The sequence below is a fragment of the Sapajus apella genome, unplaced genomic scaffold (assembly GCF_009761245.1).
Source record: "Sapajus apella isolate SASKATOON/1434 unplaced genomic scaffold, GSC_monkey_1.0 scaffold2, whole genome shotgun sequence".
NCBI classification, from domain to species: domain Eukaryota; kingdom Metazoa; phylum Chordata; class Mammalia; order Primates; family Cebidae; genus Sapajus; species Sapajus apella.
Window position 1 is genome coordinate 33,375,532 of NW_022436942.1, and position 144,179 is coordinate 33,519,710.

General features: G+C 34.5%; 2 long non-coding RNA genes across 2 annotated transcripts; one reads left to right on the top strand and one right to left on the bottom strand.

The window, feature by feature from the left end:
- Window positions 1-14,720: 14,720 nt before the first annotated feature.
- On the bottom strand, window positions 14,721-83,626 carry LOC116563249. Its single transcript, XR_004274304.1, has 4 exons — window positions 83,463-83,626; window positions 65,653-65,747; window positions 39,054-39,151; window positions 14,721-15,079 (listed from the first exon to the last, which is right to left on the bottom strand). It is a non-coding gene; the product is annotated as an uncharacterized LOC116563249 (long non-coding RNA).
- Window positions 38,338-46,508, top strand: LOC116563255. Its single transcript, XR_004274309.1, has 3 exons — window positions 38,338-38,410; window positions 45,825-45,831; window positions 46,499-46,508. It is a non-coding gene; the product is annotated as an uncharacterized LOC116563255 (long non-coding RNA).
- Window positions 83,627-144,179: the final 60,553 nt, after the last annotated feature.

A 144,179-nucleotide genomic window follows, 5' to 3' on the forward strand; every position in this document is an offset into this window, starting at 1 on the left:
CTTATTTTCACAAATAGTGACTGCTATTCTTTATATCTTTCTTTATAGATTTATTATCCAATGCTCTAAACAATATATTTCACTTTGGTCTACATCTGAAAATCACAAAATTGAGGCCATATAAAATGTATCCTTTGTTATCTTACTGTTTTGCAAAATAACCTTGTGGCCTGTATCCGTAGTTTACTCATTTTCATTGATCTATGCTACACCATGGTACAAATAGATCACTCTTCATCCATTTTACCGATGACAGATATGCAGGGGTTCTCCCTCCAGTTTTTGGTAATCACAAATGTTGTTGATATAAATATTCCTACACCTTTCTCTTCGTACACATGTGTACTCATTCTTTATATTTCTTTGGGATTGGTTACAGTAACTCTTCTTTAGTTCTGATTTTCTTTATTTTAATATTTTCCATTTTTTCAATGATGCTAGATAAAAGCTTATTAATATACTTTCAAAAAACAAACTCTTAGTTTCATTAATTTTTCTATGTATTCTCTATTTTTTATTTTCTGCTAACTTTTGGCTTAGTTTGTTCTTTTTCCAGTTTCGTGAGATATATAAACTGCTTATTTGAGATTTTTCTTGTTTTTTAATGTAGGTGGATATTGCTGTTAGCTTCCTTCTTAGTCTGCTGTTGCAATATAAGTTTTCATATGTTATGTTTTTATTTTCACTTGTTTGCAGAATTTTCTCACAAGTAATGAGCTAGAGGCAGTAATAACATCTTCTAATAATAAAAATAATCCCAAGATCCAATAACTTCACTGCTGAATTTTACCAAATATTTAACGAAGTAATACCAATTCTACTCAAATTTTTTCAAAAAAAATATCAAAAAGGAAGAAATGCTTCCAAACTCATTCTATGAGCCAGATTACCCTAATATCAACATCCGATAAAGACACAACAACAACAAAAAAAAACTATAGGCTGATACATCTGATGACTATACATGCAGAAATTCTCAACAAAATACTAGCAAGCTGAATTCAACAACACATTAAAAAGGTCATACACCATGATCACATGGAATTCATCCCAGTGATGCAAGGTGGTTCAATATATGAAAATCAATCAATGTGATGATTATTTCAACAGATGCTGAAAAAAATTGATAAACTTCAATATCCCTTCATGAAAAAACTCCCACAAACTTGGTATGGAAGGAACATACCTCAACACAATAGAAGCTGCATTTATCAAACACACAGCTAGTATCGTACTGAATGGGAAACACAGAAAGGCTTTCCTGTAAGATCTGGAATAAGACAAGAATGCCCACTTCAACCACTTTTATTCAATACAGTACTAGAAGTCCTAGCCAGAACATTAGCTGACAAAGTGAAGTAAAGGTCATCGAAATTGAAAGGAAGAAGTCTAATATAATTTTAATTTCTTCTTTAACACAATGGTTGTTCAATAATATATATACTTAATTTCTACATATTTGTGAATTTTTCAGTTTTCCTTCTGCTACAGGTTTCTAGTTTTATTTTACTGTGGTCAGAAAAGATATTTGGTATGCCTTTAATCTTGTTTAATTTGTTAAGGCTTGCTTTGTGACCTTATATGTCATCTCTTCTGATGAACAATACGTGTTCATTTATCTACAGCATTATTCTTCTGTTTTCTTATTGATGTTCTTTCTGTATGTTCTATCCATCATAGAAAGTGGGATATTAATGTTTTGTACTATTATTCTATTGCTGTCAATTATTTTCTCATTTCTGTCAATGTTACCTTTATGTGTTTAGGTGACTTAATTTTGGATGCATAGATATTTACAACTATTCTGTTTTCCTGTTAAAATTATTCTTTTATTATAAAGTACCCTTTATTGTCTGCTGTGTCAATTTTTGGCTTAGTCTGTTTTTTCTAAGTATAATCAATGTGTTCTTTTTTGTTTACCATTTGCATAGAATTTCTTTTCCATCCCTTCACTTTCAGTGTATGGGTGTCTTTAAATCTAAAGTGAGCTCCCTGTTGATAGCATGTAATTAAGTCTTGTTTTGTTAAGCACTCAGCTTTGCAGCTTTTAATTGGAGAGTTTATTTCATTTATATTTAAAGTACTTATTGATAAGGAATGATTGTCTATTACCATTTTAATTGTTGTTTTATGTTAGTCTTGTTCTTTTATCTTACCTTCTCCTTTATTTGATTGATAAGCTTTGACTGATTAATTTATTTATTTTTAATTGTACTTTAGATTCTGGCGTACATGTGCAGACCACACAGGATTGTTGCATAGGTACACACGTGGCAATGTGGTTTGCTGCCTCCATCACCCTGTCACCTACATCTGGCATTTTTTCCGTGTTAGTACTCCCCAAGCTCCCCACCCTCACCCACTGTCCCTCCCTTTGATTTTTTTTTTCTTTTGTATAACTTTGATAATGTGTGTGTGAGGGGGGTGTTGTTACCTTGGGGCTTACATGAAATGCCTCATAATTATAACAGCCTACTTTAACCTGATAACTTTAATTATATACAGAAACTCTATATTTTTATTCCCTCCACCCAGATGATTTTTTTTTTGAAATTTTTTCTTACTTTGTCTCATTGCATTTTTTTAGTTTTATACTCTTTTAGTCTCATGTACTCCTCTATACCATTGAGAGAGTATACTGAAATTTTCACAGACTTTCTAGAAGTGGAATATTTATGAAAATTTCTGTCTTTTTATATTTTAACTCCAAGCATGCCCTTCTTATATATTATTTTTGTTTAATAATTGCTTCAACGTTTACCTCCAAATTTATTTACTATTGTTGCTTTATGTCAGTATTTTTTTTTACACAAAAACTTACCAATTCCTTTCTCATTTTATTATTTCTTGTGTTTATTAATCTCCTTCATATCCCTGGAACTCATACTTTATAATTTCACCTAAAGAAGTTGTGCTAGTAGTGAACTCTGCAGATTTTCCTTGATCTGAAAATATATTTATTTAATCCCTATTATTATTTTTTTTTTTCAAGAAGGTGTGTTCCTGTGTTACTCAGGCTAGATTTGAACTCCTGGGCTCAAGAGTTCATTCTGCCTTAGCCTCCTGAGCAGCCAAGATTTGCACCTGGTTTTTAATCTTTTTTTTGTAAGATGTTCTGCTGGATTTGGAATTATAGATTGGCAGTTTTTATTATATTTTAGCATTCTAATAAACTATTTTAATGTCTTATGTATTTATTTTTTGCTGCACAAAAATCTGTGTTAATTGAATTGTTTGACTTCTCATGCTGGAAGAGGCAGTCCTTCATGGTTCCTAAGCATCTTACTTGTCCTTGCTAAGTGTTCCAAACTGTAAGGCTTATCTGTCTCCTGGTACTGAGCTATTTCTGTAACTGGTCATATATGCAAATAAGTAGGTCAAGATGGCCAGAGGGCAATTTCAGTGTAACAATTTCAGGACAATTTCTTCTCCACCCCACAAGAAAGTGAAGTGACTTTTCATTGCTTGCTACTAAATGTCCCTTTTTCCTGAGTTCCTCAGCTGTGGCTTGATCGGCTGACTGCATAGCCTTGAACTGGTACTTGGGAGCCAGGGAATTGGTGTATCAGCATTGAAGCTCCTGATGTTTACCATTCTGTGAGTAATTAAGTATGTTATTCAGGCTGGATTTGAATGATTGATAATACAATCTCATGTATTATCAAGGGATTTTCTAATCACTTGTGTATCAATGTCTTCTTTCATCCACTATGAAGATATGGCAAGACAACTTTTCAGCTTGTCTTTGGAGTCTTACTCTGTTCATTGTGTGACATTTCATGTTTGTCATCAATTTTATAAAATTCTAAGTTATAATCACTTTTTATAGCTCCTCTTCTCTATGTACTCTGCTATATCCTTTTGCATTTAATTAAATATTTTAATAGCTTTATGATAGACCCTTCTCATATGTTTCTTACCTTTATTTCACCAATAAATTGTCTCATTTTACTGTAATACTTTCATATCTCAATTGCAGTCATTAATTCTTTTAGCCTTGTTGAATATGTAGCTCATCCACTTCAATTTTCAGTTATATTTTAACATTTACATTTTTAAGTTTGTTCTATTATAAAATATACTTGGTCGTTTTCAATCTCAAGTATTATCAATTAATTCTCATCGCTTAAAACTGAAATTGATTGACATCATATACTCTAATACATTTTACATCTGATTTCTGAGCCTAATTCTTCTAACTGATGTCTCTGACTACTCCTAGTGATTATTGTACATTTTTGTAATTATTTTAAATTGTTAACTCATATTTAGTAGGTGTTAAATCCCCCAAATCATTAAAGGATGTATCAAGGCTAATTTTTCTTGCATATAGTCTTGCCAGGCATGCTAAAAATCTGGAAACAATTTTCTTTTTCAACTTAATAGTTTCCAAAATAAAAATGTTATGCACTTAAATCCATTTTAAAGAAGGTATGCAATTTTGATTTTTGAAAGAAGGCTCTATATTTTACTAATATGGTGTGAAGGATGCGATTTTTTAAAAAGCTCCTATTTGTCCCGCTTTAATTACAGGTAGATATTTTTTCCTCCCAGTCTTCCACACTTTTATAACATCTAGTCTATTCAGATATCTCAGTATCTACTCTCCACTTCACTTGGCCTGACAGTTCCATTTTCTGTTTCTGGTACTATAAGGTGTGTACAGATGTTATAATACAAAGAGTTTTAGAACATTTTTCTAAGATCCTCGGTGGTTTTAAACTATGCTAGCATTTTTCTTTCAGCTGTCTCTTTTTTTCATTTTTCTTTCTAGGACCTCAATAAGTGTAATTTCCCTTATCCTTTTTAAAAGGATATACTTTTAGGAGCATGTGTTTAAAAAAATTTTTCAGCATTTCTCGGACTGAAAACATTTTGCAGAATGTTTAAAATGTTAAATTATTTTAAGTAAAAATAAAATAAAGTCTTATAGTCTATTGTTAATTTACACACAGCCTGAAGATTAAATTCCTATACCAGAGAATATACAGTAGAAAACAAGGTAGTTATCTTGAGGAAGGGAAGTGATGAGATCCATTAATCAAGGGCTTTAGTTCTTTGTTTATAAATCCTTCTTAATCATGAGGCACAAAATACCTAATAAACCATTTATCTCTCTTAAATTGACTATGTTGTAAATAACAAGTTGTTTGGAAATTATCTATTAACAACTAAGAGCAAATTAAATTGAAGCAAATTAGTTTTTAGATATCACTTGTATTAGTCAAGTTTCTCCACAGAAAACAGATAGGCTTTGTATATTTATATAGATATATAGATATGAAAATACAAATATAGACAAAAAGATATATCTGTATATAATATATAGATGTATCTTTATATCTACACATATGAATATATATGTGAGATATGTCTATATATATAAATATATATATAAATAGTAGATATATAAGTATAGAGATTTCTCTACATATATATCTTTATAGATGCATATATATCTTTTATTTTTCCTTGAGACAGAGCCTTGCTCTGTCACCTAGGCTGAAGCAAAGTGGCATGATCTCAGCTCACTGCAAACTCCGCCTCCCTGGTTCAAGCTATTCTCCTGCCTCAGCCTCCTGAGTAGCTGGGACTACAGGCGTGCCAGCATGCCCGGCTAATTTTTGTATTATTAGTAGAGAATGGGTTTCACCATATTGGCCAGGCTGATATTGAACTCCTGACTTCATGATTCACCCACCTCAGTCTCCCAAAGTACTGGGATTACAGACGTGAGCCACCGCACCCAGCCAAATATATATATATATATATATATATATATATATATATATATTTACATCTTTAGATATGTCTAAAAATGTTTTGCTTCAATTTATAAAAATGTATTATTTATAAAGATATATGTAAATAAAGATGTATCTTTATATATATAAAGACATATAAATCTTTATATATGTATATAAAGATATATGCATAAAGGTGAATATATATATAAAGATATACATATACACAAACATCTTTATGCACATATAAAGATTTTTAATAAGGAATTGGTTTAATTGATTTTTTAATATAGAATCACAACCTTCCATCTGCAAGCTAGACACCCAGAAAAGCCAATGATATAAGCTCCAGTCCAAGTTCAAAGGCCTGAGAACCAGGAGAGTCAGTGGTGTGAGTCCTAGGCTGAGGGCAAAGGAAAACCCATACCCCAGCTCAAACAGCCTCTGCCTTTTCTATTCAAGTCTTCAATGGATTGGATAATGTCTACACATGTTGGGGATGGCAATATGCTTTACTAAGTCTACCAATTCAAATATATTTATATGTATGTGTGTGGCAGGAGATTGTTTTGTTTTTGATTTTGATTTTTTTTTTTTTAGAGGCAGGGTCGCCCTCTGTTGCCCAAGCTCAAGTGCAGTGGTGCAATTCTGCTCACTACTGCCTCAAATTTCTGGGCTTAAGTGATCCTTTCTCCTCCTGCTTCAGTCTCTTGAGTGGCTAGGACTATAGGCTTGTGCTGCCACACCTGGTTGATTTAAAAATATGTATATTTTGTAGACACGGGATATCCCTATGTTGTCCAGGCTGGTCTCAGACTACTGATATCAAGTGATCCTCCTGCTTCAGCCTCCTAAAGCACTGGGATTACAGGTGGGACACAGTGTCCAGCCCTTGATTCAAATATTAATCTCATTCATGAATACCCTCATGGACACACCCAGAAAAAAAGTGTTTAACTAAATATCTTTATACTGTGTCAAGTTAACATTATTCCAATAAATGTTGAAAAATTAATCATCACATCATTCCAAATAACGTTGAAAAAGTATACAGCCTAGTTTTCCCAAGATACTTTTGTTCTTTTGCTCTACTGGAAATTACAGGCTAGAATTTGAGGTGTTTTGTGGATATACTCTTAGCAAGGACAACTGATTGCCAGTATTGCAAATCAAATTCTCAATTCTCAGCTCTTACCTTTATGAACTCATTCACAATGTATGAGACATCTTTTCACTCAAAACATTTTCCTCCAAGAAATAAATTTTGGGGTAATTTGTTATCACATCATTAATTAGCCTAAGAGATCTCATGTGGCATGCTATGAAAAGACAGTCTGTATTGCCATCTCCCACTCTGTCTTTATGCTACCTTAAATTTCTTCTTAGTATTTAGTATTGCATTAAATAATAGACATTTGTGTTTATACTTGTTTGTTTTGCCGTTATTTGAAGGAATATAAGGTCCATTAGGTCAGTAGTATTTTATATTATATTTATTCTGTGCCCACTGGCACATAATAGGTTTTAAGTACCTATACATTATTGTGATGTCTGTTGTATATGAAAACAAGTACGTACACATTGTTGTGATGTTTGCTGTTGAATATGAAAATAAGTACATATACATAGTTGTGATATTTGATGCTAAACATGAAATCAATGTGTTCAACTTCACACCAATATTGTAATAAGCAATTAAATATGCATGTCAAAACTTTGAAACACTGACATTCTTAAAATACTTTACAATAATTTTTAAATCTTTGTTGAAACTGGTTTAGTAATTCAGGATTGAACATCGGTATTTTAGCAAAACGCCTTTAAATACGTTAGAAATTATCGTGTATTTATTGAGTATATATTACCTACTAACATGATAAAATGATGCCGCTCTTTAAGCATTTTATTGTTACCAGGGTTGGCAGATGAGAAGTTAAAGAAATATTCTAAAGCTTGATAAGAGTTGTAACTCTTAAGAACTCCCTTGGAAAAGCAAATCACACAATTAAAGTCATAGTTCAACAGAAATTATGTTCATGTATACTTTTAAATGTGTATCTCTCTGGTCTTTGCAGGATGTTTAATAATCCACTTACATGTAGAGGTTGTCTTCTACTGAATAGTTACATTAACCTTCCCAGGACACTATTTTGTTTTCTTAAATTAGACCTAGTTCCTTGAGGCAATGAACATAGTACCTGAATTTCTTTCCTGTGTGAAGAACTAACTAAAACGATGAAAGTATTTCCTCAAAAGAACATTATATTATAGGCAAAGAAAATATTTATATTAAATTTTATCTGAAGTATAAAAATGTTAAATGATTAAACTTTGCAAAAATATACTATATTCACTTTAGTGATTGGCATCAAAAATATTTAAATGCAATGAACCTTAATCTTATGACAATTTTGTAAATGAAAGAAAGCTGCCTTATACCTACACAATTATATTTTGTGAGGATGAGATACAGCTCACTCGACTTCTTTAACATACCTTCTGATGCTCTAATATATGTTTCCACTGAGATAATGTGTTCTGGAATTTCAGAATGATTTCTAGAATGGGTCAGAGCTTGGAAAATTTCTTTCCACATATGGAAAAATAACCTAGATTCATCTGTGTGGGAATTATATCACAGAAGAACATTTATGTTTTAATAAAAAAGGGTGACCTAAAACACTGACATAGATGTGAAAATGCTATCGTTGGATATTGGAATAACCCCAGATAATAGGCAAGAAAAGGACTGATATACAAAAGAGTCTTAAGAAATAATAATTACATATATCTGTGGGATACAGTGTGATGTTTTAATATGTATTATGGAAAGATGAAGCTTATTAACATATCCATCACCTCACATGCTTTTTTTTTTGTGGTGAGAACATTTTAAATCTACTTACTTAGCAATTCTCATACATTATTTTTAACTGTAGTTGTCATGCTATGCTATAGATCTCCAAAATGTATTTTTCCTGTATAAATGAAATGTTTTACTCTTTAATCAACATTTCCTAACTCCCAATCTATTCCATATTCAACCCCTGGTAACCACCATTCTACTGTCTGCTTATTTGGGTGTGATTATTTTAGATTCCATATGTAAGTGAGATCAACCATACTTGCCTTTCTGTTCTTGGTTTATTTCACTTGCCAGAATGTCCTCCAGGTTTATCCATGTTGTCTCAAATGACAAAATGGATAATGTTGAACATGGATAATGGCTGAATAATATTTTGTTGTGCATATATACCACATTTCTTTAGCCATTCATCCATTGGTGGACACTGAGGCTAATTCCATTTCTTGGCTATTGTAAATAACGCAAATGACTTTTCATAGCTATTGGAGGGAGTTTTCTCTTGGGAGCTTCTTATTGATAATATCCGTGGCTCAAATACTTTTCCTAATCTGGTTTTTGATGTTTTACCTAGAATCAGGAGGAATGGAAAGGGACTAATTCTTTACAAGATAAAGGAACATTCGTCACTCATGTTACCTGGAAGAGGGCAATGTTTCATCATTTTGGTGGTTGGGACAAGGTTGTTTATATCTGTGGTTGATTTTTGCTCAAATAAGATTATGAAACCATGTTGCTTTTTTAGTTCATTAGTCAAACATAATAACAGAGTGACCCTATTTTACATTTTTTTGTGTGAAAATACGTAGTTTTATTCAATAGGAAAAGCCATGGTGTAGCTGTTAGCCCATGAGTTGAGGACTGCTTTTCTATCTCAGTCTTTTAGTCAATTCTAAACATAAAATGAAAGATTATCTTTTTATTATTATTACTCCTGATGTATTTTGGTAAACACAGTGATTGCCAGAAATGTCATGTCATTTACATTAAAAGTTCAGTTTTATAAGGATATGAACAGACATTTTTCAAAAGAAGACATTTATGTGGCCAACAAACATGAAAAAGTGCTCATCATCACTGGTCACTAGAGAAATGCAAATCAAAACTACATTGAGATACCATCTCACGCCAGTTAGAAAGGTGATCATTAAAAAATCTGGAGACAACAGATGCTGGAGAGGATGTGGAGAAAAAGGAACTCTATTACACTGTTGGTGGGAGTGTAAATTAGTTCAACCATTGTGGAATACAGTGTGGCAATTCCTCAAGGATCTAGAAATAAATTCCATTTGACCCAGCAATCCCATTACTGTGTATATATCCAAAGGATCATAAATCGTTCTATTATAAAGGCACATGCACATGTATGTTCGTTGCAGTGCTGCTTATGCTAGCAAAGACTTGGAACCAAACGAAATGCCCATCAATGATAGACTGGACAAAGAAAATGCGACACATATACACCATGGAATACTATGCAGCCATTAAAAAATGATGAGTTCATGTCCTTTGTAGACACATGGATGAATCTAGAAACCATTATCCTCAGCAAACTGACACAAGAGCAGAAAGCCAAACACTGCATGTTTTCACTCATAGGCGGGTGATGAACAATGAGAACACTTGAGCACAAGGAAGGGAACAACACTCACTGGGCTAGGTGGGGGGGTGTGGAGGGGAGGGAAGGAGAGGGACAGCTAGGGGCGGGGAGGATAGGGAGGGATAGCACCAGGAGAAATGCCTGATGTAAGCGACAGGGGTGGGGGCAGGGAATGGAGACAGCAAACCACCATGGCATGTATGTACATATGCAACAATCCTACAGGATGCAGGAAGTGCACATGTACCCCAGAGCCCAAAGTACAATAAAAATAAATAAATAAATAAATAAAAATTTTAAAATGTAGAAATTGTCTCTTTAAAAGCACTGATAGCATTCTTAGCAAGTTATTATTACTTTTCAGTGCATTAGAAGTAATGAATAGTTGTCCTTTGAAGTCCAAGTTTTATTTCTGGAATTAAATATCCTAATTAGTGGACACCTCTAAAAATAAAAAAATATTATTTTATTAGATTTCCTGTCATATTTTAAGGCATTATTAAGTTAGGACTGCAAAAAAAAATCTACAAATTTGTAGTAATGTCAGATAAATCATTTTGTATCACTTCAGTCATCAAGCATTGAGGTCAAATATTTTATATCAAAACCTAGTCCTGCTTAACTTGTTATCTGTGATTTGGCTTTAGTTTCTGGATTAGTGATATTTTTGATATTTGAGGTAAATATAACAATTGAACTCATTCAGGATTTGCATATATTATTCACATATTTTGAGTATAACTTATTTTTTAAAAGTTTTAGGTTTCCAAAAAACTGAAAAGATAGTATAGAGTTTCTATATATCTCACACAAACTTTTTCCTATAATAAATATCTTGCATCAGTATAGTATGTTTGTTACAATTAATGAACCAGTATTCATACTTTATTATTAAGTCAAATCTATAATTTGCAGATATTTCTTTAGTTTTTAACCTAATGTTCATTAAATATTCTAAGACCCCAGTCAATATAAAATGTTAACTTAGTTATCATGTATCCTTAACTTCCTGAAATAGGTTGAATTGGGTTCCCTCAAAAAAAAAGATATTTTAGAGTCCTACCTAACACCCAGTAATTTGGAATGTGACTTTATTTGGAAATAAAGTATTTGAAGAGGTTATCAAGTTAAAACAAAATGATTAGGAGGGCTTTAATCCAACATGACTAATGTCCTTATAGAAAGAGGGAATCTGAAGACAGATACAGAGAATGCCATATGAAGAGGAAGGCTGAGATCAGGGTAATGTTTTTAGAAGTCAAAGTTTAACATAGAAGAGTGTCAGAAACTGAAACAGATTCTCAGAAGAGCCAACCCTGTTGATTTCTTAATCTAGGACTTGTAGCCTCCAGAACTTCCCTCAGAAGACCCAACCCTATTGACACCTTAGGACTTCTTGCCTCCAGAACTGTGAAAAAATGAATTTCTCCTATTGCTGTTCAGCTTGTGGTATTTTGTTATGCCAACCTTAGCAAATTATATAGCTCTTTTTGTTTGTGGCAGTTTCTCATACGTATCTTTGTTTCTGATGACCTTGCTAGTTTTAAGAAGTACCTATACATATGCATATATATACTCACATGTACATTCACATACAAACATACACAATATATACTTTTCTTCTTAAACTAGGGAAGACTTCTAGTATGAAGTTGAATAGAAATAAAGAGAGGGCACCTCCTTGATTTCTTCTTGATCTTAGGTGGAAAGCATTCAGTTCCTCACCATTAAGCATGATGATAGCAGTATAACTTCTGCAGATGTTTTTGTCAAGTTGAGAATATTCTCCTCTTTTCCTAATTAGCTGAGTTTTTATTAAAAATTTTATCAAACTTTCTCAAATGCTTTTTCTGCATTGACTGATATGATCATATGTTTTTTCTTTTAGTTTGTTTTGCTATATTACATAATTGATTTTAAAATGTTGAGCCAGCCTCACATACCTGGAATAATTGTCTGCAGTTTATGATTCTTATTAAACCATTCTATATAGCTAAGTATCATTATTTTTAGAAAATATTAAAATATATATTTATGAGAAATATTGATCTGTAGTTTCCTTTTTATGACTTTATACAGTTTTGGCATTAGGGCAATGCTGACCTTATTTATAAGAGTAGGAAGTGTTTTTGTTTATATTTGTTTGTTTGTTTGTTTTGCTTGTATATTCTGCAAAATATGGTGAATGGTTGTCATTTTTCCTTATATGTATGGTAAAATTCATCAGAAAAACCACCTAAGACTGGCGCTTTAAAAAGATACTAATTATTGATTCAATGTCATTAACAGACTTGGTTTCATTCAGATTATATATTTATCTTGTCTATGTTTTGGTGGTTTACCTTTAGGGAAATTTATCTGGTTTATTTAAATAATCATATTTTTATCAAAATTGCCACTTTAACATGCCTTCCATCTATGGCCCCAGCAGTTTCTTATCAAAGTAAGATGATCTCAACTGTGGTTCTCTGACTTGGCATTTCTCTCTAAATTTCAGGGTGTTGGTTTGGCCTGTGATCACCTTTTCTGTTAGGTTTAAGAAAAGCCATTGATGTCAGTTTGTTCCTATTTTTTCTTGCTGTAAAGAATGGAAGTGACCTCTTTTCCTTATGCGTCAGGGCTGAAAGCAAAAACTCACCTTTCTGTTTTCATGTTTTACAACTGTCTTCTCTCTTTCAAAATTTTGTTTAACTAAACAGTGTTATTAGTTTTATTTGTGTGTTTCAGTGATGGTAGTATACTTAATAAGCATATTAGTTTAAATATGTGGAAAATTAATTTATAAACAAATACTGGTATATTTCATCTTTTAATCTCTTACTCTATTTTACTATTCAATACAACTTCTCTGGGTGAAATTTATTTCCTTTGTGCTTTAATAATTTTTGTGCATTCTTCCAACATAGCATTTACCATTTTGTAATACCAAAATCTTATGAAGTATGGGATCCTTAAGAAAAAAGTTATCTGTATCCTTAATGTTACATGACTCTTTAACTAACATATGTATTCAATAAATGTTTATTGAATAGTTTTAATGAACAAACACTTATTCACCTAATTTTGAATAACGTGATATATTCCCGGTTCAGACTTACTGCTTGAACACAATCGTTTTCAGTAAACATTTTTAGATTAATGAATATATGAATAAATAAACCCCAATTATATTCTCTTTTACCAAATCTAAGTCAAAATAACCATTGTATGTTTTGTTTAGCTCTCACATTTATTTCCCTGATCTTTCTCTTAGATGAGTATTTTCCTAGTACAGGAAATTATTTCTGTAAGAGAAATGTTGATGAACTCTCTTTATGCTTACGCTCATTATGTCTCCCATTTTTATTATTTTTAATAGTTAAAGTAGAAGCCCAGAGTTTAAAAAATTCTCTTCAAGGATTTAAATGGAAAACAATTAAAAGTTACACTATTTTTATGTAGCACATTTTTTCATTCGATAGGTTTTTTTCATTTAAAAGGTAAAGGATATACTCTTTTCTCTGTATCTTTCATGAACATGGCCCTATTTTCACTTAACAAAATTATAAGTACTAATGGATGAAAATTCACTCAAGTTGAAAATATTTTTCTGAAATATTTATATTCAAAACTACTCAATAATGTTAGTATTATTTGCCTGTATTGTGATTTTTAGTTTTCCTTGTATGTAAGAAATTTAGTTAAGAGAAAGGATGCTTGAATAGAAACTGAGGCGTAATTACACTAAGTTACTGCTTTTTATCAGTAATTTGTTTTTTATACAAGCAAGGACTAATGGATTTCATTGTGATATTTCCTTTGGTGAGGCACCACAATTGATATTCTTACCAGATTCAGTAACTGAAATTTCTTGTAATTGAAACACATTTCTTTAGAGACAGAGATTTTCAAATTGTGTTTGACTCGACCAATACTTGGGAAAATAGAGGGCTTGTTCCTACAGAAACTATTAAGAGGGGAAACATTTCACTTTATTTCTGGCTTTTATTTATAGCCGCCATATTTCTTTTATTGTTTACATTTTGTGTATTATCTCACAGTATGTTTCCTAAATACCATAGGCTGCTCACATGTTTATTCATCAGCCTTAAAAAATATAAAATGCAAATCTTATTTTTACTTAAAAGATTCGTCTTATTGGTATATAGAAATCTGCCATAGATGTGGTATCTGGGGTCTGTAGAAAAGTTCACTTAGAAAGCATCTTATTCCATAGCTTCATCATGCACACTATTCCAATACAATGTCCTTTTCCATGTCAAGCCGTTATATCTTTTTAAGCTTTATCAGTGTGAAAGTATAACAACTTATTATTTTATTTTAAGTAGAAATTATGTCACACTTGCAAAAACTTGTAAGGCAGTAATGTCACATAAAGGAGCCAAGATCATATCTAGCTCTCTGCTTTGAAGACCTAGCTAAAGAACTTTTTTTTTTAATTTTTATTTTCCCAGAGATGACTTGTTCCTGAAGCAATGACTCATACTAATGAAAAAAATATATCACAGTACATATGTATTAATTTACAGTAACATAACTATCAGCTCTCAAACAAAATCGTAATTTTCCAGATCAGAAAACCCAAGGTATAGTGAACCAAGAAATATTCTGCCCTACACAGATATAGGTATGAGGAAGCAAAAACATAATTGGGACTAACTTAGAATAACCTGTTGCACATGCCAGAAGCCTGTAATTACACACAAGCAATGTTTACTCTTCAGGCAGAATAAAATTGGAATACATCTTGGTAAACAAAGAATCATTATGAGAGAAGTTAAAGGGGTTAAATGTTAAGTGACATAAGCATCTTACCTTAGGGAGAGTCCTGCTGTGAAGTGCCATACAAACTCAAAAGCCTCTGGAGCCATTCTGAAATTTAAAAAATTAATATTTCAACTGATCAGCTGTAAGACAGTAGGGTATGTTTGATAATCCTACGAGGTAGAGAGTATTTGGAGTATTTAGAAACCTTTGCAGGCCCAAGAATAGCCATCTTTGGAACCATGGTCAATATCCCTCCTCCTCCAAAGTATTCAAACAAATGGAGAATACAATAAGTTTTAAAACTTTTTGCAGGAGCAAACAAATCCATCCACCAGACTACATTATACTAGCTGAAATGTGTTTGCATCTTTGCCATACGAACATTTGGAATTAGACATTTACGATTCCTTGAGTGTACTAATGCTAGCTATAACTAATAACTGTAACCATAGTCATATTAAAATAATCAGTTGTCAATCTTACTTTGTGACTAACTGCTAGGTTCTCTGTCTAGTAATTTTTATATTCTTTTTTGACCTCTATGAAATATATTTATTCTGAAGTTTAACTCAGCAAATATTTTAAATTAATCAATTAATTAATATTTTTCAAAATTTATGGGGAGTATCTCACTCTAGTCATCAGATCTGCAAATAAGACACACAACACAATATAGTCAAAACATATTTTGTAGTATTTTATTAGGTTGGTGTAAAAGTAGGTGTGATAATAAATCATTATAACTAGGCTCCAGCACATCTTTATTAATCAAAATAGGAAACATTAGGATCAACAAATTTTTGCCAAAGAGAAATAAGTTTGTTCATTCCTGTAACATAAAAATCCGTGTCAGGATTCAATGAACTCTTGGAAAGCATTTTCTGTAACCTGCTGGTTGTGGAAACGTTTTCCCTGCAAAAAGTTGCCAAGATACTTGAAGAAGTGGTAGTTAGTTGGTGAGAGGTCAGGTGAATATGGCCGGGTTAATATGACAAATTAGGCACAACTTCATAGCACAATTCATTTAACTTTTAAAGCATTGATTGTGTGACATCCAGTCAGGCATTGTCGTGGGGAATTGGGCCTTTTTTGTGACTAGTGCCGGCTGCAGCCTTTGCTGTTTTCTGTGCATCGCATTAATTTGCTGAGCATTCTTCCCAGATGTAATGGTTTCACCAGGATTTAGAAAGCTATAGTGGATCAGACCAGCAGCAGACCACTAAACATTGACCACAACCATTTTTTTTTTTTTGGTACAAGTTTACATTTGGAAAGTGCTCTGGAGCTTCTTCTTAGTCCAATCATTGGGCTGGTCATTGCCAGTAGTATAAAATCCACTTTTTGTCACACATCACAATCCAATGGAGAAATAGTTTGTTGCTGTTTCATAGAATAAGACAGGACACAACACTTCAAAATAAATATTTTTTTAGATTTTCACTCAGTTCATGAGGCACCTACTTATCAAGCTTTCTCATCTTTCCAATTTGCTTCAAATGCTGAACAACCATAAAATGGTCAACGTTGAGTTTTTAGCAACTGTCTCATGTAGGTCTAAGAGGATCAATCAGCTTCAATAATTGCTCTCAATTAGTTGTTGACAACTTCCAACAGCCGGCCACTAGACTCCTCATCTTCAGGGTCCTCATCTCCTTTGCAAAACGTTCTTTAGCAGTTCCTGGCCCAAATGTGTTGCGAGTTGTCTCTGCTGCTTTACAACACATTTTGAACACAAACAAGAAAAATTTGCTTTCTAACATTATTTCTATAGTCTAAAATAAATATAAAATAAACAGCAAGTAATGTCATTAGCAAAAATATAATAAAATGAAAATGTGCATTAAAATGATGTATAACATAACTACATTTGCTTAAGAATGTTTTCCAATATCAATTGGCAAATCTCAACAATGCAAAAACTTCAATTATGTTTGCACCAACGTGATGAACAATGTCCTCCTATTTTGTTACATAATAGAGAAGTGTTTATAAGCAGGACTTCAGATGTTCTTTTTTGTTTCATCTCTAATATTCAAAGATCTTGGGCCTCAAAAAAGCTTAGAAAATAATGTGGGAACATTTATGTAGACTGGAGACAATAAAATAACTTACTAGACAGAGAAATGATTGACATAACATTTACTATGTTGTTTAAATCCTAGAAAGATTCACCTGCAACTTACTTCAAAAGTACATTGCAATCATATTTTCTCACTGCAATAGAACAATGTAATAAAATAAAATCCCACAGAAAATCATCTAGAAAACCAAAGATTCATTTAAAGTTTATACCTTACATATTATTAGTATGAACACTGGTAAAACAACACCCACTTATGTAAATTTCTTTAAATTAATAATATATTTTTGACAGCTCCTATGGCTTCTTTAATCCTTTATCAAGGGCCTACTAGGCAATGATGACTGTATTAAAGTCATACTCCTTATTTTATTTAGTGAGATATCTATAAACTCTCAAAAAAATACTTTATACTAATGATAAAGTACCATTTAAGATGAACTCATAATAAAGGTTATTAAGTATGATAAATACTATTAGAATATTAAATATTTAATGAATAAATAAATATTAATTATATATTTAGAGAACTGTTAAAATATTTTAATGATATAGTGATTTTATGATGTAATGATAAAATTTCAGACACTGTGCCAAATGGCTAAAGTTTCATTATTTAAGATATACAACCTTCTTGAAACTATTACCAGTTCTCAGTGAACGACTCAAAATAATTTGGTGCAAGGAAAAAATTAATTCCCTGTACAGACCAATAACAAGCTCTAAAATTGAATCAGTAAAAAACAACCCACCAAAAAAGGCCCAGGATAAGAAGGATTCATAGCTGAATTCTACCAGATATACAAAGAAAAGCTGGTACATTTTCTACTAAAACTATTCCAAAACATTGATGAGCAGAGACTCCCCATTCAACTCATCCTACAAGGCCAGCATCATACCGATACCAAGGCCTGACAGAGACACAAAAAAAAATAACAAAAATTCCACATCAATATTTTGATGAACATGGATGCAAAAAATCCTCAACAAAATGCTTGCAAACTGACTCCAGCAGCACCTCAATAAGCTAATCCACCACAACCATGCAGGCTTTATCCCTTGGATGCAAGGTTGGTTTAACATATGCAAATCAGTAAATGTGATTTATCACATAAAACTAAAGAAAAATCCACATGATTATTTCAACAGATGCAGAAAAGTCTTTCAATAAAATTCAACACTGCTTCATGTTAAAAATCTCTCAACAAGCTAGTTATTAACAGAACATACCTCAAAATCATAAAAGCCATCTATGACACACCCACAGCCAACATGCTGAAGGGCAAAAACTGGAAACATTCCCCTTGAAAACCAGTACAAGACAAGGGTCCCTTCTCTCATGACTTCTATTCAACACAGTATTAGAAGCCCGGGCCGGAAAATCAAGCAAGACAGAACAAAACAACAATCAGAATAAAATAAAAAGCATCTAAATAGAGAGAAAGTCAAGCTGTCCCTGTTTGCAGATGACATGACCCTATATTTAGAAAATCCCATAGTCTCAGCCCAAAAGGTTCTTAAGCTGATAAACAACTAAAGTCAAGTCTCAGGATAAAATATTAATGTGCAAAAATTATTGGCACTCCTATAAACCAACAGTCAAGTTGAAGGAATGCAATCCCATTCACAATTACCACACAAAAAATAAAATACCTAGTGTATTAGGGTTTTCTAGAGGGACAGAGCTAATAGGATATATATATATATTATCCTATTACATATAAATATATATATATACATGTACATATATTTTCTAGAAAAAATATGTATGTATTTTATATATACATACAAAAATTTTTGTGTATATGTGTGTATATATATAGAGAGAGAGAGAGGGAGAGAGTTTCTTAAGGAGTATTCAACTCACATGATCACAAGGTCAGACAATAGGTCATCTACAAGCTGAGGAACAAGGAAGCCAGTCTGAGTTCCAAAGATGAAGAACTTGTAATCCAATATTTGAGGGTAGGAAGCATCCAGCACAGGAGAAAGATGTAGGCTGGGAGGCTAAGCCAGTCTAGTCTTTTCAGATTCTCTTCTGCCTGCTTTACATTCTAGCCTTGCTGGCAGCTGATTATGCCCACTCAGAGTAAGGGTGAGTCTGACTTTCCCAGCCCACTGACTCAAATGTTAATCTCCTTCGGCAACACTCTCAGAGAGGCATATCCACAATCAACTTTGCATTCTTCAATCCAATCAAGTTGACCCTCAGTAGTAATCATCACAAGTCCACCCCTTGTCAACTTGAACCCATATACATCTCCTGAGATCAGACATAATTTTCAAATAAAGACAATAACAAGGTCAAAATTATGCCTAACAATACAACTATCCTTTGTACAACTGGAAATGCACAAGTCCCCAACTCAAATGCTATTACATAGAGTTAACAGCACTTAAATGCTGATATGAAGTCAATAAATCTTACGTCACATGATAAAGGAAAAAGGAAATACTATGAAGTATTTTCTTAGTACAAGTGTATACATGCACAAACATGCTTTTAACAAAGGAGGAAACACTCATGACAATTACAGTCCCCGTTTCTGCATCTGGCCATGTGGTCATAACTACTATTGATGACTACATTCCTCTACTACCCATTCAGTATTCCCTTTGCCTTTGGCAAGCATCTCAACAGGTTGGGTTTTTTTTTCCTTGTGGAGTGACCAAAACTTTCACTGCTGAAGAGTCTGGGTCATTTATAGTCCTGCCTGGATTGGGCTGCTGTAGTTCCCTTTGACCTTAATCACAGGGCATGGTACTACTAAGAGACACCCTAATGGATCTTCTGTATTCCACACATACTCTCTTACCTCCATTCTGGAATAGCAGACTGATTTCATCTTGATAGTCCTGGTCAATTACCCAGCCAACACTGTTACTCCCTTCTTAGCCTGTTGACTTAAGGGTAGGAGGAGCCCAAAGGGTAAAAGTTATTTTTCTTCAGCACTTTAAACATGTCATGTCACTCTCCACTGGCCTGTAAGTTTTCCACAGAAAAGTCTGGGGCCAGAGGTATTGGAACTCCATTGTCTATTGTTTTTTTCCTGTTGTTTATCCTTGATCTTTGGTAGTTTTATTATTACATGCCTTGAGGTAGTCTTCTTTGGGTTAAATCGGCTTGATGTTCTATAACCTGCTTGTACTTAGATATAGATCTTTCTCTTCTTTCCTTTGCCTCCTCTGACTGTGTATTTTCAAATAGCCTGTCTTTAAGCTCACTAATTCTTCCTTCTGCTTGATTAATTCTGCTATTAAGGGACCCCACTGCATCCTTCAGTATGTCAATTGCATTTTTCAACTCCAGAATTTATGCTTGATTCAATTATTTAGGTTTATTCACTACATTTATCTGATAGGACTTTGAATTGCTTCTCTGTGTTATCTTAAATTTCTTTGAGTTTCCTCAAAATAGCTATTTTGAGTTCTCTGTCTGAAAGGTCACGTATCTCTGTCTCTCTGAGGCTGGTCCCTTGTGCCTTATTTAGTTCATTTGGTGAGGTCATGCTTTCCTGGATAGTCTTGATGCTTGTGGATATTTGTTGAAGTCCTGGCATTGTAAAGTTAGGTCTGTATTGTAGTTTTCACAGTCTGGGCATGTTTGTGCCTGTTCTTCATGGCATGGCTTTCCAGGTATTTGAAGAGACTTAGGTGTTGTGATCTAAGTTTTTGGTCACTGCAGCTGTAACTGCATGGGGAGCACCTCAAGCCCAGTAACACTTTGGTTCATGCAGACTCATACAGGTATGACCTTAATGGTCTAGGACAAGCTCCAGAATACTCTGGATTACTAGGCAAAGTCTCTTTTTCTCTTTCCTTACTCTCTCCCAGACAAAAGAGTCTCAGTCTCTCTCTCTCTCTCTCTCTCGTGTGTGTGTGTGTGTGTGTGTGTGTTTGTGTGTGTGTGTGTGTGTGTGTTGAGATGCCTGGAGCTCTGCGAGGTGTGACACAAGCACCCCTATGGCTACCACACTTGGAACCGTGCTGTGTCAGATCTGAGGCCAGCACAACACTGAGTCTCACCCAAGGCTCACTGTAACCAATACCTAGCTACTTCCTAGGAATGCTCAAGGCCCCAGGGCTCTACCATCAACAGATGGCAAAGCTAACTTGGCTTGTGTGCTTCCCTTCAGGGCAGCAAGTTCCCTCAGTCCCTGGATGAGACCAAAGATTTCGCCCAGGAGCCAGGGCCTAGAGTAAGAAATCTTAGAAATCTACCTCTTGTCTCCTTTTGCTGAGCTGGCACCCAGAGTAGAACAAATTTTTCCCACTCTTTCTTCCCCTTGCTTCAAGCAGAGGAGTCTCTTCCCATGTCACCATTACCATACACCCATGGTGGGTACTGCCAGGCAACCACCAGTGTTCAAAATGTTCACTTAAGGTCCAAGGGCATTTCAGTCAGTTTATGGTGAATGCTGTCCAGCCTGGGACTCACCCTTTAGAGCAGTGGGCCCCTCTAGCCCAGAGTAGGTCCAGAAATCACATCAAAGAACCAAGGCCTGGAATTGGGGACCCCAAGTGGCCACTTGGCACTCTACCCATGTGGCTGAGCTGGTACCTAAGCTGTAAAGATAAAGTCACCTTTACTCTTCCATTTGCTTTTCTCAAGCAGAAGGAATTTTATTAGCTGATGTCTGAGAATACACACTACGCTTAGAATGTATCCAATTCCTTAATGCATCCCTTGTGATATTGTTGTCAGTCATTTCACTTACCCATGGGCTATAATCACCAAATACATTGTTGCTATTATTATCCTAAACAAGCAATTGTCTTCAAGATAATAAGAAATATATTTTTGTTTCTTTAAAAAAAAAAAAAAAACCACTTCATTTATTCCTTCTCTTACACTCTTCCTTTCCTTAGAACCAAGAAAATATCAATTCCCTAATGCCCAAATAACTTAACTTATAATTTCTTGTGGGGAAGTAAGGTATAGTGGCAGTTTTTGTTTAGAAAATAAAGAAATCTTTATTATTTGTTTCTGAAGAATAACTTTGATGCATATATCATTCTCTTCTTTTTTCTTTTAGCACTTTAAGTATACAACACCACTGTCTTCTTGCTTGAATACTTCTGAATAGAAATCCAATGAAATTCTTACCCATGCTCCTGGATAGGTAAGATTTATTTTTGTTTGTTAATTTTTTGTTTGTTTCTCTTGTAGCAGCTTTCACGATATCCCTATTATCTTTTTTTTCTCCACAGGTTTTTTTTTTTCTTTTTTTTTCCTTTTTTTTTTTTTTTTTTTTTTTGCGTTCTTGGGTTTATTTTGCTTGTCTTTTGTTTGTTTCTTTGTTACTGCCTTGCTAATTGCTTTCTGAGCTTTGTGGAACCATGGTTGTTGCTTGTCATTAATTTTGAAAATGTCTCCGCTATTATTTATTCAAATATATTTTTCTACGTTGTTCTTTCACTTTTCTGCTTTGCATTCCACGTATGTGATATTATACCTTTGGAAATTGTCCCACAGCTCTGCGATGCTTGTTTTTCATTCTCTTTTCTCTTTGTATTTCACTTCTGAAGTTTCTATTGTCCCTTGTCTTAAGACGCTGTTCCTTTCCCTTGCCATGTCATCTTCTGACAGGTTCTTTGAAGACATTCTTTATTTTTGTTATAGTGTTCTTTCCAGCATTTCTTTTTGACTCTTTCTTAGAGATTTTATCTCTCTGCTTATATCACCTGTTTCTGCATGTTATCTAGTTTTACCATTAAAGTCCTTAACATATTAACCATAGGTATTTTAAATGACTTGTATGACAGTTTCCATGTCTGTGTCATATATCTGTCTGGTTTTGATGATTGCTTTACCTTTTCAAAATGTGTTTCACTTGCCTTGAAACATATCTTATAGTTTACTGTTGTTGAAATCCTTCAAAGTTGTCAAATAGGAAAAATAGGACATCAGTGTGAGATTCTATGTTAATCTGGTTAAGAATCAGTCTCTGTTCAAATTTTGCTGTAGCTACCAGTGCCAGAGGCTTAAATTCTTGTGACGTCTTGTTTTTGTCACACTTTGACTTTGGACTTCATAGTACTCCGCTTCCAAGAGTCTATGTCTTGCAGTTCATTCAGCTGTAATCCTCGTTATTATACCAGAGTCATATTGATATAAAGGAAAAGTAGAAGGGAGGAATAACTCTAAATTTTTTAAAACTAAATCCCATTGATTTAAAGAGGCTGTATCATTAAAACAATGGCCATGACTTTCACAAGCTTTTCTCAACCGTTACTGAATTTTTTTCTCCCTTCCCTCTGCCTCCTCCTTTGACATCAGCATTCCAGATATATTTTATTGATGTCCTTACCCACACTGATGATTCCCTCTCTCCATTAGGTAACAAAAGGCGGCTAGAGACGGCTGATGTGGGAGGAATCTCCTTCCTCCTGGTGAAATGAGTCTTTTTGCCTGGACAGTAACTCTTTATTATTGAGAAAGCTCTGGATCTTGTTCACAATGGTTACTCTTTTCTTCCCCAGATACGATTGGAGGTTATCTTCTTCACTGCTTCACTCTTAGAACATGGTGAGATTCCTAGAGACTAAATCCACAAAAGTCTAACCTTGACTTTGTCCCCAGGAGGTTCTCACTGGACTCTCTAAGGCTCTTTACATGCCAGTTGTTAATGGAAAAAAAAAAAATATATATATATATACACACACACATATAGATATATAATTTTAGAATATAATTTAAACATGAAGGTCTATTCTTTGCAGTTTATTAATATATAGAGAGAAATAATCTTTTAAAAAATTAAAATTCAAGTCCATTTAAAAAAAAATCCATACACAGCCAGAAGTAACTTATCAAAAATTACCATTTAAGTTTTCCCACCGGTTTATTGTCTTAACAGCTGCTGCTCAAGATAAGCAAATCTCTGCTGTATCTCTGATTGAGTATATTTCTACAGATTTTGGTGTGATGATTTTCTTTCTTTGATCTGAGTAGAGTCAGTAATATTGTTTATCTATTTGGTTTTAATTTTTTTGTAATGACAGAAATGATGAATGCCATTCTCTGTACATGTCAGATCTGGAAACAAAAGTTCACTTTGTGGATTTTAAATTTTCTTATTTTTTAGGACAAAATACGGTTATAAAATATAGTTTAAAAAAACTCATTTTAGTCATTGCCAAATACGCTTCATTCAAAACATTTTTATATATGAAGATTTTAAAATCTTTTTGAAAATATATTTGATAAAAATTATTTTCTTAATATAACAGTTGTCTGTTGATCCTGGTTCCAGATTATCTGATGGTTAAATGGTAACAAAGTGTATATTTTCCATTGAGTTGAAGTGTTTAGAGGACATGTCGACTCACATGTTTTACTTTTTCTTCCAAGTCTGTAAGCAGATAGGGAGGTTCTCAGGGATTACAGAAATTTGGTCAAGTTGAGCAATCAACCTGTTTAGTCTTCTGCCATTCAGCCTGTTTTCCCCTCAATCCTGTGTGGAATAGTCACCTTGTTGGTCAAAACCAGCTTCTAACACAACCTGGCAAATTATAACCCAAGTAGACTTTCCTTATTACCATAATAAAGTCTCCACCATGAGAGGAACTGCAGCTCCATTACAATAACATAACCTATGTGCTGCCATAATGACTCACAGCATCTGCACAACTGAAACTCCTACTCTGCATGCAGTGATGCACTGTCTCCCCACTCAATCACCCCAGAAACCTCTTCTGTTACTTTCCCTCAACGAGACATTGCTTTGGAGAATACTCCCAGTGTTCTCCTTACTTGTGTCAAGTAATAAAACCCTTCTTGATCAAAAACTGCATTCTCATGGAGAGTCATTTGTTACTTGCTAGGTGAACGAACCCCATCTTTTTCTGAGTAATAGACCCACAGTCCCACTCCTGGCCACAGAAGACTGACACAGCTCAATGTTTTATGACTTCGCTAGATCCTTAAAGATATTATTGACTGTCAGATATTTTCCTGAAGAAAGGAAATGTTCATTTCTGCTCCTGAAAAATCTTATAAAATCCTACAGTCATATTCTACTTAGGGGCCAGAGAAAGGGAGGCAGATTTTATAGCTACAAAAATATTCTTTCTTCAAATGCCAATGATGACATTTATTTCTCTCCTACAGTCATATTCAGCAATAAATATGATTATTTTTATAAAGCATTTTGAGTTCCTTGAGAAAAAAAAACCCACAGTGTTATCTGTGTTATTTTTGTTTAGTCAAAAAGCAAGACTCACTCTAGCTTACCATTTCAGAAACCTTCCTGAAGGTCAATAGCTGAGCAAAGTTGGGAGAATGGGAAGAGCTGACTAAGGAAGGCCAGTTTTTTATGTGGAAACAATGAATGACCATCAGAGAAAGAAAAATGTGAATACATCAAGGAAGCAAATATATCAAGGAAACAACATAATGTTTCCTAACAATAACAACAAAAGATTTCTACTTAAAAGAGGATAAAGAAGCAGGCAGGACAGAAGTGTACTCAGAGATCTTTCATGAAAACTTTTGAGGAAATGTTGAAGAATTTGAATTCAATTTTGCAGGCAAAGTGGAGCTTTTGCCAAAGTTGGTGTAACAGATAAGGAAGGTTTAAAGGACCATAGTGGAAACAAAAAAGAAAAGGACCAAGGGAGTAGAAAAAATATTGAAGCCATGTTGGCATGATTTTATTTTCAGATATAGAAATTAAGGGAAAGGTACAAATCAAAGTTGTTGTTTGGATTTCTAGGTTTGGTGACTGAATGGATGTTGCTGATACTTCCAGAAAGAAAAAAAGATAATTGAGGAGTACCACAGACTGAATGTTTATGCCTCTCCTGAATTTATATTCTGAAATTCTAACCCCAAAGTAATACTATAACGTTGGGATTTGGAGAAGTGGTTAGGTCACTGAGACAAGCCCTGATGAATGAGATTACTACCCTTATAAAAGAGGCCCCAGAGAGCTATTGCTCATTTGCTCCTCCCCTCAATGAGAAGGCAGCACTTCTAAGGAAGCAGGCCCTCATCAGATACTGAATCTGCCAGTGACTTGATCTTGGACTTCCAGCCTCCAGAACAATGAAAACTAAATTTCTGTATTTTTTTTTTATAGGCACCACAGTTTGTGGTATTTTGTGACAGAAGCTCAAGTAAACTAAGACAGGAGGAAATGCATTTGTAACGAGGTGAAAATTTGAAAAGGTACAGGCCCAGGTTGGTATTCTGCGGGTGGAGGGTTTGTTATCTGTAGTAATATTTATAGTCAACAACATAATACTTACAGAAAGAACTGTGAGAGTGATTATAAAGAGAGAAGAGTTAAGGACTCCAAGAAATATCAGTATTAAATTAATTAAAAAAGAGAGTTGAGGAAAAAGAGGAAATACTACAGGGTAATGTGTAAATGGAAGGGGAAGCAGAGTGAGTGGTATTACAAATCCAAGTGGAAAAATTACTGTAAGGCAAAACATATGGTGAACAATATTGAATACAGTGAGATGGAGGTGGAGGATGAAATTCCCATTGTTCTAGGAAATACAGAATTCACTGGTAACCTTTTCCAAAGTAAATGTAATGGAGTCAGAGGTAAATATACAGATGTTACCAAATAAAGAAATGAATGGAAAATGATGACAAAGGCACCACACCAAGACTATAAATAAATTTAGTTGCAAAATTAGAAGAGAGAGCTAGAAAGAGAGAAAGACTGTAATTGGGGAGAGAAATCTAGGGAATCTAGGGTAAGGGTGTTGTGTACATTAGCAAGAAAGAGTTCAGCATATTTGTAGTGTAGGTATAAAAAATAAAGATGCAGGTGCAGAAGTGATGTAAGGAGGGAGGGGATATAGTGACATGTTCTTTCCTGAGACTCTGGAAAATTGGTTAGCTCTGTGTGCAGATAAGTGTGTAGGATGGAGAAGCTGTGGAAGACTAACAGAGAATTGCAGAGACCATACTTCTTCATTTGTATATCCTTCTTGTTTTAAATCTGAGGGAAAATAATTTTGTTCGACAAATCTACAAATATTTAAAAGTGCTTTCATTTAAGTAAATGCTTATCTATCTACATTCTTTACAGAAATGCATGGTTTGTTAGTGGCCTGCCATTGTGAAAGCAAACAAATTTTAAACAAAACCAACAAACAAGCAAAAATCAAGCCAACCTGTGTCTGCTTATGTGGTATACTAAATATAAATCCTGTATTATTTAGAACTTTATGAATCATTTGGGAGTTGCATTACCTTAGGAAAACTATGACCACATGTGAATCTTATAATATCTTCATCAGAGGAAAAAGATAAATTCTTGATGTGAAAAGTTAGAAAATAAGAGAGGCTTGCACATTTTTCCCCCTGTTCCTTCTTCACTCCATTTTCCTCCCTGCATCTTGACTAGGCTCAAGGTAAAGAGCACCAGCTGCTCCGGGAAATGCCGCACCAGCTTGTGCACAGGTGCTTCTTACCCATTGCGAGTGAAATTGACTGGAATCACACAATCTTCTTCAATTTCCCACTTGGTAGAAATCAGTTCTTCTAGGCAAGGGGGCTGCACTACATTTGCTCTGCAGCTGGCAGTCTCATGGAGCTGAGGTGGAGGAAGAATAGGAGATGACCTGCTGCTAGCACATGATGTGCTCTGTGTTAGTAAGCTCACCTGATTTTCATCAGTATCAACCACCTATATGAGGAGACCAAGAGAGTATCTGGCTGAACTGAAAGAAATGAAGAGTTTCTTGTTTTGATCCTCAAGCTCCATTCTAACTCATAACTAATGAGCTAGCATCATGCACAACAGTACCAACTTTCACAGGCAGCAATTATATAAGAATAGCATCCCAAACTTGGTAATTCTGTGACTGGCTGGCACACAGGCTGCTAGTGTGGGAAGATGCTTTTCACACAGATGTTAGCTAGAAAATAGACTGATGAAAGTGACTGTAGATTACCGGGATCACAATAAGAAAGGACAAAGATTTAAATTTAAAATCTTTAATGCACAAGATGATTCATGCTGAAGATATTTTTTCTTTGTGTGACTCATGAGGCTTCTAAATGGGTGGATTTCAATTAAGAGCACAAGTTGAGGTGATTTTAGTAACCAGCCTGGTGTGTTCTCCCATAACCTGAATTGGAATGTCCTGTGGACATTATCACAAAGCAGATACCTAGACTATACCTGTTATTCTAATCAGTAATTATGGGTGAGCCACAAGAATCAGGCATATATAACAAACAGGTGATTCCTGTACACAATAAAGTTTAAGAACTACCATTATATACTGACCTTGATAAGAGACAAACAGGCAACATAATTATTTAGAGAAAATTCAAAGGCACTTTCATTTTAAATTTTACCATTTTTAAACTGACACCAGTTAAATAACCCCTAATGTGAACAAATAAATAAGTTTTAAAACTATATGGATAAAGAACAATTAACTGAGTAATTTTAGCTACCATTTGAATAGCAAAAATTGATGTTTCTTTTTGTACGGAAGTACTCCTGAGCCAAGCATTTGAAGCTATTTGGTATTGTTCCTAACCTCTTTGGGTGTCTCAGAGCTAGATGGCAAACATGCCCACTGCAAAAGAATTGGAACCATTACACTACCCTAACCCCACCTGTTAGGGAATTCAAGTTGCACATTATCACCTCAGCAAACAAATAGAATGAGATAGTGAATCGCTCTTGTCACCCAGGTTGGAATGCAGTGGTGTGATGGTAGCTCCCTGTGGCCTCCATCTTCTAGCCTCAAGTGATCCTCCTGCCTCAGCCTCCAGAGTAGCTGAGATTACAGGCAGGAGCCACTGTTCCTGGCCCTCTTCCATTTCTTAAATCACCGATACTGTTATTTAATTATAGCAATCCCACTCCTGTCTCCATCCTCAACCCAGTTTCTGACTTTGCCTCAGAATTCATGTCAATATGGCTCCCCATTTTCCTAATCCCCAAATTATAGGTAACCACAACTGAATAAATAAATCATATGATGGAAAATAATTTTCTTTTAGTTTATAAATATGTATCAGATAAAAGACAGCTAGTTAATCTTTAAAAGGAAAATTTTCACAATGCATGGACACATATTAGGCTTCACTTGCTTAGTTTGAAAAAGTCAAATATAGACTAATATCTTACCTAGCAGTGATAGTTACCTTGACTTTATTATCATTTTGAAAATAGAAAGTAATGTTTTTTATATGCAACTTACTTATATAAAAATTAATGTAATCAAGGAAGTAAAGATGTTATCCACAATATTTTCATTGTTTCAATTAGTTCCTAGAAAATTAATTCAAAAAAAGATATTATTCAGCAAAACTGAATATCCAAATTATAATCTAATCAGTTTAAGGGACAATCTTTGAAATTTAATTAACCTAACTAGAACAAGGAATGGTAAGCATGATTAGAGTCTACCTATAAAATGTTCAGAGATCTGTTGTTTTATTAATCGAGCATCATTGAAAAGTGTGCATTCCCACCCCTGCTAAATACACAACCAAAAGAAGAAGTTACACATTGAAACAAACTTTTTAATGTTTATATTGAACTTTTGATACCAGTGAAGAGGAAAACAAAGTGTAACTAATCAATTAGTAATGAATCTTTCTCTTTTGAAATATTATTTATTAATATCTGGTTTCCCAAATATCAGCATGTCATATACAGAGTAGTTTCACTCTGGGAAAGAAAAGATAGGAATAATTTTTATAAACTATTTTTATATCTGTGGAATTGCCAGCATAATTTCTATGTCCTTAACAGCCTTAGGAGCAAAACATAAAAATCAAATGAAAAAGAGTAACAAAGAGATCATCATAAATTTTTTGTAGACCTAAAATATGTAAAATCTTCAAAAACAAGAAGTTGTATTTCATGATATCATGCTGTATCTGAGGCTCTGTAATGATCCCTTGTGACATGTTTAGTTCCATCTCAACTATACCAAGGTGAACCTGATGAGTTTTTGCCTGCCCATCTTACATTCACAATCTTTCAGCATTTACACAATAACCTTGTAATTACTCATTATCTATTATCAGTCTCTTAATTCCTTAAGGGTATGGATCAAAGTTTGTTCATTTGTATCCTCAGCAACTAAAGTATATTTTGTGCATATCAATTAGTCAATAAAATTTTGTTGCAGGAATAATAAAATCATTTGAAAAAAGAGTCCTGAATATTACATAACCCATATCTTTTGAAAAATATAGATTATTTCCCCACAAATCTTTTTTCTTCTCTAAGTTTTACAAACTACAAGAGTCTTCAGGGTCTAAGAGTAAAATGTTGTTAACTCAGACCACTTATGTTTCAATCACCAGACAAGTAACTTTTGTTAAAACTATGCTGTATGTAGATTGTGTTGAATTTATTTAAGTCTGGGTAAGCTACAATTAATATTAGACTTTTAACAGTTTTCCATTCACCATTGAACTGGAATAAATTAATGGATGAATTCTTTTAATTAAAAATAAATACTACCTATGTAATTGTAGCTTATTTACTCATATTACTAAACAATATAAGAAAATTTTGAGGCTTAATATTTGTCAATTACTGAGAATAAGCCACAATAATTACACTAAAAAATCATAAATTTAGAAAAAAATATTGGCACATAATATATTTTTACCGTATATAATCCAGCCTACTGGTGTCATCTAGGCCTCACAACATCAGTACTTGCTATGAGATCTGAATGTAATCTTGGGTTCTTTGAACAAGAGCCATAAAATACGAACAAAGATAAAAACAGATTTAAATAGATAATTGACTGGAGCTTTAGAATCTATTCCTTGTTAATTTACAAAATGCACTCTGCTTTCTATTCTAATACTATATACCTTCTATTAATACTATTAGTTAATGATTGCTACACCTAAAAGTAAATGTTGTGTCAAATATTCAAATCTGTATTTTTTTACTCCAACTCATCTTTGTATTATTTAAAATGCTCATAATGTTTTTGACTGGAGATATCTAGCCATTTTTGAGATTGGCATTTTCTCTCTTTCCAATCTCACCTATCATACATTAAAATTAGAGAAATGAATAGCACCTCTGATGATAAAAGAAATCAGCCAAACATTTTGCAGAGGTAATCTAGAGCAGAAAAAGAGGAATGTGTTATATCTAAGGAGAGAATATTCTACTTTAGAAAATTCACTTGCAATACAACACCACTTTTAGATACTTTTTCTTCTTTCATTGATTATGATCAAATACTAAAACACAGGAATAATTAAATGTATATACATTTATTCTCCTGAAAGAATAATTCATAAAGAGACAGTTTATCTTCCAAGAGAAAATGTGACCACTTCATTATGAAAAAGTGAAAATAAAATATATGGCAAAGTTGTTGAGATGAGAGACACAAGTTTCTCATTTCTTATCATTACTTGAGAATGTATGTTTCTTTTGGGAGGACTTTATTAAAAAGAAATTCACATGAACCTCTGCTAAACCTCTATAACAGGTATAAAATGGCAAGCGAACAGTTCTGTAGTTGTAGATTTGGACAGGAAAAAAATTATATTAAAAATAAAGAAAAAAGTTTCTTAACTATAAAAACATATTCTACATCAGTGACTTTTATATATAAAATAACTTATAATTAAGTATATGTTATTATACACATAGGAAAGGAGTCATATTGGGAATTGAATAAATATTATCAATATTAGACAATAAAAACCTGTTAAAACACTAAGCAAGCATTTCAGTTTCCCTTTTATTTTCAAAAAAAATCTACATTCCATGTTAATTCTAAAATTTGCATCTATCAAAGGCCAAGCAGTATCAAAGTTGTCAGGTGAATAATTGGGATTTTAATGATTACCATGAGATTTGGGCATTGTAATATAACTAAAACGATTAACAGATTAGACAGAATGTTGTTAGACCAAAATAAGAGAGTTAGATTTTCTGATATTCACTATAAGCACATAAAGTCTTAAACATGATTCAAAATATAAATTAAAAGGGTATAACTCTGTTGTACCATTGATTAATTCATTAGATCAACTGTATATGCTTGAAACTTCTTTTTAAAGACTAGCTTATAAACTATTTTATGCCTGTTTAGAAATACAACGAACAGAAAATTGACTCATCTGTGATCTCATTCTGGGACATATCTATTGAAAGATAATCAGTGTTTATTGGCAATACATATTTATGTAGCAAATAACCATATCCCTTGAAGTTAGCTACAAACATTTTTTTGTCTTCCATCATCGTACTTAACATAGTGCCTGGCACACAATCAATGTGCAATATGTGTGTGGAGAATAAAAGAATAAAAATAAAAATTCTAGTAAACTTTTAAAATTAAGCATATAGGACTTCTATTTCTGGTCTGGCACGTGAGTAGTTTGGAAGTCATCACTTTATCATAACAAGTAAAAGCCTGAACAAACTGGAAAACCAACATCTCTTAGGTCTAATGGAGAAGTGACGTGACTGGGCAGACTGCTTCTCTCAGAATTACAGAGACAGAGAATTACACTTCTGTTATAGTTGAACTCAACATTAACCATTAACTGTATGTAATTAACAACTATAGACTACTTCATGGATAGAAACTTCCATGGGAGGTAGTACCAAGGTAGGAGAGAAGGATTCAGATTATTTTGTTGCTGTACAGTACTTGCAATACCTGTAAAATGGTATATCATCATTTGAAAGTAGATTTACATTAGCTGTAAATGCATATTGCAAACTCTAGGGAACCATTAAAAAAGCTTTTAAAAAGCATAACTAATATCTGAGAAAACAGAGAAAATAAAATCATATGAGATGCTCAATTAAAGTGTAAAGGACAGAAAAAAGAGTAGAAGACAAAACTAGAAACAAAAAGTACAATAAACAGAATATAGTTACAAATTATAAAATATAAATAGAATATAGTTTATTCAATTTGTTATAGTTATATTTGTTTTAGTTCATTCTATAGTTGTAACTATATTCTATTTATTGGTAGATATTAACACAACCGCATCAATAATCACTTTACACATCAGTAGCATAAATACACCAATAAATGACAAAGATTGTCAGAGTGGATCTAGAACAGGATCCAACTCCCTGTTACCTACAAGAAACCCACTTCAAATATAAAACACATATATATTAAAAGTAAAGAGAAGGAGAAACATAACATCATGCTAACACTAATCAAAAGAAAGCAGTAGTTATATTAATTTCAGACAGAACAGACTTTGAAACAATGGAAATTACCAGGGATTTTTAAAAGGCTATTATATAATAATAAAGGGATCTATTCTCCAAAAAGATGTAACAATCCTTAATGTGTGTGTGCTAACAAGAAAGCATCAAACTATTTGAGGCCAGCAATGATTGAACTGTAAGAAAAAAATTTAAAAATCCATCTGCTGGGCACGGTGGCTCACACCTGTAATCCCAGCACTTTGGGAGACCAAGGCAGGCAGATCGCCAGAGGTCAAGAGTTTGAGACCAGCCTGGCCAACATGGTAAAACCCCATCTCTACTGAAAATACAAAAACTAGCTAGATTACAGGTGGCAGGTGCCTGTAATCCCAGCCTCTCGGGAGGCTGAGGCAGGAGTATCACTTGAACCTGGCAGGTGGAGGTTGCAGTGAGCTGAGATCATGCCACTGCACTCCAGCCTGGGTGACAGAGCGAGATTCTATTAAAAAAAAAAAAAAAACTACTATCATAGTTGGAGGCTTCAACACCAGTCTATCAGAAATAGACAGATCCAGCAAGCAGAAAATCAGTATGGACCTAGTTGAACTCAATATTATCCATTAACTGTATATAATTAATATCTATAGACTACTTCATCTAACAGCAGCAAAAAAACACACCCTGGGATACATTCCTTTAAACTGCTTCAAAGAAGTCTTTTTTAAAAAGTAAACATATAGGTTTTGGTTGATGCAGAAATTTACCGCTCCTTCCCATCGATACACAATGAAGCATATACAACATAGCAAACCTCAATACCAAAATAAATATCTCAGAGAAAAGAAAAACAGACCAGCAATAAGAGAAGGTCAAAGCCTCAGAGCAAGAGTCGAAATTTTGGATCATGTGATAACTGCCAACTTGTTTGGATTTAAGAATTTAAAGTATTGTATCTGGGTGTGTTCCATGTTGCCAAAGGAGATTAACATTTGAGTCAGTGGACTATGGAAGGCAGACTCACCCTCAATCTGGGTAGGCATCATCTAATCAGCTGCCAGTGCTGCTAGAATAAAGCAAGCAGAAAATGGAAGAGAAGATTTGCTGAGTCTTCCAGCCTTCCTCTTTCTGGATGCTTCCTGCTCTCGAATCATCAGATACCTAGTTCTTCAGCTTTTGGACTGTTGAAATTACACCAGTGGTTTGCCAGGAGTTCTTGGGTCTTTGGCCACAGACTAAAGGCTACACTGTCGGCATCCCTACATTTAAGGTTTGGGGACTCAGACTGATCCACCACTGGCTTCCTTGCTGTTCAACTTGCAGACAGCCTGGCCTGTTGTGGGATTTTACCTTGTGATTGTGTAAACCAATTATCCTTAATAAATTCCTTTTATATATACATATATCCTATTAGTTCTGTCCCTCTAGAGAGCCCTAATACAGATCAGAAACAGGGAGATGCACTAGAGAATTTTTTAAAAAATAAGCTAGAGGAATAGCCCTTGAATTCAGGGTCCAGAGATACTGTAAGAATCTTGTTCTCATGATCAGTGACTAAAATACATCTTATCTTATGCCGCCTGTGGCTTCTACCTACAAGCTTATTAAATAGCTCTCAATAATTAGGGAAAACCCTTAATCATGTCCTACATCAAACTGCCCAATGGTTCCAGCAAATGATCTGAATTTTATTTATAAGAAAATGAGCCTGTGCTACCAATGCAAAATCTGGTTCTGACTGGGAACTCAGGTGGGATCCAAGGAGTCCAACAGGTACCAACATAGACATGTATACCCAGCCTCTTTTTTTCCATAATAAGCTTTAAAAAAAGAAGTTTCAGACAAATGAGGAAAGCTATGTCATGAGATAATCATCTATTGGGAGAATTAGCTACCATCTGTGAAAGGACATATATTAGAATAATCTTCTAAAAATAATTTAAAGCCAATATATTTTAAATACTTAAAAAGAAAATAATATTCCTTTAATAATCAAAAAAGTTATAAAACAAATATATGTAGACTTAAATCAATGATAAGTAGAAAAAAATAATTTTGGGAGATAAAATAGATATTAAAATAAAAATAGAAAACTCATAAACAGTGCATGTTATAATGACTCCATGTAAAGAGAGAAATAATCAAAACAATATACTCAGGAATTGATACAATGCAGCACAAACATTAATGGCGTGGACAATATAAAAAAATAAGTTAGGAAATAGAAAGAATAAATTAAAAAATCACCAAAACATACCTGAATGAAGATTCAGAATTAGAGACTAGAAGAAATAGCAGAGACAAAAGATTACATAAATTGGAGTTTTATGGATTGAAAAGACATGGGCCTTAGACTGACAAAATTGCATCTAATTCCAAGCAAGATAAATAAAAATAAAGCCACACATGTATATGTCACTATAAAGTTTTATAACATCAAGAAAAAACCGAAAACCTTAGAAGCTACGAGAGAGAAACATACAAATACCTATGTAAGAAAGTGACAATTTGACAGCAAACTTGTCATCCACAACCACCGAAGCAAAAAGTAAATAGTCCTTTTAAAGTACAGGGGAAAATGTCTAGAATTCTATATCCTGGTAAAATTATATATAATTATATATATTTTATATAAATTATTAATATATTTATAGTTTTTCTCCAATACTGAGATAAAAGTAAATATATGAGTACTCAACCCACAGATCATCATTGAAAAAAAAAAATTAAAATTTGTTCTTCTGATAAACCAAAAACTTTCTCAGATAAGAAGTGAGATGCAAGAAAAAATGGTAAGGCCAGGTGCTGGTGGCTCAGGCCTGTAATCCCAGCACTTTAGGAGGCCCGAGACGGGAGGATCACTTGAGGTCAGGAGTTTGAGAAAACCGTGGCCAACATGCTGAAACCCTGTCTGTACTTTAAAAAACACAAAATTTACCTGGGCATGGTGGCGTGCATGTGTAGTCCCAGCTACTTGGGAGGTGGCGACAGAAGAATCGCTTGAAACTCCGAGGCAGAAGTTGCAGTGAGCCAAGATCACGCCATTGCACTCCAGCCTGGGTAGCAGAGCGAGACTCCATCTCAAAAACAAACAAACAAACAAACAAAAAAACAAAAATACGTGAGAAAGAAAAAAGAAATGGTGAGCAACATTTCAGTAAAATATTTTCATTAATTTAATTGACAATTGAATGAAATATATTTGTAATATTTTAACCTTGAAAAAAAAACAAGAAATACTAAATAGCAGTAATTAAAAGATAGAATGGAAGGGAGTGGATTGGAAATTGATCAAAATATTAGAAGACATTGGCCTCAAAAAGTCCTGGCATTACACACATGAGCCACTACGCCTGGCTCAGAAGATTGAAGAACCAATAACCTAGCTTAATGAAAAGAAAAATGTGAAGTAGTCTGCACCCCTAAAATAGGGTAAATGCATTCTCATCAAACACACATGAAGTATTTACCGAATGTCTCTATTTTCTAATCAGTAAAGGAAGCATCTATGGATTCCACAGAATATGTGTTATACAAACCATGTTTTCTGATAACACAAACTATAATCCAACAGTAAAAAGATAGCTTAAAAGTTTATTTTTCAATATTATATAGACTAATAAGAAAATTATTAAAGAATATGGGAACTATTTAGAGCTCAAGTGGCAAAATACTTGTGATAATGGTACTTTAAAAGTAAATCAACTAATTTTTGAAATAATTAAGCTGAGTGATGAATTCTTAAACCTCAAGAAAAAGCAGATATTTGAATCAAAATGTAAGAAAACAACTAGATGGAAATAGACAAAGGACTGCAATGGGAGTTTCACAAAAGATGAAATTGACAACAACAAATAAGGAGGTACTTCATCTCACTAGCTTCAGGTGAATATAAATGAGTATCTCAAGGAGACATTGTTTATTTTTTTTTCAACCTTTATTTTAGAAACAGAGGGTACATGTGCAGGTTTGTGAAAAGGATTTATCACATGATGCTGAGGTTTGGGGTATGATTGGACCTATAACCCAGGTAGTAAGCACAGTACCTAATAGGTAGTTATTCAGCCCTCCCCACCTCTCCAACTAGTAGTCTATCATCTCTTATTCCTATCTTTAGGTCCATATGTACCCAGTGTTTGGCTCCCAGTGACAATACGTGGTCTTTGGTTTTCCGTTTCTGTGTTGGTTCGCTTAGCATAATGGTCTCCAGTTGTATTCATGTTGCTGCGAGGGACATGATTTCATTCTTGTTTATGGCTGTGTAGTATTCCATAGTGTATATATACACCACATTTTCTTTATGTAATCCACTGTTGATGGTTACTTAGGTTGATTCCAGGTTTTTGCTATTGTGAATAGTGCTGCAACAAATATACAGGTCCCTGTGTCCTTTTGGTAGAACAGTTTATTTTCCTTTGGATATATACCCAGTAGTGGGATTGCTCAGTTGAATGGATAGTTCAAGTCTCAGTTCTCTGAAAAATCTCCAAATTGCCTTCCATACTGGCTGGACTAATTTATATTCTCACAGCGTTTAAGTGTTCCCTTTTCTCTGAGCATCACCAACATTCATTATTTTTCTTAACCCTTTAACAAAAACCATCCTGACTGGTGTGAGATGATATCTTATTCTGATTTTGATTTGCATTCATATAATAATTGGTGAGGTTGAACATTTTTTCATATGTTTGTTGGCCACTTGTATGTATTTTGAGAAGGGTCTGTTTATGTCCTTTGCCCATTTTTTAATAAGATTATTTGTTTTTTGCTTATTGATTTGTCTAAGTTCCTTACAGATTCTGGATATTAGATCTTTATTAGTTTCATAGTTTGCAATTTTTTTTTTTTTTTTTTGAGACGGAGTTTCACTCATGTTACCCAGGCTGGAGTGCAATGGCACGATCTTGGCTCACCACAACCTCCGCCTCCTGGGTTCAGGCAATTCTCTTGCCTCAGCCTCCTGAGTAGCTGGGATTACAGGCACGCACCACCATGCCCAGCTAATTTTTTGTATTTTTAGTAGAGACGGGGTTTCACCATGTTGACCAGGATGGTCTTAATCTCTTGACCTCGTGATCCACCCGCCTCGGCCTCCCAAAGTGCTGGGATTACAGGCTTGAGCCACCGCGCCCAGCCAGTTTGCAAATATTTTATCCCATTCTGTCACTATCTGTTTACTGTGTTGATAGTTTATCTTGCTGTGCAGTAGTCCCACTTGTCAATTTTTGTTTTTGTTGCAATTGCTTTTGCGGACTTAGCCATAAATTATTTCCTGAGGCCAGTGACCAGAATACTGTTTCCTAGGTTTGTTAGAGTTTGAGGTCTTACATTAAAATTTTTAATCCATCTTGAGTTAACTTTTGTATATGGTCAAATGTATGGGTCCAGTTTCATGCTTCTGCATATGGCTAGCCAGCTATCCCAGTATCATTTATTGAATAGGCAGTCATCTCCCCCATTGCTTATTTTTGCCAACTGTGTTGAAGATCAGATAGTTTTAGGTGTGTAGCTTTATTTCTGGACTGTTTTCTGTTCTATTGGTCTATGTGTTTGTTTTTGTACGAAGACCATGCTGTTTTGGTTAGTCTTGTAGTATAGTTTGAAGTCAGGCAATGTGATGCCTCCAGCTTTGTTCTTTTTGCTTAGAATTGCTTTGGTTTTTCAAGATTATTTTTGGCCCTTTATGAATTTTAAAACAGATTTTTCTAATTCTGAAGAAAATGACAACCTATATGCCAAACATATTGGTAAAAACTAAAAACAATTTGACAATCCAATGATAATTTGGTTGTGGATGTAGATTGTTTCCATTTTACCCATGCTGAAAGAGAAACAGTAAATCTTAACTCACAGTGTCAAACGACTGGAAATGATGGAGGTGAGCTGGTTTCCAAACTGACACTCTAGACTGGTATATTTGAGTGCCTTCCAAGAACAGCTAAGAAAATTCTGAAAAATAAAACAATGACAGTTCATTGACCTTCCAACTTTCTGAAGTCCCTAGATCTTTCATACCCTACAAATTGTCTTAATTAATATTAAACTACAAAAGCAAAGAACTTTGTCCATCTACTCACTTAACATCAGATGAAGACTGAAAATAACACTGTCCTTGTTTTAATCTTAAATTAAAGCATACTTAACAAATACTCCTGGGAATATTTTTGCTATCTCCATCCAAAATTCTTACACATACACACACACAAAGTTTTAGTTTATCTGTTTTCAGAAGGCCTACCTTTGTACTCTGCTAACTTCTTTTCCTCTTTCCCCGACTTTTTCTCCTTTTTTTCCTTCCATTATTTTGGCCATAAAGTACACTGTGCCAGACATTGTTCTAAATGCCAGAAATACAAAGATAAATTAAAAATGACCACTTTTTGGGTAGAGATTACAATTTTGTATAGAGACTTCTTATGAACGAAGAATTATATTTATAAAAATAAATGTACTAACATTTCATAAACTAATAGCAACCAAACTTTCTTCATTGGGTTATTCTTGATCTCTCTCTAAGAGATTTTGGTAACTTTTACTGATATTCACAATACACTTTATTGACTACATATGGAAAAATCATTAACTGAGAAAAATTTCAGTAATTAATGAACTCTAATTACATTCTTTCAATTAAATGTGTTCTCTTTTAAGATCATGATAAAGATAATCAACATATAGTTAGATACTAATACAGAATTGTGGGAGGTTGTCAAATTTGATAAAGTTTTTTGAAAATTTGAAGTGATAATTACAATGTTATTTGTAGGCTCATAGGATTCCCAGTAATACATGAATTACACCAATTAGTTCTAATAGGAATGGCAGAGGAAAAAGCATGAAGTAGCCCAGAAATAATTTATGTTACATGAATAAACTCTTCTTTGGCTCATACTAATAGGTTTCATGATTATATAAACAGTTACAAAATGAATCAAAAACAGAAATTGTCACTTACAGAAACTTTTCTTTATGTAAAACTTTAAATATTCACAATTTTAACTTATTCTGTCTGAAAACTACATTTATTCATAGATTTTTACTATGCATAAAAGTTAAAATAAATGTGGTACTGTAATTTATATTTTACATTTGAATAATTACTACTAATTATGTACTTATGGAATAGGTAAATTAATCTTTTATATCTTGAAGAATGTAAACATATTAACACTTTTTGTTAATATGAAAGATCATCATTTCACAGTCCCTTATATTAGGCTGAATGATCTAGCAGACAGAGAAATTTTCCAACTTTCCTAACATTTTGCATTTTTCTCTTGTCTTTTTTGTCAAAATAGAATTATCTGAATTTAAGTAAAGTGCTATGTTTTATTTTGCTCCTAGGGTATCCTAGGGTCTGCCTACATCAAGACTTGTTAGTGTTAAGAAAAAGATAAGCTCAGTTGTAAAGAAAATTCCCAATGTAAAACTCTTTGTCACTTTGCCATGATTCTAGTCAAGGTGCTTCTCGCCTCAGCAGTGCCTTTACCTGGCACTATCATTTAACTTGCACTTTCCTATTCCTTGCACAAGGGAAAGCCTTTGAAACCATATTTTATCTCTACATTCCTTTATCTCTAATCCTAGAGGATTATAAGTTAGAACAATTACTTTATTTTCAGTAACACTTTATGTTGATTTAGTTTTAATCTCCTTGGTACAGTTTTAAACTCCAAAAGGTATAAGAATTAGTCATTACTTCAAGGAACTTTAATTTCTCTTAGTAGAGATTAGTGTTTAGAGACTGAGATCTGGACTCACATTGCTTAATGCTGTTCTTTTCCCTTTCTGTATTTATAATTTCCCTTCTCAATAGTAAAAAAGTCTAACTCTAATCTACCTCAGTGTATTTACTCATTTTTTTCAAATTAGAAGTTACAGAAAAAAATTTTAGATTTCTTAATTCATACTGCAATAAAAAATCTACTAATTAGAATTCAAATTTTGTCTGTGGTTTTTATTTTTTAGGCAAAATTTACATACGATGAAATACATGAGATTTTAGAATACAGTTTTGTGAGTTTTAATAAATTTACCCCCATCTAACCTACACCTCTATCAAAATAAAGAACATTACTACCACCACACAATGTTCCCTAGTATCCTACACTTTTAATTCCAAAAGGCAACATTTGTTGTTTTTCCACCACAAACAAGTTTGAAGTTTTTAGACTTTCGTGTAACAGAAATCATGAAGTAGCTACCATTTTATGACTAGTTTCTTTCACTCACCATAATGTCCATGTAATTCACCTATCTTAATGAATGTATCTTATTAATGGTGAATAGTGTAGCATAGTATACATAGAAAACAATTTGTTTATTCATTCTCCTGTTGATCAGCCCTTATAATGTTTTCATATTCTAACAAATATAAATAGAATTGTTATGAAAGACTTTTTCTGGTTTTATATTTTTATTCATCTTAAATAAATGACTTTAACTGGAATAGTAGGTCATACAATATGTGTTTGTTTAAAATCAGAATAATCTGCCAATTTGTCAGAGGTTCCATCAAAGAAGGTCCCACTAGTGATAGATGAGAGTTCCTAATCCACATCCTTGCCAACATTTAATGTTGCCAGAATGTAGTTTTCCTATTTGAGTATGTCTCGTGTGATATTCATTTGCATATACCCAATGATTCATCATATTGAACACTTTTTATGTGCATATTGGCCCATTATTTTGCTTCCTTTGTGAATTGTTTGTTCAAATTGATTGCCAATCCTTTGTTATGTGTTTATTCTTAGTTTTAATTTATTTAGGATATTATATATTCTGGACACATGTTTTGTTGTGATATGTGTTTTATAAATGTTGTTTCTAGACCACAGCTTGCCTATTCATATTTTTAACTGTGTCATATAATGTAAATATGTTTCTAAATTTGATTAGGTCTAATTTATCATTTTTTCCTTCATTATTTATGTGTCCTGAGTAAGAAATGTGCATCTACTACAGATTTCAAAATAATCTGCTTTTTTTACCTAAAAGCTTTGCTTGTATCTTTTTTATGTAAGTCTGTAGTCTATTTCTAATTGTGTGTGTGTGTGTGTGTGTGTGTGTGTGTGTGTGTGTGTGTGTGTGTATGTTTCTGATGTGAGCCATAAAAATTCATTTTAGTCCATATGCATATTTACTTTATCAAGCCTCATGTGAGAAAGACATTCCTATCTCCACTGAAGTCCTTTAGAGACATTGAAACCAATGCATTTATCATAAAGGTAATTTTTGGACTCCCTATTATGTTTCACTGATGTATTTTTCTAATTATTGTTTAGAGGAAAACTTATAACTACAAGTGCCTATGTCAAAAGAGAATGAAAGAATGATTTCAAATTAATAACCTAACCGTCCACCCCAAGAAAATAGAAAAACTAAACTCTGAGTGGGCAGGAGGAAGAAAACAAACAAAAGTTAAGCAGAATAAATTAAATTTTGCATAGGAGAACAATAGAATAAATCAAAAAATCTAAAGTTGGTTCTTTGAAATAATCAACAATAGTGACAAAACTTTAGTTAGACTTATAAAAGAATGCTCAAATTACTAAAATTAAAAATGAAGGACAGGATATCATTTCAGACTTTAAAGAAATAAAAATAAGTTAAATTATGAGTAAATATATGCCAACGTATTAGTTCACCTAGATAAAACTGATACATGTCTAGAAATTAAAATGCTATCAAACCAACTCAAAAGGAATAGAAAATATGGATAGAACTTTAAAGAGATTAAGTAGGTGACTCTAAAACTTTTCACAAAGAAAAACCCAGGTCTAGTTGGCTTCACTGGTGAATTTTAGAAATAAATTAAGGAATTAAATTCAATTCTATGTAAACTGTTTCAAAAAACAGAAAAGGAGAGAACACTTACCAACTCATTCTGAGATTAATATTAACTTGTTACCAATACCAGACAAATTCGTTACAAAAAAGACTACTGATCTATATATAATATAAATGCAGGTAACAAAAAAACAAATTAAAAAATACTCCAATATTTCAGTACACCTGCGGTCCTAGCTACTCAGGAGACTAAGGTAGAATTGCTTGGGCCCAGAAGTCAAAGCTGCAGTGAACCATGATGAAACCACCGCTTTCCAGCATGGGCGACATTGTCAAAAAGAAAAGTATATATATTATGTGTAATATATATTAAGAAATCAAATATATATTTAATATATATAATATATTGTATATGTAGCATACATTATAACATAATATATCATTATAATATATAATCTATATTAGTATATAGATTTACTAATATATAGTTACATTATATTACATATAATGTATATATTTACTTATGTATTATATACATAAAATCTATATTAGCATATATACTATTATATATTTTATAATTATATAACTAATATAGAATATATTAGTATAGATAATATACATTAGTATTATATATACAATATATATTAGTAAATCAAATTCAGCAAAATATAAAAGTAATTATGTATAATGACCAGGTGGGATCTATCCCAGGAATTTAAGATTAGTTTAATATCCAAAACTAAAAACCAAAATATCATAAAGGAACCCCAAACCCCACATGATTATCCTAGTAAATGAAGATAATGTATTTTTCAAAATCCAACGTCTTTCATGAAAAAAGTAATGAAATACAATAAAAGTGAACTTTCTTAACCTTATGTAGGACATTTGTGAAAAACCCACAACTAATATCTCACTTAATAGGAAAGATTGAAAGCTTTTTCCATAAGATTAGCTACATGAAAAATTTATTTATATTGGCCATTTCTATTCAACATTGTAAAGGAGGCTGTAGGCAGGTAAATTGGATAAGAAAAAGAAATAATAGGCATCCAGTTTACAAAGGAAGAAATAAAACTTTTTGTAGTTGATTACATTGTATACAGAAAATCTTAAAGACTCAACTAAAAAAATAAAACTAACAAATAAGTCCAACAAATTTGTAGGATACCAAATTAATACACAAAAAATCCATTTGAATTTTAAATACTATCAATAAAAAATCCAAACTGAAATTAAGAAACAATTATATCTACAATAGAATTAACAAGAATAAAATACTTAGGGATAAATTTAACAAAAGAAACGCAAGATCTGTACATTAAAAACTATAAAACACTTTGAAAGAAATTAGAGAATACCTGAATAAATGGGAAGATATTAAAATATATGGGTTGGGACATGCTGTTAATATTGTTAAAAGACAATTGCTCTCATGTTGATCTATAGATTCAATACAATTATTATGTAAATTCCAAATGAATTTCCTGCAGAAAAAGGTAAAATTATCTAAAAATTTATATGGAAAGGCAAGTGACTCAGAAGAGTCAAAACAATTTTGAAAAATGAATGGAGTTAGAGGACTCACATTTTCTGATTTCAAATTTTACTTTAAAACTACAAATATTAGAACAGAATAATACTAGCATAAGAATAGACTTAAATAAGTTGGGCCTGGTGGAAGGCACCTGTAGTTCCAGTTCCTCAGGAGGCTGAGGCAGTATTGTCACTTGAGCCCAGGGGTTGGAGGCTGCAGTGTGCCATAATGGTATCTGTGAATAGCCATTGCACTCTAGTCTGCACAACATAGTAAGATCCTGTCTCAAAAAAAAGAAGAAAAAAGAGAAGGAAGAAACAGGTAGAGGAAAAGAAGAAAGGAAGGAAGGGAGGGAAGGAGGGAGGAAGGAAGGAAAGAAGGAGGCAAGGGACATAGAGGCAGGGGACAAGAAAATAAAAGGAAAAGGAATTGATTTAAATATCAATAAACTAGAATTAAGAGTCCAAAAGTCAAGCCATATATTTATGGTCAATTTATTTTTGACAAGAGTGCCAAGACAATTCAAAGACGATATAGATTTTTACCAATGGTGCTAGGACAACTAAGAAGCCATGTGCAAAAGAATGAAGTTGGGCTGCTACCTCATGCCATACAAAAATATTAACTGCAAATGTATTATAGACCTAAATGCTAAATGTAATAACTAAACTATAAAACTTTTGGAAGAAAACATAGGTATAAATCTTTATATTCTTAGACTAGGCAATGGGGTAGCTATGGAGTAGCTATGGCAACAGAGGCACAAATAACAACAACAGTTAGTCTTATCAAAATTAAAATATTTCTCCTTCAAAAGGCATCACCAATAAATAAAATAACAAATAGAGGCACAAAATAAATAAATAGGTGTAAATAAATAAGGCATAAATAAATAAGGCATCACCAATAAATAAAATAACAAATAGAGGCACAAATAACAACATGTATTAGTCTTATCAAAATTAAAACATTTCTGCTTCAAAAGGCATCACCAATAAATAAAAAGACAAACTAAAGAATAGGAAAAATCAGCCAGGGTCAGTGGCTCATGCATGTAATCCCAGCTCTTTGGGAGGTCAAGGTAGGTGATCACCTGAGATCAGGAGTTCAAGACCAGCCTGACTAACATGGGGAAACCCTATCTCTATTAAAAGTACAAAAATTAGCTGGATGTGGTGGTGGGTGCCTGTTATCCCAGCTACTTGGGAGGCTGTGGCAGGAGAATCACTAGAATCCAGGGGGCAGAGGTTTTAGTGAGCCGAGATCACACCATTGCACTCCAACCTGGGTGACAAGAGCAAAAGTCCCTCTCAAAAAAAAAAAAAAAAAAATGGGAAAAATATTTACAAACCACGCACCTGATAAGGGCCTGTATTCAGAATATAAAGAAAACTTTACAACTCATCAATAAAATGATAACCTATTTTGCTAATAGACAGAATATTTTAACAGACATATTTCTGAAGGGTGTACAAATGGTCAACAAGCCCACAGAGTCATTCTAGATATTCTATGTCATTAGAGAAACGTAAATAGAAACCACAAAGGGTTTGAAATTATTTCAAATGCATTAGGGTTGCTGAAACAAAAAAGACAAATACCACCAAGTGTTCATGGGAGGCTGAAAAAATGTGAAACCTCATTTCTTGTTGCTAGGATGTTAAGTGGTGGAGCCATGTTGGAACAGTCTGGTTGTTCCTCAAAGTGTTAAACATGGAGCTGTCATAAAACTCAGCAATCCCAATTCTACGTATATTTTGAAGACAAGTTAAGATATATATTTCCATAAAAATCTGTTATATGAATATTCACAGCAGCAGTACTTATAATAGCCAGAAAGTGAAAACATCTAAATATCCATCATCTGATAAATGAATAAATAAAATGTAGTGTATCTTACAATCAGATATTATTTGGCAATGAAAAAGAATGAAGTACTTAAACATACTACATGTTTGAGCCTTAGAAAGAGTTTGTAAAGTGAAATAAAGCATTTCCAAAGGATGAAATATTGTGATTCCCCTGTATGAAATGTTCAGAACAAGTAAATCAATCTGTAGAGACAGATCATGGATTATCAGTTGCCAAAGGTATGTAGGGAAGGGTTGGATATATGAGGAATAACTACCATTGGGTATAGCGTTTCCTTTGCAAGTGAAAAAGTAATGTTCTAAATGTACATTGTGGGAATGGTTGAACAACTGAATATAATAGTCACAGAATTCTACACTTTAAAGAATGAATTTTATTGCATGTGAATCACATCTCAGCAGAACTGATGCAGTCCCAAAACGGGTTTAGCCCAGGATGCTTGATTTTACCCAGGAAAGAATTAGAGGGTGAGCTGGTGGTATTAGACCACAATCTTTTACTGAACAGTACTGCTCCTTTGGAGCAGGGCTAACTCACAGGCAGTGCACCCAGAGAGGGCAAAATATGGGTGCTTGGAAACTATATTGATACTCAGGCAAATCCACTTTCAATCACATGCAAATTAAAGGCAGGCTCAGTGCAAATTCAGGGATGGGTTATTTGGAACTTTCTAGGAAATAGGACAGTACCTTTCAGGTCATTGCTAGGGAAAGGAGAGGTAACTTCTGGGTCATTGCCATGGCATTTATAAAATGTCATGGGGTTGGTGGGAGTGTCTTATGCTAATAAGCTATGAGGTCAGCTAGGGATCACTATTTTCACCACCTGCTGGTTTCTGCAGGTTTCTTTACTTATCCCTACTGGAGCAGATTCTACTCTGGTCAGCAGGGTTGTGACTAGAAAACAAGCCCTGCTGTTCTCTTCCCTCTATAAATTGACTTGTAGAGAATTGACACTTTCACAATGCAAATCCTCCCAACCCTAAACATACAGGACACTTTATTTGTTTAGTTCATTAATTTTTCGAAACGGTTTAGTTATTTTGGGCATGGAGAACTAGCATCTGTTAAGTTCCTTCCTAAATATTATCTTAAGTTTGATGCCATTGTGAAATGGAATTCTTTTTATTTCTAATCTTCTCATTACTTGCTGCTAGTATAGAATACAATGGATTATCGTCTTCTATCATTCAAGCATGATAATTTGCCTATCAGTTTTAGCAGTGGTTTTATAGCACTTGTAGGAATTTCCACAAAAAGAATCCATATGAAATTAGGGACAATGTTACTCCTTATTTTCTGTTCTTTATGCTTTTTTATTTCTTCCTGTTACACTGTACAGGCAAAGGCATCCACTGTAACGATGACTAGAATAGTAAGATGGATATCCCTTCATCATTCCTAAGTTTGGGGGAAACACTGATATTTCACTAATAGAATGATATTAACTGTAAGTTTTTCATGGATGCTCTGTATCAGATACAAAACCTTTATTTCTTTTCTTTGTTGATAACTTGTATAATAAACTAATGTTGAATTTGGTCAAATGTGTTTTCCTATCCTTGAAATAAATGATAATGCTATTTTTGCTCCTTTATTTTGGTGAATTACAGTGATATTTCAATATTAAAATAACTTGCATTCTTTGAGGGAAACCTACCTGGTAATTATGTACAATTTATTTTATATTTAGCTGGATTTTATATACAATTATTCTCTTAAGAGCTTTTGTATTTATATTTATGAGGCATGTGGGTTTGTAATTTTATTTATTTAATTATGTTAGCCAGGTTTAACTATCAGTGTTATATTAACCTCATAAAAGGCCCTCTCTATATTCTGAAGGAATTTTGGAAAGATTTTATTATTTGGATAAATTGGATAAATGTTTCAAAATGTTTACAGTTAATCCACCTGTGCTGGAGTTATCTTTGTTAAGGAAATTTAAATTGTAAATCCAAAGTCTTTAGTAAATGTAGGACATTTTAGACATTCATTTATTTGTTTGTTTGTTTGTTTTTGAGAGAAAGTCTCACTCTGTCACGCAGGCTGGAGTGCAGTGGCACAAAAGGGATAACTGCAGCCTTGATGTTCTGGGCTCAAGCTGCCTGTACCCCCCCAGTAGCTGGAATTAAAGATATGTGCCATTGCTCCCGTATAATTATTTTATTTTTGTAGTGATAGGGTCTCGCCATGTTGCCCTGGGTGGTCTCCAACTCTTAGGGTCAAGTGTTCCACCACGTCTTCATAGCTTCCAAAAGTACTGAGACTACAGACATAAGCCACTGCACTGAGCCTTTATTTCACTTTTAACTGAGTTTAATTGTTAATATGGTTCAACTCAGGTCTGTCTTTTTTTTAAAGATGTATTTCTTTCTCATTTTCCTCTCATTTGCACCCCCTTCTCTTAGATTATTTTAGTGTTATATCTGAAAATTATAATATGCATTTTAAGCTTATCATTGACTATTAATGTTTATATTTTACCGTATCCCATAAAATGAGAAAACAACTGCAGTTATATATCTTCATTTATCTCCATTAGGTTGTGCTATTTTTTAATATATAGCATCTACACATTTTATGAAATCTATACTACATTGTTATAATTTTTACTTGAATGAACAAATTTAGGATAATAAAATTAGCTAATGAAAATGTATTTTTGATAAAGTTTGGCTGTGTCCTCACCCCATCTTGAATTGTAGTTCCTATAATCCCCATATGTTGTGGGAGGGACCCAAAGGGAGATAATTTAATCATGGGGGTGGTTACCCTCATGCTGTTCTCAGAGATAGTGAGTGAGTTCTCATGAGATCTGTTGGTTTTATAATGGGCTTGTTCCACTTTGCTCAGTACTTCTTTTACCTGCCACATGTGAAGAAGGATGTGTTGCTTCCCCTTATGCCATGATTGTAATTTTCCTGATGCCTCCAAGCTCTGTGGAACTCTCAGTCAATTAAACCTCTTTTCTTCCTGAATTACTCAGTAATTTACTCACAGCAGCATGAGACAGAATGGACCAATACAATTATATATCTACCAACATATTTACCATTACCAATGTTTTTATTGCTGGTTTAATCTCTTCAGTCCAAACAACTTTCTTTACTATTTTATGTAGTGTATTTTTTGTATGATGCTGCCATGACACTTGCACATTACTTAAAGGGGAAAATAATGCCAATTAGAGTTGTCTACTTGGTGAAAATATTATACAAATATTAAATGAATTTGAAGTCATTTTCAGATAAACAAATACTATAGACGTTAACCGCAGGGAGGTTTGGCCAGTAGTAGTTCTACAATCATGGACAAAGTGGGAAAACAACTTAAGCTATACTTGCTTTTCTCTTTGGAAAGAGAAAAATAAAAATTTTTTTCGGGAAAAAAAAAAAAAAAAAAGCTTTGCTCAGAGTAGAAGAAAAACCTGTTAAGACGGAAGATGGAGGTTGTAATGCAGTTAATAAAAAATATATTAGTGGCCTCTAAATTAATTTTGTTATTCGTTTATTTTTATACTTATACTTAATTTTAACAATTCAGTATTTTAAAAATTGCTTACTTCATTTAGAAAATTCAGATTTCCTACTTCGGCTAAAAAAATGTCTGCAGATCTTACATTAGTCCCTCATATATCCTGTTAACATGTAGTAGATCTTGAAATTCCAAGTTCTCTACAGTCATCTCCATCTTTACCTTGCCTATTAATGAAATGCATTTTATATTAATTATGGGTATTGATACCCCCATAATGAAAAATATGAAAAATGATGCACAAAAATTAATTTTGGTCTATATGGAAAAGTAGAAAGGGTGACTGAAGAGCTTTTTAGAAAATTACATGTATATGTGTCTGGGTATTTATATCACCAGAAGTTTCCAGCTTGCAATTGCTCCTCAATCCATCACCTACTTGAAACAACACAGTGTCTCTCACCACCTTCCACATCCTTCACACTACTGCTTTCCTGAAATCTACGTCCTAGTTCATGGACAATAAATTCAGTGGAGCCAAAATGTATATATTAAATTTTACAATTTTGGACACATTCTTATGTAAAACATGTTATATAGAGGCTGAGATTTTAGAGAAACATTAAGAGAATATTTTACTTCTGGTATGTTATAGGTCAAGATAGTTTTAGGGATGATTTTTAAAAACTAAAATGTAATTCTACTCTTACAAAGATTAATTTGAAATTAAAGAATAAAACATTTTCACAAAGGCTTTTATAACATTTTAAAGTTTGGGGACACAATATATTCAATATATCAGTAGGTGGGTAGAGATAGGTACATAGTAGATGACAGCTAGCTAGATAAACTTGATTTATTAAAGTCATACTACATTCTCTGGGAGGAAGTTAATAATTAATTTTCCTTACATTTTCTCTTATTTGACCACATGCTGTCTCATATGTTTCTGACATCTTGATTTATATTATAATACTCTCAGTAACAATAAAAATAAGGCAGGGATATCTGAAATTGAGATTAAAGATAATTAATTTCAGGAAAGGTATATTTTCATTTTCTTATCTCTTCAACTTAATGTGATGTTATTTATAAATAATTCTACCAAAATTTCAATAATCATTAAAATCCTATTTACTTCAACTGGAGGGTAGACTTTAAAGTCTACTTATTGGCCAGCATAACTATAAAACTTCACGAACTATCTTCCTTCACGGTGGTGTTTTGCAATTTATTTTCTGGTTAAATTCTTAAGTAAGACGATTCACTTTTTTTAAGACAGAAATATTTCAACTGGTGATAATGTCACAACTAAAACTCAGTTGCTCATGGATTCAGAAAATAGACTGTCATTACAGTGTGACTGTCTGAATATTTCAAGCAATAAAACAAATTTAGCATGGAACCCACCCACCAAAATATGTTTGAGTAGTGCAATGTTTGACATGCACAGATATGTTAATAAGATAGAATTTTATAGTATTAACTTAGGTATCTTGGCTCATTAGAAATCTACCTAAAATGAGGGAAAATATTAAAATTCAAGTGTAATTTTTAGGGGAAATGGGGGAGGGACAGGGGTGTGGGGAGGTGGGGAGAGATAGCATGGGGAGAAATGCCAGATATAGGTGAAGGGGAGGAAGGCAGCAAATCACACTGCCATGTGTATACCTATGCAACAATCTTACATGTTCTTCACATGTACCCCAAAACCTAAAGTGCAATAAAAAAAATTAATATACAACTTTGAGGTTCTCATGCTGAATTTATCAATTCATTTTGACATTGGGTTGACAGAGCCTTAGGCTGTTTTCTAATTTTTTTCATATAAAATAGGCAATGCTGCAGTATAACAGTATAGCTGGTGTTTTAGATCTATGTACAAAGATAAATTACTTCATACAGTTGGATACGTTTTCTTCCCCTCCAACACATACACTTCTACAATCTACCCCATGATAACTGTATTGTAAACTGAGAGGTTAAAATGTAATTGAGAGCTGAGCCTTTATATGACATGCTCACAGCAACCTTCATGAAAATTTCATTTGTTAAGAATGACTTACTTAGAGTAATATAAGACAAAGATATTTTGAAAATATACCCTCTAACATCACCCCATCTTTCAGGAAACACTTACTGCTGAAAAAGATTGCAACCGGCTGTAAAATATAGGAAGTTACTTAATATTAGAAATTTGAGTTATCTTCATTTGGTCTTTCAGAATATTCATCCAAGTTCGTTGTTAGAGTCATTTATTTCTCTCAAAATAACGCTACATGTATATGTCTGTAGTCCTGATCACAAACTTGCAACTTGCATATATAAAAGTCTTTGACATTCAGAAGCTTGTCACCTCAAACTCGTTATTGCAAAATTCACCTCCTCCACATCATCCCCAAAGCGCATTTGCTTTCCAGCTAACCGAATTCTGTCAAAGAAGTTTTTTTCCAGATGATTTTCTAGATTCTCTGTCTGGACAACTTGGAATCATATGTGATTCATCCTTCTTTGAAAAATACTTTATGTGTTCTATATCACTGAATCCTGCTAATTATATCTTTAAAGTAAGTTCCAGCTTGATCCTTCTTCATATTTACCAGAGGTTCCAGAAGCATAATCACCATTGTTTCTACCTGGATAATTGCAACGGCCTTACGCTTACATCCTTTCTTATAACTGTGTTTATAATATATTCAATCTGCTACTATCACAGGCTATCAAAATATTTTTTTAAAAAGTAGTTCACAAAGCTTTAAGTAATTATTCTGCTCCCCTGCACATTTTAGGAAGACATCTATTATGTTTCCTGAAAACCTTAAATAATTATAAATGATGTAATACTTATCTCATTGTTATAGTCCTATCTTAAAGCAAAATTTAAATGTATTCAAAAAATCAACATTATATAACAATCTGATAACCATGATCTATTAAAATAAATTACAAATCTCATCATTAATTGTAGGAAATGTTTCACCTGCTATATTTCTAAAAAATTCATAGAAAATTTTTCTTTCTGAGTGTTGTATGGTTCTAATGGATATCTCTGTCAAGTTTGACTAAATATAAAATATTAGCTTTTCTTTTCTTGAATATTCTAAATATGTTATCTCATTGTCTTATGGTCTTAAGTATTGTCAGAAAGACTGACGACAATCTGATTTTCCTTTCTTTGTACATTACATAACCTATCTGCCTAAATATCCAAAAATTATCTTTTTCTTTCCCTTTCTACTAAAACTTACTACTTTTCCTGGCATATGTCAATCTGTGCATTTTGTGTTACTTTATGTATGAACTGTGACATTGCAATATTTTGTTTAGGTTTTTTTTCAGCGACACTTAAAAATTACATTCTGTTGAATTGTGTTGTTTTTTGGGGGTAAAGATTCCATTTTATCTTGTTCATTTATCATGTCTTATATGCTATATCTAATATTGAACTCAAATCCATGTGAATTTTTCATTAAGATTATTAAAATATCATTTTTCCATATTTTATATATCTTATGAAATTTGGTTTTTAAATTTTTTTTTCTTTCTTTTCATAACTCTTTCTTCCAAATATTTTCTTGACCTCATTTCTTATTTTCTTTGACTTGTGATTTCAGTTGTTCTTTCAGAGCTTCAATTATTTTTGCACAATTTTTAGTAAATTTTACTTTATGTTCTGGAATAAATGTACAGGAAGTGCAGGTTTGTTACATAGCATACATGTGCCATGGTGGTTTGCTGCACCCATCAACCCATCATCTAGTTTTTAAGCCCCAAATGCATTAGATATTAGTGCTAATGCTCTCCCTTCCCTTGCCCCCACTCCCCAACAGGCCCCAGTGTGTGATGTTCCCTTCCCAGTGTTCATGTGTTCTCATTGTTCAACTCCCACTTACAAGTGAGAACATGTGGTGTTCGATTTTCTGTTCCTGTGTTAGTCTACTGAGAATGATGGCTTCTACCTTCAACCATGTCCCTGCAAAGGACATGAACTCAATCATTTTTTCTTTTTTTTTCCCACTAATTTTATATCATTATGGAATAGCAGGATATATTTTTAAATTTGGAAGCAGGTCTTTCTATTATGCTCTTCCTCTTTTAGGAATGTTATTCTGCTTTTTATTCTTTTTCTGTATAATTATTTTTATGGAAGCATCATTATTTAAGTACTTATTATTTATTTATTTTTTGTTTTAGAAGGATTCTCACTGTTGCCAGGCTGGAGTGCAGTGGCATGATCTCAGCTCACTGCAACCTCTGACTCCCTGGTTCAAGCAATTTTCCTGCCTCAGCCTTCTGAGTAGCTAGGATTGCAGGCATGCACCACCACGCCCAGCTAATTTTTGTAGTTTTAGTAGAGACGGGGTTTCACCATGTTGGCCAGGATGGTCTTGATCTCCTGACCTCATGATCTGCCCATGTTGGCCTCCCAAAGTGCTGGGATTACAGGTGAGTATTCCCTTATTTATGTATAACACATTTTAGGTACTCACTTTTAAGTGAGATTAATGTTTCTGTATTTTTCAAAATGTAATAATGAGTCAGCATAGTTTGGCTAACTCCACCTTTCTAGAGCTTTTCCTTCTGTTATTTTTCCAAAATTATCAAACATGTTCACTTGTTTTTTGAGCTCTCTGCCCCTATGTCTCTGTCCTGCTCATTTCCATCATATTTCCAACACTTTCTTTATAATTGAGGTTCTTCTCCTGGATGTAAGCTTTGGCTTTTTAGGTTCTAGATTTCAAAAGGCTCAGATTGCTTTTATCCTTCAAAGTCTCCTTAAAATCATCCATTTGCTTAGGCCTAAAAACCCTTCTCTGTTTTAGATACTCTTCTCAGTTTAAACTGGGAAGATTATCTCGGGTGACTTGAGGGTTCTTCAGATTCCAGGGCTACAAGAATCTATTTACTTTTTTTCTGATTCTCCTCTTGCCGTTTCTTATTCCTTGTGGGTCTTATAGGTTTGACTACACACACATATTTTAGACTTTATGAAACCATTTCGTCATGTAGATATTTTCATGGGAATTTTGGTTTTGCTATATTAATTTATCCATTTTTTTAATTTAAGAGATTGGGGGAGATTCACAAGCTACCCTAACAATGCATCCATTCATCTCGAATCCCACCCTGACTTATTTTTTTTTAATAAATTTTTAGAGATCATGAATTGTTTCTAGTCATCTTTTTGTTTTTGAAAGCAATAAACTCTTAAAATTTTATGTATAGTATACATTATACTAATTAAATTTGACTGTTTTTCTCACTTTATAATGATACAGAATTTCAACATTCCATATAAAAGTTGACAAAAATACTTGAAGGAGGAATTCTCTACATTGTGATGTTAATTAATGTTTGCCTTTCCGTCAACATTAATGTTTGACTTTCTGTAAATCTAACTTAATTTATATAGCCTAGAACATGTATGCATACAAAAAACTCCTCAGTTTAACACTGAAACTAGCATAGTTAAATTGTTATTATGAATGTATTATTCAGGATGCATTAACTAAGGACCAAGACAAATGTTACCACTCAGAAAAACCATTAAGAGTCAAATGTTCAACTTCCTTCAAACGATGTTATCTCCAAAAAATCTTTTCACACATATTTATCTTAGATTTGTGATTGCTTTCAATGACGATTTCTATGCCTTCATTCATTAGAAGTTTTTATTTATTTATTTATTTATTATACTTTAAGTTCCGTGGTACATGTGCAGATCTTGCAGTATTGTTGCATAGGTACACACATGCCATGGTGGTTTGCTGCCTCCATCCCCCAAGACCTGCATCAGGCATTTCTCCCAATGTTGTCCCTCCCCAACCTCCTTGGATGTTTTAAATGTATACTCTGATTATCAACAGAACTGAAATATAATAATACATGAGATTTCCATAACTAGAAATTTACATTGAATATAATGTCAACTATTCCTTTATATAACCCTTTTTTGGGAACTAGTTTTATTTTTATCTCATAATCAATTTACATAAAGCCACATAATCCTCTTAATTTGAAGTGCCCTTCTTAATATATGTTTATACTACCATATGTGTACATTTACACATATAAGAGCTACTAGATTTACTGCAAAGACATCAGATTTCTTAAAAATATTTTCATCCAACTCAATTATTAATTATTAATGTAACTTGTTCCTGCTTCTATTCTTACCAATCTACCTTTCAGTCTTAAAAGAGCAGCAGAAGAGGTCTTTTTAAAACTATAAGTGAAAACATGTCACTCTTTTGTTCGAAACCATTCAGTAGCTCCCCATTTCACTCAGAGTCAAAGCAGGAGTCCTTCCTATGGCTCATATTGTACTACAAGATATGGCCCCTCCTCCTCTCTAATCTGACATCCCCCCCAAGATATAAGATTGTAACCAAGATTGCTTAGTCTACCATGGAAATGGGCTCGACCCCCCATTTCCATGAACTTTGAGGTGCCATTTGCGCCCTCTGGACTCAAGGTGCGCTACTTGAAGGTGTTTGAACCGAAGCTGAACTACAGCGACCACGATGTCATCAAATGGGTGCGCTACATTGGCCGCAGCGGCATTTATGAAACTCGCTGCTAGCTGCCACTAGGCTGCTAGTCTACCTCCCCACCCACCCTCCTCCACAGGTCCAGGTGCCACTCCCTCCCCGCCACCACACGTCAGTGTCTCCTCCCCCCGGCTTTGCTGCCTTCCCTTTGCATCAGCCCCTGAGTCTAGGTCTGGGCCAAGCACATTGCAAATGGGACTGTTGGAGCAGTCCCTGGGCTCCCCAGGCTCCCTGGGCAGGGTGGCTGAGGTTCCTGCTCTCCCAGCCGCCTGTCTGTCCTGGCCTAGTGTCAGGCTCTGAGTTCTGTGACCAAAGCCAGGTGGGCTCCTTTTCCTTCCCACCCTTGTGGCCACACCTCTGGAATGGGAGGGTTGGCTGCCCCTCACTGGGAGCTCCCCGGAAGGCTAGTAACGGACCCCAGCCCCCAGTCCCACTCTGCTTTGGGATAGTGTGAGCTTCACTTTGTACGGTGTGACTTCGTCCAGTTACAGACCCAATAAACTCTGTGGAGTGGAAAAAAAAAAAAAAAGCCCAGCTTCATGGGCATGCAACCTATGTCCAGTGATTAAGAAGAACTCAAATTTGTTAATTATCTATTGTTACCATCTTTAAATATTTAACACTTTTAACATTTTAATTTTATGTAAATTATATGTGTGTAATCTGTTCTCCAGACCACTTTACTATGTCTTGACTATACCAGTCATTCCCCTATTTAATCATTTATGGTAGCTATTCCATTTCCTGGAATGCTGTTCACTCAGAAAATTGGATGACTACCTTTCTTACCTCTTTACAATTTTTGCCCAAATGTCAGACCTAATCAGTACACCTGTTAAAAACTGTAATCATTTCACCATCATAAGCTCCTTCGAGTTTCAGATTTCCTCTTTCCATGCTTCGTATTTTATTTTTCTCTGTTAATTCCTAATGCCTTACAACTTATGTATTTATTATGGATTGATTTTCCTTCTTTTCTGTTTCCCTTCATTTGCTTGTCTATAGACCATAAAAGAGAGGGAACTTTGTTTGTTTGGTTCACTGACACATATCAGTCACCTACACAAGTTCCTATTATGAACTCATAAATCTTAGTTGAATAAATGATTCTATTCATTCCACTCAACTAGTATGTAGCAATTGTAGCTTCACTTATAGCTATCATGCATTCACAAATTCATAATTTATCATTGAAAAATATTTGCTACCGTTTGGTCCTGGTTTCCTGATTGGCATTTTTTTGATCAAAAGAATGATACCCCATCTAGAAATTAAATCATTTCACTGGATTTGAGAAAGATACTGATAAAAGATACTGATCTTTTATCCAGAAATTTCAAAACGCTCACTAGGTTTTTTAATCTCTCATAAATTAAAGCCAGAAGACAAGAGCTCTAGAACAGACTCATTATATATGCTTACATAGCAATGTAAAAAATAATCACAATTTCATGATGCCCTATTCCTTATTTGTGATGTGACAGGCAGTACAATATAAAGGTTCTGATGAAATCCTATGGGGCCAGATTGCCTGGGTTGTATTCAGGCTCTGCCATTCTTAACTGCGGGATGTTGAAAAGTTATTTACTTTCTATGACATGATTCCTTCATTACATGTACATGGAGAAAATAATAGTGGTTCTTTTTTTGAGTTTTGTAAAAACTAAATAAGTTCATCAATATAGTACATTTGGAACAGGCACATACTGAACATTCACTAAACAGGAACATATTAAACACTTTGCAAATACTTGCTAACATTACATGTAAAATGGGAAAATTAATGTTTGTATACTGTGTACTGCTTTGGTCCTTTTGGCAATCAAAGATAACAAAGTTAAAAAGTCAAGAGGAAAATTATAAAGAACTGTAAAAATATGTATTTCACAATTCAGCATACTGTCTGTCAAATAATATTTCTTTTTTTGCTTTTTAAGAAACAGCTCAGTGACACGACTATAGCTCACTTCACCCTTGAACTCCTGGCCTCAAGCATACCTCCTGCCTCAGCCTCTGGGGCAGCTGGGATTACAAGTGCCAGTCACCTCACCCAGCATGTTTTTTAAGAAGAAATTTTGACATATAAAAGAAAGTTTTTACTATATCTAGTAAATGAGAGACTTTTTCTAAATCCACTCAGTCTTGTGATAACATTGACTGTTAATTGAGCATGGAATTTTAAAAAAATATATTCTTCTCAACAAAGAAATCTTCTGTAACTCTGAAGTCTGTGCAATCTGATAGCTTAAGTAGCAGAGCAAAGACTCAAAATGAAATTTTATCAAGGCTTCACTCACATTTTCAAAATCAGGTTACTGACAGAAATATTCTCTCATTTCCTAAGGACCAAGAAATCTCCCAGTTTGATAAACAAACATCTGGCATGCATGAGGGTACTAAATAAATTTGATTCCAACCCTTAGGCCAACTTAACTCACAGCTGCTGAATAGTTGATATCGGATTGGCCCTAAGCAGAAAGCTACTTGGAAACTAAACTATGAAAATATTCTAATGTACCTGAATAGATACAGATTACAATGGAAGAAGAAATCAAGCAGAAATTCAAACTGTAAACAAGGCCAGAACAAATGGTTGTTTTTGGTGAAATGAGGATTTGGCACCTCCCTAGAGAACAAGAGACATACATTTGCCTTAAATATGTCTCCATTCAACTTCATGGGAAACATACAAATTAGTTTTAACATAATTTGTCTTCACCATTAAGAAGGTATATATCAATGAGAAACATCTTCTTTTTCCAGATTTGAATTACTTGATCTGTGAAAGAATGATGATGGATAATTCTTCTACTATATTAAGTATACTAAGAATCTCATTCCAAATCTATCATAAAGGAATCTTTATTTTGAAAAAAATAACAATTCATTAAGAAAAAAAAGTTATGATTCTTCAAAAAAGTTATCAAGTTTCTATTATTGGATTTTTTACAATTGTGATATATCTTTACAAGAAAAAAATGATACAATTACCTGACAGCAATAATCAATAGGTAAAGAAATAAAATTATTAAATTTAAAAAATTGCTAAAAATTTTGAGGGACGCAAGGGGAAAAGTTAGAAGATACATATAGAGATAGGCATAATAACAGAGCATGGAGTGTTTTTCATTATTGTTGTAGTCAAAGCTTGACCACAGATGTTAGAGGACTAACCCTAACTCAAAAGTCATTCCATCCAGGTGACAACTGTATGTTCTACATGGAAGTTTGAGGTCAAAGCTTTGTACTAAATGCCTGCACTATAACATCTGTATGTCTACCATGTGAACTTTGGCTAGGGCTAAACTGGTTAAGGATTAAGGATTTTACTAGTTCTTCAAAGATACATATAAAGTATGGCATAGTATGATTTCATCTGATTGACAGTCATAGAAAGTTAGGGAGAAAAAACTCACTATGGGGTTCTGTGCTTTAGTGTACATAATCTACTTATGGGAAGTTTTATTCTAGAACAATCTTTTTTATTATAAATACTTAATCTTGGAAAAATCACATATTAATTCTATAATAAATGAGTCACAAGGAATATCAGACTGAATTTAAACAAATAATTTCAGAATTGTGTCCATTATAATTTGCTCCTCAACTTTTTAGTATAAAAGGAAGCCATAACCATTGAATTAATAATCCAACATAACAATCACTCAATAAGTGGGTTAGAATGGTGTTGATGAAAAAGAATCCATGTACTATTAACTATAGAGAAGTTTCATAGCACTTTTAACCTCTTTTGTTATTTTTTTTTTTTTTAGATTTTAGATTTTACTTAAACTCAAGTACCTAAATGTAATTAATAGTATGTGGATTATGACAGTACAGAGGCTAATGAAATCCCTGAATAGCTTATATGGCTAGCCAGAAGGGATTTGGAAGCAAGATGTACTTTAGGCTGACATTCTATGTAGACATTTGTATTATAATAAAATGAGTCTACAAAGTATCTAGTAGACCAGGGAAAAAAAAGTGATTTTTTAAAGAATAACATCCTTTTATCTCTTCTTACGCCCTTACCCTCTCAGGTTACTTAGCTTGTCACTACAATAAATAGCTTCTACCTCCTGCTAAGCCATGCTCAGTGGGTGCTTAGTAAGGTCAGAAAACTAAGCAAACAAGAACAGAGAATGAAAGGATAATATTTTTATAAAAAGGCAGAAATGTTAGGAAAAAATAGAAAAATATATATGGTTAGTCTATAGTAGTATTTTGCAAAGCATGCTGTATGTGACATGAATTCCATAAAATATTTTTATCTTGAGACAATCCATTAAAAAGTGCCATATTCAAAAACTGCAGAAAATCTGCATATGCTACAGATTCTAAGGTATGTTTGCACATCTAATGCTCTAACTCATGAAGAGAAGAAACTTATTTAACCTTGCTTAGCTATGTGATTCCAAATGTGTTTGATTGTTGAAGTCTTTCTACCACTTAATTCCTATCAAACAGCTGCTTAAATCAGGGTTCTGCAAATCACACTTTGGGAAAACGTGGTTTGGGTTAAATAGTCAAGTGTTGATTGTTCCCTTCCAAAATGAAAATTAAAAGAGCTAAATATATTCAAAAGATAAACATTTTATATTTGCTTTTCTCATGCATATATTCATTCATTTAAAAATTTAAAAATAAAACAGCTATCTGTGAGATCATGTCAGTCAAACTGGAGTTCCTGCCACTCTATTGATTAGATAGTGCTTTAAGTCCTTGGACTGAAATTATTTAAAAAATTGTGAGACACCATTTCCTTTTTCTCTCCCAAATATACTGCCAAGGAGGGTACAGCTATAACAACCTATTGCTCCCACCTTCACATATTCTACTGGTTTGTAGCCAAGAGAACGAAGCATGGCTCACTTACAGAATGACGCAGACAGATTTTCCACTGCTAAAACCAAGTATCTGTGAATTTTACCCTTTAAATCTACCAATAGTGTGAGAAAGTGTTTTGACACCCTTATGATTTCCTCAAGAGCAGAAATTTTGGATCTAGTGTGACCTCCAGCCATAAATGTCAGATCTCATTTGGAATAAGAAGAGAATTTTCCTCAATTCCTTTTATAGGAAAAAGAAAAGCAATCTAGCATAAACTAAACAAATATAAACCTTAACTTTTGTAGATATACATTCTTCTTTTTTAATTCAGACATTCAGTCTGTTTTCTGAAAGGGGTTCATGAACATTGGTGTATAATAACATAGAAGTAAATGTCTGTTTATACCATCACCTTCAAATGAAAGGTTGCATGTATGAGATTGTCTTAATGGCAAGGGACTAGATGCAGCTACCTTCCAATAGAACAAAATTTTATACCAGATTATAATATAATTAGATAATTAGAAATAGACATATGCACAGAATGAAAGATAGAGTATTAATTAGAGTCATTTGAGCTATTTCTAAAAATGATCAAATATAGGAATGATAAGAAAGAAAAAACAACAGCATGATGTGCATAGGATACTATATGCATATAATCAAGACATAAAGTGACTGGAAGTGATGAAGTATGACATAATGTTCTTAGCTGGATGAATGGGCTAACTGTGGCACTGCAATATGATTTTGAGAATACATAAATAAATTGAGAGGAGGGGATTATGAGCTCATTGTAGGGCATTTTGTTGTGGAATTATCCATTAAATGTTTAGATAGTAAAGGAGATGGAAGAGGTGGAGGGAGGTCTGGCCTAAAGTTACAAAATTGGTGATTTTCAGCACATAGGAGATAACTGAAAACCTGAGAGAGAATTAGGTAAGCCAGATAAGCAATATGTTGGGAGAGATTTAGTGAGAATATCTTAATTTGGAGGGATCCACAGGGAATATTATATCCAATTACATATTATTTTAATATTACATATTATATAAATGTCTTATTTCTTTTATGTGCTATTTATCCTTTTAAATGAGTTTTGTAGTATATCCAAATAATTTAAATCTTTGTAGAAAAAGAAAACTACCTTTCAAATTGTTTATCAGTATTACTATTGAACCCACACACTACGAGCATAACCAAAGTCCTACTCTTTTATTTGTCTTTTAATATAAATAGGAAAATTCCAATTTTAAACATAAATAAATCTTCACTTGAGATGATATTTTATGCAGAATTACGGATGAATTATGTTTAATTATCCCTATAGTAATATGATTTCATCAGTATTATTAATCAGGATATATTATCTTCCATGTTTCAGGCTTATTGAATTTTAGAATTATATATAGATGTATTATTTATTTTGGGAGGGCAATATGGCATAATGGAGATTGCATGGACTTTGAAATTTGAAAAACCCAACCTCACATTGTTTTTTATTTTTTAATTTAATTTAATTTTTTTTTTTTTTTTTTTTTTGAGACAGAGAGTCACTCTGTCACCCAGGCTGGAGTGCACTGGTGCAATCCTGGCTTCTCCGTAGCCTCAACCCAACCCATTTCACCTCCCCAGTAACTGGGACTATTGGCACACACCACCATGAACAGCTAATTTTTTGGATTTTTTTGTATAGGACCTCAAACAATTTAGTGTTAGAAAACACACTTCAGCCAGTTGTACTCCACCTGTGTGTGCACACACATACACACAAAAGTGTAGAGCTTGAAGATAGTTTATGTACCACCCAAAATCAGATATATGATATTTTTCAAAACTCCAGAAGATTCCCTCATTCATTTTTCTCATTATTCTGTTCATTTCTCACCCTTTGTTTTCTAATTATTCTAACTTTTTAAACCATCATTTAGTACTTCATTTAGCACTATCAATTCTTAAAATTAATATAAATTGATTTATAGAATATATCCTCTTTTGTGTCCTGCTTCCTTTCCTCAACATAATGTTGATAAAATTAATCTGCATTATTCTGCATATTAAGATTTTACTATTTTATAAGAAGGAAGAATCAATAATAGGTGGGTAACATTTATGTTTTATAGGTGGGTAGTATTTTTTTTATAGGTTGGTAGTATTACACTGTTTAAGTATATTTCCAGTTTGAAATATGAATAAACCTGTTGTAAATATCTTGAATATGATTTTTGAGAATCTATGCACTCATATCTTTCAGGTATGTAGCAGCAATGAATTTTCTGAGTCATGATATAGGCATATGTTAGGTTTATAGAAACAAGCAATTTTCCAAAGTCTGTTAACTGATTTATACAATCAACAAAAGTGAATAGAAGTTCCTCTACCTCTTTGCCAATAATAATACTGGAAATCTATTTAATTTTAGCTATTCAGTAGGTAAAAAAAGTGGTATATCATGGAAGAATCAATTTGTTTTCCCAATAGTAGACAATATTATATATTGTTCCATATACTTATTAGATATTTGAATATTCTCCTTTATAACGTTCCTGTTCATGTTAATTTCTTTCATTGAAGAATATCTTGATTTCCTCTTTATTCCTGAAGGATAGTTTCACTAGATATAGAATCTTGGTTGATAGTTCTCTTCTTTCTGGTCTTTATGGTTTCTGATGAGAAATCTGCTGCCTATTAGAATTATTTTTGCCTTATAGGTGAAGTGTCATTTCTCATTCACAGCTTTCAATGTGTTTTCTTTGTCTTTAGCTTTCAGGAGCTGGACTATCATGTCTCTTGGTGTAATATTTTTGCTTTTATCCTGTTTAGAGTTTGCTCAATGTATTAGTCAATGTTCTGTAGAGAATCATAATCAATAAGATAGATGATAGATAGACAGACAGACAAGATGGAATTATTAAGAAAATTGGCTTAATTGATTATGGAGGCCAAGGAGTCCTACGAAAAGTTATCTGCAAGCCAGAGTCTCTGAAACGCTAGTATCATGGCTTAGTCCAAGTTTGAAAGCCTCAGAACAAAGGAAACTATGTAAGTCTCAAAGCCAAAGACCCAAGAACCCAAGTGGCTACAGGTATAAGTTTCGCAATTCAGAAACTGGACAGCCTGGATGTCCCAGGTTAGCAGAAGGGTATTCCAGCTACAGGATAGAAAGAGAAAGAATTTGCCTTTCCTTGGCCTCTCTGTTGTATAAGGACTCCCAAATAATTGGATATTGCTCATCCACATTGAGGGCAGATCTTTCCTAGCCAGTCCAGCAACTCACATGCCAATCTCCTCTGGAAACTCCCTCTCAGATCTACCCAGAAATAAGGTTTTTCCAGCTGTCTATGTATTTCTTAATCCAGTCAGGTTGACACCTGACCCTATCACACTTACCTTCTTTAGACTAATGTGTTTCTGTCTTTTGCTTTTGAGACATTTTTAGCCATTATTTTTTTAAGTACTATTACAGCCTCACCTTTTTTTGTTTCCTTCCAGGACTCTAATAACATGAATGTTAGGGTGTTTTTTTTTTTCCATTATAACCCCACTGTTCCTGCCCAGTTCTGTCTACTTCTTTTTCAGTCTATTTTATTCTCATTAAGTAATTTGCGGTGTTGTATCTTCAAGGTCCTTGTTTGTCTCCTTTGTTCCATTATGCTGTTGAAACTATCCATTAAGTTACTTATTTCAATGATTTTTTTAGTTTTATGATTTTCACTTAGAACTTATTTATATCTTTAATTTCTTTGCTGAGACTTTCTATTTCCTTGTCATAACTTTCTATTTTTATGTTTCAAGTATATATATTGTGGCTTACTTAAGTATTTTTATTATGGCTGCGTTAACATCTCGGCCAGATAATTCTAACACCCCTGTTATCTCCATGTCAATATCTATTGATTATCTTCTTTATTCAGTTTGAGATCTTTTTGGTTCTCATTGCGATATATAATTTTATATCAATACCTAGACCTTTTGGATATTACGAAATGCTGGATCTTATTTAAATCTGTTTTAGGTGTCTTTCTCTGACATCACTCTGGCAAGGGAAGAGTGGGGCACTCCCATGTTACTGCCAGAAGGGGACAGAAATTCGGCTCTGCCACTGGCCAACATCCACACTCAAGGAGGAAAGGTACTAATTATTGTAAAACAGTAGGAGTTCTGACTCCATTAAATTTCTTCTATTATCTCCCTATCTAGTAGGAGGAGTGGTGCCTTGTTTCTGTACTTCACATGGCCCCTACTTTCACCAAGATAGCTGGGAGTAGGAAGCCTTATTGCTACTGTGATTGTGAAAGCCTTAACTCTCCAAGAGACATCTTTTAATAACTTCCCAGTGAGTAAAAAAAGAGTAACACCTCATTACCGAAGGTAGAAGTGAAAATGCAGACTTACCATTTGGTCTTCGTTAATAGCATGTTAGGGTCCTTGTAACCGCCTGGAGAGAATGAATGTCTTGGTACCCAACTCAGCTTCCTCTCACACCAGCCCTGTAGGGCAGAGGAGGGAGGTTTACAAACTTCACTACAACGTAGAGGCAATGAAAATCCAGGCTCCAAATCCAGCATTTGCTGGCTGGATGAGGGTGTTGCCACAATCTTTCCTAACGTGTTTTTCTTCAACAATGTGTTTATTGTATAAAAGTTTCTCTTGCTAGATTGCCATCTTCCTGGTCTTTTAGGAACATCAGACATCTGTTAGGGCTTTTAAAAAGTATGTTTCTGTCAGCATTACCAGGTCACTATCTCATCCAGCTCATAGTTTGGAATATACGAATCAAAAAGAAAACCCAGGAAACTCATCACTACATCACTTCTCAGGTACTGAGGTCCCTAAACTGCCTGAATCTCTCTCCACCTTTCAGAATATGTTTTATATATGTCTCAGTTTTTAACTGTACATAGCCAAAGGAATAGGGAAAAATGTGTCTATGCAAAGGCAAAAGTATATATATATACACATAAAAACACAAACACATATATGTATTTGTGTGTGTATATATATATTTATACTTTTATATTATTTAATTTGTTATATTTTTATATTATTTAATTCGTTACTCAAGGAGGAAAGGTACTAATTATTGTAAGATAGTAGGAGTTCTGACTCCCTGTTAGATTTCTTCTAATATCTCCCTATCTAGTAGGAGGAGTGGTGCCTTGTTTCTGTATCTCACATGGCCCCTACTTTCACCAAGATAGCTGGGAATGGGAAGTCTTGTTGCTACTGTGATTGTGAAAGCCTTGACTCTCAAAGAGACATCTTTTAATACACATACAGTTACATAACAAATTAAATAATAATTGCTTTCAAAAACAGTGGGACTTGGTATCAAACATAAGATTTGAAGCATGCAATAAAAGTATTAATCATTTCTGATATGGGATGGTGAGTATGTACCCAGACATATGATGAAAGATCTATATAGATTAATGTTTTTTTATCATTTCACAAAATAAAAATAATCATTTGCATATGTAGAATTCTGTATACAACATTGAACCATTACATCAAAAATCTAAGTAAAACAGGTAATTTACAAAGAAAATTTTATTTAACAAAGTTGGCTGAAGAAGAAATAAAAAATTTGAAGGAAAAACTAATTGGAAATTATAAAAATAGTAAATATATTCTGTTCTAAATGAGAATACATCAAGATTATTCTACTCTGAGTTCTGAAATGCCTTCAGAAAGTTGTCCATTATTTACACTATTTGAGAACACAAGAAAAGTAATGAAACTTTTTTTTCTCTCCTACAATGTGAGCTGAAATTTCGTTATTGGCTATATAACCAAATAACACAACCAAATTTTAAAATTCTAGTGAAATAAAATTCTAAATAAAATATTTACAAAGATAATTTACCTGTGTGTTGAAAATAAAATATATTGTGACAAAAGTAATAGTCAACCCTGAGAAGACAACACATATCAAATTCCATAAGAATTAAATTATTGATATTCATTCTAAGTTGTCAAAAATGTGTGATACATAAAAGCATAAATTTACAAAAGAAAATATCAAACTCTTAATATGATAGAACTAATTTACCCACCATGGAAGATAACTGTTCTTAGTGGAGACAAGAAATGTATTAAGGATGGGAAATGTGTAAATAGTTGCATCTAGGTGAACTATAGCCTAAGTGCAATATTCAGTAAGCAATTTATTAAAATGTGGTATACAGCCAAAATTCTAAAAAAATAAACATTCTGTCAACAGCTCAGGGCCAAAAACTTGACTTTATGTCATAAACTTGAGGTTTTGTTTTGATTTCTTAATTTAATGATGTTAAAACCTATTAGCTATATCTCATATTTAGCCTCTATATATCCTATAGAATGTATTATCCTATTAAAAACAGTTGACATGGAAACACACAATTCATGAGTACTGAAAGAAAATTGTATTTTTTTTTTTTTTTACTATTTTTGGTGTTTTGTTTTAAAGAATTTCTTATTGTTTATTGTGTTTGTAAACATATGTACTCATGTATATACACAGAGAGTTGCATTTCTCTTGTAAGTATGCACATTTTGCCATGGCAAATGTTAAGCTATACCAAGGAGATGCCCCTCATTCTTAGACTTAAAAGAGAATAGTTATATCTGATAAGATGATAATTGTTTGATTTCTTACTTGATCATGTTGGCTGAAACACCTAAAATCAACTCCTCAGTCCTCTTGGATGGTCCTCTCTCTAATTGAGGCAACTTCTAAGACTCTAGACATCAATCTCTAATTCTTCTTTTTTCTTGAATTATTGAACTTTATGGTCATCTCTATCCTGACTTTCTAACTATTAGAGCCATATTAGTATCATGTGTTAAGATCAACCAAGAACTGTATAGCCAGAGGGAATTTTGAATAGCAACATTCTATTTCTGAAAGTTGTATAAAACAGAGACTCAGTATAAAACTGATGGAAAACCAGGTAAGAAAAATTCTGTAAGTTTGTTTAGTCCACCAGTTTCTGACGTCCTTCCTTGGTGACCCTTCAGGGGATCAAAGCCAGGTCTAGGATTATAATTCAGAAGTTCAGAGGTGGCAAGAATAGGGGTGAAGTGGGGTCAACCTCTCAGCAGAGAGAGACCTGCCTGACATATAGGAAAATAACAACAAAATATCTCTGAAAAGTATATTTTTGGCGAGCTGTCATGAATCTTCTTTCAGAAAAAAAAGACAGCTTATTATGTTGAAATTTTTTATGTTATTTAAAAAATTCCAGCCTCAAGGTCTCTGATTAAAACACCTCCCAAGTTGACTCAGGTCAAAACCATTAATTAACACAAGGATAGTCTCTCCTACAATGTGAGCTGAAATTTCCCTAATTATCTTTTAGTCATTCGGCTTCTGGTGACAGATTATTCCATGTTAATCAAAACACTTATATGAACTCTGTAGGTAGAAGGCCACACAGCTTTGCCTCTAAAGAACTTGGATTCTGCCTTCAAGATCTTGTATCAGAGAATGATTAATGACTGACAGGAATCCATGCTGAAGGCTAACTTCAGGGCTGCTGAGACCTGCAGTCACACCCTTACTCTTAATGAATAGTGAACAATCTTCCATCCTAAGTCTTGTAGAGCTTAATTCTTCCATCAGTTGTTCTGCTCTTTATTGTAGTATTAAAATAACTTCGATGGCTTCCAAGATTTATTTGACACAGAAACTGCTTCTAATAAAGTTGTCTCACCTGTTGCTAACGTTGAATTTGCCCGGTTAAGTCAAGTTGATCATTAGTCCCAGCAAGTACTAAACATGTAGTTCCTGGGACATAGTTAATTTGACCTAAATTCACATGAAATCAGTATACAGTTGATCCCTTATCTTTTACCCAAATTATTTTTAGAAGAAAACTCAACATGTAACACTTCACCAACAGAATTAACATTTAAAGCCAGGTGGCTTACTCCTGGAATCCCTGCACTTTGGGAGTGCTGGGAGGATCATCTGGAGTCAAGAGTTTGAGACCAGCCTGGCCAACATGGTGAAATCCCATCTCTACTAAAAATTTAAAAATTAGCGGGGCATTGTGGCATGTGCCTGTAATCCCAGCTATTTGGGAGGCTGAGGCAGGAGACTCACTTGAACCCAGGAGGTGGAGGTTGCAGTAAGCCAAGATTAGGGTACTGCACTCCATCCCGGGTGACAGAGCAAAACTCCATCTCAAATAAATAAAGAAAAGAAAAAAAAAAAAAAAATTTAGAAACCGCTTATATTTAAATACTGTGATTTCTTATTTAAGACACATTAACGAGGACCTGAAGCCGTGGCTTGCGCCTGTAATCCTAACACTTTGGGGGGCCAAGGCAGGTGAATAATTTGAGGTCAGGTTATTGGCCAACATGGTGAGACCCCTGTCTCTACTAAAAATACAAAAACTAGCCCAGAGTGGTGGCATGCACCTGTAATCCCAGCTACTCGGGAGGCAGAGGTAGGAGAATCTCTAGAACCCAGGAAGTGGAGGTTGCAGTGAGCTGAGATTGTGCCACTGCACTCCAGCCTGATGACAGAGTGAAACTCTATCTCAAAAAAATAAACAAATAAAAATTTAAAATTAAATATTAATGAGAATATAGGAGTAGTATTTAGACAAAGGGTAACTGATATTTTTCTGTAGATGGTTAAGCTTTTTTCTTGGCATGTACTGAATGATCAAGCGCCACACTGAGGGTGTTCTGATTAAAAAATAGTATCTGCACCTTATAATGTTTATATAGAGAAGACTTGCTTCTGGGTTTCTGAAAGTTCTACATCTCATCTTTCTTTCTTTTCAGAAATGTGTTATGGAGGGACAGGAAAATCTCCACAGTTTTGTTACTGATTATCTTAATATATACAAAACAGAAGCTAGTTTTCAACTACCATTTTTCCCCCACTTCTCCCCTGAGAAGTGTCTCTTGACATTGTTTATTTGAAAGTTTAAATGGCAACAAGGCTGGAAATGGTATTTAGGATTCTGCATGGGGATAAGGAATTGAAAGAGGGCAGGCTCTTGAGATTAGTCTATGATGACATATGAACACAATTATGGCCTCAAGGTGACCATTGAGAATCCATGAACCAAGGAGTTAGCAGTAAAAATATTTGGTGCCCTTTTGCTGTGAGAATCTTTGTTCCTCTCCTAAATTTCACAGACAGCACAAATAGAACAAAGACAAACATGCACCAGTTCAGGGGAAGAAAGGTTAATTAGTAGCAGAAGCTGTTAAGTTTGCACTGTAATCTTAGAGAAAGACCTTTTAAGGACACCACTGAAAAGCAGAGCATCAAAGGATCATAAAAGAGCAACAGGTACTCATAGTGGAAATATGGATTTTGTTCTACCAGAGAGTCTAGATTTTTAAAGAACTACTATGATGGGGCTACAGAAGTGTACACAGATATTTTGAACTCCAGAGTTCATATCCTCCCTACAGAATTGTATTAGTCAATTGAGAAATTAAAAAATTTTGTTAAAACTTAAATTTTATCAACTCTTTCATATTCAGCTGTTTTGAATATTTATGTTATCTAACGTTATCTTTCCTCTCCTGTGAATTGTTCACTTTCTTCTATTGTGAATTGTCAGTTCATAGTCACAGTGTGTTCATTTATTTGTTATTATGTTAATATTTTCTTATCTATTTGTCTGAGGCATTTAAACTTTAATGATAGAAACAGTTTAATACTTTGATTCATAGTATTTGTCTTTTAATTGTGGTTTCTTGGAAGTTGCAGTATTTTATACTGAGAATTTATGGACATTCTTATTTGGAAGTTCTTCCATTGCTTTTAAATTCAGATAATTTGCCCTGCTGTAAATTTTTTTTACAATACTTTTATAATATACAACACAGCTAATATTATTTAGGGCCTCATTGTGATATCATTAGTGAATCATGTTTAATATGTTTATTTGTGTTTCTTTCTGCTTCTGCATTAATCTGAAAACAGATTTTTATATGTTATTAATTCCCACATATTTTCTAATTAAACTAAAGCAAAGGGGTGGAGAAAAATGATATTGCCTATTTTAGCAGGAATGTATCATAAGTACCTGTTGAGTAACATACTAATAGTATAGTAAAATTCTGGAGGGTAATAATTTCTTAAAGCTATTACAAGCACTGTATCTTTTAAAATTATGCATGTGATAAAATAAAAGGAATGAAAGAAATGATGGCATCTGTACTGCTAAGCAACAACCTGAGGAGAATAGCAAACTGTCAAAATATAATTTTTTCTCTTCCACATAACAAATGTAGTAACACACTACAGGGACATAAAATGCCAAGGAAAATCTATAAGGTCCCTTTTAGCATTATTAGATACCTATTAATTAATTCTGTAATTAAAAACAATGCTTTGTGTGTATATGTGAAATGTGTACAAATATTCTGAAATATCTTTATTTTATAAACTATAAATATTATCTAAAGAAACAATTTTAGGATATAAGGGAATTCATTCCAGTTTCCTCAAAAAAAGAAAGTGTTAACTCAGAAGTAGGAATAGCTTGTAAATTATTAAAACTTTGGGAAGGTCATAAGATGATCAGCACAAGCATGTTTCACTTCATGTAGATACTGGAGTAGGATGTAGTGTGATTGAGAAGGAATAGTTTCTGTTCTGTCACAGTTGTTCAAGGATTCTGTTTATTTTGACAACCCAAGTATCATGAGGGTATTCACAAATATTGATATAGGATTATGTGCTTCAAAATTATCTTCTTAACCCATTTATGCCTAAAGTTGCAATTTCTTGAATTTTAACAATCAGACTTTGGCGATGATCTTGATCAATAGTATATAAATAACTCCCACATACTCAGCATTCCAATAATAAAACACTAGGCATAAATAAAATCATTGAAGAAAAAATTAATTAAAATGTTAATATATATAACAGAAAAAATATATTATTATCTAAGAACTAAGACAAATCTTTCAATTAAACTATGTTGATTTACTCATTAATAAATTATAATCAACAATTACACATATACAGCAACATATGATAATGATAATAATAGTGGTAATATGACTAATTGTAATAAAAATGATTTTTAAAATCCAGGAAGCACCAGGCATTTCACTGTGCATTTTATATGCTTTATCTATTTAATCTTCACAAAAATTCTATATAGAAGTTACCTTCTATAACAATGTCTCCCACGTGTTCTTGTTTTTTTTTTTAAATTCAGACTGAAAATGTCCAAAGACAGAGATAATATGGCAAAATCAGAGTATAAATCTAAGTGTTTAATTTTACTATGTAATACTGATAGCTGTTAATTCTAAAAACCATTTTAACATTTATTTTTACTATATTTGGTAAAATTATATGTTTAAGAAACAAAGGAGTAATCTCAACATTTAGGATGATCGTCATAAGATGATCAGCACAAGCTGATTGGTAATATATTTATTACCAAAATGTGACATATATTCTTTTTATATATATTACATATGTATAATGAATTATATAAACAATTTTAAGTTTCTACAAATTTCTGGTAATTTAAAATCCATTCAGCTAATATAAAGTACATTCATGAACTGATATGGCCCATCCAGAACTTTGCTTAAAAATGGTGTCCCAATCAGAAATAAGAAAGGTTACATTACAATTGATTCCACAGAAATACAAAATCCTCAGAGGCTGTTATAAACACCTCTATTAAAACAAACTAGAAAATCTAGACAAAATGGATAAATTCCCAGAGACACGAAATCTCCCAAAATTGAATCAGGCAGTAATTGAAACATGGAAAAGACCAATATTGAGTTCTGAAATTGAATCAGTAACAAAATCCTCCAACCCAAAGAAGCTCTGGACCAGAGGGATTCACAGCTGAATTCTACCAGACATTCGGAGAAGAATGGGTACCAATTTTACTGACATTATTCCAACAAATTAAGGAGGAAGGAATCCTCTGTAACTCATTCTATGAAACCAGCACCACTATGATATCAAATCCTGGCAAAGACACAACAAAAAAAGAAAACTACAGGCCAATATTCCTGATGAACATAGATGCAAAAACCCTCAACACAATACAGGCAAACCAAATGTAATAGCACATAAAAGGCAAATTGGCCATAATCAAGTAGACATCCTTGCCAAGAGGCAAGGTTGGTTCAATATACACAAATAAATAATGTGATTACCCACATAAACAGGATTGAAAACCAAAACTATATGATTTCTCAATAAACATAGAAAAAGCCTTTGATAAAATAAACATCCCTTAATGTTAAAAACACTCAGGAAAGAAGACATCGAAGAAACATGCCTCAAAATAATAGGAACCATGGATGACAAACCCACAGCCAACAATACACTGAATGGGCAAAAGCTGGAAGCATTTCCCTTGAGAACTGGAACAAGATGGGGATATCTACTCTCACCATTCCTATTCAACATAGTACTGAAAGTCCTAGTCAGGGCAATTAGGCAAGAGAAAGAACTAGGCATCCAAATAAGAAAAGAAGTGAAATTACCTCTCTTCATTGACAACATAATTCTGTAATTAGAAATACCCTAAACACATGCACAAAAGGCTCCTGGAACCAATAATAAACAACTTCGAGAAAGTTTCAGGATACAAAATCAAGGTACGAAAATCAGTAGCACTGCTATACCCCAATAACATTCAAGCTGAGAGTTCAATTAGGAATGAAATCCCATTTACAGTAGCTGCAATAGAAAAAAAAAAATATCTAGGAATGCACCTAACGAAGGAGGTGAAAGACCTCTACAAGGAGAACTATCAAACACTCATGAAAGAAATCATAGATGGTACAAACAAATGGAAAAACATTCAATGTTCAACATAACCAGGTAACAGCCCTGCACATGTACCCTCTGAATCTAAACTAAGAGTTGAAAAAACATGAAAACAAAAGGAAAAGTAAAAATGCTGTGCCTATGGAGGGCAAATGAGATAAGTAGTATTCTTTTAAGAAAGTTAGCCTAGCCAGGCTTATTTCTTACCTTATTGAGATACGTTATATTATGGTCAGTCAGCTTTAATTTAACACAGGATTTAATTTTTTTTTATAATACATGATGTAAAGACTTTACCTGCAATATCTTGAATTGCTTCTCTATAAATACTTAGTTCTAAAATTTTCATTGAATTAGCACAACAGAAAAATCAACTACATCTTCATTAGTCTCCCACATAGATTTGTTTTCTTGCAAGCACATACACAGACATATAGACACACACACACACACACACACACACACACACACACACACACACGGCAGCACTGTCCAAACACAAGATGAAGGGAGATACTGGTACACCAAGAAAAGTAATTGATATATTACGTCATAGCGAGCTTACTCCATAACTCTTGCTAACTAGTGGGAGACAAATACAGTACACAGTGAAATACACAAAGTTTATCTAAAGGAAAATCCTTTCCAAAATGGAATACTTACATAAACATTAAAGATAAAATATTTTGCATTTACTCTGAATTTTTTAAGTAAAATTTCAAAGAGTATAACTAGAGATTTTATTGACATATTTAATGCAAATGTACAATGGTAGAGGACAATTTCTGGAAGAGATAAAAGTCTTAGATTTTACTAAATTCATTTCAGATATTTATATCCATAAGGCTTAACATGAAACACCCTGATTTTTTTTAGAAATCTTAAAGCAAACTCATTTGTAATTATATAAGTGTGAAATAAAGCTAAGTTTAAATTATAAACGTAATATTACATTAAAAAGGTTAAACTTCTCTGCAAGTTACATAAGAACTTTTCAAGCTGTTTTCTATAGATATGTCAGCATAATTTAGAAATTTTATATGAGCTTAATTTTTCAGAAAGTTTTCAAGAAAACAGGGTAATTCAACAGCTATATCATGATTTTATTTTTATTACCTAAAAAATTTGCTAAATGTATGATGCTGAAGAAAAGCAAAACTGTAATCTCAAAAAAAGTACTGAGCCCTGAATATTAATCTCAGATTTATGTGCTAATTGAAAAAAGTCTATTCCCCTTTCCATGACTTGCACTTTCTGTCCAACTTGTATAGAAATTGGGAAAATATCCAAAAGGAGATAAAACCTTTCTACCAAAAAGACACATGCACTTGTATGTTCACTGCAGCACTATTCACAGAAGCTGCACACCTACAACCATCTAATATTTGACGAAGTTGACAAAAATAAGCAAGCGGAGTTTTCATAGTCGACTCAAGGAGAGAAAATATTATCTCATATTTTGTAAGTCAGTCAAAATTTTACATTTCATGTACTTGCATCTTGTAAATTTTCAGAGTCTGAGATAGATATGAACTCTTTCATAATATTTTACAATATCTCTAAAAATACTGATATTGTTCAGTATTAACATTATTTTATAACATATAGATGATTAAGGATTGAACAATATCAGTATTTTTAGAGATTTTGAATGACATTATGAAATAAAGACCTTCTGTAACATCCTTGTTTAAGAAAACTTGGTATCCCACTGTTACTAAATAATCAATGTATGTTTTTAGCATTTTGAAATAATCAATGTATGCTTTTTGTGCTTAATTTTGGGCTTAACCACTGCCATCTTCTCATTTTTTATCTGTTCTTATTAACTTATAATCCAAAGCATGGGTCTCTACATCTCTTTTAACTGCCTTAAAAATATGTTTTTTCATGATTTTTTTCACAGTAACATTTCATAAAATTAAACAAATTTTTCCCATAGAACTTCACTGTACAATATGCTGTTCACAAGCTACATTATCTAAATTTAATTTTAAGTTAATTAAAATTAAATAAAAGTAAAAATTTAGTTCCTCAGTTGCACTAGGCACATTTTAAGTCCTCAATAACTACTACATACGGATTCTGACTACCATATGGGACTGTGCAGAAACATTTCCATACTTATATTAAAATCCCAAAAGACAAACATGATTAAATAAGTATACAGAAAGATACTTCAGAGGCCTATCATTGAATTGAATTTCTTCAAAATATTGGAATGGGTAGAGGGAGACAGGGAGGATTTTACTTTTTAATACATATTATTTGCGTATTCTGCCTGACAACTTCTCCTCCATTGCTCATGTACTCCCAAAAATCTGTCCTGCCTCCTTTCCCAGGAAATAAAAGAATCCCAAAACTCAAGGACACAAAATCAGAGCTATGCTGATGCAAATGGAAAGTAAAAGAAAATAACATTCTCTCCATTTTCTGGTGCTATGGCAAAAGAAAAACTAGACAGTTATTAAATTTCTCAATATGTTATTCTGCCACATTTAATTCTTAGTAAATCAGCCTGCCACATCATGCACAGAAATAGAGTTTGCTTTAACTCTCTATTAAATGCATATGAGGTTTGTGCTTGGTGGAAGGCAGGGAAAATGGAAGGCAAAGAGTGTCTCGTTAAGTAAAATATGTATTAATAGACACTCCCTTGTGTACTATAGAATAAGTGAGTGAGGTACTTATAAAAGGCTGTTTCTGAGACCTCTAGAGCAGGGAGTTTTTATTCTGAGCTAATATAATGAGCATCAAAGCCTAGCATTTATCTGCACACTCACACAAAATTGATCCTCGGTTTTGCATTTATTTTAACACACCACTCTGGATTACACTTTTAAGAAGGTGTACACCTTTAAGAAGGAACCCCAGAGCTCACTCACTTCTGTTCTCTCACTCTCTCTCTATTCCTCATTCTCATGCATATACCAAGGAAAGCCCATGTGTGGACATAGGGAGAAAATGGCAATATTCAAGCAAAGAGGAATATTTCACAAGAAAACAGACCAGCTGGAACCTTGATCTTGGACTTCTAGCCTCCAGCACTGTGAGAAAATTAATTCTCTTGTTTAAGCAGACATATTTTTTATGGTGCCCCAAGCAGGCTAATGCAATATTTAAAGAAGGCATTCGATTCAGTTCAATGCAATTCAATTCAAATATTTACTGTGAGGCTACTATATGCCAAATACTGTTCTGCTTTTCTAGGTTGTTGGGATAGTTTGATCAGGGTGGGGATAGAGAAAAATCAGTGGCTTCACAGTGATTATATTCTAATGAGATAAAGCAGACTAAAACCAAAATAAGGTATGTATGTTATGGAGAAAACTAAAGCAGGAAAGGGAAATAAGGAGTGCTGTAAGTTAAAATAAGGTAGTCATGATGGGGCATCCATTTGCAGAAACTGACATTTGAGCAAAGACTTAAAGTGGATGGAGATGCTAGCCTGTACATATGTGGAGGAGGAACACCACAGGCAGAGAGAAAAGAAAGTGCAAGGGCCGTGGGGTAGGAATCTAATTGGCAAGCTCAAAATTTAGGCAAGGAAGCCAGTATGGCAAACGTGCTGTGTAAGTGAAGTTAATAGAGGAAACATCAAAGAATTAAGGAACATATGTGTGGGAATTTTCCATATTTCATAAATATATTAAAATGAATGATATGAGACAGCATTGTAAATTTTTTTAGAAAAGAAGAAATATAGTCCAAATATGTTTTACAAGTGATCATTCTGGCTACAGCATTAAGCATTTGCTCCAGAGGAACAGATAGAAAATTGAGGTACTGTGTTAAAGGCTTTTGCTATTAGAAACCTTGGAGAAGAGAGGAAGTAGTGGTTGGGTAAGTAAATGTCTGATTCTGTATATATATTTGAAGGGCAGCCAGTGTGTGAATTCAATGTGGTATGTGAGACAGAGAAGGTAAAGAGAGATACCTAGGCCTATGCAACTAGAGGGATATTATTGCCATCAACTCAGGTGTGTAGAAAGCTATTAGAAAAAATGGGGTGGTTAGAATGTACCTAAAGTAACCACTGAGCTAAGAATTCCCTGGATTGTGAAATTGTGCCAAATCTTCTGAGATGAACATCCTCATTCCTACAGAAGGCGGTGACTTTAATGAATTCCCAGTTCCTGAGCAGTTCAAGACCCTATGGAATGGGCAGAAGTTGGTCACCACAGTGACAGAAATTGCTGGATAAATGAAGTGCCATTGGATTCTTTGCCCTCCCTTCACACCATGGGATAAATCTGTATCAAGACGGTTCTTTTCTAGATTTTCTCTACCTTTCTGCTCTTAAAACTGCTTCTCTGCTTTGAGAAGCACAGTTACCTGCCTTCACTGAAATATACCTCAGGCTGAGATTTGGGGTGGGATAGTAGGTCAGTTGATCTTCTGCAGGAAGGTGCAGCTTTTCCATATCAGCTCAACCATGCTGCCAGTCCATTCTGAAGGAACTGCCAACCAGGACTGATGATGCATTTTAGCTTTGAGCTTTTGGGGGTTATTCTACCAACAAACAGTCCATTGAAAAGAGACCCAGGAATTAACAGATCAGAATGTTCACACTGGTTAATCTTTTTCTTTTTCTTTTTTTTTTAGTATTTGTTCTGCTCAATGGTTAATCTTTTTCTAACAATGAGCATGAAGATAGCAGAAGCTGATGTGTTTCCAGATGGTTCTTCTAACCAAACTAATTTTTTACTGTTGACAAGTGAGGCAAGGGTTGCACTGGACCAAAGGCTGAGGCTTGGCTATCTAGCATTCCAAGCAAAATTGTTCCCTATAATCATTCCTTTTATTCTCTGTTCCATCCTGGGTCTGCCTTAACCATGACATAGGAGCGTCTCCAGTACTAGCTGCTGTGGCAGTGTCCTTCATCCAGGGCAGTTAAAGGAGGCTTGGACCCTTTCTTTCTCTGGGATTCCTGTCCAGCACCTTCCTACAGAGATGACTTAAAAGGAAAAACACACCATTCCAAGGAGTCTGGCATTCCTGAATCCTCCTTCCCTGCTAGGTGCCTGTCACCTGTCTTCACTGCCTCCTTTTCCCTGTCATGCTCATCAGCTATGGCTTCTGTCCAAGCACCTGAACAGAGGACTGAAACCTCCACTGCAGGCTGGTTTTAGGTCTTGATTTATGTAAGAATCTTGCACAGCACTGCTAATGTAAAGTTCAGTTTTTTCCCTCTAGGACAAACACCAAAATATGCAACTTATTTGGTGGGAAGAGAGATTGTCCTGTGATTTCTACCCATTTCCTGAGGCCTGTGGAAATAAACCTTTATGTGCTTAAAGTTATACAGAAAATAGAATAAAGTTAATACCAAACTTGAAAAAAAAAGAAAAAATGGGGTGGAAAATGTTATGTCACACCGCTATAGGACATGCCCAAGACTGGGTAATTTATAAAGGAAAGAGGATTAATTAGTGCACAGTTCTGCAGAGCTGGGAAGGCCTCAGGAAACTTACAGTCATGGCAGAAGGAGAAGCAAATATGTTCTTTTTTACATGGTGGCAGGAAAAAGAAGGATGAGTGCTCAGTGAAGGGAGAAGCCCTTATAAAACCATCAGATCTTGTGAGAACTCACTCACTATAATGAGAACACAGTGGGGGGAATGCTGCATGATTAAATTATCTCCAGCTGGTTCCTTCTGCAACCTGTGGGGATGATGGGAACTACAATTCAAAATGAGGTTTGGGTTGGGATACAGCCAAACCATAACATTCTGCCCTGTCCCCTTGCAAATCTCATATCCTCACATTTCAAAACACAATCATGCCCTTCCAACAGTCCCAAAGTCTTAACTCATTCCAGCATTAACTCAAAAGTCTAAGTCCAAAGTCTCATCTGAGACAAGGCAAGTCCCTTCTGTCTATGAACCTGTATAATCAAAGGCAAGTTAATTACTTTCTAAATAAAACGGGGGCACAGGCACTGAGTGGTTACACCTGTTCCAAATGGGAGAAATTGGCCAAAACAAAGGGGCTACAGGCCCCATGCAAGTCCAGAATCTAACAGGGCAGTCATTAAACCTTAAAGTTCGAAAATGATCTCCTTTGACTCCATGTCTCACATCCAAGGCACTCTGATGCAAGAAGTGGGCTCCCAGAGCCTTAGGGAGCTCCAGCCCTGTGGCTTTGCAGGTTATATGTCCCCCCTCCAGTCTGCTTTCATGGCTGGGGTTGAGTGTCTGTGGCTTTTCCAGGTGCACGGTGTAAGCTGTTGGTGAATCTGCCATTAAGAGGTCTGGAGGATGGTGGGCCTCCTCTCCAGCTCCACTAGGCTGTAGGGACTCTGTGTAGGGGCTATAACCCCACATTTCCCTTCTGCATTGCCCTAGCAGAGATTCTTTATGAGGGATCTGCCACTACACTATACTCCTGCTTGAACATCCAGGCATTTCCATATATCCTCTGAAACCTAGGCAGAGGTTCCCAAACCTCAATTCTTGTTTTCTGTCCACCTGCAGTCCCAACACCATGTGGAAGCTGACAAGGCTTGGGGCTTGCACCCTGTGAAGCAATAGCCTGAGCTGTACCTTGGTCCTTTTTAGCCATGGCTGGAGCTGAAGCAGCTGGATGCAAGGGACCATGCCCTGAGGTTGCACACAACAGGGGTGCCCTGGGCCTGGCCCAAGAAGCCATTTACTCCCTAGGCCTCCAGGCTTGTGATGGAAGGGGCTGCAGTGAAGGTCTCTAACATACCCTGGAGACATTTTCCCCATTGTCTTCGTTATTAACATTTGATGCCTCATCACCTATGCAAATTTCAGCAGCAGGCTTGAATTTCTCCTCAGAAAATGAGGTTTCCTTTTCTATTGCATCATCAGGCTGTAAATTTTCCAAATTTTTATGCTCTGCTTCCTCTTGAAATCTTTGCTGCTTAGAAATTTCTTCCACCAGCTACCCTAAATCACCTCTCTCAAATTCAAAGTTCCACAGATCTCTAGGGCAGGGGCAAAATGCCGCCAGTCTACTTTACTCCAGTTCCCAAGAAATTCCTCATCTCATGTGAGACCACCTCAGGCTGGACTTCATTGTCCGTATCACTGTAAGCATTTTGGTCAAAGCCATTCAACAAGTCTCTAGGAAGTTCCAGACTTTCCCTCATTTTCCTGTCTTCTTCTGAGCCCTCCAAATTATTCCAACCTCTGCCTATTACTCAGTTCCAAAGTCACTTCTACATTTTCAGGTATCTCTACATAAAGCAGCACACCACCACCTGGCACCAATTGACTGTATTAGTCTGTTCTCACGCTTCTATAAGGATATACTCGATACTGGGTGATTTATAAAGAAAAGAGGTTTAATTGACTCACAATTCTTCAGGGGTGGGAAGGCCTCAGAAAACTTACCATCATGGCAGAAGGGAAAGCAAACACATTCTTATTCACATAGTGACAGAGAGGAGAAGAATGAGTGCCCAACAAAGGGGGAAGCCCCTTAAAAAACCATAAAATCTTATGAGAACTAGCTCAATATATAAGAACAGGATGGGGGAAGCTGCCTTTATGATTCAATTATCTACACCTGTTCTCTTCCACAACATGTGGGGATTAATTCAAGATGATGTTTGGGCTGAGACACAGCCCATATCAGTAGGCAATTAGGCAAATATGGGCGTCTTCTACATAAAGCTTCTTGTGATTATCATGGAGCAAGCATAGACAAAGGAGAGCCAGTGGGCCTTGACACCTTCCATATTAAAGAGTTGAAGATATAGAGAAACCAGAGAGTGCGACTGAAGAGGTGTGGTCAGTAATTGAAGAAGGAAAACATCAGTGGTGGTGCGTGGCCTTGAAAGCTAGAAAGTAAAAAGTTCTTGTAGGGAGGGAGTCATCAATTGTATCAAACAGAGCTGCAATTTGATGAGAACTGAGAAATAACATTGAATTTAGCCATAATGGTAGTTGATGGCCCTTTCAAGAAAATTTTCAATGTTTGGGGAAAAATCTGACTGAAGTACATTTAAGGAAAAAAAATCAGAGGACAGAGACTGGAAAGTTAAAGGATTTATAGAACAACATAGGAATATTATGGTAGAACATGTAATCATTCTTAGCTTATTATGTATTATATCTCAGCTTATTAAATTCTTACAGACATTCCTAAAGCAGAAACACTTACCTCTCTTAAGATAGAATAGTGACTTGATAGGCAAAATATCATGCCACAGTGAAAAGTTAGAACGGCAAGGATTACACACAAATGACATTTGTCTGATGCCTGACTCTCACATTCCAGGAGAACAGAAAATAAAAATATTATTTATAAAATGCCATTTGAGTTCATTTTCAAAGAATGAAAACTGGGGAGAGTATATGCTAAGTATAGATAGTCATGAGACAGGAAAAAGTAATGAAAATGAGTCTTTATAATGGGTTTCTTTTTTTCCCAAATTTACTCTCTTTTTTGCCTGATTTTCTTTAGCTCTGTTTTAATTTCCTGTAGATGTTGACTGTGAACTTACAATAATTTACATAGTCTATGCAATCATTCTAAAAAAAAGAAAAAAGCTCAGAAAGGAAGAACTTGATTACATTGAGAGACAAAAGACTTGTAGGAACAAGCTGAACATAAAATGTTAAAGGTAATATAAATTGAAAACAGATCATTTTTAACTTTTCTATATTAAATATGTATTGAATTATTTTATTGTTTTGTATATTTAGCAATTTAATATTAACATTGGTATAAGCATGAACCTGAAATAAGTAACAGGTCTATGAAAATATATATATGTGCTAAGATATGTTCATATGCAGCATACATCATTCTGCAAATATGTAGAACACATTTGTGTTTACTAATTACTAATACAAATTCATTTTGAGAAATAATGCTTTTTAAAGTTAATATGTTCAAAAACTACACTTTGTTGACCAAACTGGAGCACTTTATCTTTTTATGTCTTCTGAGTACATGTACATCTTAAGCAATTCTTTCAATTATATATAGTTTCTTTACAGTTAATTGGTATTGATTTGCAATCTCTGTCTTATAATCATATTTTTGAATGAGCATTCTCATTATATGAAGAAAAGTACATTTTAAAATACTTGGTTTACTTAATGAATTGTTAATTTTCCTACCTGTCTTAATCTTTTCTTATAGGATATTGTGTAATCATCAGATCTCGTTCTTCAGAAATTCTACTTGACAATTATTTTGAATATCAGAAAACTGCTACTAAATTTTTGAAGTTAAGTTTTAAGCAACATATTATGTATTTCTCTTATGATAAAATAAAATAATTGGGTTGGATTTGTAAAGAACAATTGTCCATTTGGTGGAGGATGGTGAAAGCATCTCTACATTTGAAAGCCCACCCAGTCTAATCTAACTGTTCTGCTAAGTAACCCAATGCTCCCCTGCCAAAACCTGCTGCTCTCACAGGGACTCGTGAAAAGTGCAAACATCTCACCTCATCCATCCTATGTATTTGCCCCTGTGGTCTTGAAGGAATGTGTTCTCTTTCTGGATCCATGAGGGGCGTAGCTTTAAGGGCAATAATTTTCCAGCGCCATGCCCCACTCCCATCTCTCTCCATCCCGGAGACTAAATGGTTTATGTTTGAATCTCCCCGGCACAGGAAGAAACTAAAAGTCAATCACTCCAGCGGAAGTTCTAAGGCACTCCTTTCATTGGCCCAGGGTCTTGGGAGAAGGCGGGAGTTTCTCCCAGGATAAAAGTCCGTGCTCCCTCACCTGCGCTGGATTTCCAACTTCCTGGAATCCCTGCCCACACTCTTCCTGGAAGCCTTTCTCTTCTTCTGCTTTCCTTCTCTTTTCTCTACCTAAATAAAATCACCTTTCTGCAACACTTTTTGGGTCCAATTATTTACTTTTACGAGCATACAGTCGACCTGCAGTGGCCCCACCGCTTATTCCTTAAAAGGTTGGAGCCCAGCCGGGCACAGTGGCTCAAGCCTGTAATCCCAGCACTTTGGGAGGCCGAGGTGGGTGGATCACGAGGTCAAGAGATCGAGGCCATCCTGGTCAACATGGTGAAACCCCGTCTCTACTGGTAACAAGAGAGAAACTTCGTCTCAAAAAAAAAAAAAAAAAAGGTTGGAGGCCAAGTACCCACAACGATCACCGGCATCCAAGAAAAAAACCCGGTTACAGTCTTTTTTGAAATAACTACTTAACTACTCTCATTGTTCCCGTGTTCAAAGCCACATTACCCAATAAAGTCCAGTTTCACTGTAACCTTTTTTATGTATCCCTGGTCTTTTGCAATGGAAGTAATTTCCATTCCCTAAACTGAATTGAATTTTGCATATAATCTCTCAAGGGACATTTGCTACTTTCTATATTTTTAGTTATTTATGTATATTCCTCATTTCTCTTAACTTCATGTCTCAGTGGTTTCATTAACAATTTTATTATACCATAGTTGCCAAATCTGGATTAATTTCAACTGACTTCCTGGTCACTTAAATTTTGATTAAATTTTAAGCGAAGGGCTTTGTGTGTTATTTTGTTGAAGCCCTTGAACATCTTTTTGTTGACATGACAGATGACCATAAAAAAGGCAGGCCATAAAAAAGCTAATGGTAACTAGTCCTTAACATGTTTTATTTAGTGAAAAATTTATAACTAATCATTGTATCCTAAATAGTAATCATGTCTCTTACCTCGTACACACTGTCAGCTTTTAAAATGACAATTCTGTTAATGTATGGCATGATTTATTTCTCACTTTGGCATATATTTCTAAACTCCAAACTTGTATATCTGTGACACCTGTCACAGAAACTTTTTACCAATGTTACTCCTTCCATAGTCATCCCGCCTTAGGCGATGGCACCATTTCTGTGCATTCTCTCTGGACATAAGCATGGAAGCTATTTGGAAAAAGCTGAGCAAGTTAACATTTTAGTCCAAAGATGATAGAAAATTCTTGTAAAAGGGGTATTTTCAAATGTTAACAAAATAGGTTAATCTATATGTTAGTACATGCTCACATAAAAGAAAATAGAACATTTGGAAATAATACATTTTGTTACTACAAAATGAGGCCCAAATCTTCAAAATCAGAGATATCATGATTAACATTGCTAGTCTTTTAAAAAAAAGAGGTAAATAATCATGTACATAGAGATATACATGGCACAATATACAGAAATAAATATTTTTATAAAACATGTTTTTGAATTGTTTTGTTGCCTGCTTTTTTTCTCATGTCATTTTCATACTTCTGTTTACATTATTCATATGTGCATAGAGACATTACAATTTAACAGTTTCACACTTGATAGGCATTTTCTAATTATTTTGCTATTGGAAGAATGATAAATAAAATGATATGTACTATATAATATTTCAATACTTAAATAATTTATTCCATCAGTAAATTCTTATTTAGCCTCACCTTTTCTGATGCAAAGTTGATGAAAACCTCTGTAAAATATTGAAAAATAAATTTAATCTACCATACCACTATTGATAAATGAACAGCATTTTAACATGTATTCATTAGCAACTTTGAACACGGAAGGGAGTGAGTCGTGTAAAGAGACTGTGCAAGGGGAGGTATCGGGCAGCGAAAGAAGTATTGCAGACTGATTTCTTAGCTAACATTTAGCCATTTTTTAAATAATTTATACATAACTGCATTAAACAAAGTGACTTGACTATTTTAACTACTTTTCTTGCTTAAGATAAATCACAAGCTTTAGCTCTTTGGGTGACGTTAAACTGACTGATACTGAATAACTGTCAGTTTGGTTTATTGCAGTTTGTCTACAGTGCAGATTTTTGTGGTACGAGCCAATAGATACTTGCTTGGTATTAAAACGTCTGATGCACTGTTTCTGGCTCTAGTTTTTGCTTTTCCTTTAATTTAATAGGTTGGCATAGATTCTGCCAAAATGTGTTCTACTTTACATGCAAGATGCTGTTATAGTACTTCTAATAGCTTTAAATAGGAACACTGAAGAAGGTTATTTTTATTTAGTAAAACAAACTTCCATCATAAAAAACATTGGCTTCAACATAAAAACAGGGGATTCTGGGAAAATGATGGCAGTAATATAATATTTACTCTCAAATTTCTTTATAAAGAAAAACAGAGCAATTAAATAGTAAAATGAAATCCATGGATGAAATTTACAATATAATTAGGTTGCATGTTATCCCTACAAACCTGAAATGCTGGTGGGTGGGGAGAAAATATGGTAGCTACAAGCCCTGTGTTATCTCCACCTTTGTATAGATGGAAGCCTAGAGAAACAAGCAGGCAGCTCAAGATCTGAGAACACAAGGTTCATAAGGGCGCAGTTTAAAAACAGCAGCAAAAACTAGGAGTTTTGCCTACTTTGTAGCTAGCCAATACAATTGTCTGTTAGGAAGATGTGAAGGGATCAGAGCAACTTAGTCCCTATGAATTATTGAAACTGAGAAAAGAGTTCCACACTGAGTGGGGGAAAGCAAAATAAGCTACTGAGAATTTAATTAAAACTTAACAAGGGCAATACAATGAAGAAAAAAAGTCTACATAAAAGTAAGGAAGCCAGGCATGGTGGCTCATGCCTGTAATCCCAGCGCTTTGGGAGGCCGAAGCTGGAGGATCACCTGAGGTCAGGAGTTCGAGACCATCCTGACCTACATAGAGAAACCCATCCCTACTAAAAATACAACAGTAGCTGTGCATGGTGGCACAAGCCTGTAATCTCAGCTATTTGGGAAGCAGACGCAGAAGAGTCGCTTAAATCTGGGAGGCAAAGGCTGTTGTGAGCTGAGATCGTGCCATTGTACTTCAGCCTGGGCAACAAGGGCAAAACTCTGTCGCAAAAAAAAAAAAAAAAAGTGAGAGTGGCCTTCTGGGGCAGGAGGAGTGGCAGTTAGATGGGTTATACCATGTGGTCTCAGGCATCTCTGCTGCCACCCATGAGCAAGCTCTGTCTCTAACTGTATCATCATGTTATGATGCCAACCCATCCTGTCATTGGCATTTTAGTATTCCTGCCAGGATTTTACTACCGGAGCATTACCTACCATGCATCCAAAAGCTGCTGGGATTACTTTTATGCTGACATTTCAGATTTTGATGACTAGCACTCATCTCAGGCTTGAAGAGAAGTCACAGTGGGACTACGCCCAGCTTTAAGATATTGAGCAGAAACTGCAGCTAAGGGCTAAGGAATTGTGCAGTTTGCAGATGTTTAACAAAATAATTGCCAGATTTTATGGGTCCATTCCAAAGATGTTAACTGAGCTTATAATTAGCTAATTAGGACAAGCTCTGCTTTTCATCTCCTGGTTCTGGCAAAAGCTCCTGACAAATTTTTCCACATGAATATGTATCATGGAAGAATAGCAATGTTAATTGCCTGAGAAAATGGGAGTTTATTCTTTAGTGGAAAGTATCGCCACCACCACCATCTTCAGAGTTGAGCATCTCTTTTAAATAGTCTTCATTGTGAATTTGTTATTGCAGCAAGTGAAAGAATGCAGTGTATCTAATTTCTTATTAGTAAGTAATTTATCTTTAAAATATCTAAGTAACTTATCCCCTACACTTAACTTTACCTTCATGTTGTAGTGGAAATCATCATAAAATCAAATATCAGTGTGAGTCCATCTGTAACACTTTTTAGTCGCTTTCTTATTGACATCAACTGGGACTTTATTTTTTTAATTTTAAATTTCAGGGTATATGTGCAGGATGCACAGGCTTACCACCTAGGTAAACCTGTGTCATAGTGATCTGCAGCACTTATCAAACCATAACCTAAATATTAAGCCCAGCATGCATTAGCTATTTTTCCTAATGCTCTCCCTCCCCACCCAATGTCCCCAAAAGTATGTGTTGTTCCTGTCACTGTGTCCATGTGTTCTCATTGTTCAGCTCCCACTTATAAGTGAGAACATGCAGTGTTTGGTTTTCTGTTCCTGTGTTAATTTGCTGAAGATAATGCCTTCCAGCTCCATCCATGTACCTTCAAAAAATATAATCCTTTTCCTTTTTATGGCTGCATAGTATTCCATGGTGTATATGTACCACATTTTCTTTATTCAGTCTATCATTGATGGGCATTTGGGTTGATTCCAGTCTTTGCCATTGTGAATAGGGCTGCAATGAACATATGTGTGCATGTATTTCTGTAATAGAATTATTTTGAGGGGGCGGGGGGTGGTTACACCAGTAATGGGATTGCTGGGTCAAATGGTATTTCTAGTTTTAGATTTTTGAGGAAACTCCACACCATCTTCTCCTGCCAGTCAGAATGGCATTTATTAAAAAAATCAAGAAACAATAGATGCTGGCAAGGTTGCACAGAAATAGGAACACTTTTACATTATTGGTGGGAATGTAAATTAATTCAACCAGGACTTTTTAAAACCACAGTGCAAGTTTTCAAAATGTAAACATTTACTGTTTACCAATCTTGGCCAGCTTTGATTTGTCTGGTTCACCAAAAGACAACATACAATTTGGGTTATTATGTCCTTTGTAGATTAAGATGTTCTCTATGTCATTTCTTTAAGGACTAGACTTTTGGCCATTTCCTAATGAAAAACAGAGATATGTCATTATTACTTAAAGTCTATAACTCTATTGCTAGCACCTTGCATTAGGATGACATTCTGCTAACAATTGCAAGACTCAGTCTGGATCCCTACAAGACTAGATTGCCTTAGGTTGATTATGTTTCCTAGCTTGCAAAATGTTACTTATATTCAAAAGAAATTAAAGTGTTGAAATCCAAATCAAAAAAAAAAAAAAAGTGAGGCAGGGAAATTGAACCAGAATAATATTATATTTTTAAATACTAACTGGAAAAAAATATGAGACCTCTGTAAAGTTATTCTGATACAAACTGGCTTTTCAAAGTCAAGAAATCTAATTTTATATAAAAATCAGTATATGAAAATAAGCCTTGGGTATATCATTAACTACATAGAAATAAGACTAAATGAAAAGAGAATATAGAGCATAAAAGCTATATGCTAGGACAAAGTAGGTATAGGAAAATTAGATATAGCTAGGGACAAAAAAGAACACATACAAAACAATTAAGTATACCCAATCGTTATTTCAGTTTTAGAAGTGTAACCGTTGTGGATATGGTTTAGAATAAGCCAAATGAGAAATTACTGAATACTGGATTTTTATTACCAAATCAGTATTCTAATGGCAAAAAGAAGAAAGTATAGCTATGAAGTAGAAGATGTTGAGTAGTCATGAATTTGAATTGGAAATCAGAATAAACTCATTTGTCATTTTATTCATCTATTGATCAATTAATTATTCTATCTGTCTTTTTCTTTCTAGCTCCATCAACAACATAGTATAGGAAAAAAAAATGGATAAAATTGAGCATTCCTAGCACCCATAGTCTTTCAATACATTTTTACACTAAAGAAAGTGAGGGCCACTTGCAAAACTGGCTGATTCGAGGTCTGAGAGTAAAAATAACCTGAACAGACCTAGAGTATCTTGTCTGTTAGTATAACATCGAAAGGAGACAGGATCCAACTTAAAGATGTGCTACTAGTCAAAGATAGACAACTTAATAGAAAACAGGGCAATCTAAACTCCAAAATGGGTTAAATTTATATTCACAAATGGAAACCCATCAACTATGCTTAAATGCATTAATTCCCAATCATACTTTAAAATCTAATTAGTTACTTTCAGGAGATGAGATGTAACAAATTAGTAATATGTAAAATAAAAAGAAGGACCAACAATTTATTCTGTTTTCTTTCCAAATGTTAATTTTATTAGTATTTTATTAATTGTTATGTACTAATAAAGATTATTATTAACACTTGTATATAATAATAAGTATACACGCTGATACCCAATTAATAGGTGAAGAAAAGTGAAAACTTCACCTTGTATCCCAGTTAATAATTGTAACAAATGATTGGATTCCATTCTCAATGAATAATGGATCTGGGCATTAAGCATGACAAACAACTAACATCGTAAAAGGAGACAAGGTAGAAAAACAAAAATCATGTGGGATCTTGCCAAAAATATGTAACCTAAGTCTAATTTTTTCCAAATTAGAAAAGATATAGGGAACCGTGAAAAAAAATCACTAGCATAAAATTAGCAAAATCCAGATGGGGGAAATTTGCAATTTAAATGGATTGTGTTTTTCAGTTTGAAACATGGCAAGAAAAAGATGGCATTTGAACCTATAAATGAGGAAGGTTAAGATATACCAAATTTAAAGAACATGTGTAATACTAAACATGTCTAAAGATGCATATGTAGATATAAAATAGATACATAAGGAAACACTGCCATAAAAGACAGGATTATATTTATTTATTAAGAGTTGTGGTCGAGATTGGGCAAATGAAAATGTTTCTGGGCTTTCAATCTATAGAATTCTCCCCCTAGCTATAATATTTTAAATAAAATACCTTTTTATATTTAGTTATATAGCATGATTTTTATTTAAACATTATATCAAAAAAATTTTACATCAATAAATATGTATGTATAAGATATATAATACATACATAGTAATCTATTGCATGGATACAATGGAATTTATTAATTGTGATTGAATCCATTAATTATTTTAGACAGATTGTTCAAATTTTAAAAATTATAAAGTATATTATATTGGAAATAGCTAAAATTTGGAAAACATTTCTATATATGTGATTATCAGGCTTAAAGATATTATAAAAATTATTAAGAATTTAGTATGTACTGATAAATTATTCCCACAAAAATTTTGTGCATATTTGCATATTATGGTCTCTCCTATTTGTGTTTATAAGCCTTAAAATATTCATAAATGTAATTTTTAAAATTTACACATTTAATATGTTCTTATTGCTAAAAAATTAAAAAAAAAATAAAAACTTTAAATTAAATTTTACAAAACAGATATTCAGGATGGGTCACTAAGCCATATCCCTGAACCCTGATCATAATATAATTGTGTGACTCATGCCAACATTTGGTCATCCGATGTGTAAAAATGGCATCTTTCTGTTATTTGGTGGCTAGGGTAAAGCTTGATTTTTATAGTTTCATTTTGTTAAATTTGTTTTCATATTTACTTTCCTATTAAACACTTTATTTTTATCCTATTCATTTTTAAGAATTCCTTATACATTTAGCATAAATTTCCTGTATCACTTTTATAGAATTTCCAAATTGTTGGCCTTTTACTTTTGCTTTTTTTCCCCCATGTCATCAGTGTTTTTTTCCCAACATACTCCTTTATTGCTTTCATTATGTATTCTGCTTTTCTCTTGTTTTTGACGCTGGGAATTTAACTGTTCTTAATTTGTGTATTTAAATATTAACACCCTTTGATTTTATGCATGATGTGAGATAGGAAAAATTATGCAAGCAAAACATAAATTCTCCTAAATTTCAAGTTGTTTTGAAAATAAAGTATACATCAAGATTGAGAATTATTTAGAAATTAATTGTGAAATTGAAAAACACCTAGTCATAGAAGTGTATTGATTGTAGGATAAACCAAAACTTCTACGGGAAAATTTTTGGGGTCAGAGAGTGTTTTTTACACTGTGACATTAATAACTCGGTCTCTTGTCAATTAATTGATCTAACCTCCCACTTTTTCCCTTGCTGACTACACACTAGCAACTCTGGTCTTGCTACTAATTCTTGAACATGCTATTTAGGCTCTGACATATGCATTTGTTATTTATTCCTCCTGGAGCTATCTTTTCTCAGACACACGAATGACTTCCTTTTTTACTATGTTCAGTTCTACATTAAAATGTCTACTATTTTGTGACATTTTCTTAAACTAGTCTATTTGAAATGGCAACATCACCTCTTTTGACCTTCCATTTCACACAGCATTCCCACTATCTGATGAACTGCCTTTACTTATTTATTTGTGTTTGGCCTATTTTCACAGTAAGAATCTAAGCTCTAAAAAGAGCAGTTATTTTCCCATTTTATTCAATTCTGTAGCAGCCAAACTTAGATTAGTGTCTATGGCATACATTATTCTCCGTAAGTATTTATGGAATTTATGAAAGACTATAAATTTATTATTACAGTTTATTTATTCTGCAGCCATTAAAGACTAATGATTGTCAGGCTTTCCTGGCATTAATGTCATATGATCTAGACATGCCACTTTCTTAGCTTATCAAGACTCTTGGCTATCAGCTGTAACTTATTTGCATCCCAAAGGATTGCACCCTGATTACCTGGTGACTGAACCACCTATGGCCCAAGAAAACTAGCAAGCTTCTCTCCTTTCCAGTGGGTTGCAAGTATACTTTATTCTTTGGTTTGAACCCCAATCTTGGTGAGAAAAATTTCCTACCAAGTTTATCTCTTCCTGGGGAATCTCTTTCATCTTTCAGCTTCTACTCTTCCCTTATATCCGAGTTACCCTTTCATCAGATATTAATGATCTTTACATTAAACTTCTGTTTAAATTGCTGTGTGGTTTCTATTGATTGGACCTAGCATAATACAAACCCATTAATAAAACAAAAAAATATGAAATCATATAGATGATTAAAAATATACAAATATGTAAAAGGTAGCACATTAAAAATGACAAAATATTGATGGGAAAAAGTAAGAAGTACCTAAGAAATTACAAAGATATAGCGTGCTCCTGAATTAGAAAACTTAATATTATTAAAATACACATTTTCCCCAAAATGATTCCTAGATTTAATACTATTCTAAACAAATTCTATTATGCTTTCTAGTAGAAATGCAAATTTCATCTAACATGGCAATTTGGTAGTGTAACATTGTTTAAGATTTTTCTTGTAATCTTTGTAATGTAAATAGAATAGGTAGTTAAATTTCCTCCTTTGTTCCAGATATTGGTGATTTCAATATTTTCTGTTTCTATTTATTTTATTATGTTCTACTATCAGATTAGCTACGAGATTATAATTGTTACCTTTATTTCTAAAGAACCATCTTTTGGCTTTATTAATTGTGTTTATTATTTGTGTGTGTTTGACTGTTGAAATTTGTGTTCAGCTGTTACGCTTTCATCATCGATTCCTTCCTTCTACTTCAGCACTCTGTATTGTTTTATAGACCTTTTTGTTTATCTTGATGCCAAAACTGTACCATCTTGATTTCTTTAACCTCACAAACAGTCTTAAAAATAGGTGATTTTCACTTTGGGAGGCCAGCAGGCAGATCACTAGGTCAGAATTGGAGACCAGCCTGACCAACATGGTGAAACCCGGTCTCTACTGAAAATACAAAAATTAACCAGGCATGGTGGAATGTACCTGTAATCTCAGCTACTCAAGAGGCTGAGGCAGGAGAATTGCTTGAACCTGGGAGGCCGAGGTTGCAGTGAGCCAAGATTGCACCACTGCATTCTAGCTTGGGCGACAGAGTGACACTCCTGTGGGACTGTGCCAAAGGAAAAAAGCCTGTCTTCCCGGGTCCACAAGATGCATGCTTTCAAAGGCAAGAACTTCCCAGGGCCATGCCTCCATCCACCTCCCGACCTGGGAACCTAGAGTTCTTTGTCTGACTTTGCCCCAGCCAGCCCGCTAGGTAAAATTTCAGGAGTGCACCTTTGTTTAAAGAAGCCCTCGAAAAGCTCTGGGAGTAAGGGCCTCTGTTCTGGGTGGGATAGCCAATCCAGAATCAGAGTCGAAGATCAATCACTCCAGAGGACGTTTGAAAGAACTCCTCTCATTGGACAAGAACATGAATGGGGCGGGAATAACTTCAAAGTTAAAACTCTGCTGCCCCTTACCTGCACTATTTCCCTGTCTGAGATCCCCACCCACAACAGTGTGGGAGCTCTCTCTACTTCTTTCTCTTTCTCTCACTGCTTAATAAATCGCTCTGCAAAACTCTTTGAGTCCGATATTTACTTGACCAGTAAGCTCACCTCACCCTCAGGGCCTTTTTCCCATTCCTGGGGCAAGCGAACCCAAGAACCTCAGACTCCTTGGGAAAAGAATTGGACAGGGAGGGAGCTGAGTGAGTCCCCCTCCCAATCAGGGAATCGAGCACCTCTTCGCGTCTTCGGGAGGCCCCTCTGCTGTCCTCTGCGTCCTGCAGCCCGGTTACACTCCCTCTCAAAAACAAACAAATAGTAACAACAACAACAAAAAGGTGATTTTATCCTTTCAATTTTATTCTTAGTTTTAATGCTGTTTTAGCTACTTTGGATTATTTGCATTTACATGTGAATTTTAGAAAGAATTCATCAGTTTTCCTAAATGTTCTTTCAGGATTTTTATAGAAATGGCATTTAATCTGTAGACCAGTTTGGAGGTTTATTAGACCTTTTTCACGCTGCTGATAAAGACACGCCTGAGATTAGTCAATTTACAAAAGAAAGGTTTAATTGGACTCACAGTTCCACATGGCTGGGAAGGCCTCACAATCATGGCAGAAGGCAAGGTGCAGTAAGTCACATCCTTTGTGGACAGCAGCAGGCAAAGAGAGCTTGTGCAGAGAAACTCCCATTTTTAACACTATCAGAACTCACGAAACCCATTCATGATCACAAGAACAGCATAAGAAAGACCTGCCCCCATGATCTCCCACTGGGTTCCCTCCCACAACATGGAGGGATTAAGGGAGCTACAAAATGAAATTTGGGTGGGGACACAGAGCCAAATCATATTATTCCACCTCTCGCCCCTCCCAAATCTCATATATTCACATTTGAAAACCAATCATGCCTTCCCAACAGTCCCCCAAAGTCTCAACTCATTTCAGCATTAATTCAGAAGTCCACAATCCAAAGTCTCATTTCAGACAAGGCAAGAGTCTTCCACCTACAAGCCTGTTAAATCAAAAGCAAGTTAGTTACTTCCTAGATACAATGTGGGTACAGGCACTGGGTAAATACAGTCATTTCAAATGGGATACATAAAAATGGGTCTGTAGGCCCCATGCAAGTTCAAAATCCAGCAGGGCGGTCAAATCTTAAAGCTCCAAAATGGTCTCCTACAACTCCATGTCTTATATCCAGGTCACACTGATGCAAGAGGTGGGTTCCCATGGTCTTGGGCAGATTTGCCCCTGTGGCTTTGCAGGATAAAGCCTCCCTCCTGGCTGCTTTCACGGACTGGCACTGAGTATGGCTTTTCAAGGCACATGGTGCAAGCTGTTGGTGGATCTACCATTCTGAGGTCTGGAGGACAATAGGCCTCTTCTCACAGCTCCACTAGGTGGTGCACCAGTGGGGACTTTGTGTAGGGTCTTCAACAACACATTTCCCTTCTGCACTGCCCTAGCAGAGGTTCTCCATGAGAGCCCTGCCCCTGCAGCAAACTGCTGTCTGGACATTCAGTCATTTCTATACATCCTCTGAAATCTAGGCTGAGGTTCCCAAACCTCAATTCTTGACTTCTGTGTACCTGCAGGTTCAACACCATGGGAAAGCTTGCACCTTCTGAATCCATGGCCTGAGCTCTATATGAGCCCCCTTTAGGCATGACTGGAGGAGCTAGGATGCAGGGCACCAAGTAGCTAGACTGCACACAGTACAGGGACCATGGGCCCAGGCCACAAAACCATTTTTACTTCCTAGACCTCTGGATCTGTTATGGGGAGGGCTGCAGTGAAGACCTCTGACGTGCTGGAGACATTTTCTCCATTGTCTTGGGGATTAACATTTGGCTCCTTGTTACTTAGGCAAATTTCTGCAGCCAGCTTGAAATGGATTTTCTTTTCTATCACATTGTCAGGCTGCAAATTTTCCAAACTTTCATGCTCTGTTTCTTTTCTTTTCTTTTTTTGTGCCCTTCCCTTCCCCCTCTATTTCTTTTTTAAAACTGAATGCCTTTAAGAGCACCCAAATCACCTCTTGAATGTTTTGCTGCTTAGAATTTTCTTCTGCCAGATACAATGAATCATCTCTCTCAAGTTCAAAGTTTCACAGATCTCTAGGACAAAGGCAAAATGCTGCCAGTCTTTTTGCTAAAAACAAGGTCACCTTTGCTCCAGTTCCCAACAAGTTCCTCATTTCCATCTAAGGCCACCTCAGCCTGGACTCTTGTCTGTATCACTATCAGCATTTTGGGCAAAGCCATTCAGCAAGTCTCTAGGAAGTTCCAAACTTTCCCACATTTTCCTGTCTTCTTCTGAAACCTCCAAACTCTTCCAACCTCTGCCTGTTACCAGTTCCAAAGTAACTTCCACATTTTTGGATATATTTTCAGCAGCACCCCACTCTTCCATTACCAATTTACTGTATCAGTCTATTATCATACTGTTGATAAAGTCATGCCCAAGACTAGTCAATTTACAAAAGAAAGAGGTTTAATTGACTCACAATCATGGTGAAAGGCAAGGAGGAGCCAGTCAAATCCTTCATGGATGGTGGCAGGCAAAGAGAGTTCTCTTCAGAGAAACTCCCATTTTTCATTTTTAACACCATCAGAGCTCGTGAAACCCATTCACTATCATGAGAACAGCATGGGAAAGACCCATCTTCATGATTCAATCATCTCCCACTAGGTCCCTCCCATAACACATGGGAATTACAGGAGCTATCAGATGAGATTTGGGTGGGGACACATAGACAAATGTATCAGGCAGCTAATTTCTATCTTAACAATATGTCTTTTGACTTGTGAACAAAGTGTCTCTTTATTTTGGAGATTTTCCTTAATTTTCCTCATCAATGTTTTGTAATTGTTAGTGAAGATTTCTGAGCTTGGTATGTCAGATTGGTCTCTATGTATTTAATATTTTATCTAAATGTAAATGTATATATAAATGTAAATATAACAATTGTGTTTTTTCAAGTTAAATTTTCAATTATTTGTTGCCTATGTATAGAAATCTAATTGATTTTTATAATAATCTTGTACTCATTTTGTGTTCTGTAACTTTTGTAGACTATATCAGATATTTTAGACAATGATGTCATCTGAAAATTAAGACAGTTTTACTATTTTCTTTCCAATCTAAAGGCCTTTGTTTCTTTTCTTATGCTTATTTCACTGACTAGAGTATCTGGCACAATGCTGAATGAAAGTGATAAAAGTAGAAACTCCTCTTGTTTCTTACCTTTAGGGGGAAGCATTCAGTCTTTCACTAGTAGATATAATACTATTTATAGATAGTTTATAAATGCTCTATCAGGTTGAGAAAGTACCTTTATTTCTACTTTGAAAGTTTTTATCACAATGCATCTTGAATTTTGTCATAATATTTTTCTGTCTATTAAGATGATAATGTTTTTAAGAAACTTAGCTTATGTAATTAATTACATCTTAAATTTTTAAGAAATTTAGTTTAGGTAATGATGAATTACATTGATTGACCTTTGAATATTAAACCAAACTTGTATCCTTAGGGCAAAATCTACTTGATAATATTTTATTATCTTTTTTTATCGTTCAATTCTATTAGCTAAATTTTTGTGTATAATTTTAGCATCTATGGTCATAAAAGTTATTGGTCTGTAGTTTTCTGTTGTTCTAATTTATTTGACTGCTTTAGATATAAGAATAGTTCTGACCTGATAACATGTATTGACAAGTATTCCCTCCTCTTCCCATTATCTGGAAGAATTTATGTAGAATTGCTTTAATCTGTCTTAAAGATTTGGTAAAATTCTACAGCTTAGCAAAGCAGGTCAGCATTTTGGGGGCTTAAGTTTTTAACTACAAATTCAATTTTATATAATATATATATGGCAAATATATATATATATATATATATATATATATATGCTTTCAGATTTTCTGTAAAGTGTATAGTGCATTATGGTCATTGTGTCTTTAAATAAATTTGTACATTTTATCCAAGTTGTCAGATTTACTAGCCAGAATTGTTCATAATATCTCCTTAATATCATTTTCAAACCTGTAAAATCTAGAGTAATATAACTCCTGTCATTTCAGATGCCACTAATTTGTATCTTGTTTATTTTCTTGATCATCCTGGTCAGGATTTTATCAACCTTATTCATCTTCTCAAAGAACTATGCTTTAATTTAATTGATTGTCTCTATTGTTTTCATTTTATATTTTATTTATTTTCAGTCTGGCTTTTATTATTTAATTTGTTCTAATAACTATGACTTTGATCTTTCTCTTAAAGAGGAAGATGAAGTCATTTGTTTTGAGATCTTTCTCTTTTTCTAAGATAGTTATTCAGTGTCATAAAACACAAGTACTGTTTTAGCCACATTTGCTATTTTTAATATGTTTTTAATTTTCTCTACGTTCAAAGTATTTTCTAGTGTCACTTCTGATTTCTGCTTTGACATGTGGGTTATTGTTAGAAATAAGGCTCAGAGTCATAAGGAAAAATGAGCACTCAGACAAAGGATTTCTCAGCAAACAAATTTACTACTATATAGAAGGATGCCTCCCATATGGCTGGCTGCCATGGGAGCACCTCAAACAAAGGAGAGTAGAAGTTTTTATTCTTAACACAACTCCTGTCCCTACGTCCTTTTCCCATTGGCTGCGGATGTACCACACAATCTAAACGAGATCCAATTGGCTAAACATTTAAACGTTCTTAGGTAAAGTGGATGCATGATGGGAGAGAGGGAAGAGGAGAATAGCGTCCTCTGTGGGGAACTAGACAGGTAGCCTTTTCCCAACTAAGGAAAGGAAAGTGAGCTGGTGCTGATAATGCCACTGGGGCTGTGGCATGTGCGGGCATGTAGTAAAGTCAGAAAGAAGAAAAGGAGAAGGGGAGTGAGTAACTGGGAATTAAAGAATAAAAGGTTGAGCAGGCTGTTTGAAGAGAAACCTTGCCATATTTCACAGCTTCCCCCTTCTACTTTTTATAACTTTCTCTTCAAACCTTTTTAGCGTATTTTGACTGTGCTATTCAGTTTGATTTTCCAGAAGAAAAAGTCCATCTGAATAGGTCAGGGGAGAGTTGAAGAAAGTTTTGGTGAGAGTTGTTTCAATAAGTTTCTGCACTACCCCTGGAGCACAGGGTATGAGGCAGCATCCAACAAGGATTAATACACCTGTGACAACTGCGAGAGAGGTAAGTATTGATGTTATTAACCTTTTCCATCCACTGAACCACTTTTCTATGAGGCCTGTAAAGGGATTATCTGTCCCTGAGTTCTTAGCTAATTCATTTGATAGAGAGGTGAGGCCTTGTAAGGCCTTTGTAATTATTCCATCGGGGGGCTGTGTTATTAGGAATGTAAATGCAGCATTGGGTTCCAATAATAACACAAACTCCACATTTTCCTGCCAGCATCATGTCTAATACCATTCTGTTCTCCCAGACCATTTGACTGGTGGGCCCTAATTGTTCAGCTATTCCTCTAATGGCATCTCTAGTATAGTCAACAAAACATTGCTGGCTATAGTAAATGTAGTTTATCCAATGTATATTTTTATTGATAGTTACCCACCAGAACAATGTTCTTATTTTAATTAACTTTTCTTTTTCAGTGGAAGACAAGATGGGCACTGAAGTAGGGAAAGGAAGGCAAGAGGTTAAGTGAAAGACAGGCATTTCAGGAAAAACTGCAGCTTGTTTGGCTATCTGATCTGCAAGATTATTTCCCCAACTTGAGAAAGAAAAGTCCTTTTGAGGCCCCGGGATGTGTATAATAGCTATCTCTTCTGGCAACTGGAGATTTTCTAGGACATGAACAACTAGTTCTTTGTGGACTAGATCTTGGCCTTTACTGTTAATAAGGCCCCTCTCAGTCCAAATTTTTCCAAATGTATGAGCCTCTCCAAAGGCATACTTAGAATCAGTGTAGATAGTTCCTTCTTGGTTTTGTAAATATTTCAAAGCTCGGCTGAATACAAACAGTTCACAGGTTTGGGCAGACCAATTATTGGACAGTCTTCCTGAGCTTATTTCTTTAAGAGTTTCCCCATAAATTACTGAACACCCATTATGTCTTTTCCCTTCAATTACCCAAGAGGACCCATCCATAAATAAGTGCCACCCTATCTTAAAGAAAGTTTCTCCCAAGTCTGGCCAGACCTTCATGTGGTAATCAATTAAATCTAAACATATGTGCTCCCTTTTTAGGTTTGAATCCCCTCTTAAGAAAGCTGCTGGATTGAGTGAATTATAAGTAGTTAACGTTAAATCATTTTTTTCTAGCAGAATAGCCTCATACTTTAAAATCCTTGAATCAGTGATTGTCCTCCCCGCTTTTTGATTTGAGATAGTTTTAACTTGGTGGGGCATGCTTACTGCTAACTTTCCTCCAAAGGTTAATTTTCTACTTTCTTCAACTAATACTGCTGTAGTCATGATGAATTGGATGCATTGAAGCCATCCACAGGTGACTGGGTCTAAAACCTTTGACAGGAAGGCCATGGGCTACTGGCGGCCTCCATGCGCTTCGGTAAGCACTCCTAAAGCTACCCCTTTATTCACATTAACAAAAAGGTGTAATGGCTTTTTGAGGGACGGTAGGACTAGAACAGGGGCAGTTTTGAGCATTTCTTTTAATTCCTCAACTTGATGGATTTCCTTGGAAGTCCACAAGAGATGGTCAGGCTTCCTAACAGGTAAGTTTTTCATATAAAAGTTTATTTTTTAGTGCATATGAGTCAATCCATAAACAGCAATATCCAATTAATTCTAAAAATTTTCTGAGTTCTTATTTAGTTTGAGGCAGGGGTAAGAATACAGTTCCTTCAACCCATTCGAGCTCACTCTATTTGCTTACCTGCACTTATTAGGTGGCCTAAATATTTACCTTCAGGCTCTACATATTGAAACTTCCCCCTCCAGACTCCTAACCCCTCAAACTTTAAGAATATGTATAGAGAAGTCACCTACTTTTTCTGTATCTGCACCAGATATAAGATTATCCACATACTGAAGCAGGGATATTTGCTTTAGGATAACAATTTTTTCTAACACTTGTTCTAAAATTTGACCAAAGACATTGAGGAAGTCTGTGAACCCTTGGGGCAGGACTGTCTATCAATGCAGTTGTTTTCGCCCTGAATGAGGATGTTCCCACTAGAAAGCAAATGTGTCTCAGCTATCCTCAGCCAAGGGGCATGCCCAGAAAGCATCCTTTTTAAAACTCTGGACTTCTGAACTGGTCAAGGGAGTGTTTACAAAGCCCATGGCTCCCCCTCATTGTGGCATCTCCTTTAAGGGAAAGAGAGTTGGGGCTGACTCCTTAGGTGTGGAGGGAAAAGGAAAGTTTTGGATATCCTTTTGACATTAATCTATCTCAAGTTGAAGTCCTTTCAAGGAGGGGTAAATAATGGGCTGGGAGGGGAGAGGCTCGTTAGATGATAATTCCCAATAATCAGGGTTGTAAGGAGGAAGAATAACACCAGCAGGGGAAGGATCTGGAATGGGATCTGAAGCAGCAGCAGCTGCCTGACATGGAGGGTTAGGAAGATGATCTAGAGGATCCCATGTGTTGGTGGATGTGGGTTGTTTAGAAACAAGGACTCTTTCTCTTTCAGAGGAGTTGGTTTCTGGCTTGTTCCCTTCAGTTTTTATGGGATAATGGAGGACAGGTCCTTGTCTCCAACAAAGAGCATAGTCTATCGCCTCCTGGGAGACAGGGCTCTTATCATTAACATGTTCAATTAAGAGCTGACACATCCACTCCTCATTGGTACCAAATTTAGGCCAGAAGACTGAGGGGTTAGGGATGGGCCCTCGAGTCCAAATAAAACAACAATATTTTATCATTTGCTGCTTTCTTTTATCTTTCAATATCTTTCCAATATTTTAACATAAGCTCCATGGAACTCTTAGAAAAAAAATTAATCACTCTCTTGACTCTTTATTTTTCATCTCTTACTTGAAACCTTTCCCACCCTGGGGGTCGTGGTGGGGGGTTCAACCTCTCCTACTAGCAGTTTCTCACCCTCCCTCCTTCCAGAGACTCACTGAGTCTTTAAAGCTCAACCCCTCCTATTAGGGATTTCTTGCCTATCCTCCTCCAGCAGCTGGGTAAAGGCTCAACCTCTCTTATTAGGCATTTCTTGCCTATCCTTCTTTCACTGTGTCCACTCTGGCCGCTTCTGCCCTAAGTTGTAAGAGGTGACCCTGAAATCGCTGAGAAGACCCACTCACTCTGCACAGTAGTGCTTAGCACCATTCATACACACTTTCAACCTCCAGAATATCCCGACCACCAAGGAAATACTTTGTCCCCCCTGTGATAGTTCTTACCTTGGACTGTGCACAGAGTTACCTGGTCGCTGTAGTGTTGCCAGCCTCTCCTTCCCACATTGCTGAGAGCCCAGATTTATTCGTCACAATGGGTGAGTCTCAATCTCCCATCCTGAGGCCACCACAAGGGACAGTGGGACACATTGCCTCCTAGCTGGGGTGACCAAAGACCGCCTCCCAAAAGAGAATGGGAATCCCCACACGGGCCACCAGAATGGTCAGAAATGAGGCTCGAAGTCACAAGGAAAAATGAGCACTCAGACAAAGGATATCTCAGCAAAGTAAATTTGCTCCTGCACAGGAGGGTGCCTCCCATGTGGCTGGTTGCCATGATAGCACCTCAAACAAAGAAGAGTAAAAATTTTTATTCCTAAAACAACTCCTGCCCCTATGTCCTTTCCCCATTGGCTGGGGTCGAACTGCACAATCTAAACTAGACCCAATTGGCTAAACATTTAAACTTCTTAGCTAAGGTAGATGTGTGATGGGAGAGAGGGGAGAGGAGGAAAGGGTCATCTGCTGCTAACTAGAGAGCTAGTCTTTTCCCAGATAAGGAAAGGAATGTGAGATGGTGCTGATAACACCACTGGTGCTGTGGCATACCTGGGCATATAGTAAAGCCAGAAAGAAAAAAAGGAGAAGAAGGAGAGAGTGGGGGTGTACTGGGAACTAAAGAATAAAAGGTTGAGCAGGCTGTGTGTGCAGAAACCTTGCTATATCTCACAGCTATTAATGCTCGTCTGATTTAGACTTTAAGTGTTTGGATAATATCCAGATATCCCATGTATTTGGATATGTTTTTATTTTCATTCAGTTTGAAATATCTTTAAGTTCCCTTGGGATTCATCTTTCTTTATGTATATATTTTTCAGAAGTGCTTTCAATACTTCAAAATGTGTTGGGACTTTTTATAAGCTAGCATATGGTCTATCTTGGTTAATGTTCTGTGTTTTCATGGTGCAGTTGTGGTATCTAGTCTTTTATATATATAAGTTAAGTCAATGCCTTGATAGTGTTTTTCAGATAATTTATCAACTTTTAAAATATATTTGTTTTATTAATTCCTGAGAGATGGGTAAAGATACCTTTAACTATGATTATGGAATTGTTTATTTCTTACCTTAATTCTTTCAAATTTTGGTTCATATAAATGTTTCTACACACACATTTACAGTTGCTATGTTGTCCTAATTAATTGGCCCTTTTATCATTACTATTGAAGGAAAAGAGAGAAAGGAACAAGTTAGATAGATAGCTAGGACAAGTCTTTGGTAGAATTTCTTTTTTTCTAACAAAGGAACAACCTGAAAGATCAAGTGGCAAGCATAGATAAGAAGGCAAGTTCCACCATAAAGATACCTTCTGTGTAACTAACAAGGGTCATGTATACATGGTAGGATTCAGTAAGCACATTCCTTTCCTTTTTTGGACATACACAGATAAGAAAATTTGCAAAGGGAAGGGAGGTGGGGGACTTGCTTGAAACATGCCTAAGAGGAGTAACACAGAACCTGGCATGTCTGCAATGGAGAATTCCACCCCCTCACACATGCACAGTAAGGGAAATTAAATAACATAAAATAACTTAGGCTAAGAATTCCCATGCACATTAAAATGACAGGGAATTTGCATCTTATGCAAATGAATACCTAGTCCTAACTAGTTTTTTGCACCTTATAAAAATGAAATCTCACCATACTGACCTCTTTATAAAAGCCCTTGTATTCAACTGTAGAGCAACAACCCTTTTTCAGGCCCCCTCTCCTTTGTGGAGAGATTCCTTTCACTTATTAAACTTTCACTCCAACCTCACTCTTGTGTTCATGCTCTATAATTTTCTTGGTTGTGAGACAAAGAACTCTGGCTCTTACTTCAAACAACAAAACTGAAACATTTTGGTGCATTAGCAAGGCTGCTACAGCATTTTGATGTTCTTTACCATTTTCAGAGATCCAAGTTACTTTTGTCATCATTACACTTCAGCTTTGTGAACTTCATTTAGTATTTGTGAACTTCATTTTAGTGCAGGTTTTCTGGTAGTAAATTCTATTAGCTTTATCTTGTCTGTAAATATCTTCATTTTGCTTTTATTTTTGAAGGATATCTTCACAGGATGTGGTTAATCTTTTTCTGGTATTTTAGAGTCTTCTAGCCTTCATATTTGCCTATACCAGTAGTCATTCAAGTGATTATTCCCCAGTATGTAATCTGCCATATTTGTCTGATGTTAATATTTTTCCCTTATTGTTCTTTTTTGTAACTCTGAGTATTCCGTGCCTATAATGGTTTTCTCTGTATGCATCCTGCTCAGACTTACTGAGCTGCTTAAACTAATACATTTATATCTTTTTCTAACTACGGAAAAATTTTGGCTTTTATATACTGAAATATATTTTCTACAAATTTCTCTCTCTCCACCTTCCACTACTCCTCTTAAACATATGTCACATTTTGTGTTATGCTCTCTTGAATTCCTTAGGTTTGGATAATATTTTTCAAAATTTTTCTCTCTATGTTCCTCAGATTAGTTGGTTTGTATTGATCTACCTTCAGGTTCACTGTTGTTTGTTTTTTTCTCTTAATTCTATTACACTACTTAGAATATTTACCTTTTCTTAATATTTCAGATATCATATTCTGCACTTGCAGAATTTCCATTTTATATTTTTCTGTTAATATTTTAAATACTTTCATTAATTGTGAACACACTGTTTTTAAACTTCACTGGGCATGTTATAATATCTGGATTAAAATTCTTATCTACAAATTCTTATCTGTGATCACAGAATTGGCTTGGATTCATTGTCTCTTCTATTGAGAACAGAGCACATTTCTTGGTTCACAGTCCTTTAAGTAATTTTCCACTGTGCTTTGGACAAGGTTAATATTTTCTTTGAATACTGTTGGAGTTTTCCAAAGAGTGCTTAAACTTTAGTGTCAGTCAGCTGTTAACTTGGCTGCATTAAAACTTTAAACTCTGCTCTTTGGTGGCAACTCAGACTTATATATTTATTTTGTCTCATTTTTATTTTTACTTTAGCTAATTATCAGTCTTATTTTTACTTTAGCTAATTATTTTACATTCATGCATGATTTAGAGTGAACCAAAAGGTTCTTCAGAGTTTACTATGCAGCTCTGGCATGTGCTCTCAGGCTCTGCCATTTACCTTAACTTTCTAGTTGGCTGTATTTGCCCCAAGTTATTCTCTTTTATTCTTAAATCCAGATAGAATTCATGTTTCTATCAAAATTTTAACCACCCAACATGGAACTGAGTTTTATCTACCCTTTTGCTGATACCTATTAAAAAAGCAACTTACTCTGCAACTTTCATATTTTAATTCCTTTCAGGAGTTTCGCATTTTGATTTACTCACCAGTGCCTACTGGTCATTTAATTTTTAATTTTCTCCACATTTCACGGTTGTTATCTATGAGTGAGTGAGAAATGGTGAAATGTTACTCAGTTTACTGAAAATGGAAATTTGGGCAATTAATATTCTAAATATTTTCTAATATAATTCAGATAGGGAAATTATAATGTTTCTCTGGAAACACTGGACTTTAACATGGAATAAATGACACCTCAATCCTTTTATATAACATCACACAAAAAATTAATCTGAAATGGGTAATTATCTAGAACTGAAATGCAAAAATGTAAAATGCATGTAAGGACATACACAAAAAAAAATCTTATGATGTAAAAGCAGTTGAAGTTTTCATAGACGGTTCACAAAAAGAAATACAATGAACGAAATATTAATAAGTACATGTGGTAATCAAACTTCAAGATAACTCTGGATATCCCCTGATACTTCCTGGTCTTCATTCCCCAATGTAGGAGTCCCTCCCACCCAGTACCAGTGTTGATATGTGTGACCAACAGACTACGATGACAGAAGTGATAGTATTCCATTTTCTGAGGTTATGTTTTATGAGACACTATAGTTTCCATCTTGGTCTTTCCTCTCTTGAATAACACTCTCAGGAAATTGAGCTGACTTGTGATAAACAGACTTATGGAGAAGTCTATGTAGGCAGAAACTGGAGACCATTCAAAAGCCATGTGAGTGAGCTTAGAAGCAGATTCTCCAGCTCCAGTCAAACCTACAGCTTTAATGCAAACTCACAGGAGATCCTGAGCCCAGAACCATCCACCTAGCCATTCCCAGATTTGTAATCTTCAGAACTAAGTAAGATAATAAATGTTGTTGGTTAAGATGGTTGTTAAATAGTAATAGATGACTAATCAATTAGATTTTATCTTAAAATACTTAAAAATTATGTTATGTTAAATATTGTACGAAGAAAATAAAAGGCAAGCTATATACTGGGAAAAAATACTCAAAATAAATATATTACCACAAGTGTTATTACCAGAATACATAAAGGTCTCATTTGAGAACAACCCAGCTTAAAAATGAACCAAAAAGTAGACACTTTATCCTCTTCCACCCCAAAAATACAAATTTCAATACAAACATTTTAAAAGCTTATCATTATTAATCTTCAGGGAAAGGTTGTGCATGATGGCTTATGCCTGTAATCCCAGCACTTTGGGAGGCCAAGGTTGGTGGATCACCTGAGGTCAGGAGTTCAATACCAGCCTGACCAACATAGTGAAACCCTGTCTCTACTAAATATACAATATTACCTGGGCATGGTGGTGCACGTCTATAATCCAGCTATTTGGGAGGCTGAGGCAAGAGAATTGCTTGAACCTGGGAGACAGGGTTTGCAGTGAGCCGAGATCAAGTCATTGCACTCCAGCCTGGATAACAAGAGCAAAACTCTGTCTAAAAAAAAAAAATCTGCAGGGAAAGAAAAATTAAAATCTCAATGAGCTACCACCACATACCAACTGGAATAACTAAATTAAAAGACTGGCAATCCCACATGTTGGGAAGAATATGAAACAAGTGGAACTCTCCTTGATTGCCAATGGGAATTAAAGTGGTCAAACACTTTGGAAAATTCTGGCAGTTTCTTAAAATGTTAAATATACACTTATACAGTTAGCATATGATTCAGCATTTTTATTAGTTATTTACTATGTATTTACCTGAGATAATTAAAAATATAAGTTTAAAAAAGACCTGATGTGAAGGTTTATAGTACTTTATTCATAAAAGTTCCAAACAGTAAATACTGCAACTACCCATCAACAAATGACTATTTAAATGCATTGTTTTTCCGTACACTAGAGTACTTAATATAAGGGTCAAACTAGCGATACATTAACTAGATGGATCTCAGAAACAGAACATTATGCTGAACAAAAGAAATCAGACACAAAATGCTAAATATGGTATGATTTTATTTATAGTAAATTCCAGGACATTCAAAACAACTCAGTTGTGAAAGAAAGCAAATTAGTTGTTGTCTAGAGGTAGAGGGTGGGGGTCAGGGGTTTAACTGCAAAGGAATAAGATGAAATGTTTTGACATAATAGCTTCATTGAGGTGCTGGTTCCATGAGTACATGCATTTGTAAAATTCACCAAACTGTGCCTTTAAAATCTGTGTATTGATTTATCCATAAATTAAATTTCAAATAAGTGTATTTATAAAGAGAAACTTTTGTCGAGTAAATAAAGCTGTGCATTTTTTAAATTTTTAAAATAGGGCTTGAATACCTGAGATTATAGGGTGGTTAAACACTTTAAGGTCATACCCTAATTGTTAAATAACAGACATAAGAATTTTTTACAAGTCTTAAATTTAATATCTACAAATATTTATTCTATATTTAAAGAAACCACAAAGATAAGGATGCTGTTTTTTGTTTTGTAAACCTTCTGTGTTAGCTATACATGTGTGTAGAAAGGAATAGACGAGGAGGAAAGAAGAGACAAATAGTATAAAAAAAAAGAAATAAAAATAAGTTTGTCATTCAACCTAAAATTAGAACGAAAATTTTCTTACCTTTATGTCAATAAGAAAATATTTAGAACCCCAATTATTGAGTATTAAAGAGACACATAAACTATTTCTACATGATAGAACTCTAGCTACAAAGATAAATAACATAACAATGCTCCTAATTTAGCTATTTATATGCTTTGAATTTTACGTCTTTTACTGCCTTTTACATTTGCCTCTCACTTATTTCATGCTAGAGAAAGAACACTAAGGTTGGATACTGGAGAACAAGCTCTCTCTGTAACTTAGCTAGTTATAGAATAAACTTAGGCAAATAATTAGGTCTATGTGGATCTCAGTTTAATCATCTGTCAAAGAGAGAAAAAAAGTGCATTTTGGGGGTTTCAATTGAGAGTGTGACTAAATGATGTCAGACATTTCTCTATTCTAAAATTTTAGATTTTGCAGTTAAAATTAGACTCATAATTTTTACACAGTCACACATAAATACACACATATGTATATTAATACTTATAGAAGGATAATTTATATTGAATTTTGTTTTAAATTGCATTCTATATTTAACAAGCAATAATTGTTTTAAACTTTATTAAGATATAATTGACAAACTGAAATTTTATATATAGTGTTCAAAGTGATGTTTTGATATAATTATACATTAAGATATGATGAAATCAAGTTAATTAACTTATCCATCACCTTACATACTTATTTTTTGTGTGCGGTGAGAACGTTTAAGATCTTCTCTTAGAAATGTTCAAGTATACAATACATCCTTGTTGACTATAGTCACCTCAGTCACCATGCTGTCCAATAGATCTCCAGAACTTATTCATTTTGTCTAAGTGAAACTTCATATTCTTTCACCATCTACTATCATTCCTTGTCCCAGGTCCTGGCAATCATCATTCTCCTCTTCGCTTCTATGAGTTTGTCTTTTTTTCATTTTCACATATAAGTGTGATCATGCCATATTTGTCTTTCTGTCATGGCTTAGCTCATCTTGCATAATGTCTTCCAGTTTCATCCCCATTGTTGCAAATGGTGGAATTTTAGTTTTTATTTCTTTTTAAAGTCTGAATAGTATTCCGTTGTGCATATATGTTACATTTTCTTTATCTGTTCTTAGGCTAATTCCACATTTTGGCTATTATGAATAATGCTGCAATGAACATGGGGGTAAAAATATTTCTTTGTCATGCTGATTTTATTTCCTTAGCATGTATATCCAGAAGCGAGATTCTTGAATCATTTTATCTCATACCATATACAAAAATCAACTCAAAATGGACTAAAGACTTACAAGACCTGACATCTTGAAACTACTTGAAGAAAACGTAAGGATAATATTTCTTGACAGTGATCTCGGCAAAGAAATTTTTGGATATGATCCCAAAAGCACAGGGAAAAAAGCAAAAAGTGTGCAAATGAGATCACATCAAAATGAAAACTTTTGCACAGTAAAGGAAACAATCAACAAAATGATGAGAATATACATACGATAGGAGAAAATATTTGCAAATCATACATCTAATAAGGGGAGAATATCCAAAATATATAAGGAACTCAAAAAACTCAATAGCAAGGAAAAACTAACAATTAAAAATGGAGAAAAGACCTGAACAGAAATTTCTCAAAAGAAAACATACAAATGACCAATAGGTAAACAAAAAAATACTCAGCATCACTAATCATTGGGGATATGCAAACTTAAATGGTCAAGAAGTGTGTGAAAAATGATCACTATCACGAGTCATAAGGGAAATGCCAATTGAAATCACAATGAGATACCACCTTACACCTGTTTACAATGGCTATTATCAAAAAGACAGATGATAACAAATGTTGGTGAGGATGCAGAGAAAAAAGAATCTTTGTACACTGTTGATAGGAATGTAAATTAGTATAGTCATTATGGAAAACAGTGTTGGAGTTTCCTCCCAAAACTGAAAAAGTTGTTTTTGATTTTGACTATTTACATGGCTAATTCAATAAAGTGATCATTTTGCTGAAGTCCAAGACTTAACTTTTCTCTCTAGGAATCTCTAGGTATAGACTGTGGAGTGTGAATGAAAATAAAAAATTTAATAACTTCTCAACAATTATACAAACAGGTTCTTAAATAGATAATTTACAGTATCCATGCTATTACTATTATCCCTATTATTTCAATAATCCTACTGCATAAATTCTCTCATGTTCTATAAAAATGGTATTAAATAGAGGTTTGACTATTAAGTTATTGGTTAATTATTTGATCTCAAGCATAACAGATGTATTCCCTATACATTTTTAATGATGTGCTTTTTAGTTTTCTATTCTTAAGACACTGGCAAATAAACATGGCAATTGGTAATGGCATCTGTCAAAATAAACAGTTGTTTTCCTCCACACACATACATTGTTTTATTTTAATTGTAGGTGGGGTTTTATGAACTCATCATATTTTGGGGAATTTTTTTTTTTTAGTCTATTCTAAGAGCGAGACAGCAGAAATAGAACTGTAAATTCCAAAGGTCTCCAAAATCATTGATGTCACACAATAAATTACAACAAATAAACTATTGGTGTTTATAAAAGTATCAGTTAGCAGAGCTTGAAGGTCAGTATTTCAAAATTTCTCTGCAAAGTTAATGGTGTTCTGTCATATTAGTCAGTATTGTTGCAAGTCCTTTAACTATGCAGCTCCATAGAAGGGGCCAAATGAGATACAAGAGAAAAATATATAGTCTGAAAAAAAAAGATTCATACTCACAGCTTCATATTAATATGTATTGTACTTTCCCTCTAATACTAGAATTTCTGTTTCTTTCTTGGGGAGGTGAGAGACGGATTACTCAGTGGTAGTTCATATAGCCACTGTTATAAATTAAAACACATCTTTCAGCATTGATATGAAAAATGAGAGTGATTCTAAATAAATAGCCATCAATATTCAGCATTTCCCTGATGATTTACTAATACAGTTCTTGCAAACTGCTGATGGGAATAATCAGAGCCATGCATTTTTAATATCAATTTTCCTTTGAAATTTTCATGTTACACAAATGTTATCTAGGAAAGATGGGGGGGATTTGAAAAAAACAAAAATTTAAAAAACTGTTGGATAGTATCTTCATGTACATTGTCACTTTGTGTATAACAAATCTTTATCCTAACAGTTATAAGTTAAATCACAAGATCCCCTGAGTTTAAATTCCAGGTTCAACATCTTGAACCTGGGCAAGACACATAAGAAATATAAGCATCTGTCTCCCTATCTATTGTTATAAGAAAACCTTTAGCTGAGTTAAATCTAAAAGAGTTTAATTGAGCCAAGAACGATTTGCAAATCAGGTAGCCTCCAGAGCCAGAGTAGGCTCAGAGACTCCCATGCAGCCTCCTGGTAGAAAAAGATTTATAGTCTCAAAAGGGAAAATGATGTACAGAAAACAGAAATGAGGAACAGAAACAGACAGACTGGTTACAGCCTGGTGTTTGCCTTATTTTAACATGGTTTGAACAGTTGGCCACCTTGGATTGGCCAAAATTCAGTGATTGGAACAAGAGTAGGCTACAGTCTGTTTATAATTTCATTTAGGTTATAGTTAATGATGTACAGAGAAACCTTTAGGCCAAACTTAAAATGTGTAAGCGGGTGCTCAATTTTAGGTTAAGTGTTATACCATGAGTATAACACTTCAAATAAAATAAGAATTTAAAAAGTTAATTTATATTATTGCTCTTATCCTTACATTATGATTTGTTATAATATGGTGTGCAATATTTTATTTGGCAAATGTATTCCTAATTACACAGATCAATTTATATCATCTATCTTACTAAGTAAACAATGATTGTATTTGACAGACATTCTATTTCAAAATGCTTAGGACTAACTTGATTAGCATGATTTCCTAAAAAGTTTATGACATAATGATCAACAAAACTTGCTTAAATTAATATACTTATGAAATGTGAATAATATAAATCCAACAAAGTGAAACCTTAAGTGTGACACAAATAATCCTACTAAGCCAAATGGAAATTTCTAAATTTCCAAGGCATACCTTGGAAAGAGTGAAAGTTCTATTCTATACCACCACAATAAAAGTAATATTGCAATAAAGTTGGTCACATGCAGTTTTTGATTAGCCAGCCATATAAAAGTTATGTTTATAATATACTACAGTCTATTCAGTGTGCATTAGCATTATGTCAAAAATGTACAACCTTAATTTAAAAAAACTTTATTGATAAAAAATGCTAATGGCCATCTTGGCCTTCAGCCAGTCATTAGCTTTTTGCTGGTGTGATCTTGTCTTAGGGTAGATGGCTGCTGACTGATAGGGTGGTGGTTACTGAGGTTGAAGTGGCTGTGGTAATATCTTAAAATAAGACAACAATGAAGTTTGCCACATGGATTGACTCTTTCTTTGATAACGGATTTCTTTGTATCATGTGATGCTGTTTTACCCACAGTAGGACTTCTTTTGAAAGTGAAGTCAATCCTCTCAAATCCTGCTGCAGCTTTATCAACTAAGTTTTTATAATATAGAGATGGCAGAATTCTCTTGATCCCTTCACAGAATGTGCAGCAGGGGTGTGGCTGTCTAGTTGGCAGCTGGGAGCTCAAACCCCTTACAGGAGAAGGAGCATCCAGATGGGCGGGTGCAGGAGCCAGGTGAGCGCTTTGGGCTTTGGCCCCATTTTACTGTCTAAACGTGGGTGTCTGAAACTCCCAAAGCCCAAGTGGGCATGTGTTAGTGTGCTCTTTCAGCTTTGCTATCCACAGATGGCTTAAGTGTTAACTAGCTCAGTGTCCTCTGGGTACCCATGTCCTTGTCCTTTGTACCCGCATCCTCAGTATCCAGGAAGAATTAGGTCACACAAGTATGTGAAGGATGAATGTGAGGGTTTTACTGAGTGGTGGAGGTGGCTCTCAGTGGAGTGGATGGGGATCAGGAAGGGGGATGGAGTGGGAAGATGCTCTTCTCCTAGAGTTTGGCTGTCCAGTGGCTGATCTCCTCTTCAATTGTCCTGAGCCAAACTCCTCTTGGTGTTCAGATGCTCCTTTTCTTTTTTCCTTCTCTACCATATCTTTCTACCATTCATCTTCACATCTCCTTCTGGAGCCTGGAGTTCAGGGTTTATAAGGGTACATGATGGGGGTGTAGTGGTCCAAAAGGCAACTTTTTGGGCTCAAAAGCTAGAACGCCTGCTCTCATTTAGGGTTGGGGTTTCCATGCTTGAGTGTGAGGCCTTTGCTAGGGAGCTGCCCTCTTCTACCCAGTATTTCTCTGTCTCCTGTTCATATGAATATTCTAAATTCTTTGTTTTACATTTCAACATTGTTCACACCATCTTTACCAGAAGTAGATCCCATCTCAAGAAACGAGTTTCTTCGTTTATCTATAAGAAGCAATTCCTCATCTGTTCAAGTTTTATCATGAAAGTGCAGCAATTCAGCCAAAACTTCAGGCTCCACTTCTATTTCTAGTTCTTTTGCTATTTCTACAACAACTGCAGTTACTTTCTTCACTGGGTTTTAAACCCCTCCAAGTCATCCATGAAAGCGGGAATCAACTTCTTTCAAACTCCTGTTAATGTTGATAATTTGAATCCTGAATATATTTCATGGCAACTGGAATGGTGAATCCTTTCCAAAAGATTTTAAAATTACTTAGCACAGATCCAGCAGAGAAATCAGTATCTGAGGCAGCTACAGCCTTACAAAATGTATTTCTTAAATAAAAAGACTTGAAAGTCAAAATTACTCTTTGATCCATGGGCTGCCAATACAATGTTTTGTTAGCAGTCATGAAAACATTAATCTCTTTGTATTTCTCCAACAGTCCTCTTGGGTGACCAGGTGCATTGTCAATGAGCAATAATATTTTGAAAGGAATCTTTTTTTGGAACAGCAGGTCTAAACAGTGAGCTTAAATGTTCAGCAAACCATGCTGCAAACATATGAGCTGTCATCTAGTCTTTGTTGTTCCATCTATAGAAAACAGGTAGAGTATATTTAGCATAATTCTCAAGAGCTTTAAGATTTTCAAAATGGTAAATGAGCATTGGTTTCAATCTAAAGTCACCAGCTGCATTAACCTCTATGAGAGTTAGCCTGCCATTTGAAGTCTTCAAGCCAAGCATTGACTTCTCTCCAGCTACAAGTCCTACATGGCATCATCTTTCAATATAAAGCTGTATCATCTACACTGAAAGTCTGTTGTTTAGTGTTGCCACCTTCATCAGGCTTCTCAGCTAGATCTTCTGGATAACTTGCTGCAACTTCTGCATCAACACTTGCTGCTTCACTTTGTGCTTTTAAGTTATGGAGATAGTTTCTCTCCTTCAACCTCATGAACCAATCTCTGCTAGCTTCACACTTTTCTTCTGCAGCTTACTCACCTCTCTTAGCCTTCATAAAATTGAAGGGACTTGCAGTCTTGCTTCAGATTAGTCTTTGTCTTAAGGGAATGTTGCTGCTGGCTCGATCATCTATCCAGACTACCAAAACTTCTTTCCTATATGTAATAAAGTTGCTTTGCTTTCTTATCATTCATCTGTTCACTGGAGTCATATTTTTAATTTTCTGCAAGAATTTTTTTATTTTGCATTCAAATATTGGCTGTTTAGTGCAAAAGATCTAGCTCTCAGCTTGTCTAAGCTTTTGACCTGGCTTCCTCACTAAGCTGAATTATTTCTAGCTTTTGATTTACAGTGGGAGATGTTTGAGTCTTTCTTTCAATTGAACACATAGAGGCTATTGCAGGGTTATATATTGTTCTAATTTCAATATTGTTGCATCTCAGGGAATAGGGAGGTCTGAGGAGGAAGAGAGGGAGAGAAATGTGGGAATAGCTACCTGATAGAAAAGTCGTAACACACACAGCATTTATCAGTTAAGTTATTTGCCTTATACAGGCACCATTTTTGGTGCTCCAAAACAATCACAATAGTGACATCAAAGAACACTGAAAACAGATCATCATAACAAATATAATAATAATTACAAAGTTTGAAATATTACAGAATTACCAAAATGTGACACAGAGGCATGAAGTGAGCACATGCTGTCAAAAAAAAAATAGTGCTGATAAATCTGTTTAACACAGGATTGCCACTAACCTTCAATTGGTAAAAAATGCAACATCTGCAAAAGTCAATAAAGTGAAGTGCCATAAAACATAACATTCCTATACTCAATTAAGGCTCAAATATCTTTGCTAATGAGATAGAGCAGTGTTAGAGATGGGAAAGTTGTGGTTCTAATTTTAACAGGAAGTAAGGTGGGAAAAGTTAATTGAAGACATTATAGGGTGATGTTATGGAAGTAAGCCGGAATAAGAAAGAATTAAGGACAGTTTAGTCACAATATATTCAGGCTGCTGATTGTGAAGTAAGAAAAGTTCAGGAAAAACTTTGGGAATCATTTGAGATCAAAAACAAGACAGGGTCATTCTGTATTCAGGTCTTCATATGTAAATGAAAAACTAACAATTGTACTTGCTAATTTTGTGACGTTTTTATTACATGTAAGTAGCTCAGAACCCCAAGAAAATGTGCCTATAAATGTAATCACTGAATTTAGAAAACACTTTATTATCCTATGTTTATGTATTTATTGAGTCAGTTTATGTATTCATTCTAATTACATTAGTTGCTCTGAGTGCCCTTTTTCTGTCAAAGGTTCTCAAGATGGTCTATCCAGTTAAATTGAAAAACCTTTAAAACTAGAAGATACCTTAGAGAAGCAACACCATGATGAATTTCAAAAGATGAACTTCAAGGGGAGGAAGATGAGTGATTCTTACATCTGATTTCTTTCATGGATTGAGATCACAAACGAAACCTATCAGAAAAAAATAAAATTTTTAGATGTAAAATTAGGGTTTTTGTGTACACATGTCCAAGTTATTTGATGAAAAAAATTATTTAATAAATATTTCTTTACTTTGATATCTCAAAGTGAGAGGTACAGGAATAGCAGACATTGATTGCATCAGATGCAGACTGGATTTATCACAGGATGAATTGCTATTTTAGAGTCTCTGATTAAAACTTCCAGGAAAATTGTCTTCTAGTTTTGGCATTGTGAAAAAAATCTGAGGGAACCCTATTTTTTATTTTTTAAATAAATAGGTAAGATTTTTTTTTAAGCCAAAATGTTTTTGAAAGCTTTTCTTCTCCTTTGTAGATATTTTATTCAGTTAGCTTTTTTTCTCTTTTTGGATTCTCTTTACATTGGATTTCACCGGAATGTTATAATTTTTTCTTAATTAGGTCATGTTTTAGCCTGGGATGTATTTCTGATTTTTGCTTCTTTTCTGGTCACTATTGTTTCTCTGGAGTATGTTGAGGTTCAGAAAGTGGTATTTCCAAAAACTGGCACTTTTTGAGAAGCCTTAGAAGCTGCCTCAGAATCAAGTTTCCTGTAATCCTATTTTATTCTTACCCTAAGGGCAGAAAGGGACTTTCTCTGGAGTTTTCTTATCTTACCCAGAAAGCTTCTATCCAGAAGACGAGCAATTGTCCTAACCTTGTCTTTAGATATCTCATAAAATAACCAAGAAAAGTCACTACCTGAGAAGAGACTAGATATTATTCCCATGCCCAGAGATTTTCCATCTATTCCTCTGAGAGCAGATTTAAGAAATTACCTGGGGAACTTAATCTTCATAAGACTTTTTTTCCTTTGCAGCTCTGGCTCTCATCTGCCTGTAATGACTCCCAGATATATACATTTCTCCCCTATGAAGAGAGTACTTAAGCAGTAACCATCTGACCCCTCTTCGAGTTCATGGTTTATTCAACTCCTATGCACATATGTGCAGGTTGATAGACTTTGCACATCTTTTCTGCTATGAATCCATTTTTTGCTAGTTGATTTTTTTAGTGACCTTTCAGAGGGGGAAGGAAAAATTTCCTCTTGGCCCCTACGGTTTTTGTGCTTTGAGTAGAATAAACAAAACTCTTCTCTCTTCTGTAAGCTGCAGTAGAGTGAACCTAGAACATAGTAAGCTGGCAGACGTATAAGAATTTCTTACCAGTCAGATATCTGGTTGTCTGTCTTTGGAATCCCAACAACTGAATGGTAAAAGTATGGTTTGTCTCTTTTTTTCTTTTTCACATTTAATATTAATGGGAGAAAAGCATTTATTTAGGCTAGTCTTAGGTATAGAAATTATGGTGTATTTTTTGGTCTGAATGTTTATATTGTGTGATTCTTTTCTTTCCAGAAAGTCTTTATTATTTTGTCTTTCCATTTCATTTGTCATAACGGAATGGGAATGTGATTTTTTGGATCATTTCCGGTGGCCAGTGTGAAAGAGCTGGGAACCCTGAGTCATGTGAGATGTTAAAAGGCACACATTTTGTTCTCTTAGTTTTCTATGTGTCATACTCTCAAGAGAGTTTGTCTTAGTAAGAGCTACCATCTATTAGGGGCTTTTGTTATTTCAACATTTGTTGCCTGGTTAGCCTAAGAAAGTTCAAACCCTGGAGGACCTACTCAGTGTCATGAATTAATGAGTCTGAGATTGGCAACCCTCAACAACTTTATAAGATATTGGAGATAGGGTATGGGAAAACACCATTCTCAACCGTCCAAGGCAACAAGAGTCTTGTGCTATCTTAGCCTATTCCTGGGAGTGAATTTGTGAGGAATCATGAGGGTATGCCTTTTCTGGGCCCATTTTTAAAATGCCACTTACATCCATGGTGTATTCTAAACCTGGAATGTTATCTGTGAGAACTTCTGTGAAAAGGTTTACTGACTTGAGTCACTTATGGATTAAATAAATTGGTTATATTTAAAAGAAAACTCTTTTAGAGAGCACTCATCTTAAACAACTGTTTCTATAAAAAGTATAACACATATATATCATTAAAAATCTCTTGGAAGATTTTTTTTAAAAGTGGGAATCAGATTTTAATACCCAAAAAATATAGCCTTAAAAAATTTATTGGGAGATTTCCTTAAGGCAGAAATCAGATGTTAAACAAAGGATTTAAAGTTAAAATCCTCTGTCTACTCAAACTTCCTGCTTTGTATACCCTGCAAGATTTGCCAAAAAAGGCAGTTGACCCTGTAGTCTAGTGGTTAGGGTTCCATACATTCACTGCCACAGCATGGCTCAAGTTCAGTTTTCATCAGAGAACCAATCACTTGAAGATGTCATACTTTACCTTGAGAAAAGAAGAAACATTTATAGGAATGAGTTTGAATTATTGGTTTTTAGTTTATGTTTGTGTGATTGACTTTTGATGGTATCTATTATTGATCTTTCTCCCTTTCATGGCAGCTATGCTTTTCATATTCATTGCTAAGTCTCTTTTCTTTTAGCTGCCTTTGGGAGTGGCTTTGAATCTTATGAGACCTGCTTCTTTGCATCACTTTAGAGATGCCTCACAAGTCCTTGGTTAAATCATAAAAGGCTTATTGGTTTCCATTCTGAGTTACTTGGTAAATATCTTTAGTTTAAAAAAAAAAAAAAGGTTAAAATGCAGGAATGTTAACTGTCTGCCCTGGCTAAAGTCTGATAATAAGAAATTTGAAAAAAAAAAAAAAAAAAAAGGAACTTTTAAAGAGGTTGATGGTCAGAAATCAGCTTAAATAAAAGCTGATATTCTGGCTGTATACACATATTTTTTAGAGATATTTCTGCCTTTTTTGGATCCTGTTTCTCCTCTGGGGACTTTTTTTAGTTAAATGAAACACTTTTTATAATAAGTATAAGTTTGGTCTCTGCTTTTTTTCTTGTTGGCATAATTTTTGCTGAGAAAAACATAAATTTTATTGGTCTTTTTGGAAAATTTAAATCTCCCCAAACTGACTCTTCTAAGGCTTGTTGTTCCATTTGCTTCTACTCCTTCTGTTAGCCACCTTCATAGTGCCATCCAGTTTCCTTTAATCATTGACATGTTTTCCTTCAAGTCTCTACCTCCTCCATTTGATGAGCAGTGAATGAAGAATTACTAAGAAACACACACACACACACACGCACACACACACACACACACACACTCACACACAGTTCTGGTTATCACATAAAGGGTTCTCAAAGAATCACTTCTAGTGATTCTGAGAATCCCTGAAGAAGATAGCCAGGGCACCACTGATCCCTGTCAGGGTCAACCATCTTTCAAGTGGAGCCCCAAGAGTCATGAGTGACTTCAGCCCTATTTGTTAATGGACTCTTCCCTGAACTCAGTGATCCAGCTAAGAAATAGAAACCAAATTAAAAAGCCATCTACTGAAATAAACCTGCTCCCAAAGTTCAACATTCTGACATCTAGTAGATATAAATTCTGTGTCTTTGCAATATAAATGGATATAAATGTTCAATTTTTTTAATTTAAGAATCATCCCTTTAAAAGTATCAATTTATGATGGCCTAGCTAACAATTGCTTAGGGCAATGGAACATGTAATCAGAAGATTGATGGTCTGAATGGAAAGGACAAACTATAAGGTAGCAAATGAAGAATCTTAATGAAAGTTAGAAGATCTGCTTCTGTTCATGTCTGTATGTCTATATGTGTCATATGTATGTGATATTTCTATATGATCTGAGATAATTGTTGGTAAATAAAGCTAGTTTTAAAATTGTTGGTAAAATAAAATAGAAATGTCTTCAGAATTTAATTTAGACATTTTTGCCTAAGTCTATTGGTCAGGCAAATTTATCTTCCTGATGCTAGATGTTAAGGTCATATTTTATACTTGCTTGATTTGTCCATATGCTAAAAATGCAAAAATTGTTTGTTGGGCTTCCCCAAGTTACACATCAATGATAGAAAACTAGACTTACAAAATTGCTAACCTAACATCAAGCAGAACTAGAATTAACTACATGGGATTAAACTGATAAGGGACTCAAATGATTTTTTTACTTTTTAAATTTGAAATATTGCTGATTATTTTGTTTCTCAGAACCAAAAATTTTTAAGCTACTTACAGCTTGCAGTAATTAGAAAAAGTATATACTTATGGGCAAAATGGAAATATTTACTTTTCTTTCTACTGATCCATCCAGAATTCAGAAACTATTCATGATTGTTCTTATTTTATGAGATTTGAGTGGGGACACATATAGGAACTATATCAACTGGAATGTCATAATTTCAAATATGGCCAGACTGCTTTTAGAGACTGAGGTTTACTTTCCTGGAGCCAATTAAAACCCCCATGAAAAAACTTGACTGGTACTTTGCACACATATATTTTACAGTTTTTGACCTGTATTAGTATTTATGAAATTTTTATGTTTGTCAAAGTTGTTTATAATCAAAGCATATTACTGACTGTACTTATTATTTAATAATTTTTACATCTATTTTCTGCATTCTATTTTTAAAACACACATATATATAATCAACTATATAAAAGAAATATAGTTCACTTGCTTTGTTCCAGTTGTATACCTCTTTTTAAACAATATTTTACAAATATATATGTTACTATGGAGATACTCTTTTTGAAACACCTAGAATTCTACACTCTATTCTTTTTACTCTTCCCTTTCTTGATATTTATTGTCTCTGCTACTCTCAGAAAAGACTAGAGTAGGAAATAAGGGAATGAACAAAAAGCAGTAGCAGCTGGTTATATTTGCTATCACCTCTGAGTCATCCTCTTCAATCATCCCACCTGGAACCTCGTGTTCTCAAAAATGCATCAAATGGTAAAAAGGATAAATGGGTAACACACAAACACATTGCATATATAGCAAATCATAGACAGCAAGTTAGTTGTTAATATAGTCATGCATCACTTAACAATGAGCAATGAGAAACGTATCATTAGGAAATTTCATCATTGTAGTAGCACCATAGAGCATACTTACACAAACCTAGATGGTAAAGCCTACTACACACTTAGGCTATATGGTACATATAACTTACTGCTCCAAGGCTGTAAACCCATACGGCATGTTACTGTATTGAATATTTTAGTGCATTGTAACACAATGCTAGGTATTTTGTATCTAAACATAGAAAAGGTACAGTAAAAATATGGCCTAAAAAATAAAAAATGTTTCACCAGCACAAGGCACTTACCATAAATGGAGCTTGTATGACTGAAGTTGCTCTGAGTGACTCAGTGAGTGAGTGGTGAGTGAATGTGAAGGCCAAGGACATCACTGTACACTACTGTAGACTTTATAAACACTGCACACTAAGGCTACACTAAATTCATTAAAAATACCTTTCTTTCTTCAATAAATTAACTTAGCTTACTAAATAAATAACTTAGCTTAATAAATAGCTTAGTATAATTTTTTACTTTATAAATTTTATTTTCATAAACTTTTTGATGCTTTTGTAGTAATGCAGCTTAAAATAAAAACATTGTATAGCTGTACAAAAATATGTTCTTTCCTTATACCCTTATTCTATAAGTGTTTACTATATTTAAATGTTTATTTCTGGTTTTCCTTTTTAAACATTTTGTTAAAAGTTAACACACAAACACCTATATTAGCCTGGGTCTACACAGGATCAGGGTCATTGTATTGTATATTCTCACACTGTTTTAAAGAAATACCTGAGACTGAGTAATTTATAAAGAAAATTGTTTTAATTGGCTCATGGTTCTGCAGGCTGTACAGGAAGCATGGTAGTATCTGCTTCTGGGGAGGCCTCAGCTTCAGGGAGCTTTTACTTATGATGGAAAGCTAAGTGGGAGCAGATATCTTATGCAGCAGGAGAAAGACCAAGAGTGAGCCAGGGGAAGTGCCACACACTTAAATAACTAGATCTCCCTATAATTCATTCACGTTCATGATGGCAACATCAGGGGCAATGGTGTGAAACCATTCACGAGAAGCCACTCCCATGAGACTTGGGCAGGGAAACAGATCCAACCCACATCAATCATCAATATCACTGTTTTCCATCTCTGCATATTGTCCTGCTGGAAGGTCTTGAGGAGCAATAACACACATGGAGCTGTTATCTTCTATAATAATACTGCTTTCTTCTAGAATAACTTCAGAAGGACCTATCTGAGGCTGCTTTACAGTAAACATTTTTTTTTAAATAGGTAGGACTACACTCTAAAAGATTAATAGTATAGTACACACATAAATAACACAGCTGTTTACTATTATTACAATAAATTTTGAGTGAAGAAATTGATTCAAATATATTTACAATTGACAATGTAAATATATCAAATGCCCTACTATAAAGTCTTTCAGAATATCAAGAATACAAACCAAACCAAAACAAAACAATGCAGAGATGACTACTTTAGTAAAAGGTAAAAGCACATTCTGTTATTGGACAAAAAGATTAAATAATTCAAAATGTCATTTTTTCTAGATTAATATTTTATATAATACTGCTTTATCTGAATCAAGAAAACTTTAAATTGAAATGAAAGAGAAATATCTAAGAGCTATTGATAGGTTTAGAAATACTAAAATTACTGCATATATAAAAATCTTAAAATTTTACTAAAACAAAACTGTTATATATTTTGAAATCTTTCGAATGTGACTAGAAGGAGAGGAGAGTAGTGACAAAAATAGGGAAACAAATTAAAACAAAGAAAAAAATTAAGATAGCACTTGAAGTGGTAAATTTATTGTTTGAGTACAGAGAATGAAACAAAATAAGTCTGACCTTAACAGACAGTAAAAAATTTTCCTGTTGGCAAACTATTAAGAAAATGGAATACAAATTAGGCTTTAAATCTGAACTGAATTCAAAGCATGAAACAGTAAAAATTCTGATCTGATTAAAAAAGAAGTCCATTGGAGGAGGAGCAAATAACGAGGTTAGTAATATTGGCATATGTGATGATTAATTTTATGTGTCAACTTGAGTGGGCTAATGGATGTTCAAATAGCTGATCACACATTATTTCTTGGTTTATCTGTGAGGGTGTTTCTGAAAGAGATTTGCATTTGAATCAATAGACTGAATAAAGAAGATTGCCTTCAGTGATGTGGACAGACATCATCAAGTTCATTGAAGGTCTGAGTAGAACAGAAAGAAAGAAAGAGTAAATTCTCTTTCTCTTTTTGACTCAGAACACCCATCTTCTCCTGCCAGCAGACATCACAGTTCCTGGTTCTCTGGCCTTTACACTGCAATATTTACACCAATACCCCTCAACCCCTGCTCCCCAAGTTTTCAGGTCTTTGGCTTCTGATTGTTAGTTACATTACTGGCTCCCCAGAGTAAATTACTCATTTGATTTTCTAACTTACAGATAACCTATTACAGCACTTCTTATCCTCCATAATTGTCTAAGCTAATTCACATAATAAATCTCCTTATACATTTATATGTAGACTGTCTCCAACTTACAATGGATCAACTTAATAAATTTTCAACTTTATGATGGTTTTATCAGGATGTAACTCCATCATAAATCAAAAGCTCCTTATAACTTACAATGGGGTTACAGTTTCCACTGAATGCATATCACTTTCAGACCATTGTAAAGTTAAAAAATTGTAAGGTAGACCATCATAAGTTTGGGACCACCTGATCTGTTGTCAGCATTAAATGCATTTTTGACTTACAATATTTTTGATTTGTGATGGGTTTATCAGAATGAAACCTCAGTGTAAGATGAGGAACATTTATACATCCCATTGATTCTGTGGAGAACCCTAAATAATACAGGTTTTTGTGCCTAAAATTGTTTTAGAGAAATAGACTTTTGAGTTTTCTGAATTGGTTTTGAGGAATTTCTTCTGCAATGTAATTACATTTAGAGATGATAAGTACTTCTAGTCATAAAGTGAGCTTTGCTAGTATATGATATGAATTGTTTATAGAGATACACAAAATATCTGCGTTGGACACTACTAAGCAATCACCTAAAGGAGGCAAAGAACTAAGTAAATGAATATTATGCTTCCAAATATTTTTGGTGAAAAATGTGTAATAACATTGGTTGGTTCTTCTTAATATTGCTGGACAAAGTGGTGATGGGAAAAGAGAAGTTTAAGGAATGTGAATTCCGAGATCAAGGGCCATGTAAATGACCTAAGAGCTTCTAGGTGTGCCCTGAGGGACAGCCTTATCTCCTGCTGTCCAGAGCTACAATTATTGAAAATCAGATGTAGGACCTTTGATTTTCAAGGTCCTTATCCTGTCATTGGCTAAATTATAACACAAGTTAAACTTTCAGCCTCACACAACATCTCTTGTTAAAGTGAGAGCACTGATGTATTGATTGGGAAAGAATGAGATCCTGTAAGTTGGGATGAGGGTCTGTAGGAAGACCCTGATGAAGCTGGAGACACTGAGCCCTTAAAACTTAATGAGTCTTCTTTGCAGTTGAAGAGGTCTCCCCCTCCTCAGCAAAAGTGGTCTTCCCAAACCCAGCAGAAGCTGCTTTCCTACCCACAGTGGTACTGATCTTTCCAACTCCACTGAAATAATCAACCCTGCATTGCCTGAGAAAAATGGTAATTACCTTCCCATGAAAGACATTCTCATTTCCTCAGGATCCACTTTCCTCCTCTTTCTTGTAGACCTATAACTAGATTTAAATCTCAGCAGACCCCTAAAAGTAAGGTACAAAGTGTGACCTATGAGGGTGTGGACTATACACCAAAAGAACCACTTGAGTTTTCTAATTTATAAAAACAGAAATCCAGATGAAAATGTGCGGGAATGAATATGAAGGATGTGTGAAATGGTGAAAGAAACATAAAGTTGGATCTGGATAAATTTATTCATATGGGCCTATTAAGCAGAAGTTCTGCATTTGATTTTTCAGCTCATGGAGTTAGAAAAGGCTCTAACAGTTTGTTTGGTTGGTTGAAACATGGATCAAAAGATGGCCCACGATGAGTGAATTAGAAATGCTGTATCTCCCATAGTTTCATGTAGGGAAAGAGATTCTAAGGCTTAGGGAGATGGTAGTATTAGAGTAAATTTGCCATTTAAGACCTTCTTGACTCACACACACTGCGGGAGTCAAGAAGATATATCTTTCCACAAAACTTTGAGATGTAAATTTGTGAGGGAAGCCCCAACATCCTTAAAGAGCTCAGTAATTACTTTTCTGTGTAGGGCAGACCTAACAGTGGGAACTTTCACCACTCAATTGAAAATCCTAAATGCAATGGTTGCAATTGGATCCCACAGTGGCAGAGACCAACTGGCAGCACTCAACTACTGAAAGCAAAGTGGGCATAATTATCATAATGGACATGAAAATCAAAGGAGCATTTAGAAAAGTATGTCTTCCTCAGACCTATGGTGTTAGCAAGTTAACCATAACGTTCTTTGATATAAAATAAATAGGAAGTCTATTAAATCTTACTTGATCTTTATAAGCAGTAAACTTACAGGTCCATAGAACAGAAGTCTGACTCAGGTAATCACAATATAAAGTCAAGGTCCCTTGATCAATTCCCATATTTGAGCCAGTTTGCATACCTAGGACTCCATGAAAGCAAGGGAGGCCAGTTAAGCCTCAAGGAAAGATGTCAGTACATCATTGAAAATTTATTCTGCTAATCTTTCCATGAGTCTTCTCCAGAAAGACCAATGTCCTTTTCCCAGGTAAACTGTGCACTAAAAAAAAAGGAAATACTAAGACCTTTCTGAGACTACTGGACACTGGCTAAAATTGGCTTCAAGAGACTCAAAGTATCAGTGTAGCTTTCTATTTAAACTAAGGGCTTATGAAAATTAGGTAATCGATGGAGTGTTAGCTCATGTTCAACCCATAGTGGGCCCAGTGGTTCTCCAAACCCATCCTGTGGTTATTTTTCCTAGTTTCAGAATGAACCATTAAAATATGTGTACTTAGCAGCTGCCAGGATCCCCATATTTTTTCCTCCAACCTGTGAAGCAAGAGCTAATATGCTAGAAAAGACCAAATGGAAGTCATTAAACCTGCCTCTACCTACAAAAATAATAAATCAGAAGTAATATCAAAGTCCTGGAGAAATTATGGAGGTGAGTTACACCATAAAGGACTTAAAAGATGCAGGGATGGTAATTTCCAACACATTCCCATTCAATTCTCCTATTTGACATGTGCAGAAGACAGATGGATTCTGGCGAATGACAATAGGTTATTGTAAGCTTAACCAAGTAGTGACTCCAAGTGCAGCTGTTGTAACAGATGTGGTTCCATTGCTTGAGTAAATTAACATCTCCCCTGGTACCTATTATCCAGTTACTAACCTGCCAAATGTGTTTTTTTTTTTTTTCTATAATTCTCCATAAGCCCACCAAAAGCAGTTTTCTTTCAGCTGGCCAGATAACTAATATATCTTCACTGTCTCACCTCAGGGGTATATTAACTCTCCATCCCTGTGTCATAATTCAGTTCACAGGGATCTTGATTTCCTTTCTCTTCCACAAGATATCACACTGGTCTATTGCATTGATAACATTATGCTGATTGGACCTCATGCATAAGAAGTAGCAACTACTCTAGATTTATTGGGAAGGCATGCGTGGGTCCGAGGATGATATATAAATACTACTAAAATTCTGGGCTTCCTCCCTCAGTGATATTTCTGTGGGCCCAGTAGTATGGGGCACGTTGATGTATGCCCTCTATGGTGAAGAATAAGTTGCATTGAGGCCATTCTACAATCAAGGAAAAACCCAAGTGCCCAGTGGAGCTATTTGGGTTTTGGAGGCAACATATTCCTCATTAAGTATGTTCCTCTGGTCCACTGAGGTTGGAGTGACTCAAAAGCTGATAGTTTTGTGTGAAACCCAGCACAAGAAAAGGCTCTGCAACAAGTCCAGGATGCTGTGCAAACTGCTTTTCCCTTGGGCCATATGAGCCAGCAGATCCAATGGTGCTTGACATCAGTGGTGTTTGAAGTGTCAGTGGCAGGTAGGGATTCTGTTTGGAGCCTTAAGTAGGTCCTCATAGGTGAATTATAGTACACCTTTTGGTATTCTGAGGTAAAGCTTTGCCATTATTCATAGATACTACCTTGCTTTTAAAAGAGAGGTCTTGTCCTGCTACTTGGCTTTAATAGAGACTGAATGCTTAACCATATGCTACCAAGTTACCATAAGACCTGAGCAGCTAATTATAAACAGAGTGTTCCCTGAATCAATGAGCCATATAATTGAATGTGTGCAGTAGCATTACTTCATAAAATAAAAGTTGCATATATGTGATTGGGCTGAGCAAGACCTGAAGGCACGAGTAAGTTACATGAAAAAGTGGCCTAAATGCCCATGATCCTCACTCCTCTAACACTGCCATTTCTCTCCCAGCCTGTACCTACAGCCTAATGGGGAGCTCCTTATGATACTTAGACAGAGGAAGAAAAGATTCAGGTCTGACTAATAGGTGATTCTCCTTAATATGCAGGCACTACCCAAAGTGAACAGCCATAGCATCACAGCCCCTTTCTGGGACATTCCTAAATGACAATGGTGAAAGGAAATATTCCCAGTGGGCAGAACTTTGTCAATTCATATGGTTCTGCATTTCACTTCAAAGGAGAAATTGCCAGATATGAAATTTTATACTGATTTATGCTCTGAAGCCTGTAGTGTGGCTGAATAGTGGGGAATTTTGGAAGGAATATGAATGAAAAATTTGCTACAAAGAAATTTGGAAAAAACATATATGGATAGACCTCTTTAAATGGGAAAACAACATGAAGATATTTGTGTTCTATGTTAATGCTCAAAGGGTGGCTTCAGCAGAGGTCAATTTTTATAATCAATTGGATAGACTGACTCGTTTACTAGACACCAGTCATAATATTTCTCCAGCCACCCCTGTCATCACCCGATGAGCTAATGAACAATGGGCTATGATGGCCAGGGTGGAAGCTACTCAGGGGCTAAGAAACATAGATTTTCCCTTCACAGAAGCCAGCCTGGCTACAACCACCTCTGATTTCCCAATGTTCCAGCAGCAGAGACCAAGATGGATCTCCTGATAGAGCATCGTTCCTTGGGGTGACCAGCCAGCTGCTTGGTGGCTGATTGATTACAGAGGATCACTTCTATCATGGAAGGGGTAGCATTTTGTCCTTACTAAAATAGGCACTTACTATGAATATGGATTTGCCTTCTCTACACCAATGCTTTGGCCAAAATACATATGGATTTACAAAATTCTTTGCCAACTTATATGGCTTGGATGTTTGTTCCCTCCAAGTCACATGTTGAAATGTGATCCCCATTGTTGAAGATTTGCCTAGTAGGGGGTGACTAGGTTATGGGAGTGGATTCCTCATAAATGGCTAGGTGCCATCCTTGTGGTAATGAGAGAGTTCTCGCTCTACGATTTCACAAGAGAACTAGTGGTTAAAAAGAGCTGGGCTTCTCTTCTCCTCTCTTTTGTTCCCTCTCTCACTATGTGATGTGCCTATTCCCCTTAACCTTCTGCTATGAGTAAAAGCTTTCTGAGGCCTCACCAGAAGCTAAGCAGATGCTGTTGCTTGCTTATGTACACAACTTGTACAACTGCGGCCGAAATAAATCTCTTTCCTTTATAAATTACCCAGCCTCAAGTATTGTTTTATGGCTTTGCAAAATCAACTAACATACCAACCATCATAGTATTCCACACACCATTGCTTCTGAAAAATAAACTCATTGCACAGCCAAAAAAAAAAAAAGTGTGACAACAGGCCCATACTCATGGAATTCACTGATCTTACCATGTTCCCCCCATCCTAGAGCAGCTGGCTTGATGAAATGGTGGAATGGCCTTTTAAAGACTTATTTACAGTTCTAGGCAGATGGCAATACCTTGTAGGGTTTGAGTAATGTGCTCCATATGGTTGTATATGTTCTTCATTAAAGTATAATATATGGTACTATTTCTCTGAAAGACAGGATTTATGAGTTCTGAAATCAAGGGGTAGAAATGGGAGTGGCACCACTAATCATTATCCCTATTCATCCACTAGCAAAATGTTTGCTTCTTGTTCTTGCAACTTTATGCTCTTCTGGCCTACAAGTCTTAATTCCAGGGGAAGAAATGCTTTCACTAGAAGGTACAAAAATGATTTTATTAAACTTGAAGTTAGACTGCCACCCAGCCACTTTGGGCATCTCATACCTCTGAGTTAACAGTCTTAGAAGGGAATAGCAATGTTGGCTGGGGTGATAAATCCTACTATCAAGCGGAAATTTTACTACTATGCCACAGTAAAGGTGAGTAAGAGTATGTCTGGAATACAGGAGGTACATGAGGGCATATCACATCTTAGTATAGTCACATAATGCATAATTATGTTTCACTGAATGACAGATTGCATTCCAAAAGTTTACAATATTATATTTTACTGTGCCTTTTCTATGGTTAGATACACAAATACCGTTGTATTACAATTGCCTACAGTATTCAGAACAGTAATATGTTGTTCAGGTTTATAGCCTAGAAGCAATAGACTATACCACACAGCTTAGGTGTGCAGTAGGCTATGCCATTTAGGTTTTTATAAATGCATTCTATAATGTTTGCACAATGGTAAAATTGCCTAACCACAAATTTCTCTGAATGTATCCCTGTCATTAAGCAGCATATGATTATATTACCATGTGCTGTGATTAAATTCAATGGAAAATTACAACACAATCCAGGCAGAACTAAAAATGGCCCTGAATCTTCAGAAATGAAGGTTTGTATCACCCTGCAACATCAAAAACTACAACTAGTTGAGGTTTTTGCTGAAGGCAAAGTGAGTATAAAATGAGTAGTAGAAATTAATTATAAATACCACCTACAACCACATAACCAGTTATAGAAACTAGCAGTGTAGCTGTCATTAGTACAGTTGACCTCTGAACACCATGAATTTCAGTTGTGCTGATCTACTTATGCAATTTGTTTTAATTAAATATGTCAGAAAATATTTTTGGAGATTTGTGAAAATTTGAAAAAAACCTTAGCCTCATAGCTCAGAAAAGTTTAAAAAATTAGAAAAAGTTAGATATGTTGTGAATGCAAAAATATATAGAGATACTAGTCAATTTTTTCATTTACTATCATGAAATATACACAAATCTATATAAAAAAATTTATCATAATGTACACAATCAAAGATATTACTTATAGATCATACGTGAGGTGAGGTCATTTGCAGTCAATAGAAATGTAAACAAATATAAATTTGTAGTATTAATCAAAACAGCATAAAATTAACTGCAGTAATACTGTTCTACAGCAATAGTTTTGTAGCCATCTCCTGTTGATATTGCAGTGAACTCACGTATTCTGTGTATCTATTTAAAATACCTGTAATCCTAATCATCTCCAATTTAGCAATTTGTCTCTTTAGTAAATTTCCTGTCACAGTAAAAAGTGATCTCTTGCAGTTCTTACATATGCTTCATCATGTTTAGAGCAAAACTGTAAACCTTGAATAGCACCATGGGACTAATAGGGAATGCCATAAATGATGCTGAGAGTGCTCTCAGGAAGCAGAAAAAAAATTATAACATTACAAGACAAAGTTGAATTACTTGATATGTACCATAGAGTGATGTTTGCAGCTGTGGTTTGCTACCATCTGAAGATAAATGAATTCGGAATAAGGACCATTGTAAAGAAAAAAAATAAAATTTGTAAAGTCACCAATGCAGCTGTTGTGCACCACCAGGCGCAAAAAACTTTTTGTAAAATATATTTTTATCACATATTGAAAATGCAGCTTTTTATATGGGTACAGAATTCCAATAAGAAAGGCATACTGGTAGACTATAATATGATTCAAGAAAAAGTGAAGTTATTATATGACAACTTAAAGCAAAAGGAAGATGAAGAATTTAAAGTTGGATAATTTAATGCCAGCAAAGGATGGTTTGATCATTTTAGTGAGATGTTTTGGCTTAAAAAAATGTCAAGATAACAAAAGAAGCAGCTTTTGCCTACCAATAGGCAGCAGACAAGTTCCCAGGCTCCATTAAGAAAATTACGGAGGAGAAATGATATCTGCCTAAACAATTTTTAATGCAGATGAAAGTATCCTCTTCTTAAAAGAATGCCACAAAAGACATTTGATATTAAGGAAAAGAAGTGAGTACCAGAGTTTAAGTCAGGAAAGGATAGGCTAACTCTACTGTTTGTGCAAATGTAGTCAGGTTGATGATGAGGACTGCCCTTTTCTATAAAGTTGCTAACCCCTGACCCTTGAGGAGGAAAAGTAAGCATCAGCTACAAGTCTTTTGGATGCATCACAAGAGCTCCTAGACAATGAAAACTCTTATTCTGAATTGTTTCCATTGATAATTTGTTCCTAAAGTTAGGAAATACTTTTCCAGTGTGGTATTGCCTTTTAAAGTTATTTTGATATTGGACAAGGCCCCTGGCTACCCAGAACCCCTTAAGTTCAATAGCAAAGGTGTCAAAGTGATCTACTTGCCCCCAAACACAATGTCTATAACTTAGCTTCTAGATCAGAGGGTCATAAGGACCTTTGATGCTCATTACACATGTTTCTCTATGAAAAGAATTAATGCTATGGAAGAGAAACCTGATATAGAGAGAATATCATTGAAAGTTGGGAAGGTTACCAAACATACTACAGTATTGTTATTATAGAAAAAGCTGTGAAAGCCAGCAGGCCCAAAACATACAATACTGCTGAAGAAAACTGTGTCCAGATGTCATGCCATGACTTCATGGGATTTATGATAGAGCCAATCAAGGGAGTCATGAAAGAGATTGTGAATGTGGAAAAGAAGGAGGGGATTAGGATGGTGAAGGGCTTCAAGATATGGATATTGAACAAACTTAAGAGCTAATAGACACCACATAAGAGGAATTTACAGAAGACTACCTGATGGAGATGAGTGCTTCCAAAACAGTGCCAGAAAACAAATTGACTTTCAACAATCTGGCAGAAGAGTTCTAATTACGCAAGACTGCTTTTGATTTCTTTCATGACGTGGACCCTCCTATGATATGGGCACTGAAACTAGAATAGTAAGTTGAAGAGGTATTGGTATCACATAGAAACAATTTTAGAAAAATGAAAAAAGAAAGTCAGACATAAAATGCAAGGTATTTCTGTAAATTTACAGATTGTACCTGCCTATTCTTCTTTCCTCCTTCACCTCTTCTGCTTTTGACATTGCTAAAACAACAAGAACTTCTCATTTGTCTCCTCCTCCTCAGCATACTCAATATGAAGACAATTAGGATAAAGAACTTTATGATGATGATACACTTCCACTTAATAAATAGTAAATATATTTTCTTTTATGGTTTTCTAGGCTGCTTTATGGTAAGAACAGTGAATAATACATATAAACTACAAAATATGTGTTAATTGGTTGTGTCATCAGTAGAAATTCTGGTCAGTAGCAGGCTATTAATATTTAGCTCTTTGGAGAGTCAAAAGTTTTATACAGATTTTCAATCACACTAACCACTCTGTTGCTCAAAGCTCAACTGTATTTCCTCTTTATTTTGTTATTAATATATTTGTGTGTATACACACACATATTAAGCAAATGTATTGGTTTTCTTATCTTTTTTATTCCCTTATGATGTAACATAAGATGTATTGACTTTATATCAGTATTTAGGTATTGTTAATTTATATCATATTATTTAAATTAGGGTACATCAGGAGAAGAACAAATATCACTTAAGAACTTTTATCTCCACTTCTGAACTTTCAGCTGTGGGCAAGCAGAATATTTGTATCATGTTAGATAGAATTATGACCTTGCTGTTGACTTTATTTGGAGATTAAGGATGGTTTAAGGGTGTGCTCATGGGTGCCAAATTGACGAGAGTTGGACTTTCAATGGTTAATTTTATGTGTCAATTTGAGTGGACTATGGGATACCAGATAGCTGGTAAAACACTATTTCTGAGTGTGTTTGTGAGAGTGTTTCTCGAAGACACTAGAATTTGAATCAGTAGCCTGAGTAAAGAAGCTCTTCCCTCACCAATGTGGGCTGACATCATCTAATTCATTGAGGGCTTGAATCAAACAAAAGAGCAGAAGGGTGAATTTTCTTTTTCTTTTTCTTCTTGAACCAGGATATTCATATTTTGCTTGTGGACATTAGAGCTTTTGTTTTGGAGACTTTAGACTCTGGAATATATACTGGTTATTCCATCAGTTCTCAGGCCTGCGAACTCGGACTGAATTCCACCACTGATTTCCTGGTTCTCCGGGTTGCAGATGGCATATCTTGGGACTTCTTGGCCACCATAATTATGTGAGCCAATTCTCATAATAATCTCCTCATATATCCCCAATTGGTTCTGTTTCTCTGTGAAACTCTATTACAGAATAAAATAGTTTATGACTTCCATGCTAGTTAAATATTTCAAATTTCTTTTGAATATAATGAGTTGTTATAAAATATTTTTTAAAAATCACTCTGAAAAAAATGGATATGAGATGGAAGAAAGACAGATTATTCTGTTACAGAGAAAATATAGAAAAGAAATGGTATGTTAGTAGCAGTGAGAATAGAAAACAAAGATAAATTCAGATTTATAGGAGCTGATATTACTGGGCCTTAGCAAGTAATTGAATTGTGGAGTGGCAAAGAGGCAAGGGACTTCTTAAGTATGTTATTAATATTGAAGCAGTCACAGGGATAGAAAATTCAAGATAAAAACCAGTATGGCAGAGAAAGGTTGGAGCTGGGGAAATTATGTAATCACATATGGGCAAAATGATGCTGAGCTTTTTGTGGCCCTTCCTGGTACAGTATCCACCAGGCAGATGAAACTAAGAAACTTTATTTCAGAAGCAGAATCTGCATTTGCACAAAAACATATGGAAGCCTTCAACCCATAATAGAATCTGAAATCATCTGAAGGAAATCACGGAAGGAGAGTGTTCAGAGTGAGGCAATGACAGAGGACAGAATCTTAGGTCCTACTAAATACTTAAAAAGTCATATGAATCAAAAAGAGCTAGTGATGGAATAAAAGACAAACAGTAAATGTTAAAAGCATGAGTATCGAGTCAGTCACACTTCCTGGATTTGATTTGCATCTTTGTTTCTTATTAACGTTAGTATTTGGAGGAAAGTTAGTTTTCTTTCTGTAATAAAATACCTAATCAAATTATGTAGACAGTTAAAGGAGAAAACGTATTTGGAATACTTAATATTCTACAATTATAAATGCCTAATTATTAGTAACTATGATGATATTAGGAAAAAGAAGAAAAAAGATTAGAGAGGCACAGGAGAGTGTAGTGTCAAGGAAATCATGAGAGTAAACTTTTATGAAAATGTACTTTTTCTCTTTCTTATGGATGTGAACACCAGACTGAAGGTAGAGAGAAAAAACATCAAATGCATTTCATTTAGCTTCTGTCTCTTAGGAACAGTTTATCTTTTCACTTCAAAGACAGCTGATTGCAAAGAAAATGAGGCAGCTTCTAATAACAGTGATTATGGCATTATTAGTGAGTATGCTTACATAGAATAACATTCTTTCTTCCCTTTTGCAGGCACATATTTTTCTACTTTATTCACAATGTAATTTTTTCAACAACCAAGTGGACATTTGTGACTTGTGGGTATTCATCTAGAAAATGTTTAGGGATATTTGTCATAACTCCACATTACAAAATCATGATTAACGCTGGAAATAAAGACATAGTTACAGTTGTTAACAAATTTACCAACAGTAGGTAAATCATACTGGAGGAGATCAACTTGGGACAAATTAACACCACAAAGGAGATTCTTAAACTTCTAGAGATAAGTGGGAGTATTATCTTGGCAGGTTTGTCACTCATCATTATGATAGTGGAAGCAATTGCTGTACAAAGAAATTATCCATATGTTTTAATTGTGAAATTTAACAAGTGACACTTTCAAAATGGTCATTGACAACCAGTGAAGTGCAGAAGTTATGTATATTATCTCACTTTTAGTGAGTTTTTATAGATTTTTCATGGTAAAAATCTATAATTGTAAACATCATATATAGAAGAACAAATGCTAACATAACCTGAAAAACTATTGTAATTACTATAATTTACATGTCTGTGGCATTTTTTTTTTTTTATTGGAGGGCTCAGTGTTCATTTTAGCACAGATGCAGTTGATGAAAAGCCATGGTACTTTAGTATTTAATAGTATTTAGGGTGGATTTTAAAATAAATGATAAACACATTGCTAAAATGTTTAATTTTAATAAAGTTAAAATTTAATTTTTAGACATACTTCCTTATTACTCAGAAGATGAAAAAAATTAAAAATACTGGGAATCATTGACTGAATTTCACTTGCAGTAGTTTGTTCTATAGAAATAATCAAAATGGATATATCTTTGTGTTTAAAGATGTTTACCACAGCATTATGTAAAAGCAAACAAACAAACAAACAAAAAAAAAACAAAAGAAGTGTTTTAAGAAAATTAGAAGCTTTCTAAATGTACAGTTATTATTTTATATTTATTTATTTTAGAGACAGAGTCTCACTCTGTTGCCCATGCTGGAGTACACTGGCATGATCTCGGCTCACTGCAACCTCTGCCTCTCAGGTTCAAGCGATTCTTTTACCTCAGCCTCCAAAGCAGCTGGAATTACTGGCATGCACTACAATGCCTGGCTAATTTTTGTACTTTTAGTAGAAACAGGGTTTCACCATGTTGGCTAGGCTGGTGACTCCTGATCTCTAGTTACGAGTCTGCTTTGGCCTCCCAAAGTTCTGGGATTACAGGTGTGAGCCACCATGCCCAGCCACAGTTGATAATTTTGAATGTTCATATATGGAGAAAGTGAAAGATAAATATATTTTGTTACACTCTATATGCTAGAATATTATAAAATAATGAAACAATATTTGTAATGAAGTTTAAATAATAAAAAATCTTAACATTAGAATGTTAAACAAAAATGATAAAAATTATACAAACTATAAGCACTGAAATTTTTAGGTAATAACCAGGCCCTAACTAAGTGCCAATGATGTTCTATGTGAATCCCCTGTATTAGCTTATTTAATATTTACTATAATCCTGTGGATGAGTACCACTAGAATTTTTTTTCCTCGCAGTGACCCTATTAGTTGCAACTATTAGTATTGACACTGTCAAAAGAACAATTTGATACAGAGATTCATGCTGTCACACAACTATTATGCAGTAGCATCAAGATTTATAGCCAGACAATCTGTCTCAGAGTTTGTTCTGTTAACTACTAAATTACATTAGAAATACCAAGCAAGAAGAAAGACTGAAAAGAAATATCCTAGACCTACAGTGTTAACAGCATTTGTTCATCTACTTTCAAAGGTTTTGCTATCTCTTCTTATCCTCTCTTTGCTTCAGCATGAATCTTTTCATTTCTGCTGAATCACTTTCTACTACCTACCATCTTATATAGAATATTGCTTCATGATCTACCAAGTTATAAAACCAAAATATATCAAAGACAAACAAAAACTAAATGAAATATTCGCGTTGTATTTCTGTTTGTTTCACAAAACTTTTGGAAGCGCTGTACACACGTACTCATCTCTCATTTTTCAGCCTTTGAAAAAAAAATTGTATTGTCTTGAGTTAGTTAAACCAGAACTAGTTTTTATCATTTTCCTTCCCTGCATAATTCTGGTTTATCTGGACCATGAGAGGCATTGTAATCAGGATGTAGATTATGGAAATGAAGTCACGTTCTTTTTAGTGTAGGAAGGGACAGAGGAGGCAATGAGGTGCTACTGTATGTAGCTCATGCAGGTTTGTCATTTACTGGTGGCTCACCTAGTTGGCATGGACAGCAGCTGGGCTCACGGCAAATCGAGTTCCTGCCTCATCTCCTGTTTGCGGGTCACAGACACCTCAGTCACGTGCATTTTTAGCTTGGCAAAGTGCACTCAGTTTATTGACAAAAAAACACAGTTGTTCTTGCGATACTACTCTATAGTGAAAGCTGAAGGCTTGGAGGTGAACAGAGACCAATGTCAGTATCATCCTGTAGGCATAAGGCTCATTTATCCTTAAGAGAGTTCAGTTTTCCTTGTTTCTTCAAGTCACATGCAGGACCAATATCATGTGGAAGCTGCCAAAGCATGGAGCTTGTACCCGCTGAAGCAATGGCCTGAGCTGTGCCTTGGCCCCTTTTAGCCATGGCTGGAGTGGCTGGGATGTAGGGCACCCACTCCGTAGGCTGCCCAGAGTAGGGGTGTACTAGGCTTGGTCCACAAAACCATTTTTCCCTCCTGGGCCTGAGGCCTGTGATGTGAGGGACTGCCATTAATGTCTCTGATGTGTCCTGGTGACATTTACCCCACTATCTTAGCAATTAACATTTGGCTCTTTGTTACTATGCAAATTTCAGCAGCTGGCTTGAATTTCTTCCTAGAAAATGAGATTTTCTTTTCTACTGGATTGTCAGGCAAAAAACTTTCCAAGCTTTTATGCTCTATCACCTCTTGAATGCTTTGTTGTTTAGAAGTTTCTTTCACCAGATACCCTAAATCATCTCTCTCAAGTTCAAAGTTCCACAGATCTTTAGGGCAGGAGTAAAATGTCATCAGTCTCTTTATTAAAGCATAGCAAGAGTCACCTTTGCACCAATTCCCAGCAAGTTCCTCATCTCCATCTGAGACCACCTCACACTGGACTTCATTATCCATATCACTATCAGCATTTTGGTCAAAGCCATTCAAAAAGTCTCTAGGAAGTGCCAAACTTTCCCACCTTTTTCCTGTCTTCTGAGTCCTTTAAACTATACAACCTCTGCCTGTTACACAGTTCCAAAATCACCTCCACATTTTCAGGTATCCATACAGCGGTGCCCCACTCCTGGTACCAACTTACCAAATTAGTCCATTCCAATTAGTCAATTTTCGTGCTGCTTTAAGGACATACCCAAAGCTGGATAATTTATAAAGGAAAGAGGTTTAATTAACTCACAGTTCAGCATAGATGAGGAGGCCTCAGGAAACTTACAATCATGGCAGAAGGGGAAGCAAGCATGTCCTTCTTCATATGATGGCAGCAAGGAGAAGTGCTGAACAAAGGGAAAAAGCTCCTTATGAAACTATCAGATCTCATGAGCACTCATTCCCTATCATGAGAATAGCATGGGGTAACTGCCCCCATGATTCAATTAGCTCCCACTGGGTCCCTCCCATGACATGTGGGTATGATGGGAGCTATAATTCAAGATGAGATTTGTGTGGAAACACAACCAAACCACATCAGTAGCCTAATGAGTTCCCATCAGTTTCCAAGGTCAAATCCCTAGAAAAAAATATTTATTCATGTAATTAGTAATTAGTTCTGATTCTCTGATCAAACCTTGACTGACACAAATCTCTCAAAAAAAAATAAGAAATTCTCAAAAGATACATTGTTGCTACCAGGCCAATGAAACATTTACAAGTCTTAATCACCTCATGCCAATTTTTTCCAGAATTCAGCATATTTAAAACACTTTTTTCTCCTGTTTTCTGTCACACTTAGAATTTTTCTTGTACCACTGTAAGTTTTTATTATTCTTTTTTGCAGGATTTTCTTTCTCACCCTGTTTCTAAGTTTTGGCGCATTTTAAGGCCAAACTCTTATTTTTATCTCCACCATGTGTAGGTGAGATTCACTTCTGTAGACTGATGCACATTTATAGCTTCTCCCAGGTCTCTTGGACTCCAGACTAATGGACCTATATGTCTCTTTGATATCTGTACTTCCATGTTGGATGGTATTCTCAAATTCCATGTGTGAAAAATTGAGCTATTGAGTCCCACCCTTCTCTGTCTTTCAAAACTATTTGAGCCAAGTCTACTCTTTTTCACCAAATGGTACAGACTATCCAGTTACTTAAGCCACTCACTTGAAAGCCTTTCTCGGTCATTTCAGTGTTTTTAGAGATTTTGCTGTAATTTAATTAAATATAGGATGCTTCAGGATGAGAGCAGAGTAGGTACCCAAAAAGTATTTTTTGAACTAATTAAAACTGCGTAAAATGACACTGAAGTTGATTTTCTAATAAAAAATTTAGTATATATTTGTAATTAAATAAATTAATACAACACAACATGTATAATAATAATATTACTTTATCTTCTATCTTCTTTAATAACTTTATTAACAACAAGCACTTACAACTTGGTTATAATAAGGAAAAGAAGACTTAAAACTAACCCTGAATAGTATCTACTGCACATTACATGGTATGTTCTTATTCACATCTACAAACATATTTCATATTTGAGCATTGAAGTTGCTGGTATTTTATTTATAAATGTTTGTTTCATCAATGAATCTGTGAAATTGAAATATAAGACTATTAAGGAGAAGTTATGTTTGAAGGTAAAAGATGCCTTACACCTATTGTTTACATATATATGAGAACAGATACATCACTTTACTTCTCAAAATCAGTTTTCTTATCTGTAAAATGAAGAAAATATTATTTACTTAGCTCTAGCTAGTTTACCAACTGGTTGTGAAATATATGCAAACTATGCACCTGCCATAATTTTAAATGATGGAACCAGGTGTATTGTAACAGTGCTAAATAAAAGCTACAGTTTTACTTTCATTGTTAATTCTGTCTTTTAACATTATATTTTTGTTAATATTCCTTGTTTCCTATGTTAAAAACCTGGTATCAATTTTTACATATTTCTAGGAAAGCCAAAATGATTTTCCAGCCCTTGCTGTACTCCTCCTCCTAATCTCCCCCATTCTTAGACCAATAAATGCACAGGACTTAATAGAAATTTTGACCACTATAAATACATAGTAGATATAGTTTCGTGTTGTCTCATTCCCAAGGAAAAAATACAATCAAGATCTCAGAGCATAACTTTGAATATATATAATACATAATACAAAATGCAATGACCTCCAGTCAGGAGGCAGGGAGGTATTAAGGCTGCTTATTGAAGACACTTCTCCTCTAGTGAAGTAAAAGTCCCAGTCTTGAATGACTAACAACTAGATTCAGCTTTTGGGTGTTTACTTTATAAACCTATTGATTAGTCTGGGCATACTTCTGAATCTCAGGGCAGCCTGTCTCCTAATTGTGGGTGAATTTGTCAGCATCAATCCTAGTTCTAGATTTTATGATCTGATAATATGCTAATAGCTACAACAATAATTATACTAATGAGTACATTTCTTCAGCACCTGCTATGTGTGTAGCACTTTATACATATTATTTCATATCATTTTTACAAAAGTCTGTGGGATGGATCTCATTAGCATCATTTTCACTTTACAGGAGAAGTACTGAGGCAGGCCATTTTGTACAAAGAAATAAGTGTAGACATAAAGATATATGAGAGATAGAATGTGTACATCTGTGTATTTAATATACACAAAATGTATATATTACATATGTAAATATATATGTTACACTTACAAATGAAATTTTCTATATAAATTATTTAATAAATTATTAGAAACCCTGAGCTTAAGAAAATTATATTGTTTTATTGTGGTTTCTCTAATACATGGAGAGGAAGAACAGAACAAGGACACCATGTTAGATTTATAAAGAAATAATGTCAAAATGGTTAATGTAATTCACCAGTTCAATAAACTGGATTACATTTTAGTAGGACAAAAGATCAACGAAAGCTTATTTATATTCATTGGCTGAAGGCTGAAACAGCAACCAGGTAATGCTTTTCCTATCTTTAGGCTCATTAGCTGTGGCTATTATATTTGTGGGGTATCATAACATCCAGATGTTTCTGGACAGCTCAGCTGATTTTTTTCTCTATGTACAGATTAAATAGTAATGGATAGTAGGTGAAAAAATTCAATCACTACTCAAGGTCTGAGATTTATTTTTATGTTGCTATTTTTGTCTCTATATTTTTCAAAAATGTTGATATCTTCATAAAAAAGAACTTAAGACACATTCCACTTCTTTCAAGGATGACTATGGTTCAAGGAATGCCTTGTATTTCTTATTTGCATAATGTGTTCTTCCATTCATCTACAGACAACGTAATGAAGTATTATGCTCCCTCCTCTCTGATTACTCTTTAAGAAAATAAAATAAGAAGGACTTGAAACATTATTTTTCACATTAACTTGTTCTGTCTACAATAGTCAGCGTCACTTTCCTGAAGAGAATATTGTCAGTGTTCTACCAAGAATGTGAGTAATACTTATTTAGTAGATAACTGAGTTCTACCATGTTGGCTCTTTAATAAAAATATGCACACATAGATACATATAGACATACATCTATATGATAATAATAATAGAAATTTGAATTGACATTTAGAAGAAATAAAACTGATCTATATGTCCAACAGATAATGATACTACTGTACCGTTGTAATCGGTAAGCAACAGCATTGCACTTCATTTTGTTGGTGGTAGCAATTTATATTAACTTCCCACTTATTATTATTTAACGAATAATTACAGTCTTGACAAGCCTTGAAAATAAGGTAAAATGTATTATTAAATACATTTCTTATTGTGTATGTGTGTGTACATGTGTGTACATTTGAAAAAAACTGGCATTATCTATCTTCCTTATATATTTATACTTTAACCAAAATATGCACTTGTCTTAATCATCCTCATCATGACATCAAGCATTGATTAACTGCTTGTTTGTAAATGTCACTTTGATGGCTACTGAACAATGAGAATTGATTGTAAGTAGCTTACCTCCTAGGAGGTTGTAGTCTATGACACACATCTCGCACTGGATATATATGTCAAAGAAACATAGGAAGTTAGAATAAAAACATCAAATCATGAATACCTTGTGAAATATCTCCAGAATAGAGCAGTCAAAGGCACATGCATGTCAGTACATTTTATAGTATGGGATCAACACAAGTACATAATTAAGGTGAAGATCAAAGACAGTAGCTACAGGAGCCTGATGTCCTGACTAGGTGATGATTTACTAATTTAATTATTTCAGAGTCTTCCACGAAAAATGGAGTACCTGCTCTTTAACAGATGTTGCTCTCAGATGTGCAATGGAATGTGTGATGACATACACAAATAATTGTATCTTATTTATTCAAAAATGTATCAGGATACATAAGGGAGGGTTCAAGTGAATGCTTTTGGATTCTCTTTGCTTAATTAGAAAATTTGCATAAAATGCCAATTTTTTTGTATGTGTTTCTCAGCTCTGGCAGTCAAGGATCAAGCTCACTGGACTGAGGAAAACTGAATTTCTCCAAGATACTTAATGTCAGAAGCATGGAAAAATATATGAGTTAGACAAACACTGGCTTTTTTTCAGCTTCAACCTAGATCTTAGAAACAAAGAATATCAAATATTATTAGCAACAAAGAGATTTTAAAAACAAAGAGAACTAGATGAAGGTGATTAAATATTTTACCCTTGACTTAAAAAAATTTTTTTCTGGTAAGCTTTCATAGCTGTATATAAATATGTGTAAACATCTGCATTCTGCAAAGATTAGCACACAGATTATTGCTTTCCATATAAAAATCAGCAAGAATAGGCCGGGCACCGTGGCTCACGCCTGTAATCCCAGCACTTTGGGAGGCCGAGGTGGGTGGATCACGAGGTCAAAAGATCGAGACCACCCTGGTCAACATGGTGAAACCCCGTCTCTACTAAAAATACAAAAAAAAATTAGCTGGGCATGGTGGCGCGTGCCTGTAATCCCAGCTACGCAAGAGGCTGAGGCAGGAGAATTGCCTGAACCTAGGAGGCGGAGGTTGCGGTGAGCCGAGATCGCGCCATTGCACTCCAGCGTGGGTAACAAGAGTGAAACTCTGTCTCAAAAAAAAAAAAAAAAAAAAAATTAGCAAGAATATTTAGGTGCATTAGCCAATCATATCTTTGTGATGCAAATTAATAAACAGAAAAGGGAGAAAGATTCCAAGGTGTCTCACAAATTACGATTTCTTCTAGACAGAATTAATAATTTCCTACAATCTTCATTTAACCCACTAATTCCACATATACTTCATTTTAGAGCATGTGATGCTGTAATTTCCATCTCTTCCTTTATCTCTGTCTCTCTCAGCAGATGTTTTGTCAAGATAAGGAGGTTTTATTTCAAATCTGTTACTGTAAAAACAAAACTAGAATAATAAAAAGAAATTAGGCCAATGTTCAGTTAAATGAATCTGTGCAGAGAACACAGCTATTTCCCATTGGATTGTTATTTTAAATACTAATTGACTTTACCTGTACTATTTCATTTATCACTACAGCAATGTTTCAGGGAACAGTTCTTTAAGAATGATTTTGTTTTAAATAAAAGACTTCTTTCCCCAAGTTCTTTTGTTTTAAAAAGATTTTATCGGGAATCTAGAGCTGCAGCAATAAATGGATTAAAGTCTAATGAAAATTAATTAAGTTAGTGTATTTATGTAAAATATTTCATTAATTATCTTAGCATTAGGACAGCCAAGAAATACTGCTGGGCAGAGTCTCTATCAGACTAGCCAGCAGTTTTGGCTTAGTTTCTTACTCCTTTTATGGTCTTGGGCTATCTCCATAAATGCATCCTTCCTGGTAACCATAGGAACAATGTCCACTGTGATTTCCTGAAGTGGAAGAACAGCTAGTGCCTAAAGACACCTATGAGGAAATATATGAACATAATTACACCCTAATTATTATATATGATATCTCACATTGTGTATTAGATGTTAATGTCCTCTGTGCCTGAATGAAGAATTAGATCTGTGACCTTTCTTCCACAGATGATTCTGATGAATGATATTGAAGGCATATTCTCGAGATTTGGGGGAAAGAAAAGTAATGAAAGCAATAAAGTCTTTTAATTTTATTCATGATGAAGCTTATTTGTGAAAGCTTTTTAAAACATCCTGTTGTACTTATGCTTCTTCAAATACATCTGTTGGTGAATGAAAACTCATCTAGTGATTTCTGCATCTGTAAGCTGACACTGCACTTTAGAACCCTTTTTCACTATCCCCTGCACCCTAAGGAAGAATGTGTACTACCTAGAAAATAATGTGCTAGACAATTTATGTTTTTTTCTATTGTGAAATTTGACTGTTAATATTTATATTAAATTTGAATAATTCATTACATTTTCTTTTATATATATTTGTTCCATACATTAAAATGCTAGGATTTATTCAAATAAGAAGATACTAAGTGAAAATCAACTTTCTAACCTTAAAGAAATATATATATCATGAGGTTTATAGTAGCAAATTCTTAGTTACTTCATTATTTAATCAAGTTTTGTGAATTGATGTGAACCATTAAGACATCTACCTTCAAGGTCTGAAAGTAATTTACATTTTCATTATATAACTATATAGCCATATTTAAGATATCATATAAATTAA